The sequence below is a fragment of the Mauremys reevesii genome, linkage group 2, assembly GCF_016161935.1.
Source record: "Mauremys reevesii isolate NIE-2019 linkage group 2, ASM1616193v1, whole genome shotgun sequence".
Lineage (NCBI taxonomy): Eukaryota > Metazoa > Chordata > Testudines > Geoemydidae > Mauremys > Mauremys reevesii.
In genome coordinates, this window is record NC_052624.1 from 256,692,559 (window position 1) to 256,836,737 (window position 144,179).

General features: G+C 42.5%; 2 protein-coding genes across 10 annotated transcripts; one reads left to right on the plus strand and one right to left on the minus strand.

Annotated features, from left to right (window-relative positions):
- Positions 1–1,203: 1,203 nt before the first annotated feature.
- Positions 1,204–50,283, plus strand: EBAG9 (estrogen receptor binding site associated antigen 9). 4 transcript variants are annotated; one of them, XM_039526980.1, is made up of 7 exons: positions 1,204–1,222; positions 22,087–22,184; positions 30,474–30,552; positions 30,685–30,843; positions 38,004–38,111; positions 39,774–39,865; positions 49,728–50,283. In XM_039526980.1, the coding sequence occupies exons 1-7, from the start codon at positions 1,214–1,216 to the stop codon at positions 49,846–49,848; spliced, it is 666 nt and encodes a 221-aa protein (XP_039382914.1). In that variant the 5' UTR covers positions 1,204–1,213; the 3' UTR covers positions 49,849–50,283. The 4 variants fall into 4 exon arrangements, with proteins under 4 accessions (XP_039382914.1, XP_039382915.1, XP_039382913.1 ...); XM_039526981.1 differs by lacking the exon at positions 1,204–1,222 and adding an exon at positions 2,548–2,810; XM_039526979.1 differs by lacking the exon at positions 1,204–1,222 and adding an exon at positions 14,945–15,068.
- Positions 50,284–56,258: 5,975 nt separating this feature from the next.
- Positions 56,259–111,100, minus strand: SYBU (syntabulin). 6 transcript variants are annotated; one of them, XM_039527946.1, is made up of 8 exons: positions 110,939–111,100; positions 110,229–110,377; positions 108,201–108,405; positions 92,568–92,765; positions 65,815–65,917; positions 61,624–61,827; positions 59,436–59,585; positions 56,260–58,141 (listed from the first exon to the last, which is right to left on the minus strand). In XM_039527946.1, the coding sequence occupies exons 2-8, from the start codon at positions 110,340–110,342 to the stop codon at positions 57,013–57,015; spliced, it is 2,103 nt and encodes a 700-aa protein (XP_039383880.1). In that variant the 5' UTR covers positions 110,343–110,377; positions 110,939–111,100; the 3' UTR covers positions 56,260–57,012. The 6 variants fall into 6 exon arrangements, with proteins under 6 accessions (XP_039383882.1, XP_039383883.1, XP_039383880.1 ...); XM_039527948.1 differs by lacking the exon at positions 110,939–111,100 and having other exon boundaries at positions 56,259–58,141; positions 61,723–61,827; positions 110,229–110,475; XM_039527945.1 differs by lacking the exon at positions 110,939–111,100 and having other exon boundaries at positions 110,229–110,475.
- Positions 111,101–144,179: the final 33,079 nt, after the last annotated feature.

The window sequence follows — 144,179 nt, forward strand, 5'->3', positions numbered from 1 at the left end:
TAGTATGCTAAAAGCAAGAGTGTAAGTGCCACTGGCAAACTGTCCTTGTGGACCCTGCTGCTGCATTCAGGTTCGCTAGTGTGCTTTAATCTACTCCCATTTGAAAAAGGAGTAGATCAGTGCACTGTAGATTTATGACAGCTTGCTGCGCACTAACTCGCCAACTAGAAAAGCCCTAAATGTCACCTGACGTAGTTTTGCTCTAGTTATACTTCATAGTTGCTGTAGAGTCAAAGAAGCTGGAATTTTTTTCATTTACTTCAATAGGTGTTAGATCAGGCTTCAAGATTAGCACTCTTCAGAGCTTTTGTTATGCTCTCATTCAAAGCTCTTGCTCTAATTTATAAGAGCAGTCAGGAAAATTTGAAGGAGCTATGTTACTTCCTTTCAAGGGAGAAATGAGTAGACATACATAGTATTAATACATAAAATAAATTAAGCGAGACTACTCTTACTAAAGGGATGGGGATTAGCAATAAACAAAAAGCCAACAACCACTTTGTGTTTCTTAGTCAATTTCTCTCCTTGTATCTGTTACCTTTTGTTTCTAAAACGTTGTGTCTAACTTCCTATCCAAGCCCTGATTCATCAGAGCATGTAAATATTTTATTAACTTGAAGTGTGTGTGTCAATTCGTCCTATTAATCAAAACATTTAAGCATGTCATGGAATTCAAAGGAATGCAATAATGGAAAAAGAGCACAGTTCCATTCCTCGACTGTACTAAAAATTTAAGAATTTCAGCATAATAAATGTAAGTCTAGATGCCTACAACCAACTGGATTAGCCAAATGTGGAGCTTGCTTAGTGAAAAACTTACTCAAAAAAGCAATAATATATATCAATTAATTATAGCTAGTGGAAACATCTGTTAAAGATACCTGATAGCTGTGCTTTAAAAAGGAAGTACAGGTGAGAAATGAAAAGCACAGAATAAAAAGTTCAACAAAATTTCATTTTAGGTTCTACAGATATTCATGGCATCAAATTTCTCTGTCACAAAGTGAGGTAGCCCTTTAAGGGAAATTGGGCTCAGACTTGTGCTTAGTTTTTTACCTTCAGGGGTTGAGATAGTGGTTGTGTCAGGTGACCAGTCATCGTATGATGGTAGGGTTGAGGTGGGTGGGGGAAAGTAGTGCTTTCTATAAAAAGTAGCCTATTCTATTTAGCTGTGGTGAGAGATGAAGTTGTAAGAAAATGACAGTTGTCTGTGATGGGGCAGGTAAGGAGCCCTATACCAACTGCACTAGAGCTACCTGTAGGAGGCTGCCAGGAGCAAAATCCCTTTAGAGCAAATGAAGTAGCCTTGAGCAATGATATTTGTAGGTGGAAGAAGCCTGCACAACATAGTGCAAATGGGTGTTGAAAGGAGTTGATACTTGTGCTTATTTAGGGTGCTAGGCTTGGACTTCCAGTGAAGGTAGGAGATAGTCCACCCCTTCTACTAGACTGCTAAGTCTGGTGGGGTGCAATAGACCAGAGTGCTTTACAATAGTTAGCTAACAGTAGAAACATTCAGAAAGATCATTAAGTGGTTTGCTGAAACCCTCAGCAATTTTCAAGTGAGCCACAGGAAAAAAAAAAGTTTGAGAACCACTGCAACAGACTATGGAGTCCTGGAGAGTGTCTTTGGTTGAACACAACTCAGAGTCAGGTTGTGGAACATCTGTTTTGTTGAACTGTGTTTTAATACCCTAGATCAGGGAAGGGGATATTTGTGACTTGCACAAGTGTATGGGATGGATCTGAGATCTATGAGTGAGGACACTGAGACAGCAGCAAGCTCTAATGCTGGATCAAGTGAGCCCGTTAAAGGCATCTACTGCAGAAATTTAGGTTTCTGATTAGCGTAACTTTTAGTGACTTCATGTGTAATCCTATTAATGGGAAACGGCTAGCCGGCAGCATGGGAACCTGCCTCGATTTGCATGTAAGTTTACACACCCGCTCGCTCTCTCTAAAATTACACCTCGAGTCAAAGTACAATTCCCAGAGCGGGGGCAGCTACACCGCTAGAGTTGCCTGATACTGGCCCAGCCAGTGTCCTTAAACAGAGGGCAACGAGCGGCCGCGGGCCCAGCACCACTACGGCTGCGCTCACACGAGGGGGCTGCGCTGCTCGAACGGGCACTTCGCACGGGACAGCTCCGCTCCGCGAACCCGCGGCGGCCAAGCCCGGCGCGGGCGGTGGCGGGTGGCGCAGGGCCCAGCACACGCGGGGGCACCAGGGCGAACTGGGCTGAACGCTGCGTCCCTCCTCTGGCTCGCGCGGCCTCTTCCAGCCTCTGACCCCCACCAGCCCCGTTCCGTAGCGGCCAGCGGGCGATACAGCGGCTGCTCCGCGGCCCGCCTACAGCCCGGCCCGCCACTGAGGCGCAGCGGGAGCAGGACCCGCCCCTCTGCCTCCCCACGTGGGGCGCCCATGGGGGGGGCACGCGCCTGCCGTCCCCAGGCGGTGCGCGTCAGGCAGCTCGCGCGCTGCCCAGGCTGAGTTAGGGCCTTAGGCCAGGGGTCCTCCAATACCATCTCCCGCCCCGCCCCCTTCGCCGCGCAGTGTCCCCGCCTTCAGCTCGCGCCGGTTGGAGGAGGCTGGGGAAGGGGCGTGGTCGGAAGGGGCGGGACAGTCTCAGGCGACAGGAGGCCGAGGTGGCGGGCACGAGGGGCCATGGCAGCGGCGCAGGAGCGCGCGCCTAGCTTTGAATGAGGGGCGCTCGCGCTTGGAGAGGGAAGCGGCTCTGGGTGCGGCAGCGCGCGGCCCCCTCGGCTCCAGCTGCCTGGCGCCCCCCGGAGTCCCCTCCCCTTCTGGGCAGGTGAGTTAGAGAACGCGCTGCGCGCGCAGCCTCCCCGGTTCCGTGGCCGTCGCTGCCTCGGGCTCTTCCGGGTCCGTTGCCGGGGGCGCACGGATCGCGTGCCCCGTTCAGCCCCTAGGCCCGTCTCTTCCGGGGGGGTTGCTGGTCCCTTATTAGCCCCTCCCCTTAACGGCTGTAGCCCTCGGGCAGCTCGACGCAGCGGTGAACGTGCCATTTGTTGGGCTGGGGGCAGCAGGGCTGGGAACCCCCCTCACACACACACACCCGCTCAGCATCCCTAGTGCCAGCCTGGCACAGCCCGGGGACTAGCGGGGGTGCTTGGGTCTGTGGCCCCCAGCAGGGCTCCAACTGGCATAGCCAGGGGTCTTGTGCGGAGAGACAAGGGAGCGTGTGACCTCGAGGTGTTTAGTTGCCACCACCCTTTGTTATTGAGTGTCTTTATTTCTGCCTGTTGGGCTTTGTTCCGGTCTCCTTCCCTGTGCCACCCGCAAACTCGGGCATCGGTTGTTGCATAGTGAATGTTGACTTGTAAACTACAGTGATGATGAGGGTGCAGACTTTACACCCCAGTTAAATAAAGGGGGATAAAAGGGGCCACCCCTCTTGCAGCTTTTGTTTCAGGCTGTCTCTTTGCCGAAGTAGGAAGAAGTCATTCTTCCGTGTACAATCATTTTCTGTTTCATAGGTTTCCTTCCCAACCATGTCAACTGGAGAACTTAATGTATTTATTGGTTTAAAGAAGGCTTTGATTCTGGAGAGTCTGGATATGGGCTACAGAGCTCAAGTGATATTATGTGGCTTCTGGGTCAGGTGTTTGATACTTCTGTAGAATCATAGAGCTGGAAGGGCTCTCAAGAGGTCATTTAGTCCAACCCTCTATGCTGGTGGTTCCCAAACTTTAACAACCTGTGAACTCCTTTCACTAAAATGTCAAGTCTTGTGAAGCCCCTCCTAAAAATGAATGTTTCCAGGTATTTTCTCCTTTACTTACTGTCAATTATAAAAGCAGTGATCTTGGAAATATAAAATTTGTTTTTATGACAGATCAAGGAGTAATGGTCTCAAGTTGCAGTGAGGGAGTTTAGGTTGGATATTAGGAAAAACTTTTTCACTAGGAGGTGCTGAAGCACTGGAATGGGTTACCTACGGAGGTGTTGGAATCTCCTTCCTTAGAGGTTTTTAAGGTCAGGCTTGACAAAGCCCTGGCTGGGATGATTTAGTTGGGGATTGGTCCTGCTTTGAGCAGGGGGTTGGACTAGATGACCTCATGAGGTCCCTTCCAACCCTGATATTCTGTGACATGCTTATTACATGCTATTTATTATTAGTTATTTATCATTACATATTTTTATTACATTATGAAAACGGCAACACTTTTCTAGGATCTCACTTTCGTAGCTTGTATCTCTTTGACTAAGCCTGTTATAAAACCTGGCTCCTATGTTTCATCAAGGAGTATCAGATGTGAAACAGCATGAAGGTATTTAAGAAGCCAACTCAAAGAGTTCCTCCTACACAAGCATTCAGGTCTTGAGCAGCCCAGGCAAACAACACACTTTACAACAAAGCTTAAATTTGTTCTTCATAATAATTTAAAAAACAGTACTATTTAATTTTTAAAAAAACAAAAAAAAATCTGCCTCCCTTTCCATTTCTTATAAGAAGTCTTGAAGTTTAAATCTCCTCCGTGTGATAGATAGGCTTGCTTTGATCTGCTTAGCTCTTGGAAGTCCGGGGGTTCTGGGGTGCTGGCCCCATGCTGCCCGGTGTTCCTAGGGACAGCTCTGTCCACCATTAGGGAATTTTTTCCTTGAGAACCCCCTGTAACATTTTGCAAACCTCCAGGGGTTCACAAACCCCAGTTTGGGAACCACTGCTCTATGCTGAGGCATGACCAAAGGTAGACCATCCCTAATGGGTGTTTTGTCCAAACAATGCTCAGAAACCTTCAATGTTTTGAATTCTACAACCTCCCTTGGAAGCCTATTCCAGTGCTTAATATTTTCCTAATATTTAACACAAATCTTCCTTGTTACAGATTAAGCTAATTATTTCTTGTCCGACCTTTAGTGGACATGGAGAACAATTGATCACCATCCTTTGAATGCTATCAGTTTCTCCCCTCAGTCTTTTTTTCCCCCTCAAGACTAAACATGACCAGGTTTTTTTTAATCTTTCCTCAGAGGTCAGGTTTTCTAAATCTAAATCTTACTGCTCTCCTCTGGACTCTCTCCAGTTTGTCCACAAGTTTCTTAAAGTGTGGTGCCCAATATTGGACACAGTACTCCAGCTGAGGCCTCACTAGCACGAAGCAGAGTTGAATAATTACCTCCCATGTCTTACGTACGGCACTCCTATTAACACTCCTCCAGAATATTTGACCTTTTTTGCAACTGCATCATGTTGTTGACTTGTGTTCAATTTGTGATCCACTATAACCACCAGAGCCTTTTCTGCCTAGCCAGTTATTCCCCTTCTTGTATTTCAGCAGTGGATTTTTTCCCTCCCTAATTATAGTACTTTGCACTTGTCTTTGTTGAATTTCATCTTGTTGATTACAGCCCAATTATCCAATTTATTTAGGCTATTTTGAATTCTGATCCTGTCCTCCAAAGTGCTTGAAACCCAGTTTACTGTCATCTTCAAATTTTATAAGCATTCTCTCCACTCATCATCCACTCCTTAATGAAAATATTGAATAATACCAGACCCAGGACTGACCCCTGCAAGACTGCACTAGATACATCCTCCCAGTTTGACAGCAAAGCATTGATAACTACTTTTTGAGTGTGGTTTTTTAACCAGTTGTGCATCTACCTTAGTAATTTCATCTAACATAAGAATGACCATACCAATGGTCCATCCAGCCTAGTATCCTGTCTTGCAACAGTGGCCAATGGCAGATGCTTCAGAGCAGTGGTCCCCAACTTTTTTCATCTGGCGGGCACCAGACAACGAGCCACTGAGGACCATAGCAGCAGACAAGCATCTTCCGAAATTCCGCTGATAAGCGGCAACGTCAGTAGGCGTCGCCGCTGAAATGCCGCTGACAAACTGCATCATGCAGAGGCGTCACCGCCGAAATACCGCCGAAAATCAGCGGCATTTCGGTGGCAACATCTCTGGATGCAGTAGCTTGTCGGCAGCATTTCGGCAGATGCTCGTCTGCCAGCCAGTACGCGGGCACACTTAGACGTTGGGGACCCCTGGGTTAGATGATCATGATGGTCCCTTCCAGCCATGGAATCTATTAATCTAAATAGTCTTTAATCTGTTCTTTCCCTATCATGACTTGTGTTACTTTCCCCTTGTTGTTAATATTAATTGTGTTAATCTTTTTGGTGAAGAAGGAAGTAAAATAGAAATTCAACACCTCTGCTGTCTTGGTGTCATCCATTATAAGCTCTCCTTTCCTGCTAAGTAATGGACCTTCACTTTCTTTCATTTTTCTCTTGCTCCTAATGCATTCATATCACTTCTTGTTGCCTTTCATGTCCCCGGATAGATGTAATTCATTTTATGCCTTAGCCTTTCAGATTTTGTGCTTACTTTCTTGTGCTATTCATTTATGGTCACTCTTAGCAATTTGTCCATGTTTCCATTTTTTGTAGGGCTCCTTCTTGATTTTCAGGTCATCAAAGAGCCCCCCGATGCAGCCATATTGGTCTTGTTCTATTCTTCCTTTTCATTGGGATAGTGCACTGTTGTGCCTTTTATATTGTCTCTCTGAGAAACTGCCAGCTCTCCTGAACTCCTTTTTCCCATGGAATCTTCATACCAGTTGTTAAAGTTAGTTTTCTTTTTAAATCCACTTCTGCTCTCAGTCCTTCCTTTCCTTAGAATCACAAGGTCTTTCATTTCATGATCAGTTTCACCCAAGTTTCCTTCAATCTTCAGATCTGCAATCAATTCCTTCTTGTTAGTCAGAATTAATTCTAAAATAGTGTCTCGTTACTTCGTCCCCCGTTTGAAACAAAAAATTGTCCCCAATCTATTCCAAGAATTCATTGAAGATGTTTTGTGTATTATTTTTCCAACAGATGTCTGGGTAGCTGAAGTCCCCCATTACTTCCAGGTCTTGTGTTGTGGATATTTCTGATATTTGTTTTAGAAATTCCTTATCCACCTCCTCCTCCTGATTTGGAGTTCTGTAGTAGACTCCCACCATGATGTTTTTCCCCCTTCTGGCTTCACCCAGAGACTTTCATCTGGTATGCCTTTCACCTTCTTGTGGGCCTTAGAATAAGTGAATGGATTATTGATGTATAATGCAGCAGTGCCTCCATTTTTCCCCTTCTGTCCTTCCTGAAAAAGCTATACCCCTCTATAGCAATATTCCCATAATGAAACTGTGCCATTGTTCTGAAGAATGATGGACTTCTATATAGGATGCTGTTGCAGTTGTAGACTGGTATTTCATGTGGCTCTGATATGTTGTTAGTACTTAGAAATTATATGGTATTTTCTATCCAGAAATCTCCATGTGCTTAAAAATATTAATATATTTATCCTGCCAGACTTTTTTTTTTTTTTTTTTTTTTAAGGCAGTGGTCACCAACCCGTCGATCGTGATTGACTGGTTGATCCTGGAGACTCTCCCAGTCGATCGCGATCTCTGGCTGCAATGGGGCTGCCTTCCCCGGCCCCAGGCTGCTCCTGGAAGCAACCAGCATGCCCTTGCGGGAGAGGAAGGGGAGAGCAGGGGTCTCCATGTGCTGTGCCTGCCTGCAAGAACAGCTCCCACTGGCCAGGAACAGGAAACTGTTGCCAATGGGAGCTGCAGGGGGCGGTGTCTGCAGAGAGGGGCAGCATGTGAAGCCACGTGCCTGCCCACCCACCCCAAGGGGCACGTTGGCCCCTTCTGAGAGCCATGTGATGCACTACTGGCTGTCAGGGTGTGGGGTGGCCTGGCTCGTGATGGGGAGGAGATGCCTATGTGCCTGAGTGGGGCTGGGACAGGGAGGGAGCCTGCCTTAGCTCTGCTGCGCTGTCGCTCGGGAGTAAGTGCCCCCTGGTGGGAGCCTGCACCCCAGTGCCTTCTGGAGCCAGCACCCCAAGCCCCCTCTTGCACCCCATGCCCCAGCCCTGAGCCCCCTTCCGGAGCCAGCACTCCATACCCCCTCCTACACGCCAACACACTGCCGCAGCCCAGAGCCCCCTCCTGCACCCAAACTCGCTCCCAGAGCTTGCACCCCTCACCCCCTCCTGCACCCCAAGCCCCTTCCCCAGGCTCAGCTCAGAGCTCACACCCCCTCCCAAATCCCAATCCCCTGCCCCAGCCCGGTGAAAGTGAATGAGGTTGGGGGACAGCGGACAACGGAGAGAGGTGGGGATGTAGTGAACAGGGCGGGGCTTCAGAGAAGTGGCGGGGTAGATCCTGGGTTGCTCTTAAATTCAAAAAGTGATCTTGGGCGTAAAAAGTTTGGAGACTAAGGTAACTACTACTATTTTTAGATGTTTCAGTGACTTATCATTTATTTTTAAAAATATTTTTGTCTTCTAGATTGTCAGTATAATTAGCAATGTACAAGATAGCAGTTCCTGTCCTAGAGTATTTACAATGTTCAACAATAGCAGGCAGAAGGGATGAAAGTGTCCCAAAGTGTCACAACATCTGGACCAGTTGTGTTACTACCTGCCCTGTAATCCTGGGTGGTTCTGTGCTGTGTAGCTTTGTCTCAAAGTCCTGGCACCGACAGCATGCTCACAGCACAATGGGCTTACCGTGCCTTCCACCAGCCTAGTTATTCCTTGCCGAATGAAATCAACAGCCGTTCCAATCCCAAGTCTCCCCAAAATCGTCTCCCCTGCAGTGTCCAGTCCTTCTTACTGGACCCTCACAGAAGTTATCCAAGTTCATTGTCTCCAAAGAGACAGAATATACGCCACCCTGTTATTTTGGTTGGAGATCCACACTTCAGCTTAATACAACCATAGTGAGATGGCTTTGTAAGAATAATAATAAACAAAACACTGGTTTAAGTGATTTCAGGTAAGAGTGTAAGAGAGAGGAAAAATTACAAATAAAACAAACCACGTTTTCTAGTGACTAAAACTTAATTCTAGCAAGTTATGATTTTTGCCTAAGCAGTTTCTTTATTTACATGAAGTTATCAGCATCCTTAGCCCTCCAGACCACGGGGCCCAACTTTCATAGGCTTGAAGGGTGCTGTCCCTTCAGTGATAGATACCAAAATGGCCTTTGCCTTGAGTTATATCTCCCAAAATGCATTGTCCCTGTTTCACGAGGCATCCTGTGGGTGCAATCTCCATCACCCATCTGAGTTTAAGGGGTTGTCTTTTCCCACTTGCTCACCTGATGGTTTTGATTACCTTGCCTGTAAATGTGCTTTTCATTGTCTTTGGTGTCCCCTTCCTTAATTTACGTTGGAGACACAATCAGGCCTGTGAACCAACATTCCTTTGTCTAGGACAGGCTGTGCATAGGCACTGTCTGCCAAACACATTTTAAAAACAGATTTCCAGCACACATCTGATTCTTTATACACCACCTGTCACACAATAATAATGACTAGTGTATTACCAGTTTTCATAAGACACCTAACACAACACCTTTTAGATCCAGATTATGACAACAGCAAATTGAAGCAATGAGTGAGACCTGATGAGAATTATGGTAAGGTGGCCCCTCTGCAAGTTGGCATTGAAGGGCTTCCTGGGTCGCAGAACTATTTTTTCCTTTTTTTCCAGATGAGGAAACTGAGACGAAGAATTTGAGTGAGTAGTCCAAGGTGATTCTGGCAGAACTTGTTCTGTTGAGTCCAGAGGTAGTCAATAAGTGGATTGTGGGCCAGATCTGGGCCACCAGATGCTTTCTTGCAGAAAGAGCAGCCCGTTGGAGCTAGCTGGTGGGGGCTTGGAACCAGGATGGACCGGCGCCTCCCCATCAGCTACGCTAAGTTCCCTGTGTGGCAGCCACCCAGCAGGCTATCAATTGCTGGGCAGTTCAGCTGTCCCTCCCCGCACTGCTGTGTGCTGCTCCCGCCCTCTGCCTTGGAGCTGCTCCCGGGAGCCTCCTGCTTGCTGTGCGGGGGAGGGGGCGAGAAGAGGGGTACTAATATCAGGGTGTCCCCCTGCTCCTGTACCCCATCTCCACAGAGCAGGAGGAGGCAGGGGGGACAACAGGGCTCAAGATGGAGGGAGCTTGCTGGCAGCCGCTGCTGTCAACTTGCTGATCTACTTAAAAAGGCAGTGTACTTAGAGTGGGGTCTGCGTACTTACAGGGGCAATGTGCGTCTCTCTCTCTCACACATGGGGTGTGTGTGTGTGTGTGACTGTATCTCTCTGCCATGCTGTGTCTCCTCCCTCCATTTGTGCTGCCTTGTAGTGTGAGGCTACATTAACGACAATATGTTAACCCTTGAGGACTCAGCCGAGTGCTAGTTCATCATTTAGCAGTTAAGGCATTCCCTGGGAAATATCCCACCCTCTGACTCCACAACCTTAACCAAGCTTCACAATCATCATTTCTGTTTACAGGATTAAACAGTTTGTTTGAAACTGTGTGTGTGTGTGTGTGTGTGTGTGTGTGTGTAGAGAGAGAGAGAGAGTCTCTTGTCTGGGGAAAAATTTTTCCCTGGAACCAAACCCACCCTATGCAGTTTAGTTTAGGTGGTTTTCTTTTGCATAATTAATCACGCTTTAGTTAACCACTTTGCATTTAGGGCAGCTGCAGGAGAAGGTGTACAATTATGGTGACTTTTTAAACAATGACTGAAGAACCTCAGAGTTACGAATACTTTGGAAATTGTTCGTACCTCTGAACAAAGTGTTATGGTTGTTCCTTCAAAAATTTACAACTGAACATTGACTTAATACAAATTTGAAACTTTACTATGCAGAAATAAAATTCTGCTTTTAACCATCCTAATTTAAATGAAACCAGCACAGAAACCATTTCCTTACCTTGTCAAATCTTTTTTTTAACTTTTCCTTTATTCTTTTAGTAGTTTTATTTATAGATATAAAAAACTACACACAGACACACTCTGAGATTCTGCTGTAGTAGAATTATTACCTACTACCTAGGCATTCTAAAGCACTTGACAAACATTAATTAAGCCTCCATCAAGGCAGATTGGTAGATGTAACCATAAAAGCTGTGACTTGACAGATTCTCAGCATTGCTCTGCCTCATCCTTGAAATAATGTAGAAAAAGTGCATGTGATAAGAGGAAGTGCTTGTTTTGGGCAGCCACATATTCAATATGCAGTAATTCCTGTCCTATCAGTTGACTTCCTTTCATGAACCAAATATGTATTACAGCAGCTAAGTTGGCTACAATAGGGCCAACAAGTATAGTAACCTGAGAGAAATTGGGCTTGGAAAACTTACTTGCCTCTATTAGCCATGATGAAAACTAAGTGAGATGTCATGACTCCCAAGCCAAGTAAAGAAACAGTTTTGACCAATTTTTGTACTGGGTTTACTTCTGTCAGTGAACTTTCTATTTAATGTTTGTTTAACTTTGGCTCTTCCACTGCTGTCCTACTATCTTTCCCTTCCTGGCTCCATTTCTCTCCTTTACTGTAGAGGTCAGTATACTGTATAGCTCTGCAGTCTTCACTGTCGTCTTGTCTTTTCTTTTGCCCTCATATTTATGTAATATCTCTACATTGTGTTCTCTCCATTCTTCCTTCAACGTATTCATTCAATACTATATTTATCTAACGTATTTCATCAGTCCTTTTTTAGACACTTAAATATCTAGGGACACTCTTCCCTGGACACCTACTGTAACATCCAGAGGACTAAACCTACTAGCCCAGCAACGTGTCTGTCTATAGAGAGCTGGCTGATCACGTACAGCCGACTCTTTTTTCCAACTAATAACTCACAGTGAAAGAAGCCTAGTACATCAAATGTTGCCTAATACTACTTTGCTATGTAAGCAATTGATGTAGTTACGTCACTGCTGCTATTTGATCACCAATGGGAGGAGAGGTGGCCCTAGTGATCATGAAAGTAGAAAGGTGATATACAAGATCATCTATTGAGATGTGGATCATGCTGTGAAAATGTTGACCGATATAAAATATATGGGAGCCACTGTCCAGATGAGAGCTATTATATGTATTACAACAATACTTGAAGGCCCCAGTTAAAATTGGGACTTCAATGTGCTAAGTGCCAAATATACACACAGAAAAAAACCAGTCCCTTTCCCAAAAAATTTGTAATCTAAATAGACAAGACAAAGAGGGGGAAAATATTATCCCCATTTTACAGATGAGGAACCCAGGCACAGAGATTAAGTGGCTTGCCCATGGTTACACAAGAAAACTGACAAATACAGTAACTCCTCACTTACATTGTAGTTATGTTCCTGAAAAATGCTACTTTAAGTGAAATGATGTTAAGTGACTCCAATTTCCCCATAAGAATTAATGTTAAGGAGGGGGAGGGAGGGCGAGGGTTAAATTCCAGGGAATTTTTTTGCCAGACACAAGACATTGTATACATACACAGTATAAAATTTAAATAATTTTAAACAATTAAATACTGTACACACCAATGGTGATTGTGAAGCTTGGTTGAGGCAGGGGCGTAGTGAGGTCAGGGCCCGGGGGCTTGCCCCCCTCCTCCCATCTGGCACTCCTGATGCAGGCTTACCTCACTCCACCTGCCTGGCATTCCAGCTGGGAAGCAGGCAAGCCCCAGACCAGGCTCCACGGCAGGAGCACCAGGTGCGCTGAATGGGGCAAGCCAAACAACTTTACAATGGAACATTGCCCGACTTTAAACGAGTATGTTCTCTAATAGATCAGCAACCTAATAATGAACAATGTTAACCGGGACAACTTTAAGTGAGGAGTTGCTGTATGGGAATGTAGCGAGATGGTTACCCCACTCCTGCCCTGAAGAGCTTAAAAAGCCCTGGAAGAGGGCTGGGGCAGGGGAAAAGCTGGGCTGATTGGCAGAGCAGCCACAGCTGGGCCATGCCCCAATCAGGCCTGTATAAAAAGGCTGTGAGCCAGAGGCCAACAGGAGTCTCTCTCCAGGCTGGGAGAGAGCAGGGCCTGGCTGCCTGCAGAAAGGGTACTCGAAGTGAAGCAGGGCTGGGGAAAGCCAGAGGAGCAGGGGAGCTCCAGGCTGGCAACTCCCCAGGCTGCAGGGCCTGGTCCAAGACCCGTAGAGGTACGGGGAGGTAGAGGAAGGCAGCAGGTCTGAACCCCCTTGCCTATGATGAGTGGCTTTTACACTGTAGTCTGCCTTAGAGAGCCGGGGCTTGATGCTGACTGGCAGTAGCCCAGACTGAGGCAAGGTGGGGGTTAGAGGGTTGGGGTTCCCCAGTGAGGGGAGACCCATAGGCAGAGTGTGGGGGTATTGCCACGGGGCAGCACCTCAGATAAAAGGGCACCGGGGTCCGGGAGGGACGCGGGGCCAGCAGATAGCGAGACACCGGCCAGCAGAGGGCGCTCTGTGCTGGAAAAAGCTAATTCCCTGAGATGACCAGCAGGAGGCACTGCAGGCGTGAGTCCCGCATACTTACAGGGAACTAAATCCAGACCTCTTGAGTCCCAATCCAGTGCTCTAACCACAAGATCAATTCTCTTCACTCTTCCCACTGCTACTAAGCAACGTTAAGATACGAGGATTCCTCCTACCATGGAGCTGTCCCATCATATTGCTCTATCTAGTAGGTGTCTGATAAACTCTAAATCTCTTCCCCTCTTCTTGGAAAGGAGAATGAGCACTTTCTAACTCCCCTAATTTGCCTGAAATTATATAAAAACTAAATATATATTCAAGACAGGAAACATCATAGTTAATGCTGCTTGAGCATATGAATCCATAGAACAGTTTCAGAAGGGAAGAATTTCCATTGTTACACTGCAAGAAAATGCATCAAACAAGTAGTTTAAAGGAAATTCTATAAATAACCCAGGGCTTTTAACACCTGCTGTTTTTCCATCTACACAAACTGATTGGCAAGCAGCCTCCCCACCAAGAGCAAGTAAGCAAGCATTTCCCTGTTATGTGCACCTGCAGGCTGTACCTGAATGGGATGCCTGACTAAAGTACCAGCCCTTACTAATCAAATATAACCCAGGAGTCAGCTTTGTTATACAAAAATGTATTACAGTGCATGGTGATATTGAGGGACTTTTTTGAAAAAATCTAATTGGCAGTATAAAGTCACTGTCAGAAATACCATTTTAATGTTTCTCATCATGTTAGCCTTCACTTTCCTGCAGTAATAATAGTTAGCTGTCCGTAGTTTCTGTTGCTAGAACTCTGCATTGGTTTGGCTCTTACAGCTGCTGAGGGAATGGGGGTTATTGTAACTAGGAATGGTGATTGGAATGAAAAATGAATGGGAAAAGAGGAAAACAAAAGAATATTAAGGTCTTCTGTTTTCCAGTGGCTCATTTGGAACACGATCAGTTCTGACACAACTGTTGTCTTTGTATCTTGGCAGTGCTCTCAGTCTCTCCTTTCAAGCAGAAAGTGATGCAAAGGTTGTGTATAGCTATACAAAAAAGCCCCCACTACAATTTTGAAATGTTAACATTACACTTTTTGGGAAGGAAGTAGAACAGACAAATTGGGGGTTGTCAAGGGAGAGAATAGCTAGTAATGTCGTCCAAACAGTTAAAAGTATAATGAGGTATATCAACGTGTGGCAATGACACGACTTGAGGATGCTCTACACAGGGTGGCCTTTTCAGTGGCTATCATTGAGCAAGGGATATTAAAGGGGCTTCACAGCCCTGATTTAATATCTGTACAAATCCAAAACAATTCAGTAAGAGAAGAGAGAGGTTGGCTTACTAGTCAAGTTTCGGAAACCTTTCTAAAGTGTGACTTCTTTTTGTGGGGAAGGGGGCAGAGGCTGGAGGGGACCTAAATAGAGCAATATATTATACCTTAGGTAGTGTTGGTGCGGTGTTGTAGGTGCATGCCAATCCCACCCTCCACATGTGGTAATAATATTGAGGCGTTAAAAGCAAAAACATTCTAATCTGCAGATATATCTGATTGTTTGTAATAAAAATGCAATAATATTAACTAAAGCTAAGCCTTTGAAGAAATGGCTGCACCCAACAGTTCTGCGTTCTGCACCATGTGTCCTAGGGATTGGTGGAAATACCTGAAATTCTCTGTGACAATCTGGGGAGGCTGGACAACCAGAGCTGCTTCAGTACCTTCCTCCCAACTGGCCAATAGACAGTAAATGTCAGTTGAAGCCCGTCAGTAAGATGGAAGACAAAGCATCTCTGTATGGATCTCAGGTGAACATTAGTTCTTCACTGTTGGGATTTCAGGTAGAGGGCGGTTTCTAATTCTGTCATTAAACTAACCACTTCTTACATTTACAGTTTTTTCCAACACTTCATAATCAGTGTATCTCTATATTCTATTTTCTGCTTTACCTTACTCATTAAAACTACTTCTATCATCCCTGTTACTTCACCTCTTCTTTCTGAATCATAACTTTTCTTTCAATACAGACCTTCCCCTTTGTCCAGCACAAACTTCCACTCTCCTCAGACACTGTTGGTACACTTTCCTATTACTCAGCTTCTCTTCTGGTTCATTAAAGGCCCTAAAACGGCTTTCCCTAGCAGACTAGGGAAATATGCAAGAATAGCACAAGCATATATTCTGTCCCTCTTGTTAGGCTGTCTGGAATGGCTCACAACTGTGAATATCTATTTCAGGGGAGACTGTCAGAAAACAAGGCCAGACATCCCAAACTGGTGTTATATTTTGTTACATTTCACCAAGCCAGTAACAAATGTGCAGTCTGTATTACTTTATCAGTTTTACCATGGAGCCACAAACAGTCCCCTTAGGCACCTCAGCCTATCCCACCACCCAGACAGACTGATTTTAGTGATAACGGTCACACTACTCAGGTTACTCCCAATCCCAAAGGATCAGCCAGTTATCTCAAATCAATTGATACTTTGGATCTCTCACCAAAGACAATGCTGGGAGCCAATTCTCTAGTAAACCAACTAAAGATTTTAGCTAAGAAAAAGAATGAGAGTCATCGAGAGCTAAAGCAGGTAAAATATAATATCAGGTGAGTCAAAGTTTGTAAGTCCAAAATGATAGCGGAGAGATAGTAATTTGCCAGTTTCCCAAAGGTCTCTTCAGTAGTACCCAGAGTAATTCTGAGAATCTCCATCTTCTTGTTCAGTTATTCTACCCTGTTAGAATCCAAACAGTCCAGGGGTACAGGACCATCCCTTGAATCAGTATTTATAGATTGTTTTCTGGAGAAGAATCTGAACAATGTCTTTACCCATGTGGGCTTTCCTTTGATGATGAGTAGGAAATGCAAACTGAGTCTGTGAATTCCCATTGTTGAACACAATGGTCTTTGTTTTGAAGTTAACACTCTTCTTCATTCACACTTCCAAGGCTCCATTTGCATTTGATGGGTATTTGAGTTACAGTGATATACATAATATAAATGCCTGCCATTACATTATCACTAAGGCTAAGATTTTATCATGGCTATTTTTAGTAAAAGTCACGGGCAATAAACAAAAATTCACAGAAGCCGTGGCCTGTCTGTGACTTCTGCTGCTGCGGCTCCATAGTTTCCCCTGCCCCTGTGGTGGCTGGGAGCTGCAGAGTTTCCCCCGCTCAGCTGTCCCCAGTTGCTGGAACCCTGAGGAGGGCCCCCTGAGGAGGCTGTTGCTGAAACCCTGCAGGGAGACTCTGAGGAGGCTGTCACCTGCCACTGCAAACCTTTCAGGGACCCGCTGGCTGATGCCCCAGGGACAGAAGCAGAAAATGTCATGAAGGCCTTTGGAAGTCACAGCATCTGTGATTTTTCGAGACCTCTGTGACATAAACTTAGCCTTAATTATAATAGAAATAGATAAGTAAAAACAATACAAGTAACATTCCATTACTTTTAATTAAATATACTCTTACATTAACATACCTTTTGATCTAGGGTTATTTAATTACTAGGGCATACATAATGTAAATGTCATGTATAGTAAACAACAGGATATAGACTAGTGAAAACAATACAACTAGCATCTCTTTTGAACATTATTTGACACAATTGATTTTTCCTGAATACATAATAATACACTTAACACTTTTTTTCATATTCATACACAAGCGAATTGGCCTTTGGCTTGAGCCGGTCTGTCAGCGTCACATCTCCCTCAAAAACAATGGAGATGGAGGTGGCCCAACACCTCCCCGGATTGTGGAAAAGAGACCTGTTCCAGGCCACCGTTGAAGCAAAAGGCACTCTCCCCCCACCTTCTGTTTCCCTCTAGGACCTTTCGATCTCTTGGGCTGTGGTGTCCCTGTTGATAGGGAAGCGGACAAGTTCAGTATAGGGAGTTGAGATGAAGCCCATAAATGAAGTATGAGGTTCTTCCGGAGCACCACTTCTCCTGTACTGCAGCTCACTAGTCTGACCTATCTTTTGTTTGTACTTTAGTGTCCCATGTCTGCTCTTTAGCAATGGACAGACCTTTTCCTCAGAAAGGCTTGTCCACTGCTGAACCAACATACATGGCCTTCTGGAGCCTATAAGTTTCAAAAGGCCATGCATATTTTTATTTCGATTGGATCCAAAATCATACTGCAAGCACCTCACAATGTTTATATAACACTACGAACAATTTGTCATGTCAATCATGCCATTCATCTGGCAGCTGAACATAAGTTCCTAAGGGATTTGGTATTTCTGAATGTCTTTATGTTGTGTCTCACTTGGCATCTTTATTGTTACTGTAGGTTTCAGTCATCCTAAGTACAGTATTGGATCATTTCATGTAGTGCTGTGAGTTTTAATAGATATTCCTTGCGTTCAAAGCTTTAATCTAGGAAAAGAGGCTTAAATTTCAGCTGTTCTTTGCTCTTTAATGGTTTGAAGGAGGCATCACAAGGCTTTTTCTCTTCTTACCAGGAGTTGATTTAGAGAAGTTGTTAGTCTAACTGTAGCTGATTGTTTTAGAAACTATTTATATAGCTCAAATTCTCTGTTTGATGTCATGTCGCAGATCTAGTCAAGTGCCCACTCTTGGCTACTCACCAGATTGGGTCCTGTGTGTTTTAAAATCATGGAGTTTGAACTGAATCCAGGTACTGGCCCTGTTTTGGGGTCCCCCCTGGTCACACACTCAAGGTGCAGATCATCTGTCTAGCACGCCTTCCTGAGAGTTGGGTCCTCCCAGTCCCACTGTTTAGCCCCTGTTACCTGTGCTGACCCCTCAGGTTCCCTTGTAGATTCAATACACTTTCCCCAGAACTCCAGTTGTGCGGGTGTTCTGGGACTACCCATTAACTCTTCAAGGGCATGTGATAGGTGTCACATACAATACACAAGCAGATTCTGAATCACAATTTCTCTTACTTAGTTGTATGAGAAATACAGAGATTTATACAAAAATAGTAAACCCTACATATATTTCCCTGACTTGTTTTCCTCACTACTCCAGAGCATTCTTTGGGCTGGAGGTCAGAGTCTTCTGGAGCCGTCCTTCAGCTGCAGCACATGGCTTGTCATTTCCATCATTCTATCTCTTCCCACCCCACACCCCAGTCAGCTTGCTTTGACCTTGGTTAGTCCCACAGCTAAACCAAACCTCCCCTGCTACAAAAGCATTCCTGTCTCTGCATCCCTCCTGACCCAAGCTACCTGAGTGGCTCCAAGTCCCTCAAGTTTATGTATCTCAATACCTGGTTCCTTTGTCCTGCTGTTGGTAATTTTTCACTCTCCAAATCTGAACCCCATACAGACAAGCTGAAGGAAGTGGCTTCTCCCCAGTCCAACCAACTTTAGCATACTACTGACTGGTCAGACTACAGTCATTAAGATTAACTACTCTTCGCTGTATCTAGTCAGGGACAGGTGTGCTTACAGGCTTGTCAACAGTGGTGAACAGACATAGAGGCATTCTACAATACAGTACTTTTCATAAGAACAACTTCAAAATATCAACCAAAATTACTATATTTTACAAACAGATTCCTCACGTCATTACAGGTCACAACAAATAACGGTGTATGGTTGAACTTAAACAAAAATGCAAATATAAGCCTTTATGCAAATTCTCTTTTTCCAAACATGAGGTTTTTTTGCTTCGCTAGAAAATATAACACACTTCCAAAAGGATTAGTCATAAATGTTTGAGAGCTGCTGTACTAATTTCAATGGAATAAACTGGCCAAAGGTGTTGATATAACCCAGCTACTGTCCCACATTAAATTATGTTAAATAAGGTTTGGTATACAGAGACCTGCTTAGCACCATGGCAAATACACCATTAAAATTTTTTAAACTTTTATTATTAATAAAGAAAATAAGGGAAAAACAGAGAAAGTATTAAGGCTTTCATTTTAAGAACATCCCTTTTCCTGGAGAGAGGTTTAAGAAGGAATCACCCCCTCTTTGTTTGACAGTCTCTTAGATGGTAATGTAATGACAGGCATTGTCCGTAAGCTTAAATCGCTCTTCACCCTCACTGGTATTTATCCTGCTAATGTATTTATAGAGAGCAATCATATCTCCTCTTAGCCTTCTTTTTGCTGACTAAACAGGACAAGATCAGTCTCCTCTCATAAGATAGGCCTCCATTCTCCTTATCTAAAAATTTGTTATTTTTTCAAAGAAGGAAATCAGGTTAGTAATATATGAAATAAAACTCCTCCACCATTTCAAAAAAAAAAAAAAGCCTTTTTAGCATGGTGTAGACAGTTGCTCTCTTATGTCCTAAATTTCTCCACATTCCTCGTATCTAACTTCTTCCACTGCGAGGCTATGCTGCCCTCCCCTTCTGTATCTACGCAGCCGTGCATTTATCTCCAGGATGCACATGTCCTTATCCTCAACTGGGAGGATGGGCAAGGACTCAGCCTTCCACCCTAATTCCTTCATCCTTGCTCCCAAAGCTCTGTAGTCATTTCTAATCTGCTCAGGTCATACCTGGCAGTACCATTAGTGCCCACATGGATGAGCAGCATGAGGTGGTGGTCAGAGGGATAAATGAGCTCAGCAACCTTTCAGTAACATCTTGGATGCGGACTCCAGGTAGGCAGAATATCATCTCAGGTCGGTAGATGGATGCCTCCATCCCCCGCAGAAGGGGATCCCCAACCACCACCACGTGTCTGCTGTTCATGAGTCTCCCTGCCTTTGGGAGCAAGTGGTTCCTCTTCAACCATTGGGGTCTGCTCCTCAACTCCTGTTACTAGTATAGAATACTGGTTCTTGATCTCAATGGACAGGGGACCCAGGGTGGCAAGCAGCCAGTCTCCTCCCCAGAGAGTAGGGCTTCTCCTCTGAATCTACTTTTTTCACATGTAGAATCCTCCATCCCAGACATCTCCATGTGCATCCTGTCAGTGAAGTCTTCGTGCTTCTGGATGCTATGCAGACAAGCCACCTCTTATCTCCACAAATGGACACCTCTTATGCCAAGTGGTTCTCCCACCTGGCTTTCTTTGGCAGGGACATGCAGGTGACTTTCCCAGCAAGTCAGTACCAGGGCCTGGATAGAAGCTTCCTGGGTCAGGATACCTCTCTGTCTGGCAGATCCTCACCAGTACAAGCAGAAGAAGATTACATGCCATTTTCCTTCCTTTGAGGGTTCTTCGATGTCAAGTACGTGCAAGTTGACTGATCCTAATTATAAAAGGTCCATTAAAGTGAAACTTGAACAGAAGAAGAAACTGAGCTATAATCCTGAGTTTTTGTTGCTTGTTTATTAGCAATTAAAGCTGCAGATCTAAATTTCAACCCCAAATGTGTTTGTTTGGAAGAGGCCACAATTGATTGCATAAAATTATGGAGAATTGTTTAAGGAAAATAACAAAAGACAGGACAGTTGCATTGCGGGTGGTGTTAATTTTTAAAAGACCTGTCCACCCAGCTCAGCTTCAGTCACGTTTTTTACACACATTTGGATTGGGTAGGCCAAAATATGGTGGTAGGCTGTATGCTGAGAAAGCTCTGTTTGCCAGAAGCTGGCAATGGGTGACAGGGGATGGATCACTTGGTGATTATCTCTTCTGTTCATTCTTTCTGAAGCATCTGGCATTGGCCGGTATCAGAAGACAGGATACTTGGCTGGATGGACCCTTGGTCTGACCCAGTATGGACGTTCTTCTGTAATAGCGTACTGGTAACTAGGGCAGATACAGTAAAATGATGGACATAACTAGTTAGAAGACGAATTACAAGCTTTTAATCGTGGACCACGTGTGTACTGTTTTCTGTTTTGAGGACTAAATATGCTTCCAAAGCAAATTACGTAGTATGTGTTTGTGTTTTATAAAATCTTTTGTGGCTTTTTTTTTCAGTGTGGCCTGAGTTTGTTTTTCTTCAGAAAAATATTTTGGGGGGGGGGGGGGGGGAGTGGAGGGATCTAGGGAATACTCATATACCCAGAGTTGTAGTGGCTCATTCCAATTCAAATTCTGCGACTCCTGAAAAGAGATTTGTTAGGATCAATTTAGAATACTCTGTCTCGAGGTTTTGGAGAGACTAGAACCCCCTTACATTAGTACTATTTCTGAGAAGTGACGGTTTCTGAGGTGTTTTAAACTGTTTTAGCCAATGCCAAGGCTCTAGCCCAGTTACATGACTTGGTTACAGCACAATCTTGTCCACAATACATATTTTAACAGTGCAGTTACCAGAGGGACATCCATGTCTGTAGTGTAAATGGGGGGCCTGTTAGGATCGTTTGTTCTTATGATGATAAAGTCAATTGCTCAAAGTGACATCATGCTCTCTAAGGGCCAACTTCTGTGATTAGAGTCCCTATTGCAGTTTATAGGAACTGTGTGAGCAACCAGTTACATGTTTTGGCTGCAGCTACCTGTAGCAATAATAATCATATCTAAGTCTATACAACCAATATATATTTATAGTACAGTTATTTTTAAACTGACAGAAAACTGACAAATATGTTCACTCATACTTATGTGATTATATTCTTTTATATATATATTCTTTGTTTGCCTGAGTACCGTGGGCCCCACCTTTTTTGTCTTTCTTCTGTTTATATATTTGAAGGACTTGTTATATAACTACTACAAAGTCAATACAATGTCATAATGGATGACAAATAGTATGTACATAGTGTGTATAGTGCATTGACTCTCCCCTCACTGGTGTAACTCCATTGTCTTCAGTGGTGTTACTCTTGATTTGCTCATGGGTAAGTGAGAAGCTCATGGGTAAGGCCTAAAAGCTATATAAAGATGTATTATGCATCTGGGATATTTTTATTTTGTTGTTTTTTTGTTTTTGTTTTTTTACAGGCAAAGTCTCTCGCAATGGCCATCACACAGTTCCGGCTCTTTAAAATTTGTACTTGCCTGGCAGCAGTGCTGTCCTTCATTAAGAGGCTAATATGCAGGTAAATAACATGGTTTCATGTATTAAACTGTCTACTCTTTTGTTTAAATACAAGTTTCTTCTAACCTTTTCCCCTCCCCTTACTCATTTGCATAGTTCTTAACTGCAGAACAAAGCCTAGGTGAATGATAGTTAAACTGTACTCAAACCTTTCATCTTGATATTCATTTGACATTCAAAATTATGTAGTGCTCTAATATGAGTAATTGGACTATGTTCTACAGCTGTGTATACACAGTACGGTTTATAACACAATAATACTGGCTGTCTCTTATCCCTATTTTTAACTTTTTTTTTTTTAAAGCATGTTTTGAAAGTTGTCTCCTAAAAACATATCTGAAAAATCTGTTCTCTGAATTTCTGAAAGAAAAAACCAACTCTTAAGCTGTAAACCTCCTTAGAGCAGAGTATACACTTACCAACTCTCAGGATTTTTTTAAAAATTACAATATCAAGTCCACAATTGTTTGTTACTAGCTTTCCATTATAAACCTAATTGTAAACTTTTGTTTGCCAAACCAAACCAGTCTATCTGAAGCTCCTCAAATTGCCTTCTGCCCACTAAGGGCTTTTTTAAAACTTGGGGGTGAATTGTACAGGTCTGTAAGAGATGAGCCTAAAAAATCAGTTAGAATTTATTTGAAGAAAAATTTAAAATGTTGTTTCTTTGTGAAATGTCATATGTGAAAAAGTATGGTTTAGATACTTAAAATTTGGCTTAGTCTGTTGTCCTCATGACACCTAGGTTTTCTGGCTATCTCATTGTGAACAGTTGAATGCAAACCTCTGCTTAATATGCATTTGCAGTCAAGAAAGTAAAGAAAATGTTGGGATGCCTCAGCACTGGGATAGAAAGTGTGGAGGGGGAAACTCACTAGAATCATAGAAGATTAAGGTTGGAAGAGACTTCAGGAGGTCATCTAATCCAACCCCCTGCTCAATCCAGGACCAACCCCAACTATAAATCATCCTAGACAGGGCTTTGTCAAGCCAGGCCTTAAAAACTTCTAAAGATGGAGATTCCATCACCTCCCTAGGTAACCCATTCCAGTGCTTCACCACCCTCCTAGTCAAATAGTTTTTCCTAATATCCAACCTAGACCTCCCCTACTGCGGCTTGAGACCATTGCTCCTTGTTCTGTCATCTGCCACCACTGAGAACAGCTGAGCTCCATCCTCTTTGGAACCCCCTTTCAGGTAGTTAAAGTCTGCTATCAAATCCCCCTTTACTCTTTTCTGAAGACACTCAGTATGTTCCCTCTTGGAATAGTTTTCATATCTGGTCACCACAGCTAAAAAGAAATATAGTGAAAAGTGTGTGGTGGGGGTATCAAAGATTGGTGACAAAAATGACAAAGTATGGATAAACTTTAATATAAAAGAGATTGGAAAGACTGGGGCTGTGCTTTAGAGAGGAAGTAAATAAGAGGGGACAGGATAAACGTATACAAAAGAACAAATGGTATAGAGAAGGTAGATCAGACATTTCTATTTACCTTTTTTCCTAATACCTGAATGAGAGTCATTCAGTTGAACTGATAGGGAGCAAATTTAAAACTGATAGAAGGAAACACTTTCACAACACACAAAATTAGCCTTTGGAACGCATTCCTACCCTATTTCATTGAGAACAACGGTTAAGCAGGGTTCAAAAAAGGATTGGACATGTGTATGACTGACAAGAACAACCAGAGTTATTTTAGGAAGGATGTAAAAAATAAAGAAAACCAGAAGAGAGAGAAACCCTCATGCTTCAAGGCATGAGGCAACTTCTGACAATGAGGTAAGGAAGAAATGGTCTCTGTGCGCACTGTCTTAAGGGCTTCTTGCATCTATTTCTGAAATACGTGATGCTTGTAGTAGTCCAGCTAGAGCAATGATTATATTCCTATATCTTTTGGAGCAGAGCCTTTTATAGTTTGGAAAAAGTTTGCAAATTTAAGCTTCAAGGAAAGTTTAAAAAAAATATTTTTTTAAGAAATAAACCTATGATATTTTACAAGCACGCTGTGTTCACAAATCTCATAGGATTCCTGGCTGTGGTTCATGCAGACCTTTAGCTGTGCAGGAGGAGAGTGAGGCAATGAAACCAAAAGTCTCTGGTTCTGTAGTTTACAATCTCTGATGTCTTTTTCTCAACATGCCAGGTTTATAGCAGGACCAGAGAGCCACTAGGACTGGGGTTCATGCAAAGTTAATAAAACTCCTGAAATGGCTAAATACTTGCCTAGAAATGTTTCTGAATTCTGCAGGAGTAGAACTTCTGCTGAAACTTCCATTTTCTCCCTGATCGAAGTGGTTACCTTCTGGGTAATCCCTCCATTCACTTCTGCTATGCATGAATTCATGTAATCCTACTCAGTCTATACATAGATCACATTATTTAACCCAGACTAGGGGGGATGACTTATATATTCCTTAATTTGTATGTGAAGTTATTATATATGATTTAAAAAAAATCAGTACAAAAAGAGCTTGTTTAGTGTTAAGTGTTTTTCTCTCTCCTTTTACTGTGTGGGAGTCACACAAAAAGGGAAATTAACTAAACAAAAATGCTTTCACATGCACATGTCAACATAGAGGGGAAAAATAACATCTTTTTATTTATAGTAAGATTAGGAGCTACTTGTAGCAATAGTAGGTGCAATTCTTTCAGAGAGAAGTTTATTTTCAAGGCCCTGATTCTAAAGCATATGTGTTGTAGTGAAGTTGATTGAACTACTCATATTTTTAAAGTTAAGCACGTGTTTGTTTGTAGGATTGAGGCCTAAATTGATGGTGTCCTTTTAAGCTACTTAAGGAAGTAAATAGATATGTAGTTATTTTAAAACAATATAATGTTCCTTAGTTTTTGGGGTTTTTTTAATTGAGTTGGAACTCTGTCAGATGGTACTCTTTAAATAAAAACACCTAAATATCAGAAAGTCTGGAAGTGTTAAATCAAGTTCCAGCCTTTGTTGTAGTTTCCTGACTTTCAAAAGCTTGATTTTAAAAATAAAAAATTGTAACTCTGACATTGAAATTGATCTATCACAACCTTAACTCTGTTGGGTTGTTGGGGTTTGATTTGGTTTTTGTTAATTAATCATTGTTATGGGTGAAACCACTGTTGCTTTCTTCATCAGTTCCTGTGCATTGATTTTCACCATTGGGTTGGATTGTTTTTTCCAATAGACTGTGAAAGCTACTGCAGCCGTAAATCTGGGTTTTCCCAGATCATAGGCACCCAACTGCTGTGAATGGTAGGGAGCAGCTACCTATACAAGTTCAAATAAACACATTTTAAATTCTAAGGCCTTGATTCTGCAAAGAGAAACATGCTTGTGGACCCCTGCATCTATGCAGAGTCCCTTTGAAGTTGGTGGGGCTCTGCATGGGGACAGAAGTCCATCCCATTCAGTTGTCTTTGCAGTATTGAGGCCTAACATAGTTTTACTGAGAGTCAGTGTATTTTGTGGGATTTTTGTTGGTGTTTCATAAACCAAGCTTAATTATATACATTAGAAAAAGTTAATTATTTTTGTCAAGGTCCAGATTCCAGAGAAAATAATACAAAAATGATGATGATTATAATAAGTAAATAAAAGGCATCTGGCATCCGGATTTGACCCGCTGTCTGCCTATTTACTAACCCGGATGTACAGTACTAGATTGGCCACTCACCATTCATCCGAACTATTATTCCATACACTGATGATCATAGAGATGGCCAAAGCATTTAAAGAAACTCTCCGCACATTTAAAGTTTTTTAATGGTTGAAGAGTTAATTAACACAAGAGTTAATTAACACAATTAAGGATGGATTGGTAATACTGTTAAGTCAAGAGTCCAGTGCTCTGGTTTTTGTCACTCCTTTTAGTACTGTGTTGCTACTTGAGATTAGGTGTAGGTGGGAGTACACTTTAAATGTTCTCTTCCTTCGCTCCATCCTACTTTCTCAGCAAGAGTGTTGTAATCCAAGAGTGACATTTCAATTGGAAAAACCCTCAGGATTTGTGCTGAGCCTGCGGGCCTTGTGGAAATACAATGCACGCAAGCTGGAAAATGGGGATGCAGTTCCATCACTTACAAGTATGTCTAGAGGGTGTTTAAATTAGATTGTAGTGATGTTTGGTGGCTACTAAACAGGGAAGCTCCTGGCAAGACTTCAGATTTTTCTTTCAAATGCAGACTTATTTTCCCAAAATAAAAAGCCTGTGGAACTGGAGAAAAAAATTGATCTTTTGCAAATATGTAGGAGCTTGTGTGTCTCATGGAGGTGCTATTTGACCTTAACTGTAAAGTCTGAGAGCTCAAAGCACTGGAAGAAGTTATGTTAATGCTTATATTTAAAAGGATACTACCAACTTGATGTTTGATTTTTTTTTTAAACTGGACTAACTTAAACAAAGTCACTTTTCTCATAGAGGGTTTTTCAAGTAGAGTGCTTAAAAGAAATTATAAGGGATCTTTCTGCTTTCTTGCTATGGCCACAAGGGTCTTTTGGGCAAACTGAAGAACAGTATTAACCATATTTGGGCCCATCCCAACACCCTTTTCTGTTCTCGCTGTTCATACATCAGATGCGGTCTCTTCAGTTTTAAGCCTGGTCCTGTTACTGGTAAATGCTCTCCTGCAGTGCCTAGAGAAAGGTACACATGTGAACTCTCCAGATCAGGACATTAGTAATGCAAATGACTATCAGCAAAATAGTGGAACTGATTAAATGCATAATGCTGTCACATGCATAAAGTAAACAAATTGGAGAAAAATAGAGAAATATATTTTCTAGTCTTTCTATTAAAGTAATTTCAGGAGCATATGTACCAATAATAGATAAATTTCAATCCAAAAACATTGTAACTTTTCAAGCTGGTGGTCTCCCATTTTAATACACAACAATGGGAACTGACAGCACAATTTTTTTCTAAAATGTTGCCTATATACTCCCTGCATATAAAGGATAGAAACAGAAACTTTGAGCATGTAGCACTCAATCTAGCAGCAAATAGTTTCCTTGGCTATAAGCCTTTTGATTGTGTCTTTGACTGTTCCCTAATATGACCTCTATATTGGCTGCAGAATGCTAAATTAATCCGTTCATGGCCATCGGTACAAACAGTGGATTCTCAGTCTTTGCCCAGTGTGCCAGTCATGTATTATAGTGAGGGTCTTCAGACTGATATGTGGATTCACTGAGCAATGCTCATTGAGTCCTTTGGTCTCTTTCCCTAACTATTTATCCGTGCAGCACTAGAAAAGAATTTCTAAAGGAGCAATGGCCTGGAGCTTTCAGGCGCTATACAGCTGACTTCAGAAACTGATCTCTCAACAGGAAAAGGGAAGAAAAAACTGTATAGCTCAAAGATATACTCCACACCATCCCATGTTTTACTGTTAGTGTGAGGAAAATTCAGACCTGTAATTCTTCACTGGTGTGCAACAGTGGAGGCTGTAGTGTAAATAGGAGGGCTTGTTTGTATTTCAGTTTAGTGCACGATAAACTGGGATGTGAATCTATAGCACACCAGTCTGCTGCACACTAAGGGACCATCTGCATGCTGCTGCCATGCACTAGCACAGTGGTTCTCAGACAGGGGTACGTGTACCCCTGGGGGTACTGGGAGGTCTTCCAGGGGGTACATCAGCTCATTTAGATATTTGCCTAGTTTTACAACAGGCTACATAAAAAGCACTAACAAAGTCAGTACAAACTTAAATTTCATAGACAATGATTTGTTAATACTGCTCTGTATACTATACACTGTAAGTACAATATTTATATTCCAATTGATTTGTTTTATAATTATATGGTAAAAATGAGACAGTAAGCAGTTTTTCAGTAATAGTTTGCTGTGACACTTTTGTATTTTTATGTCTGATTTTGTAAGTATTTAAGTGAGGTGAATGAAGCCCTTTAAGCTAGGTTGTCCTTTCTGACAAGTTGTCATTTTATTAAAAAAAAAACAAAAACTCCCCAAACCCCAAAAATCAAACAATGTATACATACATATATATATGTTATCAGTTTGTATATATTGTCCCTATTTTGATTATTGGCATTTAAGAGAGAGAGTTTATGGCATGCATGGAACATTACATTAGTTTGTTAGGTTCTCTCTTGCAGCAGTTCCTGTCTGTGAAATAGAGGCCCAGTGGTGGTTCACTACTCTGTGCCAGCAACTCTCGTCAGACCTGACATATTCACTACATCTCACACTTTTGGTGTTGTGATATTTATTTAAGGTGACGTGTAATATATTATTTGAAATCTAATAACACACTAATAACACACTGTGTAATGTTTGTAACAGCGCTGCAAGTGAAATTATGGATACTGTCTGATATTACATCTTGGAGACTGTTAACAGGCAAAGGAGACAAATATATATTTTTTTCTATATGGGGTGGGGAGAGAAAATGTGGGAGATGCTCTGTCCAGGAAAGATGGTTCTGACCTGCTTCATCTGAGTCAGCCTGTGGCTAACCCTCCTGCAGTTTTGTAAGGGGGGAGTTGTGACCCTATGAGAACCTCAATGCCAGATGGCAAGGGATTCCCTGGTATTCAGCAGTGAGTTTCAGCTGAGCTGACTAGCCCAGCATACTCCAACTCACTGTTTGTTTATAAAATGGGTTCTGTAAAGTATCATATGTGAACTGGTGACAAAGATCATTGTGAACACTACATGAGGAATTATGGATACTCAGTAATATTATGTTTTAAAGTCTGACCAAACAAAGGGAAGGAAACAATTTTTTCCCCAGACGGGAGAGAAGGCAGCTATCTGTCTTCTATGTAAATTAAGAATGGTGGAATCAAAACAGTGGGCACACCATTTACATAGGGGGATGGGAAGAACAGGATGAGATCTTCATGCTTCTTGGAACAGGGTCAATGAATTTTGAGACAGATAAGCAGAGACAGAAAGCCATTTTGGCATCTTCCACCTAGGAAGACAAGGGAAACCACCACCTTGTACTTTTGTGGAAGTTCCTGACTAAGAGAGAGCCCTGGCTGGAAGGAGGAAAGATTGGTAAGAAATCTACCTGGAACAAAGGCTGTAGCTTGTTGAGTTAGATCTTAGTCACTAGAAAGTGTGTGTTACTTTCATTTACTTGTACTTGAACTCACATAAAACCACTTTTGAGTACATAAACTTGTTTTACTTTTAATCTTAAACTATTCCAGTGCTGTGTTTGAATTGGTGATTGTTGATGCCAGTTAAAATAATAAGTAGTGTTTTTGTCTCTTTAAAGGGACAACAAACCTTTTTACTTCTGTGGGTTCCAGGAGAGGACTGGACACTTCGGGGCTGATGGTTTTGGGGAAAATCAGGACTGGGGGTGTGTTGGGGGTCACCTTGCAAGTAGTAACCAAGGCTGGTGCAGACCAGGGTAGGGCTGTTGTGTTGTAGGCGAGCTGCTGGGCTCAGTTTGCTGATCTAGGGCTGCACAGCACACAGCCCTCAAGGAACTGCATGCTTGTCTGCTAGCTGTTGGTATCTGGGCAGTGAGCTACAGCAACAGAGCACATAAGGCATCCAGGGTTACAGGGCAGGTGCTGACACAATCTCTCGCTGGTATGAGTTGAACCCCAAATGGTCACAGTTTTTCATTCTGTCTTCTAAGGAAATTTCCTGGTATGATGGATAAAATTGCAACACTCAAAATGGTGGTACATGTTGAATAGAGGTGGTGAATCTTATATAATCCTGTCCTACTATCCCTCACGTTAGAAATCTAGCAGTATTCTGTATTCTGTTAAGTTATCACATTACAGGGAAACTGTTAACGCAAAATATAAATTTGTAAAATTCAAAACGTTTTTATAAAACCTAAAAGCTACAGAAGTGTTTCCAAGGAATTAAAAAAAAATGTTAAGGGAAAAGTTGTCTTTAAACTAACATAGCCTGTTAGTTCAAACATTGAAGCACTGAGGATTTGAAAGTGAAATTTGATTATAAATTCCATTGTCCAAGCTGAGAGAAATGCAAAATGTGTAAAGCAAGTATATAAATAGTGGAAAATAAACTGAACTTCTAAAATTTTCTTACTAACATCACCTTAAATTATTAAACTGAAAAAAGAATTGTTTTCAATATTAACTTTGTTTAGTGAGTCGCCTTTTAATCCTATTATCAACATTGTATTAGAACCACTTCTTGGGTTATTTCTGTTAGTTACTGATTTAGCCATGATTTTTATCAGGTTCCTTTTTCCAGTAGCTCATTTAGCCTTCAGCAGCTCTTTTCTTTCTAATGTAGTGCTCATGTTCTCAGACCTTGGAGGAATCCTACATTTTTCTTTCAGGTCTGGAAGAGGACGAAAGTTAAGTGGAGACCAAATAACTTTGCCAACTACAGTGGATTATTCATCTGTTCCTAAACAGGTAATGTCTCTAAAGGGCTGGGTGATGTGGAGTAAAACAGCAATTCTGCTAACCCTGTTGAACCAGTAAAATATGTTATAATCTTTCACTTGCAAGTCAAATGCTAAAGTGATGTTGTTCAATTGTATTCAGTCTGAAGTAGAAGATTGGACTTCATGGGATGAAGAAGCACCAACCAGTGTGAAGATTGAAGATGGTAATGGGAACGTGGCCACACAACAGAATGCTTCAGAACAACTGGAGCCCGATTATTTTAAGGACATGACACCAACTATAAGGAAAACACAGAAAGTAGGTTTCAGTCATGCAAATACGCTTATTAAATCAATTTATGAAATTTGAAATAATTTGTAGGTCAATTATAAATAGCAGGGCTTTCAGGCAAAAATTCAGCAGCCCCATTTCTGGTATCTAATTTGGATACCCTAACTGATATGTTTGGGGACTTAGATTACTCCTGGGGGAATTCTGCGCCAAAACGTTTAAAATTCGGTGCACGATATTTTAAAATTCTGCAAATTTTATTTGTCAAAATAACTCTATAATCATGCCAGTTTCAATTATTTTAGTAATTTATTTCAAAATTCCTGTCAGCAAGTATGTCTGTAACAATACACACTCACACACTCACTCACACACTCTCTCTCTCTCTCTTCCCCTCCCCCCCCCGAGTAGTAAGTTATAGAAACTCAGTTCCTGTTTCTCTGCCCCTTCTCTCTTTCCCCCCCTCCACCTCCCCAAGTCCAGACTGGGGGTCAGACACTCATACCCCCTCCCTCTCAGAGCCCAGCCATGGGCCCCTCCCAACCCAGACATTCACACGTCCTCTCCCCCAGAGCCCAGCTACACCCCCCCATCCCAGACACTCACACTCCCTCCTCTCCTAGAGCAGAGACACAACCCAGATACTCACCCCCCCACACACCCTTCCAGAGCCCAGCTGTGGGGGGTCTCCTGGCCCAGACAGTCTCACCCTCCACCCCCAGCCCAGACACTCACACCCCCTACACTCCTAGATCTCAGGGATCAAGAGGGAGAAACAGTCTGATGCTGGGTCTTGGACTTGCATGGCATTTCCCACATGCCGCTGCCTTCTCTTCAGGGTGTGCTGAAAACTGCAGCTGCTGGGAACCCTCCAGTTCCCTTCCCCCTCCCCCCCACCTTTTGTCTTCTGTTTGTAAGCTGGGCTCTGCCAGGTACAGCAGTCCCTAGTGGCAGCCAACATCTCTGCAGCCCATTTCTGCATCATTAATTTCTGTAAAATTCTGCATTGTGCAGTGGTGCAGAATTACCCCCAGAGTATTAGCTATCTACTTGCATTGGGCTTCTCTCCATCAGTTTTATTCTGCTATCTGATGTGGAACTGAGAAGGGATAGGAAGATATGGGCTAATCTTGATTTTGTCAAAGAAGGTGGGGTGGGAGGGAAAACTTATTCCATCAAGGAAATCCAGGTGGGTATGTCCTACTGTTTTTTAAATTCAAGCAGTGACTTGAAAGTCCCTTCATCAGAGTATATTCTGGGAATCATGGGCGGCATGGAGTGATACTGAAATCAAATTTTGAAATACATTTTTCAGTACTGGGTATCGAGATTTGTGCACAAATATTTTAATTAATGAGAGATTTGTGTCTGTGTTGAAAATATACAGTTCCAGACATGCCTGTCTAATACAGAAGTTGTATTATAAATAAGGCTGTCGATTAATTGAAATTTATTAAATATTTTGGATGTTTTTCTACATTTTTCAAATATATTGATTTCACTTACAACACAGAATACAAAGTGTACAGTGCTTACTTTATATTATTTGTATTACAATTATTCACACTATAAAATTATAAAAGAAATAGTATTTTTCAATGTATCTCATACAAGTACCAAAGCAATCTCTTTATCGTGAAAGCACAACTTACAAATGTAGATTTGTGTGTGGGCGGGGAGGGTTGTTATATAACTGCACTCAAAAACAAAGCAATGTAGAACTTTAGAGCCTACAAGTCTACTCAGTCCTAATTCTTGTGCAACCAATTGCTAAGAGAAAAAAGTTTGTTTACGTTTACGGGAGATAATGCTGCCTGCTTCTTATTTGCCATGTCACCTGAAAGTGAGAACAGACGTTTGCATGGCATTTTTGTAGCTGGCATTGCAAGGTATGTAAGTGCCAGACATGCTAAAGATTCATATGCCCCTTCATGCTTCAGCCACCATTCCAGAGGACATGCTCTATGCTGATGATGCTCGTTTAAAAAAAAATAAAAATGCGTTAATTAAATTTGTGACTGAAATCTTTGGGGAAGAACTATATGTCTGCTGCTCTGTGTTTTACCCAACTTCTGCCATATATTTCGTATTAAAGCAGTCTCACATGATGACCCAGCATGTTGTTCATTTTAAGAACACTTTCACTGCAGATTTGACAAAACGGGAAGAAGGTACCAATGTGAGATTTCCAAAGATAGCCACAGCACTCAACCCAAGATTTAAGAATCTGAAGTGCCTACCTAAATCTAAGAGGGACGGGGTGTGGAACATGCTTTCAGAAGTCTTAAAAGAGTAACACTCCTATGTGGAAACTACAGAACCCTAACCACCGAAAAAGAAAATCAACCTTCTGCTGGTGACATCTGACTCAGATGATGAAAAAGAACATGCGTTGGTCTGCACAGCTCTGGATCGTTATAGAGCAGAACCCATCATCAGCATGGACATGTCCTCTGGAATGGTGGCCAAAGCATGAAGGGACATACAAATCTTTAGAATATATGGCATATAAATGTCTTGCAACGCCGGCTACAACAGTGTTATGCAAATGCCTATTCTCACTTTCAGGTGATGTAGACAAGAAGCAGGCAGTATTATCTCCTGCAAATGTAAATAAACTTGTCTGAGCGATTGGCTGAACAAGCAGTAGGACTGAGTGGACTTTTGGCTCTAAAGTTTTACATTGTTTTATTTTTGAATTCAGTTATTTTTGTAACTTTCTTGATAAAGAGATTGCACTGCAGTACTTGTATTAAGTGAATTGAAAAATACAATTTATTTTATTTTTACAGTGCAAATATTTATAATAAAAAATAAATATAAAGTGAGCACTGTATACTTTCTGTTCTGTTTTTGTAATTGAAATCAATATATGTGGAAAACATCCAAAAATATTTATATAAATAGTATTCTGGTTTATTTAATAGCGCAATTAATCACGATTACTTTTTTTAATTGCTTGACAACTCTAATTATAAACTATAAAGAGGCTGCACTGCTATTTTGAGTAATTAGTCGTCTTTGTAAATATTCTGTTCTGCCCCAGTGTTTAGGTTTGTTACCTACTATGATAAAACTGCATATCAAAATCATACAAGCTTGGCTGGGCCTTTCTTACTTTCATAGAATCATAGAATAACAGGGTTGGAAGGGACCTCAGGAGGTCATCTAGACCACAACCCCCTGCTCAAAGCAGGACCAATTCCCAACTAAATCATCCCAGCCAGGGCTTTGTCAAGCCTGACCTTAAAAACCTCTAAGGAAGGAGATTCCACCACCTCCCTAGGTAACCCATTCCAGTGCTTCACCACCCTCCTAGTGCAAACGTTTTTCCTAATATTCAACCTAAACCTCCCCACACTGCAACTTGAGACCATTACTCCTTGTTCTGTCATCAGGTACCACTGAGAACAGTCTAGATCCATCCTCTTTGGAACCCCCTTTCAGGTAGCTGAAAGCAGCTATCAAATCCCCCCTCATTTTTCTCTTCTGCAGACTGAACAATCCCAGTTCCCTTAGCCTCTCCTCATAAGTCATGTGCTCCAGCCCCCTAATCATTTTTGTTGCCCTCCGCTGGACTCTTTCCAATAATTCCACATCCTTCTTGTAGTGTGGGGCCCAAAACTGGACACAGTACTCCAGATGAGGCCTCACCAATGTCAAATAGAGGGGAATGATCACGTCCCTTGATCTGCTGGCAATGCCCCTACTTATACAGCCCAAAATGCCGTTAGCCTTCTTGGCAACAAGGGCACACTGTTGACTCATATCCAGCTTCTCGTCCACTGTAACCCCTAGGTCCTTTTCTGCAGAACTTCTTCCTAGCCATTCGGTCCCTAGTTTCTAACAGTGAATGGGATTCTTCCGTCCGAAGTGCAGGACTCTGCACTTGTCCTTGTTGAACCTCATCAGGTTTCTTTTGGCCCAGTCCTCTAATTTGTCTAGGTCCCTCTGTATCCTATCCCTACCCTCCAGCGTATCTACCACTCCTCCAACTTTAGTGTCATCTGCAAACTTGCTGAGAGTGCAGTCCACACCATCCTCCAGATCATTAATGAAGATATTGAACAAAACCGGCCCCAGGACCGACCCTTGGGGCACTCCACTTGAAACGGGCTGCCAACTAGACATGGAGCCGTTGGTCACTACCTGTTGAGCCCGACGATCTAGCCAGCTTTCTATCCACCTTATAGTCCAATCATCAAACATTTGATTAGATCCACATCGGTCTCCTGGATAAAAACGGAGGTGTTTCAGTTGAAGAACTGCACAAAACTGCACTTGACAATACTGTCAATACATTCTCTAAGGGTATGTCTACATTCGTCCTGGAAGGTGTCATTTCCATCTTGAAGACACCTGTGCTAGCTCCAATCGAGCTAACATACATAAAAATAGAATTGTAGCTGTGGCAGCACAAGCAGAGTAAGGAGCTAGATCCCCCTAGTATGATCCCTCCAGGACACTAAGTACCTACTCATGGCTGCTATTCCCTCACGCTGCTCATGGTGCTGCTTCTACACTTCTATTTTTAGCACGCTAGTGTCATAAACAGTTAGTTAAGGGTTAAGGTTTGTTTTTTACCTGTAAAGGGTTAACAAGCAGTACCTGTGAACACCTGACCAGAGGACCAATCAGGGACAAGATATTTTCAAATCCCTGTGGAGGGAAGTTTTTTTTTCTGTTCTTTGTTTTTAGAGAGTCTCTCTTGGGAGTTAAGGGAGTCCAGACATCTTAATCAAGTCCTCCCAGGTTTCTGCAATAAATTCTTCTATTTAAGCTAGTGAGTATTAGCAAGGAACTAGTATTCGTATACTTTTATTTCTGTATTTGCAATTCTGTGTTTTGCTATAGAATTTCTTTAATTCTGTACTGTTATTGCTTTTACTGAGAAAGAAAGGAGGGGGGATTCTCTCAGAGATTGATAAGTTTAAACCCTGTGTATTGTTCCATCTTGGTATTACAGAGACAGTTACTTTCTTTTTATTCTTTAATAAATCTTTTCTGTTAAGGACTTGGTTGATCTTTCCTTGGGTGAATTCTCAGGGAAAGGGGAGGAGGGAGGAGGAAGGCATCCCTCTGTAGTTGGATCCCGGTATCTCTCCTAGGAAAAGGGAGGGGGGAGGAAGTAGGGGGGAATGGTTTATTTCTCCTGGGTGTAAGAACTCCATAGATTTGGGGCTCTTGGGATCCCCAAGGATTTTGGGGAAGGACTGTGTCCTAATACACGTACATTATTGGGTGGTGGCAGCTTTTACCAGATCTAAACTAGGATTTTAGTTTAGGGGAGTCCATGCAGGTCCCCATATTGGAACCCAACAGCTCTAAGTGGGGGTGAGACCTATGACGGCTAGCTTGATCAGAGTTAGCATAGATATGTCTCCTCCAGCTGGAAATTACACCAGCTTGAATGTAGACATACCCAAAGTTCTGTTGTTTTAGTTTGCTTTCTTCTGCAAATGGTGATGTGTCTTCTGGGCAGTACTTGGGGAACTCCCCATATCTTGATAGGCCTTTCCTGACACATCCTTGAGAAATGTGAAAAGAGGAGTACATGCTCTTTGTTCCTAGCTCTGTTTATTTGGTGATTGTATTTAATAGCTTGGCTTGAATCTGTTTAACTTGCCTCTTTTTTTCCTTTTCCTTAACATCTCTGGGGTATTTGGGTCCCATTGCTTTGTGCTGGTGACAGCTGGAGCACAGAAAGATTCTAACTTGGTAATTCTGTCTTTTCTCTGTCCCTGGGTCTACCAGTACCAGGAAATGAGTCTGTGGTTGGTTGGTTGGTCCATATTTGTAGTTACATGTAGTGTTGTTAAATGCATACTTTGGTTTCAGTGTGGAAATCCTTCAGCTGGTGAGGCAGAGGTGCATACTCAAAAGTTGAGATTCTTATTGTTTGTGGAATGACCACCATGGATCGTCAGCAGGTATGAACTTTGAACCTCCAGCCCAAAAGCACAGATCTCTATCATTTGTGCTAAAGGAGTCACTTGGCTGGTGGAGACTTGCGATTTGGTACTGAATTTCCCAGGTTCAGGCCCTGCTGATGAATCATGGTGGATTTATTACAAAGTGGTGGCCTGTATTGGGATTTGAATTTCTGTGGATTTCAGATGCTAGAAACAGAATATGTGTAGGCTCTTAACTTGTATGAGGGTAAGCCACTAAAAAGGCACATGATGCTCTTAGTCAAACCCCGTTGCCAACTCTGTCTGCATATCTATTCAAGGGACACCATCGTAGGACCCAACCACATCAGCCACACCATTAAGGGCTCATTCACTTGCACATCTACCAATGTGATATATGCCATCATTTGCCAGCAATGCCCTTCTGCCATGTACCTTGGCCAAACCAAAAAGTCTCTACGCAAAAGAATAAGTGAACACAAATCAGACATCAAGAATTGTAACATTCAAAAACCAGTAGGAGAGCACTTCAGTCTTCCTGGACACTCAATAACAGACCTAAAAGTCACCATTCTTCAACAAAAAACCTTCAAAAATAAACTTCAACGAGAAACTGCAGAACTGGAATTAATTTGCAAACTCGACACCATCAAATTAGGCCTGAAAAAAGACTGGGATGGCTGGGTCACTATAAAAAATAATAATAATAATTTTCCCTCTGTTGATATTCACCCCTTCTTGTCAACTGTTGGGAATGGGCCACATCCAGCCTAATTGAATTGACCTCCTTAGCACTGACGCCCCCACACACACTTGGTAAGGCAACTCCCATCTTTTCATGTGCTGTATATTTACACCTGCTTACTGTATTTTCCACTCCATGCATCTGATGAAGTGGGTTATGTCCCACGAAAGCTTATGCCCAAATAAATTTTAGTCTCTAAGGTGCCACAAGGACTCCTCGTTGTTTTTAGTCACCATGTTACATTTACTGACCTGCCTTTCAAGAAGAAGAAACTTCTGTGTGTGACTATCTGTACTGCTAAAAGTGGAACACACAAAGAAATTACCAGGCATTGGGAAAAAAATAAATAAAAGAAGGACACTAAATTATTTAAAGGGATGTTTTGTGGCATTTTGTCTATTAAAATATATAGGTGTAGTGTATTATAGCACTGAAAAAAGAGTATTGTGCTCTTATTAGCTCTCAATGGTGGTCTAAAACTCTGACTTCCTCCCTCTTCTCCTTTCCCCCTTTTCAATGTTGTCTTTCAGATTGTTATTAAAAAAAGAGAACCTTTAAATTTTGGGATCCCAGATGGAAATGCAGGATTTTCTAGTAGGTTAGCAGCTACACAAGATATTCCTTTTATTCACCAGTCTGTAAGTATGCTATGTGTTTCGATTCTTATTTATATGGCCTTGTGTCTGCTCTTCAGTAGAGAGAAAGGTCTGGCGGGGGTAGGAGGGATATTAAGTATCTATAAAGTACCTGAATTGTTGATAAAGAATAAGAGCTATTTGAGCAGGCGATGCTGAATTTGAATTGGTGAATTAGTTGAATTAGTACTGTCTGCCTGGTGTCTGCCTAGCTCTTGAAAAGAGGAGATGAGCAGAAAGGAATACAAGTCAGCCTGCTGGAAATTAGTCTGAGATACATCCTGACTATTACCATATCTCCTAAACCAGAGCGCTCTAGGCTTTTTGGAGATTACATGTGAATCCCACAGTGAAAGGCAGGGGAACAATTTGCACTGATCTTCATGCACTTATGCTGGCCATGTTTGCCTTGACAACAGAGGTGTATTAGGACAAGAAATGTGGGGTATAACACCATATGTAAAATGAGGTAATACTTGCCTAACTCAGAGTGTAGGTAGGATTAACTTGTTTGCAAAGTACTCTGAAGATATAAGGTGCTCTATAAATGAGTGATACCTTTTTAGAATGGTTGAATAGGTTTTTTATAAATATTTAAATTTATTTCTTGCATAACTTCTGCTTCTAATAACCTGTGTCACTGAATTGTAAAAGTACACACGGATAACATATATTTGGTAGGGTTTCTGACGCTAGAAACTTTTGAGTTCTAATTTCAGTCTGTGTGAAAACTGTTGTTAACTTGAAAAGGTAAAAGAGAAGTGGTGAAAGCATCAAGGTTCTTGTTATATCTATTGAGGAACAATAAGAAAGTCATAGAAACCGCCTCAGCGTAGAGAGGAAGGGGAAAAGAGGGCATCAGTCATGAGGAATGAGGGTCTGGTGGAAGGGCACTAGCCTGGAACTCAGGAGATGTGAGTTCAGTTCCCTGCATTGCCACAGACTTCCTGTGTGACCTTCAACAGGTCACTTAGGCTACGTCTACACTAGGAGTATTTTATCAGTAGAGGAATACTACTATACTTGCAAAGCACTCCTGGTGTGGACGCAGCTGTACCAGCAAAGTTGTACTGTGCACCGTAGAGTAAAACCAGCCCCACAAAGGGTAAAACAAGCAATAATAGTAAAAGTGCAGTTTTGCTGATATAACTGCATATACACTAGGGGCTTATTCAGGGATCACATTGCTTCCCGTTACCTTAATTGAGGCCATATGAGTACCTAAGATTGATACTATAGATTGGAAAGTGGGGGAAGTATGTGGATGAGTAGCAGTGGGTGGGGACTTTGCTAGAATCTAGAAAATTCTGGAAGCTAGGCAGATGTTTTAGTACCTCTTTCTAAAGAAAGCAGGCTAGCTCCATCAGTATTTGTCTTCACTGCGATCAAATCAGTAGCTGTTTCTCACTTCTTCAGTGTGGTTTGTTGGGGGTTTTGATTTTGGGGTGGGTTTTTTTTTTTTTTAATTGGGGGGGATGGTTGGGAAACTCAAAACAATCCTGGCTGGTACTAGGAGAAGATCTTTCCATATTGTCATAAAGCAGATTTATAAAACCCTTAACACTAAATAGCCTTGCTTTCTGAGTTTAAACATAGTTTTATCTGGAAATATGGTGGGGAGATGGTTTGCGTACGTCTATTATATTCTTGGTCTTTTGTTTTCAGCCTGAATTGGGAGACTTGGATACCTGGCAGGAAAATACTAACGCCTGGGAAGAAGAGGAAGATGCTGCCTGGCAGGCAGAAGAAGTTCTTAGGTAATTTAAACAATTCTGTATCTGACCAGGCTCGAGCAATTTTTAGCACAATCATATTTTAGCCAATTAGGCAATCCTACTTTATTTGTGGAACATGCATTACATAGGATTTCACTCTCTCTCCCTTCCGTGCCCCCACCCATCTTCAATATATACAAATTTTATACCATACGCTTTTCTTCCATTAAGACTTCATTCACACATGCCAAGAATTTGGCATGTTAAACACTTGTTTATATAATAAGAATAATGGGATTTTATATAGCAAGGAGCAGTTTTAATTACTTTACATTCTAGAAATAATAAAGATAAAGTGTACTCTGCACAGTGCTACATTAAAACTAAAAAAAAAATTGAGTCACTAGAGTATACAAATAGTAAAATCACAATTAAAAACCTTGATGTACCAATAGCATCTTTCAACTTGATGATTCCTGAAGCACTTATGGAATACAGACATAGCAGTGTGCTGTTAAATTCAAAGATGGGAAATGTTGGACAACAGTTTAGGACAGTATGTGAGGAATCAGTGGTGGTTTTTATTTTTTTTGTTTGTTTTTTTTAGTTGAAAATTCAGCGTAAATATTAAGTAAGTACATAAATTCTTGAATCCACACTGACTCAACCGTATTCTTACTAGCTTAGTTAAAATAACAAATAGGACTTTCTGTAAACATCACTAGTTTACTACACAGTGTCAGTATTAATATTTTATTAAAATTTCTGAACACTTATTAAAATCAGAGGGGAGAAGGGACACTATGACAGCTCTGGAATGGCAAGGCATATAGTACAATATACACAATTTTAGGATATTTATATCCTTTTGCAGTCTTGTGATGAAGGCTGTCTGTGCGCAATCATGCTCAAAGACTGTTCTGTTTAAATTCTTATACTGTGTTCATCACCACAGTATTTGTTTTTGGAACGCTTTTTTCGTGTGTTTAACAACTGAGAGAATGGGTTAAGCACATTATTTTTGAACAATACCAGTTTCAGATTTTGGAAATTACATTTTGTCCATATTGAATTATGATAAAATAATTTCAGCACTCCCCTAGTCTGGCAATTTAATTGTTGTGCAGTATAATATAAATAAATGTAAAAATACAGCTTGAATACATGATTATAGCTGCACAGTTCATATCATAGTCAGGAATGTAAAGGTTTCCATTGGCAGTGTTAACTTGGCTCTGTTTTCTGTCTTTCTGTTTTATCCTCCTGCATTTTATACCATAAGTAAGAATACTAAGCTACACATTTTAACTGGAAAAGATTGACGAGAACATTGTCTGTACATGTAGCTTGGCTGAGTTAACATTGCTGTTGATACTTTTTATTTCCTGACTTAATTTTTAATTGGGGAAACTTCTCAGTGCACTGACGTGTTTCCTTTGTTTTAAAAAAGAAAAATGGAGAAAGGCAAAAGCTAACTATCCCAGTTAGGCTGAATGTCACACCTTCTGCTTGGTGGAGGGCAGAGAACCCACCTCTCTGACTGCTGCAGCTATTGAGACAGTTTTTGCTAGGCTCTCATAACAGGGCAGCAGCACATCTGTTTACGTTGTAACAAACGTATTGTCATTCACTGTGCTCAGTTTCCATGGGTGCAGTAGAGAGGGGGAGCTGCAAAGAAACCAGTTGCAATTCCTTAATTCTGGGGTAGGGTGTATGCAGTCCCTGTCTTAAGAGCTGCTGTGGAGTATATCATATTAGCTGGCCCTATGGTCTCAAAACGGGCTTTTCTTCAGCCAGAGGTTGCCAAACTGCAGTGCACTCCAGCCATGCTCCAATAATTCCCTGCCTGGGTGCTAAGGACTGCAGAGGGGTGATGTAGGAGCTAGGGAGCTAAGCCAACTAAGAGGATCTGGCTGCCTGCTGGTTCATTGGCACTGCAGGATTGGGGTAGTGGGTCAGGAAACTGCTCAGAATCTTGCATACATTTCATACGTTTGTCCTAGTGTCTCATTTACATTGTGGTGCTGTTTCTGGAAGGAGAATATCATCTTCCCTGAGTCAGGCAAAAAGATCAAAATGTCCTTCTAAAATCTTATAGATTGAAAGTACTTTCATGCACTAATAGGTGGATTTCTGTGTGTTGTATGTATATACAGTACATGCAGAACAATTATACTGCTGAATGTTGACTTGTATTAGAGATTTTTAACATTTTATTTTCATCCTTTGTCTCAACATGCATGTCAAAATCTTTCCTGTCCTCCATTCTAGACTCTGGGTCTTCTTCCATGCAGTCCTCTGGCCGATATGGTCCTTTGTGCTTCTGCCGCTCCTCCTCCTCTGAATATGCACTTTTCTCCAAAATCCTGCACACTGTAATCCTCCCCTCTGGACTGGGTTAATTTGCAAGGGATTAATAAGAGGGAATGCTGGAATTCACCAGAGGTTTGCTCTGCTTTCACTGTCTGGTCATTCTTTCTGCTTTTGTTGAGTCTCTCTTTCCTGGCTTCATCTATGCGTTGCCCATCTAAGTTGTAAGCTCTTTGTGGCAGAGGCCTTGACTTCATCTCCATCTGTAAAGTGCCTAGGCCAACTTCGGTGCCTGTTCTTAGGCACTGAGCTCCAAATCTGACTGCTAGATAAATGACTCCTCTCTACTGTCCTCCCTCCAGTCCCCATTGAAGTCAGTGGCAGCGGGTGCCCAGAAACTTGAGTTGTTTTTATTATCTATATTTTGGTTTGGGTGCCTAACTATGGGCATCCAGATTTGGTTCCGGCAGGTTGTGGGCACTGTATTCATGAGAAAAGGAACAAACTTAGCCTCGAACAGAGTCTGTTTCTTCTTTAACCTTTTCATAGATTTCAAGGCCAGAAGGGACCACTGTGATCGTATAGTCTGACCTCATATATAACACAGGCCATAGAACTGCCCCAAAATAATTCTTAGACACGTCTTTTAGAAAAAACATCCAATCTTGATTCAAAAATTGTCGGTGAAGGAGAATCCCTCACGAGCATTGGTAAGTTGCTCCAGTGATTAATTATTCTCAGTATTAAAAACTTCTTATTTCTAGTCTAAAATTGTCTAGCTTCAACTTCCAGACATTGGGTCGTGTTCTACTTTTCTCTGGTAGATTGAAGAGCCAGTCATTAAATATTTTTTCCCTACCTACCATATCTAATTTTATACTAGTTTGATCGTTCACCATCATTTAAGCTCTTTTGGTAGAGAATATTTAAAATTCTAGATAGTGACCTGTAAACTTGAAACAGCAGCAAAAAGTTGTATCTTAGGCCACAACCCGATTTAACTTTTTAACGCGTAAACCAGTCCACACCACTTAAACTTTTTTTACTTTTTTTTTAATCTTTCTTAACCGGCTTTCTGTCGCTCCCTAAGGAGAGCAATTAAAATATTAGTGTATCGATCTTTATATAGGGTATGCTGATCGATGGCATTGCTGATGTGGCGCTTGACACTATCCACCTATCTCGGGCAGACTCACAGTGCTGGACCATGGCAATGGACCGCGGTCTGGGTGGATGCAGTGGTCAGGTTGAAGCCGAATATTTTTTAACTTTTGAATTTTCCCTGTCAGCAGTGATGCAGTCGCAGTCAACGGTGGCGAAAAAAAAAAGAAAAAAAAGAAAATAAAGCCGCGGCTGTCGCGCTGGGCGATGTAAGCTGTAAGGGCAGAGCTCCAAATCGCGCTCCGAAACAGAAGAGAAAAACAGAGACTCAAAAAAAATCTCCAACACCCAGCAGGACAGCGCAGCAGCATGGCAGGTGACAAGCCAGCGTGAGCAGGGAAAGAAATGATCAAATGGGACGACTGGGACTTGGACGGAAACCTGAATATCACAGTCTCTGAGTCTCTGAAAAATCTCTTGGCTTGCTCAAAAACTTCTAGCCAAATGCTCAAAAAACTCAGCACACACTGTGCACAACAATCACAGCTCACCCCCACCCTTGGCCCCCCACACACCCCAGGTCATTAAGGAAAATCTTTCACCCTATCTTTATCTTTACTGAATGCTGCAGATTGAGACTGCAGCGATCAACATGATGCTGCCCAAACACCTTGCTCCCCACTGCCCACGCTGGCTGGCTGGCCTGTACACCTCATCAGCTGGTACCATCAGTCCTCAGCAGGCATGGGGGCGTAACAAAGGACTGGTAACCATACCACTGCAACCTCAAGGTCGTCGTCGCCTGGTCGTGGTCCTTGGTTTGGTTTGGTCCTGGTATGCAGGTGTACCTGTCCATAACCAGTCATCGTAGCATAAGGGGCTGAGCTCCATCTTCCCCCCCCCTCATAAGAAAAAGAAAAGAAAAGATTCAAGAGAGAGAGAGAGATGCTCTCTCCTCTCTACTCTCCTCCCTGTCTGTCCTTACTGTCCTGTCTCTGGAGGCTGCCTCTCACACTCACTCTCATCACTAACTATTCACACTGTCTCTTTATGCATATTTTTTTACTTCATCACACACAGAGGGGGGGACAAGCTAGGGGGAAGGAAGAGAGAAGGGGGAAGGAAGGAATCAATAGGTTGTTTTTAGGTGAGGCATACCATATAGCTCATACATAATGCTCTCTCTGATCTCTGACACAGAGCAGCTGTCTGCTCTCTCTCTCTGATACAGCGTGTGCTCTATCACTTGCCCATATTCTATATTGGACTTCTTCTATTTTATTTTTAGGAAGGGGAGAGGAGAGACTCAGGGTCATTTCCCATTTTTTTTAGCTTTTGGCCCTGGCTAAGCAGGGCACTTAGCAAGCACAACAGCAAATGGCAAAGGACTGGTAGCCATGCCCCATGCCCCATTATTTATGGTATTATGGTTGGTGGTATGGTATGATATGGCTGATAACCATCTCTGCTATCAAAAAAGCATGCAAAGCATGCTGCTGCTGCTGCCTCTGTTCTGTCAGCGGCATCTCTAGTACACATCACGTCACCAGTCACAAAAAAAAAAACAGGCCATGATTGCCATGTGCTATGGCATCTGCCAATGCAGGAAAAAAAAAAAAAAAAAATGCTCTGCTTTGCTTTCCAGAGGAAGGAGGAGTGAGGAGTGACCACCGACGACCCACGACCGACATGATTATTGCCCATCCCATCAGGCAGGGACAACAACGGGGGGGCGGGGGGCGGGGGGGGGAGGGGGTGGCGGGGGGGATGGGACGGATAGCTACTACACACAGCAGCAGAAAATCGATCTATCCTATCGGACCCGGACCATGCACACGATTTTTTGTGTTTGTGTGTGTGCGCGCGCGATTTTTTTTTTAAAAAATTTGTTAAAAACGGTTTATATGCATCGGAATAGTCCCGTAATGTAGACGTACCCTTACTACAGCAAAGTCAGTTGATATAGCTATAATATCACAGGAGATATAACGGCGACAATAATTCACCATTGATGTGTGCATCTTTGTGAGAGCTCCTTTTCGTCATGCATGTTATTGCATGTGTGGTGTCTACAAAAATGGCTTGGTTTGCCAGCAGAGGGTGCAGTAAACCACCTAGGAATCTTAGTGCAGGCAGGAATTTTCTGTGTAACTTGCAGTTTAAAGAGCAAGCATATGAACTGTTGGCAGTAGTTGTGATTACTAAGCCTTTGAGTGCTGCCATTAGCTCTTGTTGGTGCTAAATATTTAGTTCCACATGACTTTGATAAATACCATTATTTTTACATGTATGAAGTATTTGCATAGGTGGTATCATCACGCACAGCCTTTCGTTTTCCCTCTCTCTCCCACCAAAATCACTGCGCCAGAATTTCTTTTTGGTGGGTTAGTAGTAGGCTGTTGCTGTGAAACACAGAGCAGCATGTCTGCTATTCAGGATGCTAGGATGAGGGAAAGCTGCAGATTTTAAAATAAACATCCTTGATGCAGGCTGTTGGCACTCCCTTGGGATTTAGAGTACTAGTCTACAAGACTGACGGTGAATAGCTCCACAGCGTCCCTTGACATCATATCTGTTGTTCAGCTGATCTAAGTTAGTTTGCCTAATAGTTGTTAGTAATCCTCCTGAGGTTTAAACCCATTAGTTGTTCTGCCTCAGTGACTGGAAGTAATGGATTCCTGTCTTCTTTACAAGCATCTTTTACACATATGCAGACAATGTTCCTCAAAGAAGCACATGTTCATCTCTATTCTCTTGATTCCTAAGCTGGCCCATGTAGGACAGAAGAGCTGCCTTCATGTTTGTGATATTCCTACATCTAGGCACAAGGAATGCAGGCTGTACCTACAGTATGGGGAACTGCCTCAAGGAAAGCAGAGACTCTGAAAATGATTTAGTGGTTATAATGGACAAGCAAGTCAGCACAAGCTCCCTAGTGTGATGCTGTGCCCCAAAGGATTAATGTGCTCCTTGGGTGTATATATGGGAGTAAGAGTAAGGAGGTGATTTTACCTCCGTATGAGACATTGGTGAGAGTGATGCTGGAATACTGAAAACAGGTCTGGTGTCCATTTTAAAAAGGATGTTGAAAAATTGGAAAGGATGCAGAAGAGAGAGACAAAAAGTAATTTGAAGATTGGAGAAAATGCCTTACAGTGAGTGACGTAAAAAGCTTCATTTGTTAAGTTTATCAAAAAGAAGATTGAGAGGTGACCTTATTGCTGTATACAAGAACATAAGAACACGAGACCGGCCATACTGGGGCAGACCAATGGTCCATGTAGCCCAGTATCCTGTCTTCCCACAGTGGCCAGTGCCAGGTGCCCTAGAGGGAATGAACAGAACACGTAATCATCAAGTGATCCATCCCCTGTCACCCATTTCCAGCTTCTGGCAAACAAAGGTTAGGGACACTTCAGAGGGACACTACAAGAACATTCCCGGGGAGAAATACCAGGTACTAATGGGCTCTTTAGTCTGGCAGAGAAAGGCACAACAAGAACCAATGGCTGGAAGCTGGAGCCAGATCAATTCAAATTAGAAATGATGTACACATTTTTAACAGTGAGAGTGATTTAACTATTAGAACAAACCACGGGAAGGGGTACATTCTCCATCTCCTGATGTTTTCAGATCAAGACTGCCTGCCTTTCTGGAAGTTACGCTTTAGCCAAACACACGTTATTGGACCCTACAGGGGTAACTGGGTAAAATGTAATGGTCTGTGTTATACAGGTCAGATTAGATGATCTAGTCTTCTCTCAACTTTCTCTCTGATTCTGCCTATACAATTAATATAACATTGGACTTCTGTGAGTATGCATTCTTTATTTAAATGGATTAATTTATTATTCACTAAAAACCTCACATCCTCCCCACTGCCTAACCCTTACTCCCCCATTCTAATTATTCTTTCCAACATGAACTGCTCTGCTATCACTGAATCTCATTTTTGATATTACCTCCAGTTCATCAAAACTCTCATGTTTTAATACTAGCCTTCAGAAAACGTGCAAGAGAGCTGGCAGATCTATTGTGTACATATTAAGTAGCCTATTCCATGCCACCATCATTAACAAAAGCATGGAATAATACTGGATCCAGGATACTCCATACATCTTTATCTGTTATTGCTTATCAAATACAGAAGATGGCGTCAGTCCCTCACTGGAGTATGGATTCAGTCACTGTTACTGTGCCACTCACCTCCCACTCCTGGGAAAATGTAACCAGAGGGGAAAATAAAATGAACAAATTCTATCTTGTAATTTTCTAGAGAAACATGATTTTTGTGTGCTCATGGCAACCAGAGAGCTGACCCTTTGAACAAATCCTTCAGACAGTGATGGCCTGGGCTCTGAAAGCAATAGCAGGAAGCCGCTGCCTCAGGGATAGACAGTGTGGAATAGGTTGATGTTTATTTTGCTTTTTAATTTCTATCCCAGTGGCAACCTGATACAGAGGCCATACTGCTTTAAATTAAATATGGGCTGAGCAGTGATGTTCTAATCCAGAGTTTGAGGGTTCTCAGGTCTGGTGTTTGTGGTTTCAATCAATGTCTGTTGTTTTAATTTGACATGATAATATTTTTAAGTGAATAAGGACTTGCTCATTAATGTCAGTGGAAGCTAAGCATTCAGCATTTGGCATAATCAAGCCCAAAATGTTTTAGAAATCTGGGGTATTGAATTATGTTCTGCTATGTGACCTAATAGCTAACTTTAAAAAAAAAATTAAAATTGTAGGTAATGGTAAACATCTTAATCCCAGTGTTTAATCTAACCAATTACAATTGAGAAAAAGTAGACTCTACCAACTGTGTTCTTAATTTACAGTTTCTATAAAACTTAAAATTACACACTGATACAAAGCTTTGAGACATCAGAGCAAAAATAGTTTTCTACCATCATGGATTTGCCATGTGTATTTCCCAGTCAGTCTGTACTTGTCCTTAGACTGGCTCCATACAGAGTGAGGAGATGTGATAGCATCCAGTTGTGCATTGTAATGTGGAAATTACACCCTCAGGTACTCTACTGTGTGGAGCTCGGAGTTCTGTTAACTTTCTAACTAGTTCTTTAACTCTGAAAACAAATCTCAAAAGGTAGATTAGCCCTTAGTACTCTGGCTCGTTGACCAAGATGGTTAATGCCCAGGTTTAAGGTGGAGAATAAACCCAACTGTGAGGTGCGGCAAATTTGGACACTATTGAGGAACAAGTGGTGTTGCATCAGCAGCTGGAGTTTGTCTAGGCTGCTTTCAATGTATGAGAACTTGACTGACAATAGAGAGGGTGTGGGAAGCGAGGCAGGAGTGTCTGTCTCTCTGCGTCTCAGGGAGGATGTTGAAAGGAAAACCTTTTCCAGCATTTGTATTGAGGGAATGGGCAGGCAAATGAAACTCCTGTTGGGGCACAAAAGAGAAGAGAAATTCGAAGCAAGCAAACTCTTCAGTCTAGAAACCTCAGGTCCTTATTTTGAGTGTTCTGATTCTAGACTAAGGCTGACTGACTTTTTTTAAGTAGCTTGTTTGTATAACTGTATTTACCCTAGTTAATTCCAGTTGTACCTGTGTATGGTGGATGTTTGGAGGACTGATAACTGCAGAAATGCATTTAGAAGAAAGGTCACTACATGAGATCTAAGAAATTTCACTAGCTCTGTATACAAAGTCTTGCTTATCTTTAAAAGCATGATAAAAAATGGAAAAGTAACAACAAAACCAACCAACATTTTAACAAAAGTCTTGGATGCTACATTATTTTATCCTCCCTCCCCCCCCAAACTCATTCCAAGTATATCTCCCTAGTGATCTTGTGTGTCTCTCACGGATGTGTAAGTGAATCAGTTACATTCTTCCTGTATCTCATGAAATTCTTCAGCTTGTTAAGATGTTCATACTGGGCCTGATCCAAAGCCCTTGAAATCAGTGGGAATCTTTCATTGAGTTCAGTAGGCTTTTTGGATCAAATCCATGAAGCAGTTTCTGCAGTGAAAAAAGTATGTGTCTTTTAAAAGTGGGACACGAGCTTAGCCAGAGCGATTGATATCATACAGCTCAAGAATAAAGTACGACAATTACTGGATTCTGATACAGAGATGCCAACAGATACGATCTATAACCCTTGTCTTCACTGGGGAAAATGCAGTGTAAGAGATCTAACCGAAGCAAAGTTGGACATCAGCTTACTTAAAGTGCAGAATATTCCCTCTTTCAACTAAAGCTTAAACAATCTGAGAATGAGCAAAAAGCAGGTTAACTGATAGCTGCCTAATTAGGAGCACAGGAATAACACAGAATTCCAGGCATTGTTGCTAAAGTGGCTTGCAGGCTCAGTATACTTTAATGCTCACCGTTACCTTTTTCCTGAGGTAAGAAGTTCCATATTTATTGAAAACTTGTAAATAAGAATTGTCTAGCTTCAGCCAGTGTAAAAGGGATCTTGCACTGTTTTCTAAAGGAGTGAATCTGATGTTCTCCCTTCAAATTGCAGGCTGCAGAAGATAGCAGAAAGGGAAAAGAGAGCAGCAGAACAACAAAGGAAGAAAATGGAGAAAGAGGCACAAAGGCTAATGAAGAAAGAACAGAACAAAATTGGTGTCAAACTATCCTAACACAAGCAGTTCTAGGATGACTGTACCAGCAGGAAGGAGAATTCCAGTTTTACGACATAAAGCATCATTTCTATTGATTTAAGTATTTTTAGAACTCAACTCACTGCTTGATTTTAATGCATTCTTCAGGCCATCTTGGAAGCCAGAATTCTTCCATAAAGTATCTTGAACTATTAGTAGTTGGATCTTAAAAATAAAACACCGACCCTGCAAATCATACCTTGATGGAACAACGTTTCCTGCAATAGCCCTATCCCAGCACCCCCCTTATACAAGAACAGTGATTGCTGCAGTGACAGTCTGATGATGGGGACATAAACTCTAACAGATGGTTGAAGCTTAAAGAAAAAAGGGTGTAAATAATTCAGTGGTGGGAAATCTACTGTATTATCTATTATGCTTACCTGAAACGTGTAATTAAATAATTTTAAAGAATTCTTTGCTTCTGTGCTTAATTTCAGAAAATGCACCTTTGCTGTTCTTCTCTTATTTGCTTTATTTATTTATTTATATCGGGAAAGATGCTTTAAAAATATGCTTGCATTCTCCTATGTAAGATGATATTGACCTATACTGAAGAGAGAATAATGCTTCTGTTTCTGTTGAGCTGATCATCATCCATATAGTTGTTTCCTTTTTTATAACAACAGCAAACAGGCTTTCTGTGGTTGGAGACCAGCAGGGGTGGAAAAGAAGTGGGTTTTATTTTTTGCTGACACCATTTTCAGTAGTGTCACACTTGCAATCCAAGGAAGGAATGTACAGTAATTGTAGGCAGAAATGTCTCAAGTGGATGAGATTGACACTATCACATTTTAATATCAGTCTGACTTGCATACTTTTCTCAGTTTAGATTTGATGCTGCATGCTATTATGGGAGCACATTTATTTATGTAATGTTATTGGGGAAAAAGAATGATTGGTTCTTTAATCACCTTTCTGTATTGGTGAGCTGTTCAGACACTGTATCTATATCTGGTTATTTATATGATCAATGGGATATTAACCACTCTGATCTAAGCAGATTCCAACTTGGCTAATTGTATTCAGTCTTCCTAAACATTCTCCCAATAAATCTATTGGGTGTGGGAAGATGTTTCTCCTCCTCAAAACTTTAATTCTTGCAACCAGAATGGCTACCATCTTCCAGGCCAAAGATGGCTACATTTCAGTGGTAGGTGGAGTGAACGTTAGATACATTCTGTACTGTACACTAGGATTTTTCTGAAAAGGTTTTGTATACAGAGTAAACTTATTACAAAACAAAAAATGTTACATATACAGCCAAAGCTAAGGCCCAGTCCTATACAACCTACTGATGGTCTCCTGAGCCACAGAAAGCAGTGTGTGGCTGGCTGCAACCCTTTCCCATATACCCAAAAAGCCAACCCCGCATTGGACAACAGCAATTTTTGTTGATAATTCTTGGACCCATTCTCTCTGCTACCTCTCATCTGAGGGCCAGATAACCCACTGGATTATCTTCCAGCCTGAAACTGGAGTAAACCTCCCCTCTCCGTGTGTGTGTGTGTGTGTGCGCGCACGCGCAATGGTTCTGTTCTGCATATAGTGCTCAGAACTGATAGGTGTCTTGTGGACACAATGAGAAGACAGGTCTTAGATGCCAAGACAGGTTAAGAATGCCCCCACTGTAGGGAAGCTCTCAACTGATGTCAAGTCAGCATACTCTGTACCTATGACAATTGCCCTCTGACCATAAGGTTGGAGTGGCAGGAAGATGGTGGGACAGGAGTGTCACTGCATTGCCTCAGATCTAACTGGTCTTCAGTTTCTTGGGGATAGTTGTCGACTGGCATAAGTTTAGAGCAACTTTAAAGGTGACTCTAACCCACTCCTGGGACAGGGCAGGTGTGTCATGAGAATGGGGATATAGTAGCCATCTGGTGTAACTTTGTGCTGAACTGATTTTAGCACAGAAGAGAATCTAGGTCCTCATCAGTGCTTCATGTCCCTTCATAGCCCCAATGATGGAGATGCTAAGGAAATTATTCCCAGGCCAATTGTCTGGCTTTTGTGCTCACTAATGCAGAGCATACATAGTTTTGGCTTGGGCTCAGTTTGGCTGGTTTGAAGCTGTAAATGCATTTTGACTTTCAAGATGAAAACAAATGTTTGTCGGGTCTTTAGTATCATTACAACTCTGTTGAACACTTGTCACTGTTAATGCTTAACAAAGAGAATCTGATTCTCTCTGACCTATAGCAACGGAAAAACTTGTTAGAATCACTTGACGTCTTTAAAAATGATTGAACTATGTATGTGGCAGCGTGCCCTCCAAAAATGTTGGGTAGAAAGAATGGAATCTTCCCAGGCCCTGAACACGCTTTCTGGGAAACAATGTTTACTATGAATTGATTTATGCATTTGACAGAATAACAGGGGACAATAGGAAGTCTTGCTTTGCAAATGAGATTATACAAAGAAAATAAATATTCTGTGTATTCTGAATCATATCATCACTTAAATTGCTGTCTACTTCTAATTGACTACTTTGGAAAAAAATGTTTAAAATAGAGATTCATGCACATCCTATTTACAGTGAAGATTATGAAATATTCAATACCTCCTAACTCTTAAGGTATTGGCTTTTTATAAAATAGTTAACTACTCTGTTTGCTTTTCTCATCATTCGAAGATCAAATATAACTGGCATCCACTTGAAATATCAACAATTTATAAAATATAAATAAAGGAACCAAGATGTAGGCTACATCTTAAAGGATAATTTTGAGATGTGGACTTACAGTGCAATGGACCTAACACTGCATTATTTATATTTATGTCTGGAGAGTCCTGTATAGTCCTTATGCAGCTGTGATTTTGCACACTCTCCGTATCTTCACCAACCCTCTTTTTTAAGACTCCCCAGATCTGACTCTCTTCCTACGGGTTGGGCGAGAACCTTTTAGCCAACCATCACCACTCATTTAATTGAAGATGGCTAAGCCCTTAAATTACTTAGGTTTTTTTCTGTGTCCAAGAGCACAGTGTTAAACTAAGACTGCACACACTTTGTTTATAGTGCAGAAAATAAAACAAAGCTATGCATGTTCTTACCTTGGAGATGGAATTGGTATTATATGCTGCTCTAAAAAGGATAAGTCTGACTAGAGATGCCATCCAGTACTGGATGCTGGTATGAGCTTGCATGGTAAATTGGTGCATTAACTCTCCTCTTCTAGTGATTCATTTTTGCTTTTAATCCTAACCAATAGAATCCTGCTTTGTAGCTGTGCAAAACCCTATGGCTGCATCTGTCCTATTCATGTCAGCTACACAGCCAGCACTTGCTGGGGCTGGCTGTGCTGAATGCAAGATAAATTCAGGTAACTGAAAATGGAAGGAATATTTGTGGGAATGCTTATGAATTATAAAACACTAACTGCAACTCTTCATTACTTCAGCTGGGCAGTCCCATAACTGTTGGTGTTCCTCAGGTTTCTGTAGTTCTCATCAGCTGACCCTTCCAAATACCATACCTACCTCACTACCCCCAACCTTCATATCTCTGTCCAGCCACCCATTCCAATCCATCCTGTCTCCAAAACTGAACTTTTCATCTTGATTCTCCACCTACTTTCTCTATCACCAGTGGGTATATCTACACTGCAGATAAAAAATCATGTAGCAGTGAGTTTCAGAGCCCGTCACCTGACCAGCACTAAAAATAGCCATGTAGATGTTCCTGCCTGAACTCTGGGACCCAGTGAGGGTGGGGCTGAGGCTCCAGCCTCAGTAGGAACGCGCAAGCCCCAGGAGCCCCTAGTCAGCTGACCCAAGCTCTGCTGTATTTTCTGCAGTGCGGGCATACCCATTGACAACTCTACTTGTTTCTCATCTTCCACTGCATCCTTTCCTTATGTCCTGGCCTTTTGCTCTCTCTTCTCTTCATTAGTCTTGGCCAGGCCTGCTCCATACATCAATCTTACCTCAGTCTACAATGTGATTCTTTCTGTTCTACTTTTCTGTACTGACTTCCCCTCATGTTGCTGCTACTCTCAACCAGTCTAGTCAAACTGTCTCTGCTAAAGCCACACTCCCCTGCTGTCAAACCAACCATGCTCTTCCTCCGCTGAATCCCTCCCTGGGATTTCGGCCCATGATGTGTGAGCTCGATTTTACCTGGGAACTGTATCAGAACTGTTGCCCTGGGTTTGGTTTTCTTGCCTGTCACACCACATTCTTTGGAACAGGAAGTTTGGCTTATAATACCCTTACATCACCATGTGAACAAAGCAGGATTCTCATTTGAGTACATTCTTATAGCTAAGGATTAAGGAATTATTGTTCTGCTTGTTTAAAATGTTAGGGTTAAGAAATCACTTTGTTTGAGCACCTGTACAGGTGTTTCAGCCTGCCTTTAACAAATTGCCTGTGAAATTTCCCATGCTGTTTCTCAGCCCTGAGATGAAACTTTTGGCTTGACGTCTCCACGTGGCTGAGCAGAAATCCTACTGTTTAGATTTCAGTAGGTATGCACGAGTTGGTGCAGGTGTAACTAAAACTGGGGGCTTTATAGAGGTGTGTAAGTGACAAGTGTAAGGCAGTCCAGTTAGGTGGCTGCTGGGGAAAAGAGGGGAGGGGGTCACAAACTGGGAGTAGTACAGAAAGCATTTAAGGTGGGGTGTGTAGACAGGAAAAGGCTTTAATTTCTGTCATCTTACAGCCTCCTGATGCTTAACTTACACTAATTTGACTCCCTTACATTCACTTACACCTCCTCTCCTGTAGGCCTTAGGCCACAATGAGCACTAACGCAGCAGGAATGATGGAGGAGGGTTTGTTTAAGAATTCAGTATTACTAGGAGAGCATAAGGTGCAGTCACCGAATGTCTTATTAATGCAGGGAAATGCTATGGTCCAGATAAACTCTCATAAGTATCTGTAAATGAGCTACCTGCCTGCGGACTGTTTCCCTTTTTGTTGGCCAGTTATTCCACTGCCCATGGGTATTTAATATCTATCAAGTGCTAGTCCCTTCCGGTCAAGGACTGCAAAGCACTTCATGAATATCAATAGTCACACCTTGCAATACCCCTCTGATGTAGATGGCCTGGGGAAGTGCTGTTACATTTACTTTACAAAAGGAAAAACTGAACAACAGTAAGGTTACATGTCTTAAGGTCTCACTGCAAGAAGGTTCAGAGAGTCGGGCATAGACTCTATCTCATTCCGTTTGTTTTATCCACCAGCCAATGCTACCTCTCTAGGATCTGCACATGCAATTCCAGTGGTGCACAGAGGGGGACACAGCATTTGCATTTGGATGTACACGTATGGCAGCGTGCAAATGTTAGAGCATGTGTTCAAAAGTCAACTCAACTCAGTAGGGCCCACTGGCTTTTTTAAAAAAAGGTAGGGAAACAATGCAAAGACATACAGGAATCCAAAATTAAGGGTGAAATTTTTACACTTCTCAGTGGAAACATTCAAAGAGATGGGTTCTCAGAGCAGCTGTACTTGGCCAAATTCTAAATATGTTAAAGGATTAAAGTTAACCCCATCCACAACGATTAGGTGGAAGGGTGGAACTCTGATGGCTTGGGGATTGGTGACTGAATACAGAACACTTCATCTCACTAGCTGCTGTGGGAGCCATAACCAAGCTTTCCAGGCCAAATTCTGCTGTTGTAACAATGCCAATCTACAGTACCCCAGTGCAGTAGTTTTCAAACTTGTTTTCTGGCGACCCAGTTGAAGAAAATTTTTTTTGTCCACGACCCAGCGGAGCTGGGGATGAGGGGTTTGGGGTGTGGGAAGGGCTCAGGACTGGAGCAGAGAGTGAGGGTGCAGGGTGAGGGCTGTGGGGTGGGGCTGGGAATGAGGGGTTCAGGGTATGGGAGGGGGCTCTGGCCTGGGGCAGGTAGTTGGGGTGCAGGAGGGCGTCTGGGCTGAGGATGCAGGCTCTGGGGTGGGGCTGGGGATGAGGGGTTTGAGGTACAGGAGTGGGATCTGGGTTTTGGGGGGCTCGGCTGGGGCAGGGATTGGCGCCGCGGACCCCACTGTGCCCAGGAAGTGGCCAGCAGCAGGTCTGGCTCCTGGGCGGAGGTGCACAAGTAGCTTTGTGTGGCTCTTGCCCATAGGCAGTGCCCTCCCCCAGCTCCCATTGGCCGGTATCCGGCCAATGGGAGTGCAGAGCAAGTGTTTGGGGCAGAAGCAGCGCATGGAGCCCCGTGGCCCCCCTGTCTAGGAGCTAGACCTGCTGCTGGCCACTTCCAGGGCGCAGCGCGGTGTCTGAACAGGTAGGGACTAGCCTGCCTTAGCCAGGCAGCACTGCCAATGGGACTTTTAACGGCCCAGTCGGCGGTGCTGACCAGAGTTGCCGCAACCCAGTGCCTGACATTCCGCGACCCAATAGTGGGTCGCAACCCGCAGTTTCAATACCACTGCCCTAGAGTATTCACTGGGCTCCTGCCTCCTCTGTGTGTAAAATTTCAACCTTAAAGCTGCATTAATTTTTAATAGCTTATTGCAGGTGAGGGTTTTGCTAAAATAAAACACCAATTCATACTTTTAACATGCTTTACTGTAATTTGTGATTATAAATCTGCTGTTTCCAATAAAACATGATTAAATAAGCAAAAAATAAGTTAATTCACAATACACTTAGAGAGTATTTCACATGGCTTGAATGACTAGCAGGTTACAATAGGAGTTCATTTAAGACTTTAAAATAATATGCATAAAATATATTCACCCCCTATTTATCAAACATAGCAAGATTCAAAATGCCCAACAACCTACACAAATGCATTTTTGGTTACAGTCCTCTTGTACACAAGACCAGTGGAATGCTAGGGCAATTATATATTTTACAAGAGCACTAAGCAAGCCAGACATACAATACGTGCCCGAAGCTGCCTTGGAAGGATGAGCTTTTAGTGTAAGAATCGATACATCAGACTACACATGAAAAGCGACAGCATGCTTGTAAAGTACACGTGTAGTAAATTTAGTAGGACCAAGCCGCCACGTCACTGAGCCTTCCTTCAGTTTCAAACAACAAACATGTTTTCAACTAAATATAGTGCAAATCAAATATGCAGGAGCAAAAAGACAGACTCTGCCATTATACACACACACTTTTATGGTCTATTGTAATTCTTCCCCCACCAACCAGCGCACACGACTGGGCAGCTGCACTTAGGTTTTGATACTGAAAGGCGCACGACGCAGCGAGTGTAGCGCCACCAGGCAACAGCCACGAAGTAATGCGCCAATGTTATAGATCGGATCCGTTCCGCCTCGCTGAGTGCTGAACGCCCACATTACTGTTGGTACAATGGGGGCTGCTACAGCCAAAAGATCGACAAGGAAACTGCTGCTCCAGTACCTTTTCGTGATGCCTGCCTGGGAGACAGTAATGACATTTCTGAATGTTTCATCACAAGAGGCTGTAAAGTCAAGTTCCTTCATAACATGGTTTTCACTAACGCTCCAATCCCCCTTGCTGCCTGGAGACTCCATGGGAGACAAAAGGATGGCAGAGTTTGGATCACTTGGATTTAAGTCTAGTAGCAAAGCAGATTCACTGAAGCATCCAGCAGGAAATCCATCCAATCCCTTTAAGGCAGCAAATGGGCTCATGGGACTGATATGTTGTGATCTGAATATGTTCTGAACGAGCTGCTCCACATCCGGGCTGTATGGCACCACATCAGTCTGAATGGCCTGTTCCGTCGTCATGCTATTGTCGCTCTCCTCCTCTGCCTGTGAGGATGTTAGTTTTTCAGCACAGCCCCATTCAAGTGCGTTTTGGTTTAGGGCAGCAGGCCCAGCACTGGAAGTGAAGAGGGCTGGATCACCAGATTCAGGTGTAGAGGCCAGAATAATTTCTTCAAAAAAGTCAGTCCCATTAGCCATATCATCATTGAGCAGCAGCCTGCTGTCCTCCATGGCTTGGTCCTCCATAACTAGACTGCCCACCATTTTGGAATATATTGTACTTGGACCTAAAGACTTACCAGGTGACTCACATGTATACTCTATACACTGCTCATCCCTCAGAGAGCCGCTCTGAGCCATCTCCATGCTCTGAAGCAAGGACTCCAGTTTCTTGTTTTGGATATTAATGTCTATGAAATACTTCTGAATCCCTTTGTCTTTCTCAGCCAAGCTGTTTTTCATGGTTTCAATAACCTGCTTAAGTTGTTTGATCTCCTTTCTTGCTTCTTTCAAGGCCAACTGTGCTTCCACTCGATGACACTCCTCTTCAATCCAGTCTTCCCTCATGCGAGTCAGCTGCGACTTAAGCTCTTCTATTTCTGTTTCCCTGTAGCAAAAACAAAATCACTGTAAAACTTCTGTTCTTTGGTCAATTAAAGCATTCAGAGAAGTCCCATTACATAGGGATGGTGAGGATGTAAAGATGCTGCAAAAAGTTGGACCAACATTCCTATGTATGTAGCACAGTTCCACAGTGGACTGGCAGATGTATAACATGAGGACAATGGATGGCAAGGTAAGTTGGTCCACTGCTAAGTGGATTCACTGACCTAACCACACGTATCGGGGCTACACAGTAAGTTCCAGAGGCAGCAGGAGAGAGGTGATCTATGCCACACCTTTGTGTGTGGGGGAGGGAGGTAAAACTCCACCTCCTGCACAGTCCCTCTGTGCAAAGGTACCATGATTTAGACCCAAACCATAAACCTCTCAATTAAAGAAATCTCTTGTTGTATAATATAAGCTGTTGCTCTTCTGCAAAACATCACTACGTAGTACTATTGTGAGTAAAACAAACTAAAACACAACCAGGCAGGATCTCCTGTCAACAGGGGCGGCTCCAGGCACCAGCACGCCAAGCGCGTGCCTGGGGCGGCAAGCCACTGGGGGTGCTCTGCCGGTCGCCGCAAGGATGGCAGGCAGGTTGCCTTCGGTGGCATGCCTGCAGAGGGTCCGCTGGTCCCGCGGCTTCGGCGGACCTCCCGCAGGCGTGCCGCCAAATCTGCGGAACCGGGGACCTCCCACAGGCAAGCCGCCGAAGGCAGCCTACCTGCCGTGCTTGGGGCAGCAAAATACCTAGAGCCGCCCCTGCATGTCAAAGAGTTTTGCTGTCACGAGGGTGGGAGGGAGATACTTTTTTTGTTACAAAGAGGTTTAGAACAAGACAAGATATTGTGCAGTAACTTCTCACATTTACAGAAATACACCCTTTGGGCATGACTTAAGTTGACAACTGATTGAGCCACTTGCAAAGCTAGTCCCTGAAAACACAGTTACGAGTCTGAAGGGATCAACAGTTGCATGTGTAAAAGTTATTGGTGCAATATCAGACTGACTGAAAAAATATCCCTTCAAAATATTTATAAAGCAGTCCAGGCTCAAAGGAGATCACTGGTTCCTTTCCAAAAGTTAACTATACTGTATGCATTCATGGAATGGGTTATGAAACCTGCAAAGTCTGTAAACAATTTAATTTAATCAGATACAGACAAATTCTAAGCTCTTTAGTCAAAACTCACTGCAGTCAAGAAGGGAGTAGGAACTTCAGGATTTTTTCCCTAGTGGAAACTGCTGAATAAATCTCATCTCTCCCCAAATTATTTTTCTGGGAGAAAATGTACCTTTCTTGAAGTCTGCTCTCAGATTCCTTCAGTTTTGTTTTTAGATGTCTCACTGTAACTTCTTTCTGCTGCAGTGGGGTCAAATACTGCTCTGGATGTGGTGCTTTAATGCCATGATTCTCCCCACAAGAATTATATCTCACCGACCGTCTGAAACAAAAATACCCAGTGTTATTCCTGCAACTCTACCTTCCTAAGAGAGGATGGATTCCACACCAGTCCTGACTGGCACAAAGTTGAGTTTACAATGGACTCAATTTGGGTATCTCACAGTAAACATTAGTGACTTAGTCTGGTAAATCATAGTGCATGAGGCATTTGCCAGTGACTTCACTAAGAATTTTGCCATTTACTTTACTTGGATTCAGTGTGATTAAAATAAAAGTAATAGAGTAAAGCTTTCTACAAGTGTACAGTAAGGTCACTGGCAGAGATGTCTGACACTAATATAGACAAGGCAGTGTACTGTGATGATGTTAGGAATTCAGCAGGAAGCAGACTGTTAATTGAGTAGATTGGATTAGTTGAAAGGATATTACAATAGCTACGGCTTATGGATGAGTTACTAGGAGGAAGCCAGTTCAGACTGTGTGTGTGGCTATGTGCACTTGTGCACCTTGAAGGCTACATCACAAAATGGATTTAGAGTTGCACTGCCTAATGTTTATATGCCCTGCCAGCTTGTGGCATCCACAGCCCCAAGTTAGGCTCCCTATACCATGCATGGGGAGAGTTTGATGCCTAACATCCACAAAGGCCAGCGGGCTGAGCTAGGAGCCACTTCAGTTAGACAATAGACTCACAGAATTGGAAGGGACCTCAGGAGGTCATCTAGTCCAACCCCCTGCTCAAAGCAGGACCAATCCCCAGAGGGATTTTTGCCCCAGATCCTTAAATGGCCCCCTTAAGGATTGAACTCACAACCCTGAGTTTAGCAGGCCAAAGCTCAAACTACTGAGCTATCCCTCCCCCCTAAGGAAATGCAGCGGGAGAGGGATGGGGCCTAAAAGGGAGTTAGCTGACTAGGTCTGGGCTAAAGAGAGGCACTGGCCTTTGCTTTACAGCTGCGAACCCTCTCCTTGACTTAGGTGCCTAAACCCTTTCTTGTAAAAAAAACAATGGTGGTGTCTTCACAACCTTTAGCCCTGTGGTAAGAGCACTCAACCAGAATGAGAGACCCCCAGATTCAAATCCCTCCCTCTGCCCGAGGAGGAGCATGGGCTTGAACTTGGGTCTCCCACCTTTCAGGGGCATACCCTAATCACTGGGTTATGGAGTCACTCTCTGGCCCAATGGCTTCATTTAAATAACAAGACAGACTGAGAAACCCACCCCAGAATATCCCATAACACATTAGGCATTGCGTCTCCAAGTCTATTTTGTGATCTAGCCTTCAGTGTGCACATGTACACATAGTCACACACACAGTCTGAAGTGGCTTCCTCCTAAAGTAACTCATCCACTAGGATATTGTAATATCCTTTCAACTAATATCATCTATGAGATTGGGCTCTGCAGGAGAGAGAGGTAGGGGAACACTAAGTTTGAGGGTCCTGCTGGGGCTTAGGGTGATCTAGGTGCCCAGGCAGCAGGACTTAGATGGTCGTGCAGCTGCCCAGTGGGAGAAATAAAGGCTCCTAGAGGACTTTAATGAGCAGAAATGTAAGTGCTGGGGGAATGCAAGTGTCTACAGGCAGCAGCCAAACAGGCATGTTTCAAGATCTAATTTTTGAATTTAGCCACTGAAAGTGTCAGTTAGGTACCTAAATCCCTTTGTGGATCTAGCCTTGAGTGGACATTAACTTCTGCATCCACTCCACACTCAACTTCCTCTTTAGTCAATGGGAGTTGTGTGTGTGAAGCAAGAGCCAAGAGGACTAAACCACGTACTACTACATGAAAGCATCAGACCTGGATGTGAAATCTGGCTGACACAGCCCTTAGGCTAGTGGAGACCATGTATCTTGTGACACTGAGGTGATCAAGTGTCCATGGTGGCAAGAAAGTAGGATGGAGTGTGTTCCTCACTAACCCTTTACCAATACCACAGTCCCTGCCCGTAAATCTACACAGTGGCACTGAGGTGCAAGATGTTTTATTCTCCAGGCCAGAGGATTGATCCCACAGTACAGAATGGGTGAGGATAAGATAACAGAATTCAAACTGGGAGAAAGGAACAAGCACTTGCCTCATAACTGGGCTGCTATCACTTCCCTTGTATGAACCTGAGTTACTGCTACTGGCTGAAGAAGCCCCATAATTCTGATTGAAGTTAACAGGACTCAACTGATTTCTGCACAGTACTGACAACAGATCCTTCTCACGAGAAGTAGGCGGATTGGCTCCAGACTTGTATGATGAAGATCCATTATTCCGTCCATGAGGGCCACGACTGAAGGCAAACCAAAATGTGTAAGGTTTGTTGGGTTATACTGCACCATGCAACTCACAGCATGTCCTGCTATAAGGTCACCCCATGATGCTCTATAAAATAAATCAGAGCAGCTGGGGAGTAGGAAGGTCTTAGGGAAGCTCTGCTCTGGAGCTGGAAAGGTAAATTCCAGCTCAGAGACATGCCCTCACTAGCTTTGATCAAGTTAGCACACTAAAAATAGCGTAGCCATGGGGATGGTTGGTGGTGGGTTGGACTAGCCTCCTGGATACGTACCTAGGATCTCAGGTAAGATTGTACCTGGAGCAGCTTTAGCACAAGTACAGGTACCTGAGCTGAAAATTACACCTCCAGTTGCAGTTTAGACATGCCCTTAGCATCTCCAGGAACCATGTATATTTCACTGACCATGAAGCAGTCAGTCAGAATCAGATGGTTTAGAGAAAATTACAAGATCTATCTTTCTATACTTAGGTTTCTGTTTCCACTGACTCCGCCCTACTCTCCTCATTCCCACTACACCCATCTAAGTTAGCAAGCTGCACATTTACGTTTTCTGGTCTACACTCAAGTAATTAGAAGACTGCAGTCTACTTTGGTATTTACCAAGAGACTTCCTCACTCAGGCGTGTAGCAGGACCCCTGTCCTTGGGGGGCCAATTAAGGCTTGTAGCAAGACTTCTTGATCCTTAGCAGGTGGCCTGAGAGGTCACAGTGGCCAGTAAAAAGAAGTTTTGCTTGAAGCACTGTTCCTTTGCCCTTTCGGCATAGTGTACTTCAAACTGTCACTGCCAGCTACTGCTGTACTTAGATAATGGTCTGAACCTGACTGAGGGAATGCTGAAATAGCCCCAAAGGCTCAGTACCTGGAGAGCTTCAAGACAACACAGCTGCACCCTCCAAGTCACTCTCATACCTGTCCCTCCCCAGTCTCAATACAACATTCTGAACTATTCACTATTTGCGCTTGAAAGCAACTCCAATCAGTGCTGCCCAATACCCAGGCATCTGGCAAGGACCTGTGACATTCTGGAAACTGTTTATAAAGTTACATTTTAGTCTGTAAACACTTATAGCTACTTTCATGAAATGTCACTATCACTCTCTCACATGGAAGCTGTTCCTCTAAATTGTAGCAAAAAGTGAAAACATATTTCCAAAGAAATGGAAAAAAAGAAATCCAGCCAGAAAATGAGAGGGATACTACACATCATTGAAAATATTACAGAACTCATGAAGCAAAAATCCTTTCCTCTTAAAACTGTCTGGCCTGGTTTCCCCTCTCTTCTGAAAATGAACACTTTATATGGAACAGATGGTTGCGTGGTGGTGCTGCTGCAAGCCAGCATGGCAGTGCTGTGGTTTGGGTGACTTCAGAAGTAGCTTACAATGAAATGCAGGAGTGTCGTTATGACGTCACTGAAATGCTACAGAATCAAATGTGACACAATTAAGTCCAACTGCTGCTTTTTTTTTTTTTTAATTCTTAAACAGAGCAAAGGCAAACATTTGAAAACAAAAGTGAAAGGAAAGGACTATTTAAATTTTCTTTGCTCAGTACTATTTCTAATGTGGTGGTGGTGGTTGGTTTTTGCAAGCCAGAATCTGCACAGTCCCTGACTATCCCAAGAGCTGCATTTGAAGGAATGTTATCATGACTTCAGGCAGTGGTGAGCTGGAGCCGGTTCCCACTGGTTCACAGGAACCGGTTGTTAAATTTAGAAACCCTTTAGAACCGGTTGTAAAGGGCTTTTAAATTTAACAAAAGCTCCAGCAGCTCCCTGCCCTGCCCCCGGCCCCAGCTCACCTGGCTCCAGCTCTGCCTCTGCCTCCTCCTCTGAAGGCTCCCCCTCCAGGCTTCCCGCCAATCAGCTGTTAGCGCGGGAAGCCTCGGAGGGCTGAGAAGGAAGCAGCAGCTTCCTGCAGGTGAGCTGAGGTGGGGGGCACGAGGAGGGCTCTAGGCGCCGCCCAGCCCCGGCTCCGACCCCGACTCCGGCCGGGCGGTGCGGCTCCGGGCCGGCCCCCGGCTCCGACCCCGACTGAGCAGTGCGGCTCTGGGCCGGCCCCCAGCTCCAACCCCGACCCTGACTCCAGCCGGGCGGCACAGCTCGGGCCGGCCCTCAGCCCCGACTCGGGCCGGGCGGCGCAGCTCCGGGCCGGCCCCCGGCCCCGACTCCGGCCCCAACTCGGGCCGGGCGGCGCGGCTTCGGGCCGGCCCCCGACCCCAACTCCGGCCCCGACTCGGGCCGGCCCCCGACCCCTACTCCGGCCAGGCGGCGCGGCTCCGGGCCGGCCCCGACCGGCCAGGCGGCGCGGCTCCGGGCTGGCCCCCGGCCCCGAACCCAACTCCGGCCCCTGTGCCCACGGCTCCCAGCCCCGACTCTGGGTGGCGCGGCCCCCATCTCCAGGCAGCGCGGTAAGGGGGGCAGGGAGCAGGGACGGGGTGTTGGATAGAGGGCGGGGGGGTGGATTAGGGTCAGGACTCAGGACGGTCAGAGGGCAGGGAACAGGGAATTGAATGGGGCAAGGGTCCTGGGGGCAGTCAGGAAGGACCAGGGGTTGGATGGGGCGGTGGGAGTCAGTCTGGGGCAGGGGTTCCAGAGGTAGTCGGGACAGAGAGAAGGGGGGGTGGGATGGGGCAGGGGTTCCAGGGGGCCATCAGAAATAAGAGGAGGGGTTGGATGGGGCGGCAGGGGACAGTTAGGGGACAGGGAAGGGGGTGGATGGGGCAGGGGTCCTGGGGGTGGGGTGTCAAGGAACATGGGAGGCTGGATGGGGCAGGAGTCCCGGGGGGGGGCGGGAGGGGGCACAACCTCATCGTGGGGTGAGGAGGAGGGAACCGGTTGTTAATATTTTGGCATCTCATCACTGACTTCAGGGCAAATTAAGACTGGTATCTTGCGTGGAATATTTAAAGCTACAACAAGAGGTCATGCTGCTAGTAAGAAATAAAGTAGGTTTAGGATTTAATCATTTAGTTATTACACTTGAGTTAAACACAAAACCCCACTGTTGCAGCAGCTACCTAGTCTCCTTAAATACAGCATGAACAGAGCTAAACTGCTGTTTATTTGCATACCGATACCAAGACAGAGATCAGATTCTCTTTCAGTTAGGCATTATGCTACCAATCCCTGCATATTGGGTATGTTATGATCATGGATGAGCTCAGGTGACTTGAAAATATGGGAATCATGCTGTCCCTCCACTCTCCCTGCCAGCTTCAGTCTTATGATTTCACAAGAGTAGGGATCTTGTCTCATCAATTTCAACCCTCCCTGACAGCTCAAAAAGACTGTAAGCAGCAGGGATTGTGTAGGCACAGCACAATGTGCATATGTCTAGAGCCTTGCAAATCTGCAGACATCCATAGACCATGTTTGCAGACTGTGGATTGGATGTGGATACAAATTTTGTCTAGGTTTGTATCTGACATGTGACGTGGAGGCAACTTACAGAAATATTTCACCAAAGGCATTTTTAATACATACCTTTCAAGACCAGGTATTTTATACCTATTAATACAAAGGAGTGGAACTTGATATGTAGCAACAGGAATTAAAGACACAAGCATCAACCCTGCAAGGCATGTGGTGAGCTGACAATTTATCACAGCAGGAAAACAAGGTGATGTGACCAGAAGGTTAAGGTCAACTGGTTGGAATGGTTGCTCTTAACTAAGCACACACCCAGCTGTTTCCCCTTCTTTCTATGTTAAACATTTTTTTTTAAATGTAGCTGACAGGATCTCAAAGGTATGTCATGAATGAACAGAACTGTTGTTGGTCACATGATCCTACTGTATCACAATTTATATTCTCCAAATACATCACATTTGTTCTCTCCTAGATCACAGATTCTAATGACCATCATGACTATCAGAGAACACACTGCAGTCCAAATTATCTTAAAAGGTATAACACTGGTGGATAAGCCTGGCATTCCACTAAGCAACACTCATAGTACAAGATAAATTGCTTTGCTTACTTGCGAGAAAAAGAGGCTCTTTTGCTCCCAGCAGCAGACATATGGACTTCAGGAGCTGAAATGCTGCCTGTGCTGCTTGAAGAGCTAAAATCAGCTTCACTCCCTGGAAAGGAAAAGGGAGAAGAGTAAAAACATGATGGAAATTCTAACTCAAAGGTTGATATACTGTTTTTAAAAGTGACGATGAATCATAACCATCCTTCCCCTGCCCATCCCATGTGAACTTTAAAAGTCAGCCTGTGTTTTCAAACACACCCTCTAGGAGAAATTGTGGATATATTCCCGACTTTCAACAGCTCCCTCAAAACAGACACTTCAACAACAATAGAACACAACAGACATTACAACTTCTATTCTGCGTAAGTCACTTTAGAAGCAGGCTATAAACATTTGTATGGAAACACGGCTACCTGAGGGGGGGCTGTTGACCATTCTTTCAAGTGCACAGTCATACTAAGCAAACAACTGCTGTTGGATTCTCCACACTTTAAACAGGAAAATATTATTTATCTGGGGGGCAGGGGATCCACTTATCAGCTCATCTGTTTCTGATATCCACATACAGGCTTTAATCTGACACAGAGAAATAGTAAGGCACCTCTAAACAGTTTTACAGTAATCCAATAACAATGCCTGGCTCTAGGCTGCTTCTTTGGTATTAAGCCATACTATCTGATTACTAACTTTCTACGATTTACAGCTTTCATTTTCCAGACTCTGTTATTTAAGGGAACATGGCACCCATTTTGCTGAGCCCAGAAGTATGACAGTTCACTGGGTAAGAAGCTCTTATCGCCTGCAAAATACTTGGCGATTTTTTCAGGTTTGTCATATCCAAACCCAGTGCTGCAAACAGCCATGAAAAAAAGATGCCAATGTGCGAGCTCCATGGGAGAGAATGGAAATAAGCTTCCAACTTGCTTTAATAATAGCTTATCAGCCAGAAGAAAAATTACTATGTACATAATGTCTTTCATCCCTGGATCCCAAAGCACTTTGCAACCATTAATTAATCCCTGCAAAACCTCATCAACTATATACAAGTTACACATGGGTAAATGGTAGCAGGAAGAGGTGAGTCATCCAAGGTCATGTAGCAAGTCAGTGGAGGAACAGGAAGTGTGCATGTTGAACCTTCCTGTCCAGCTTGGCAGCTACACTGAGGAGGGGAATTCAGCTCTTAAGGGGAGGAGAAAGGATAAAGTAGTTATGCATTACCCTCCTCTAGAGGAGTAGCTCTGTGGTTTGAGCATTGGCCTGCTAAACCCAGGGCTGTGAGTTCAATCCTTGAGGGGGCCACTTAGGGATCTGGGGCAAAATCAGTACTTGGCCCTGCTAGTGAAGGCAGGGGGCCAGGGTCCCTTCCAGCTCTATGAGATAGGTGTATCTCCATATATTAAGACAGCTTTAAATTGTGGCTTAGGCTCAAAGGAAACCAGAGGCTTCTCTAGGGGATATGCTGAATCAATTATCCCCTCTCCAGTCAGCACCATCCACTTCTCTAGCTGTGGTGGCTGCTTGAAAACCTCCCAGCAAGTGAGAGCTGGGGGCACAGTGTGGCTAGGCCATTTCCACTTCCAGAACCCAGCACTGTGGGTAATGCTAGTGTTTCCTGAGCCTGAACCCTGCCCTTTACTTTTGAATCTTGGAGTTCTCAGGCTCATTAAGTCTTTCATAAAGCAAGTGGGCAGCTCAGAACATCTTCCAATGCTCCTAAGTGCTCTACACTGGAAAATTACATTGTGTCAGCACACATGTTTGTTGACATGAATATTAAGCATGCTGCTGCACTTGACATGGACAGGTCTGTTTAACTTTGTGTCAGCTGGTTGGGGCTGTAGCAGACTTAGATCATGCACAGTCTAACATGATGTAATTTTCTAGTTTACACAAGCTGCTAGTATCACAAGTGACGTCACTCCAGCGCTGCACATTCAGATTTAAATGCCAATGGCAAATAAGAATACAGTCCAGGCTCAGTAAGGTAAGCACTTCCTACCCCATGACATTTAACCCTGCTGGATTCTGCGCATCCCAGCAGCCACGTTTTTTTTTTTTTTTATAGCTGCAGATCCACAGGATATAGACTGACTAGTCTGTTAGCCCGTTACAAACACAAAAGCAATTGAGATACCACAAAAGCAAAACATTTAAAAACAAAACCAAACTCAAGCCATTCTCATGATTAAATATGCTCTCTTGTGAGGATGAGGGAACCTGTTTTAGGGGAATTTGGGGAGGGATTTTTGGGGGGTTTTCACATTTTGAGACCCTTGACTATGCTTTTCCATCAGCTCTTTGCTAACTGGCAAAGAGCTGTAATCTAGAAAAGCATGGGTGTTCTTATAATTACCATGTTGTTTTTTCAGTTACCTAGAGAAGTGGTTTTCAAACTAGGGCCGCCGCTTGTTCAGGGAAAGCCCCTGGTGGGCCGGGCCGGTTTGTTTACCTGCCCCATCCGCTGGTCCAGCCGATCACAGCTCCCAATGGCCGCGTTTCGCCGCTCCAGGCCAATGGGGGTGGCTGGAAGCGGCGGCCAGGACGTCCCTCGGCCCACACTGCTTCCTGCAGCTCCCATTGGCCTGGGACGGCGAACCGCGGCCACTGGGAGCTGCGACTGGATAAACCCGCAGATGCGGCAGGCAAACAAACTGGCCCGGCCCGCCAGGGGCTTTCCCTGCACAAGCAGTGGCTCTAGTTTGAGAACCACTGATGTAGAGGACATGGTGGGCCACAGCAGGGACATAGCTGCAGCAGGCAGCAATGTAGCAATAAGGCAGCCTGGGGAGACAGCTGTTGCTTGGACTCAGACAAGCCCACTGAGTGCCTCTCTAGCCTCTGGAGCAGCCCAGGAAGGGAAGGCGCAACAATGGCTTAAAGCTACCCTCACACTCCTGGGCTGCGAGTTCTGGGCTCTGCCTCGAATATGCACAGCACAGCCCCTCACACCTCTGTCTGATAAGTCTATGAACTCATTTTGTTGACCTCAAAATACAAATGTACAGCCCAATCCTTAAAAAGTGATTCTAGAAAAATGGCATCATGAGGCTCCAGTTCTATTGCCGCTAACTGGTTCCATATCAAATACACTCAGTTTACATGTAAAAAGATGGTTTTTTTTCTAACTGCCATCTCTGCAAACACAGCCAGTAATACAGATTCCACAAGCCAAATTAGAGCCTCAACAACTTGCTCAGCTGAACCACACAGAAAGAAAATGGAAAGGTGGGAGATTGTGGAGAGGGAAAACAATGCTGCTTTCTTGTACTGAAGTGTTTACAGACTGTATCCACCTACATATGCCACTGAGTCCATCCTTGGGGATGCAAAGTAACTGAAAACGGGATATAATGCCTTAAGCAACAATAGAGTTTTTCCTATAAAAACAACATTCCTATATTCCATTCCTATATAATATAATCATTTTGTTTTAAATATTCATGAGAAAACATCTATGTATATAAATTACAAATATAAGTTTACAAACAAGACTAGGGCAGGCAAACACATTATGAATATTCCATACCTATACTACGCTCCAGCCCCAAACAGGAAGTCAGTGGCTTTCTCAAGCGAAGTAAAGTATTGGCTTTTATGCAGACAGGGACAGCCTTAGACGAGGGAAGTCAATGATTAAGTAGACCACATCATAATCAGATCTTGTTATTGAGAGTATTCCAAGGAAGCAAAGCTTAATAATACCCTCCTTCTGAACCGATTCACTTGGAGTAAGATACGGTGAAGGGCTGCCAAGCCAAGCATTGTAGATAAGGCTAAGCAGATACTGAAACTGTAACCATCTCCAATTCTGGGATCTCTAAAAGAGAATTGTACTAAACTTGGGGCTGGGGCTGTTTCCACTGATCAAGAATTCTATGGCCTCAATTCTGCAGACACTTATTTTCATGCTTAACTTTGAACATGTGTATTTACAGGATCTTTCACAGCTTCTTTTATATTAAAGATATCAAACTTGCTGGTGTTTCTAAGCATGACAGACTCAACATTCAGGCTACAGTAACCCAAGCTCACTCATACCATTGAGACTTTAAAAAAAATATTTTCTCCACTTGCCATGCATCTTTGCCTAAAGCAGTAAGACCACTATGTGTTCAAGCACAGCTATTAATATGCACTTACCCCGGTGACCTAGGTAGGTAAGTATTCCAGCTGATAAGACGTGATAACAGAACAAAAGGTGAAGTGACTTGCCAAAGGCCCAAAGCAACTCAATGGTAGAGCTAGGATTAGTACTCAGGCTCTCCTAATGCCCAAGCCTGTGCCCATTTGCCAGGCTACACTGCGTTGGGAGTGTTTATAAGAGTCCATGATACACTTTTGTTGTTGCAACAATTTTTGGGTCCTATGGCTCACAGATCTCAAAAGCCACACTAAATGTGGAAGCAGTTTAAATCTCTCAAGTATTATATGTTCTTCTGTCCTCATAGCATCAGACTTATCCTGAGGTTTCTTTATTTTAGATGACAGAGTCACTTCCTTTTTACTGTAAAACAAGTCAAATGCTGCATACATCATGCCTCACACATTTCTCATTTGAAATTCATTCAAAAACATATTTTTTCCCATGCCCAAGCCACTGGTGAATCTGATCACCTGCTTACATACTGGCTGCCAATGGACAGCACAGCATGCTCTTATACAACACTTGTGCCACATATACCCCACAGGATGCTGGAAAGTCCATTGCTATGGTTTCCAACTGTCTAGCAAAGGGCTCCCAAGTAGCAGCATGTGGAGCAGTGCACAGGGAATCACAGTGCTTTACAACAGACTGTGGTCTGCAATAGTATGGTGTAATTATGGCCAACAAATTCCTGAGAAGCAGCAAAGAATCCTGTGGCACCTTATAGACTAACAGACGTTTTGCAGCATGAGCTTTCGTGGGTGAATACCCACTTCTTCGGATGCAAGCAGTGGAAAATTTCCAGGGGCAGGTGTATATATAAGCAAGCAAGAAGCAAGCTAGAGATAACGAGGTTAGATCAATCAGGGAGGATAAGGCCCTGTTCCAGCAGCTGAGGTGTGAAAACCAAGGGAGGAGAAACTGGTTCTGTAATTGGCAAGCCATTCACAGTCTTTGTTTAGTCCTGAGCTGATGGTGTTAAATTTGCAGATGAACTGGAGCTCAGCAGTTTCTCTTTGAAGTCTGGTCCTAAAGTTTTTTTGCTGTAGGATGGCCACCTTAAAATCTGCTATTGTGTGGCCAGGGAGGTTGAAGTGTTCTCCTACAGGTTTTTGTATATTGCCATTCCTAATGTCTGATTTGTGTCCATTTATCCTTTTCCTTAGAGATTGTCCAGTTTGGCCGATGTACATAGCAGAGGGGCATTGCTGGCATATGATGGCATATGTTACATTGGTGGACGTGCAGGTGAATGAACCGGTGATGGTGTGGCTGATCTGGTTAGGTCCTGTGATGGTGTTGCTGGTGTAGATATTTCCACTGCTTGCATCCGAAGAAGTGGGTATTCACCCACGAAAGCTCATGCTGCAAAACGTCGGTTAGTCTATAAGGTGCCACAGGATTCTTTGCTGCTTCTACAGAACCAGACTAACACGGCTACCCCTCTGATAAATTACTAAGAAGTTTTCCAAATTTTGTTTTTAATACACCAAACAGTGATAGTTTTATGTCTTGACTGACTCTATAAGAAGTAATATCTAGAGGGCTGGAAGTCAAATTTGTGTTCTAATCTGGGCTCTACCACTGACTGGCTGGGTGGCTTTGGACAAGTTACTTAGGCCTGATTTTCCAAAATGTTGCATCACAATTACAGCACAAATTGTGTCATCAGTTGTACCTCCTGATCAGTATTGCCTCTAACTGGCAATTGTATGCATTTATCCAACCTGTGCATTCAACTATGGTAATTACACATGCAGTTTCGTGCACAGGCAGTTTAGAAAAGTCACACCTTTAACTTTTCTGCATCTCAGTTTCCCAAGATGTAAAACTAAGATAATGCCACCAACCTAAGACAGTGCTTTGAACATATAATGCATATAGCACTTACTGTTCATTACACCTATATTAGGTTCTCCTATATACTATCTAAGCACTGGAATATATAAAACACAGAACAGTGTATATAATATGAATAAAGGCACATTATGTATCGGTAGAAGTAATTTACATATAACATATATACAGAAATTATACATGTGGTATACAGAGTAGAGCAGGGTTTCTCAAACAGGGGTCGCCGCTTGTGTAGGGAAAGCCCCTGGCGGGCCGGGCCGGTGTGTTTACCTGCCCTGTCCACAGGTCTGGCCAATCGCGGCTCCCACTGGCTGCGGATCGCTGCTCCGGGCCAATGGGAGCTGCTGGAAGCGGCAACCAGTAAGTCCCTCGGCCCACGACCCCTGTTTGAGAAACCCTGCTATATACTGTCTGTACTCCTGATCTTAGGTACATTAATGGTCTAAAAGATGTAGCTGGAGCTTGAACTTTTAATCTCTTTGGTTTTGTAAATTCAGATTGATGCTTGATGCTTCCTGTTTGTTGTTTTATGGTTCATTTTCCTGTTTAAATGATTAATATTAAATGCAGAAGGAATAGTTCAAACAAGATTTGCAAGAGAAACTGTGACACCTGATCTATGGGATCGGATTCTTCAAGGCCAGTATCGCAAGCGTGGACCTATTACAATTTAACCACCTTTCGTATGTTATTCTTATCACTCCTTCAAGATGAGATGTAGCTGGGAATATGTATAATCCACAGAACTCATTCATGTTGTGGCTCTGTAATAATGAATGCATCACAAAGATCAACCTTGATGCTGGGTTTTTCTTACAATCATAAAATATAACAGTGCAGTAGATAAAACAAAACTGATAAAAAAGGCAGGTTGACTTTAAGATGCAAAGCCCTTAATTCTTTGATCTTACCTGCCTTAATAAAGCAGCCAGCTCTAGTATCAATGAAAGGGCCCCAAAACTAAATGCAGTAAATAATTAATTAAATGAAACAGTCTCTGCAAATAGCTTTATTTAAAGTTCCCAAGGGAGTAGATAGGGCCTGATTGTATAAAAAGGTCCAGTGAAACCATTAGAAGCAGCTAAAGTAGGGAAGAGAGTGTAATTACAGTGGATGCTGCTGGAAGGATTTGGATGTAAAGTTTCAGTAGAATGTATCTTGAAACCTTTTATCTCATAGCTAAATCTGTAATTCTGAGAGCTAACAAAGAGTATGTTACTGGTAAATACAAACACTGCACCTTTTCTACCTAATCTAGCACTGGGCTGCTCCAAGTATCTCTGCAAGCACGGGGCTGTACAAAAATCCATTCACTCAATCCAGAAAGGAACACTGTGTCATTCAGATGTAGGGGTGATGGAACATGGGCTAGGGAGAGGTGAGGCCTCTCTCCAAAGCCTCAGGTTTCTTTTAGGTAACCCCCTGAAAAATAATGGGTGTCTAGGCCAGGCAATGAGAGAATGTACTTTCTTGCCAGTGTATATAGTTATCACTAATCTGGACAATTAACTACTCTGTTTGCATATCTCAGATTGAATACAGAGGACTACCTGTGTATGCCGTAAAACTACGATGTGCTATTAATCAATCATATTCCTTCCTGCAACTAGTAGTCACTAGAAACCTAATTACTGGTATCTTCTGAGTGTGTGAAGTATACTGTACGATCAGAACTAGGATTTGAGCTTCTGTTTTTCTTAACTGTTGTTTTAATTCATGGATTTGCAGAGTGTCCACAAACAGATGTTAAACCAGGCAAACATTATTTCAAATGGATCATTTTTAATTCTATTTAGTATATACTGAAAGGGTCCCTCACCTGGAATTCTACATGCCCTAAATATTTTTTCCACTGCTATATACAGTTTGAACTGTGCTGACAATAGTTCAGCAAGAGGCCCCATGAAATTTCCCTCCTTAGCCTCAGATAAAATCTTTTTCCCAAGGGAACATTTGCTCCCCAGGCAGAAATAATTTTGGGAATCTTCTTGTTTAAACAAACAAAAATACTCTCATAGGCACAGAGAACGAGGGATGCAGCCTCAGTTGGCCAACAAACATTTTAAGTGCCTTACACAAGAAATGTTCAGACTCGGCATCTGAAAAAATATGCTGAGTATATTGCTAATAATACAGCATGGGGCTCAACTTGTACTTGGATATTTTGGAAGATACCTTGCACTTAGTGCAATTCGCTCTGGCAGGGATGATTTCACAGCACACAGAAAGAGAGCTCCATCTGAGACTGGGAAGAAATTGCAACCCTCCATTCAGTTTGGTCACAGAATTTTAACAAGGGGCTTCTGGAGGCCCCTCCTACACATCTGTGACCCTGGCTCTGATAACTAAAGGGAAGACAAGCTGATGTTGGGTTAATGTCATTTAGGTGTTCAGGAGCAAATGTACAGTACACACACAATACCTACAAACACATGCAAACCTTTTTATGTTGACAGCTTTTAAACAAATCACCTCTAATATGAAACAGATGTTTTTAATTACAATATACATAAAAAATTAACTCAGTTTGACGTGTTTTCCTCGAGCAAACAGAAAAACATTGGAATGAGAAATCTATATGGGGAGCAACTAAACTAAATAAATCTACAGTTCCAAGGACAAAGAGCAGGATGTTTTTCATAACCTCATCTAATATTTACTGACTATGAACACACATACTGAAAGCATTAAAAAAAAAGCCAATTTTGTTATTAGTTCAAATGTCACCTATTGAAACAACAAAGCTGTCAATAAGTTGACAATCTTCTTTTCAGTCTAATGAAGTCAAGGCAGTTTCTAGATAAAAAGCAATGCATCATGGGTTACTACTGCTGTCACATCTTAATTTTTTCTCAATAGAGTATCATTAACAAATAATAATTACTATGACACCAAGACTGTGCATTTCAGGATATTAATACTTGAGGGTTTACAGTCAGGACCTTTTTTTTTTTTTTGGTCAGTTCCACTAAGCACTGTCAGAAAGCTCAATTCCTAGATTTAGAGAGTTAATATCTTACTGACTGAATTCTAAAACTGAGGAAGATAAGAACTAAATTGAACTGTCCCACGCCTATAAACAAACAGTCTTAGAGCTTCATAACAAGTGAAACAAATACTTCAAGGTTTGGGTTGTTTTTTTTTTAAATAAAATCTAATCAAAATTCTTACAAAACTACAAGTACAGTAAGATGCACTAAAAAAATGCCTAAATGTAGCCTTAACTATTTTGTTATGCTATATCCTAGGAGACATATGTTACAAAACACCTGTGAAAAGTAAGACGTGAGACATGATGGACTCTGTTCTCCTGTATCTGTGTTTACAAGATTTACAGTAGCATTAAAACAATTTTCCTTATAATTTTTGCATATATTACTTATTTGCTTGATAAAAATATGAATGTTTTCCAATCTCTCTTTTTTTATATACTGATTACGTAAAAATTAAAAGTAAACGGTGTGGAGTCTTAATTTAGTAATTTCCACTCTCTTTTTAATCTTTTCTCAATAGGCTGAAAGTATGGCTCTCTCCTAAAGTTTTTCCAATTTTAACTTCTGAACAGGGGCAGTGGTATTGAGGACATTTCTTAATAACTTTAATTTGAAAATCTCAAAGTGCTTTAAAACCCTTCACTAATTCACATAACAACACTGTGAGGTGGATATTCTACTCATTTCGCAGATGGTAAACTGAGCAAGAGAGTAAGGCTTCACAAAGGTACTTAGGTGCCTAAGTCCCAGTTTTAGGTTCTACTGCAATCTACAAAACTCCCACTTAGCTGCCACCTAACTCAATAGATACCTAAACTCACTCAGTGCCTACGTGTCTGCAGTAGAAGTTCCCTAGGCACCTCAGTTTCTGCCTCTAGGCATGTGCACTACTGGCCCACTCAAGATGCTCGGACATCCATCTCCCACCTAAGCCCCAAAGCAATACATGAACAGGGGGCATTTGTCCACATAACTTGTGAGGGAGGCCCAATCTGGTAAGCATGCTCAGAGGCCACCTACTGGATCGGGTCTCAGTTCAAAACCTGGCCAGAATGGAAGGAAGAGGTGGTGGTGCCAGTGCCACCCACTATAACTTTTAGCCTAGTGGTTAGAGAACTCACCTGGCATGTGGAAACCCAGGTTCAATTCCTCCTTCTGCCTGAGGAGGAGCATGGATTTAAACAGGGGTCTCCCACCTCTCAAGTGAGTGCTTGAACCACTGAGCTATGCAATATTCTGATGTGGGGCTCCCTCAGTCTTCCCTGTTGAACCTGTTCTATTGTATATAAATACTTAAAGAGGAACTGGGACAGAGATAGAGTGAGCATGACTCACTAAACTGGTGATTAGGGCACCTCCATGGGAGGTGAGATACCCAGGATCAGGTCTCCATGTTCCAATGACTGGTTCTCCACTTGCGAGGTAACTCCCTTCTCTTCATGCGTCATTATATAATGCCTGCATCAGTAATTTTCACTCCATGCATCTGAAGAAGTGAGGTTTTTTACCCACAAAAGCTTATGCCCAAATAAATCTGTTACTCTTTAAAGTGCCACCAGACTCCTTGTTGTTTTTATAAACAGAGGGTATTTAATTATTAACAGTTCAACATTAAACCAGGGTTAGGTATTTAGAGAGAAACCATGAAGGATCTGTACTGGGCCAACACTGTCTAGTCATTCCAATAATAACAGATTATTAATAAACAAATAATTAATAAACAGAAACTGTAACAATGAAGTTTGCAGATGCTACCAAATTTGGGGGCAGTTTGTCAACACAACTGGGACCAAAGAAATCACAGCTGAAAGAACAAAGCTGGACAACACTGACTGGAAAGTAACATGGAGCGGGATTTGGGATGGGAGCAGGGAATACAGAAGAAACACATTAATCAACTAATGGTGTAATGCTTGTTCCAAGGGTTTTCACAGAATCAGAATATTAGAATTGGAAGGGACCTCAGGAGGTCATCGAAGTCCAACCCCCTGCTCAAAGCAGGACCAATCCCCAACTAAATCATCCCAGCCAGGGCTTTGTCAAGTCTGACCTTAAAAACCTCTAAGGAAGGAAATTCCACCACCTCCCTGGGTAACCCATTCCAGTGCTTCCCCCCTCCTAGTGAAAAACTTTTTCCTAATATCCAACCTAAACCTCCCCCACTGCAACTTGAGACCATTACTCCTTGTTCTGTCATCTGCTACCACTGAAAACAGTCTAGATCCATCCTCTTTGGAACCCCCTTTCAGGTAGTTGAAGATTGCTATCAAATCCCCTCTCATTCTTCTCTTCTGCAGACTAAATAATCCCAGTTCCCTCAGACTCTCCTCATAAATCATGTGCTCCAGCCCCCTAATCATTTTCGTTGCCCTCCGCTGGACTCTTCCAATTTTTCCACATCCTTCTTGCCAAAACTGGACACAGTACTCCAGATGAGGCCTCACCAATGTTGAATAGAGGGGAATGATCACGTCCCTTGATCTGCTGGCAATGCTCCTACTTATACAGCCCAAAATGCCGCTAGCCTTCTTGGCAACAAGGGCACACTGCTGACTCATATCCAGCTTCTCGTCCACTGTAACCCCTAGGTCCTTTTCTGCAGAGCTGCTGCCGAGTCACTCAGTCCCTAGTCTGTAGCAGTGCATGGGATTCTTCTGTCCTAAATGAAGGACTATGCACTTGTCCTTGTTGAACCTCATCAGATTTCTTTTGGCCCAATCCTCTAATTTGTCTAGGTCCCTAGGTCCCTCTGTATCCTATCCCTACCCCCCAGCATATCTACCACTCCTCCCAGTTTAGTGTCATCTGCAAACTTGCTGAGGGTGCAATCCACGCCATCCTCGAGATCTTTAATGAAGATATTGAACAAAACCAGGCCCAGGACCGACCCTTGTGGCACGCTGCTTGATACCGGCTGCCAACTAGACATGGAGCCATTGATCACTACCCGTTGAGCCCGATGATCTAGCCAGCTTTCTATCCACCTTTTGATGGCATGAGTTAGGAAAATCAGTGTTCTAATCCTGACCCTGACAACAATTTAACCTTTTTACCTCAAGTTTCCCCAAATACATATACTCAAAAAGGTACTCTGAGAATTAGTGTTCGAAATGTTACATATATAGGGCCTACTGCATGTAAGAAAAATAAGGAAGTCATTAATCAATTCTTGATTAAGCATCACTCGGAATACAATACAAACTCAGCATCCTTGTTGAAAAGGCATCAATAAACCTGAAGAAAACCAAAAGACAACAATAATAACAAGATTAGACAGCATGGTTTATGAAGAGAGATTAAAGGAATTTAATTTGTACATTCTAAGCTAAAAAGAAAACGGCAACAGAGGACATGATAGCAGAAAAGTAACAACAAATTAATGAAAAATTCAGATTGTTATGGGTGGTATTGCATGAGCAATAACTTAAAATGAAAGCTGAGTTGAGTGGGACTAAAGTGGGAAAATCTTGCTGGACCAGTCCCAGAATTCTTTTAATGGAATTAGGGATTCAGCAAGCTATTGCAAACATTTGCTGAACAGACAGAGACTAGTTTAAAAGCACAGCACAATTATGAAAATAAATTCTCCTGAAGGAGGATTCATTATGACCTCTTTCATATGCACAGTATTTCTCTTATGAAGGCAAAACAGACTGAAGACAGCAGAAAACAGCCAGGAAAAGTAGTGGCAAAAGCGTCAATTAAGTAAATATACAATCTGCAAAGCACATTCTCGGTCGACCTTTAACATATTTTAAAATAAATGCAGGCTGTGTGCAGTGCGTATGGCACCAGTTTCATTTTTTTTTGGCTCAGATGTCATATTGGATTGGTGTAGAAAAAAAGAGCACTTGCTGTCCATTAAAGTAGTATTTTTGCCCAAGGAAATACAGCTTTTCCCATCCTCCACCTGCCCCAATTTTTTTCCAAAACTTGAATCACACAATGATTATCTTAAAAATACCATATTGTGTGCAAGGCATTGTATCTACCGTATATTGAAACACAGCTGAAATCTTTTTTTGGAAGTGGAGGGAGCCTAAAACCTATGATTTGGCCATCAGTGTCTCAATGGCAGCTTAATAACATTAACAGTTCCATTCTGATCCAGGACAGTTTTATTCTTCTTGTTTAATGCTATTGTGTAACATAGTATTCACTGGTTGGTTGGAACTAGTGAAAACCTTTTATGCAGAATTAAACTTTTACTTATCCAGGCCATATCTAGTAAAATAGACTCTGCAGACTTTTGTGCAGAAATACAAAATATTTTAAGCTTCTTACTTCATATTGCATGTTTGAAAAAAATATTTCTTGAACAAAGATGAAGCTAGCTATCCTATAATTGCTGGTGCAAGCTGCCTCGTGTTGATGTAGAAAATGTGATCAAAGTTTAAGTATATAAAACCAGAAGTAAAAGAATACTTTAATCTTTGACTTCCAATAGGACTTAGTTGCTTAGGTGCTTTGGACATTTTTACCCAAAGTGTTTTCAAAAGTAGCATTTATTTAGTAAAGCAAAAAAATAGCAGTGACCTCTAGTTTTGCAAAGAAAACAGTTTTGGGTAAAATTCTGCTGCTGGATGCACAAGGTGGTTCTTAACTCTTATATATTGAAAACCATTCAATATTGCTTTAAACAGTCAACTGTGGAGAAAAAGTGTCAGTCTGGTGGTTAATACTGTGTACCTGAATAGTTAAAGTATTTTGTAATCTTTTTCTTTTTGGTAAATAAACGTTTACAGTAAGAGACTACAATATAAAAATGGCCATGTTGGAAGGAAAGTGTCTAAGTGACATACAAGCCTAAATGCCATTGACTTTCAATGGGACTTAGGCTCCTAAATCACTTAGGCACTTTTGAATATTTTACCTTAAGTTCCCACAGCCCAGATTTTCCAAGGTATTTAGGTGTTACTCCACGCAGCTTTGCAAGGCTTAACTGACTTATGTGCCAAGTCATTTGGTACTTAGCTGCCTAGTCACTTCAGCCCAGATCCTTTAAGGTACTTATGCATATGCATAAGGTACTCAGCATCACAATGCCTGACCCCTAGGAGGTCTGCTGCCCAGTGAAATTTTCAGCCCTGAGCTAGGCATCAGGGCTCCCCATATAATTAACAGGGAGACTTAGGCACCTAAGGATGGAATTTTAAGTAGTCAGCCAGCTGAACAGGGAACCATCTAAGCTAGCGAGGAGTGAAATGCCAAGGAGAGGGCTGAGAAGCAAGGGATTTAGGCAGCAAAATGGCTGCCCTGGTGCACTGGCTGAGGGGCCAGAGATATAGGAGCCTCCCTCTGCTCAGGACCCTAACCTGTGAACCCTCTTCCTGGAATTAAGCACCTAACAGCTAGCGGTTTAAGAAACCCATGCCCTAGCAGACAAATTTGTCTTTCTGTCACCTGCTCACACTCACCTTACATTTCCCTATGGCCCTGGCTGTGTTTTATGCAGGCATTCTGCTGCTCTCCTGATACAGGGGCTAATAGGCAGCAGGTGTTAGGTGTACTCAGGGCCGGCTCCAGGCACCAGCATTCCAAGCAGGTGCTTGGGATGGCAATCTGCAAGGGGCGGCAGTCCGTGTGTTTTTGCCCCCAAGCAGCGCGCCGAATTGCAGCCGTGGATGACAGGGGCAGTCCGTGTGCCGTTAGGGCGGCACACACGTTTCCGCCGCGGCAGCAATTCGGCGGCAGCTTCTATGTTCAGCTGTCCGCAGCGGCGCAGCTTCTGTCTTCCAGCTGAAGACCGAAGCTGCCACCGAATTGCCACTGCTGCAGAAATGCATGTCAGCGGCGGCAATTCGGCGCGCTGCTTGGGCGGGCAAAAACAGTAGAGCCAGCCCCGCATGTACTCTGAGCATGCCTACAGGACTGGGCCTTTCTGGCAAGACAGGCATTCCTCCACCTAGTTTAAGATCTCGCTTTGGAGTCCCTGGGACTTCAGTTTGAGGCAGGACTTCAAGCTGCTCGTGAGCTCTGGGATGGCATCAGTGCTTACACAGCTTTACAAATCCCAGTGGGGTCTTAGGCACCTAAGCGACTTGGGCACCTACAGGGTTTGGTGGCAGCAATGAAAATGTCAGTGGCACTTAAATGGTGGACTTGGGTGCTGTTACGATAATTGGACCAACAAATTTATCCTAATTGTAAGCTCAGTTATAAAAGAATATAAAGTTTATATGAAAATACATTAACCTATAACAACATATATTGATGGCAAAAGGTACGGAAAGGGGACAATAAACTGTTAGTCTAAACAAAAGGGCCTACTGACGTGGTTCAAGGCCTATGTGAAAATCATGTTTGGTATAAAAACAGAAGATCTGGAACTGGAAATTAATGAACCAAGATTGGTGTGTCAGATATTAGGCCTAATTGGTGGACTAAATAATGAGGGTCTGGGCTATTCCTCCTATCATTCACTTTGTGGGACCTTACAGAAAGACTTTGGGGGGGACACTAGGCAAGAACAGATGGAGGCGACTGCTGTGAGCTTCACCATCATGGCTGCCAGCCCCACTGTTTCTTGGGACCCTGGGCATTCATTATCCCGATCCTGAGAGATATCTTAACCGGACCAGAGAGAGAGGGATCCAGATAACACTGCTACCCTTACCAGCTATAGCTGAATCCCAAACACACGTAAGATTGAAAAAGTTTGGTCTTTAACAGCAGCAGCAGCAAAAAAAAGCTCCCACCCATCTCAACTAACTTCTCTTTTATCCAGTTATCAGTTATTATCATCTTTAACACCATGTGACCTTTTCCTTCTAAAACTCTCCCCAGCTAAAGGTAAAGGAACAAGGAATGCTGTTACATTGAAAGCCTTATTTAACACTTTACATTGCAAATGCTTGGACTGTTTTTCCTTCTTTCCTTTTTTTTTAATAACAGGTTAAAAGGATTTTAAATGGTGTGTTTGCCATGGCATTAAGCAGGCAGTGGCCTCTGTATACAAAACACTAGACATTGTTTAACATTGTTTAATGTTGAACAGTGACTGGGTTCTGTTAACAGCCTTGGCCCATATATTCCATCTAACTTAATACAATAGTGCCTAAAGAGGCAGATAGACACCTAAGTAACTTTAAGGATCTGGGCCATAGACCTTGTAATGCTAAGTGGAGCAGAGCAATGCCAAAATACCTTTACTAATCTGAGCCTAAGTGACTAAATTTTTTACTCTACATGCTTCATTCAAATTAGGGCTAATTGGAGCTGTATGCATATGTCATCCACACAACAGGAGAGAAATCTATTTTCTTTTTTAACACTACCATAAAATACAATTAGCAGAAGCACTGAACACCTTCCAGCCTCAAATAATCAGTTCTGTGTTATCTTCAGTTATTAATAATCTGATAGTACCTAGACTAAGGAAAAAATATTGAGGGCCTGATTTGGAGAAGTGCTGAGCACCCACAATTTCAACTGAGGTGAACAACAGCAGGTACTCAGCACCTCTGAAAACCAGGCCCTTTTTAGCAGTGTAATTATTACTGACAGGAAGTAAAAAAACAAAAATAGGTTTAAATTTCAGTCTTATCTTGATACAATTGGATTTATGGCTGAGTTGGCAGCCATGAACATAAAAGTGAAACTCGATGTGAACTAACTATGGACGTGAATAGCAACTCAACTACTCTGGAAAAACTAATTTTTAAACGTACAGATTTTTCTGTCAGAGGATTTAAAAGGACTATTCACTCATAGTTTGAAATATGGCAACAGTTGTGGGATTAGTTTGATTTGTGTACTTACACTGGGGAGATAATCTGCTAAATTACTTAGCAATCAAATGGAAAAGACCCCTTAATAGTCATTGTTAGCTCTGTTACAGTCCTCTCTGCTTGTGTTTCATATTAGCCAAAAATCTCTTTGAATGGTCAGGTCTGAAAACTGAGCAGTGCTAATACTTTATTGGACTAGCAGGCTGGGAATTAAAACGTTACTGCATCTTGTAACTGGTACTGCATCTTGTAACTGTCTGATGGCTTTTCCAGGCGGTGGATGCACCACAGTTGTGCTGACGAGGTTAAATAAAGTAGAATGTCCTGAAGACCACACTGGAAGACCACCTAGTCTCTTTGTTAAAAAAGCAAACATTCTCGCAAACCTAATGCCTTAATGGCTGGCACAGAGTCACTGTCACGTGTAGACAGCCAGGAAAAGTCATTTCTTTGCCTATGTGAGAAATACATCTGAGATTATTAAAAGGGGAAAACGCTTGTGGTGATTTGAAGGCCCGGCCCAAAGTCAGGGCATGGTAGAGTGGCACTGCTCTAGGAGGAGCACTGGAGAAAGCCTGCCTCAAATAGGCACACTCTGTCATGGTGCCACTCTTTACGCGTGGTGGAGAGTGCAGTCTGCTCCATTCATTGTGTGGGAGCAGATTGCTGCCTCCACTGTGTCAGCTCTATTCTGCCAGTCAGTGTGAAGGGGGCAAGGTCTTGACCACATATCCCCCTGCTGCCTTCTCAGCATCCTGGGCCTGCAGAAGCTGCTGTTAGCACCAGAGCAGCAGCAGCACAAGTGAGATGGAGAGGGTAAAGTTCTTCACCGCTCAGCAGCCACTTGAGCCAGTCACAATCTGGGCTTTAAGTCCAATGACTTCCTGCTGTCTGTGCTTCTCTCAGTGTGTGAACAGTTATGATTTAGTTCGGGTTGGGCCGGCTTTGAGCAGGGGGTTGGACTAGATAACCTTCTGAGATCCCTTCCAACCCTGATAGTCTATGATTCTATGATACAGCTGCGACTCCTTGCACATAAAGAGGTACACATAGAATTGATTTAGTTGGTATTGGTCCTGCTTTGAGCAGGGGATTGGACTAGATGACCTCCTGAGGTCTCTTCCAACCCTAATATTCTATGATTCTATTATTCTAATCCTTTACTGTGATGTTATCTATCCTCATATTTACAAGCTTGGGGAATAGTCAAGACTACAGCCTTATACCAAAGCACTGCATCTTTTACTTTTGAAGAGAGATGTGTATCTTAATTTCTCTGTTGAATATAGTTTCATACTGGTGTATCCATGGAGACGGAGCCTTTAATAACTCATTGCGTTAGCAGGTCAAGTAAGCAAATCTACACAGCTCCATAGCAACAGATGTGAAAGTAAAATCAAGCCTATCAGTAAAATGTGTAGCAGGGCTCTTTGCATGCAGCATTAACTGAAAGCACCAAGCTGGCTTTATGAATGGACATCGTCCATTTTGAGAAGGGCCAAAATGAGAGGAAAGGAAACAAGCAAAAAAGAGCAATGTCACAAAATATTTGTTTTACAACGTATTTGTTAGCTAGACAATGTGGTAGACAGGACCTGACAAACTTTATCATTCTGCATCTGGTTTTGAAGCCCGTGCTACAGCTAGGCAAACGTTTTGGGCCAAAATATTTTTTCACCAAAGAATGCAGTTTGGAGTCAACCGAAACATTTAGTGAATTGGTAAAATAGTGCCACCTAGACGCAATAGTCCAGTGGTTAAGGCACTCACCTGAAATATAGGAGATCCAGGTTTGAATCTCCACTGTAGATCAGGCCTTAAACTTAAATCTCCTTCCCGTCAGCAGAATGTTCTAACTACTAGGAAATTGGCTATTCTTGGGTGGGTCTGCCCCAATCTCTCTCTTAAAGCTGTTCCAGTTTTGTGTAAACAATTGAATAATCAGTTATTTGCACAGCTCTATGTCCACACACAAATTGGAGAGAACAACAAGAGAAAATTCTAGGGGGAACAAACTTTGGATGACATTATGTTTCTACTTAGGACTATTTCCGATGTCTCTGTTATGTCCACAATTGGGGTGAACACACTTTAAACAAGCAAAGCACATAATCATTTTAAGACACATGGCATATGTTGGAGCTCTCTCTCTTTTTACTGCAAAGCAGACATTCTAAAAAGCAGGTAGGAAGCCCCCCAAAATCATGATCAGTTGACCAGTATACATATTGTTCTCTTCTAAACACTGAGCACAGTAAGAAATCTGGTGCTCAAGATAAACATAACACAGCTGGCTTTGACTCAGTGAACCTGGAATTCACTCACCTCTATTACTCTCAGACTCCCCTAATCATTACACCACCACTTGTGAATACAAACAATCACATCAGCAAAACACTTGTACACCCATCTGCCAGGTGGAGTCAGCAGAAACAAGAGCTGGGTTCAGTATCTAAGGGTTCCTCTCAGCGATACAAAACAGAACCAGCTCGAGTCCCCACCCAGTAATCTGGGAAAACTAAATGCCATTATGGGTGCCTCCTAGAGGCAATACTTCCCAACTTCCAAGCACTGAGTCTGTGTATACCAGGAGAAAACTTGTATGAAAAGGGAAAGGGAACAATTCATTAATTTGGGAAAACACCACAACCACAATTTGAAAGCATGCAACCATAAGAAACACACAATACATGGCAATGACGTTTGTCTCAGTCTGTCACTTTGCGATGTCAAAGTCCAACAAATTAATGGCCCTTTAACATGCCACTTCCCTTTTCCCTCCGCTGCACCTCACTCATGGTTGGGTGTCCTTGGTCAGCAAGGACCCAGAGTTCAAAGGTGCATTCTTGTAGGTTCACCTTCCACATGTGAAAGGTGAGGGGACAGTGCGTCAAGCAATGTCTCTGCTACTGCTGCAACCTCTGCAGCTGGCTCATGTTCCGTTGCTGATGCTCTCTCTGCTGCCCCCAGCCTCTGTACTCTGCCACTGCTGTTATTTCTGCCACCTTTACCACTGCTGCTTGCCACTCACTGCCACATTTTGAGGGTCCACTACTTAGCCCAACTCTTAGTGATTTCAGCTCTTAAGGATTTCACTGGGTAGTGGGGAACCTCTGAGGTATTGCCTCTTTGTTCTCTTTGACCACAACACTGTCCCTACACCAAATCAAGGCTTAGCCTCTAGATCAGGGGTCGGCAACCTTTCAGAAGTGGTGTGGCGAATCTTCATTCATTCATTCTGACTTAAGGTTTTGCGTGCCAGTGATACATTTTAATGTTCTTAGAGGGTCTCTTTCTACCATCCAATATTTAACTTTCTTGACTGCTCCCAGGAATTAGGCACTGATCCTCCAAACTTTTGTACATAAGTAAAGTTAAGCTTATGCACAAGTGTTTGCAGGATAGGAGCCACAGTGCATACCCAAACCAAAGCCCAGATTTATGACCAAATACCATTGTTCACAATTATACCTCCTTCAGATGACAGTGCTCTTGAAATGCAGAAACATTAAAAGAGGTTACTAAGTACTGTAAAACAAATGACAACAGAAAGGGATGTATTTTATAATCAGTCTCCCTGCCCCTTCACACCCCTGCCCCTATGAATCTGCAAATAAAATCAAGCACAACAATTTATTTTATGGATCAAATTGGGGGGAAACAGCAAGGCTACACCCCAAGTACAGCTTTTTAGATATGTTAATTTCACAATAAAACAGAACGACCCTGCTTTTAGCATATAGTTATACATTTCCTAATGAGCACTGGCAGGATTTTAAAATGCATTTCAACATGATAGTGAAAGCACAACTTGCTATTAGTAAAGAACAATGGAACCATTCCCATTACAAAGCATCTAGTCAAACTAGGACATTCTGTGTCTTTGAGTCTGAAAAGCAGACACAGTTCTATTATTTTTTCCATTGTTTGCAGAAATGTGCAACAAACCGAGAACAAACAAAAGCAACCTAAATGCAAGAGACAAATGTTGTCATATAAAGCCATTAATAAAACAGCTTCTTTTCCCGCCCCACTCGGAAAACAAACCTACAGCTTTATGACCATGAGAAATGTAAGGTTCTTCATGGCAATCTATATATCACAACAGTTCCTAATATAATCCTCTCCTAGGATTTACAGACAATCTGGATACATACAAACTATTCTGTTTTTGGAGTGGGGTACCTACGTTCTGGAGTCAGATGTTACTACTTCTGTCTTATCATGTTAAGCAGAGGAAGCTGACAAAGGATTATCAGAATTATCCAGCCAGGTCTCCACAATATAAACTAAATTAGGGGCCTTTTCAATGATTCACTCTTGGATAGTGATGAACTTATTAGCCACTACCCTTGCTTTGAACTGCCTGGACCAAACAGTAGAGTCCAGGCAACCATGGTCCTGTGTTCCCAATGATGAGGCACCAGATGAAATCAGCAAGACTGTTAAATGTTAATAACCCAGTCTCCTGTCTACCCTCTTCATGACTGTTATAACAAGGACTGGAGAAACCAACACTTTAGGGAAACTGTCCCTTCCTCGTCTTCCAGCTCATGGAAATGTTGTTCTGCCCTTTCCGTAACGTTACAGTGCTAGTTGATGGGGCACAGCCTCTGAGCATCCACAGTCAATACAGAGGTGACTTGACTCTAGACTAGTATTCACTCATGTGGAGGTAAAACACAATCCTAAACCCCCATAGATAAATCCCCCATACACTTTCCCCCATACAGTTCACAAATCAACCACCATGAACATTACCAGTTACACTTTGGATAGTTTATTACCACCTCATTAAAATCACTTGTTACTTGACAACACCCGTAAAAGTAGAACAGATCATAACAACACTGCACAGTAAGTGTAACATTTACTCAGTGTAATGGCAAGTTGAATGACATTTTAAAATAGCTAAGGATCGTTAAGCCTTTCACTCATTCATATGACGTGCATAGGATTGAACTAGCAGCACATAGGTATCAGAGACAGAGCAGGACTAGGGCAAGTGCACACTGCCATTACAGATTAATTGATTCTGGTGTGATGCAGTCCACACCTATTTAAAGAAAAAAAAGTTGATGAATGACAAGGCTCAATTCTAAATGATTATTATTGGACCATTGGTCACTACAATGTCCAAAATGTCCTTAACATCACCATGATCTATTGACACAACTATAGTTACAATCTTTCCACCCGATGAAGGGAAGAAACTTCCTTCCCTAGCTGAAGAAATAACTACCGAGGAAGCACAGCTGACCTTTGGGGACAGAAGCGGGCACCTGTGCTTCATATTGTTCAACAAAGATTATTTTAGCTATTTCCGGTACTAAGTGATTAGCTCCAAAAGGAATCTCCCTCCTATGCTGGACTGAAGATGTCCATGACACTTTGAAAGCAAGACCGTAGGTCTTGATTTTCTGAGCGGAAATGAAGAGCACTCCCACTAGACCTATGTGCCAGTCTACAAATATCAATATTTAGACACTTAAAATTGAAGGTAGCTTTGTGCAACTTTAACAGGCAAATACTGTATGTTGCTTAAAAGGCATTTTTAATTCAGCTATATTTTTATTCAGCTATATTTAATTCAGTAAATCCCTGATTCCTCTTTTTTTATCACGTCTCTATAAATTTATCATGAGTTCCAAACTTAGGGCCTGACTGAAAATGCCTTATTTACACTAGTAAACAATTTTTCATAGGACTGTTCCCATTAAAATTGCACAAGTGAGAGGACACAGAACTCAGAAGAACAAAAAACCTGCCAATGTTCTTAATAAGATTTCATGTGACTTGCAGGATTTAGAGATGGGACTTATCAGATGTCTTGTAGAACATTCTCCTGTCAGAACTGTTCTCTGCAACACATTTCCTACTGTTTTTTATTACTGAGAAAATCAAAATAAGATTCATGAATCCTGAGATGAAAAGTGTCGTGACGCTTTGCCAGGAAGGCCAATGTGGATTAATGCCATAGTACTTATTGCCAGTTTCTCCTCATCCTTCTTGAGAGACTCAGTGCAAATTTTAAATGCTAACACACATTCATCTGTGTGTTGTCCAATGTCTTTTGAATGAGGAGTATTGGTTTCCTTTTTCAAACTGGTTTAGAAATTCTTCTATAATAACACTTGTTTGAATCAGACATAGTGCACAATCAATATATTATAAACTGATATGAATAAGTAACATTTCTAAATATACAAAACTTTCAGTCACAGGTTTATCACAATGCAGCAACAATGCACTGGAGGATTAAGAGTGGTTCACTAGGCAGACAATATAAATTATGCATGCATCCGACGAAGTGGGTATTCACCCACGAAAGCTCATGCTCCAATATGTCTGTTAGTCTATAAGGTGCCACAGGACTCTTTGCTGCTTTTACAGATCCAGACTAACACGGCTACTCCTCTGATACGGAATATAAATTATGAATGGATTCTTAAAACTTACATTTTTATTAGACAAGAGCCACAAATGATTTACTTCAATATGCTAGTGTCTTATGCTCCAGAAACTGATCCCATGTTGCATTTGACTTTTTCAAATGTAGGAAGTAGAGAGAAACTGATAATGTCAGAGCAACAAAAAAATTGTTGGACAACAGCCTGGGAACAGGCTAGGGAAGTCCCAAGAGCACAATCTAACGACTATCCCACACTGAGATTTCTGGAATTATCTAAATATTTGCTTGAGTGTTACTGCTGGAATAAAGGATTCCCTGGGCATATAATGAAAAAAACACAACGGACAAACGCCCAATCAAGTGGCAGTATGATACATATATATAATTACATAAGATTAGCTCAGCACAGCATATCTGTAAATTAAGGTGGTGTTACGGGTGGTTTATTTGTAGCTCCCCATAAGCAACCACTGTTCTGCTACTCTTCTGTGTAAATCCCATACAGATATTATCTTCATAAAACCAGTGTGAATTGTTGGGAGAGAGGAATAATGTTATTTATATATTTAATTAAAAATATCCTTTCAAATGGCTGGGAACCATCAAGTTGTACATATAAGCAGATTATGTACGCAATCACATGGATTTATTCCTGTTACTCTCATACTTCCTCCCACTTCCCTCTTATTGTTTCTTCATTACCCTCACTCTGAATATTGTGTTCAATTAGATTATAAATTTCTTGGGATGGGGCCATATCTCCCAAGATATGGGAGATATGCGAGAGAATCACCAGAAACTCTTGCACAGACAGGGTGTACGAAGTGGACCTACCTCACACCAAGAGAGAGACAGGGAAAGCAGAGCTAAACAAGCATTGCCTCAATCCCCACAGCCAGAGGGAAGGGAATAGAGCTCAGCTCTCTCTCTCCATTTAAAGAATATTTTCTCCTGCCAGTTAGGAAGAGATTTCAATCTCATTTCATCAAGAAAGGTGTGGTGTAATTGGTGAAAGGAGCTTGAAAGTACTTTCTGTGGCACAGGAAACCAAGAATCAAGTACCACCTCAGCTACTGCCTCTCGCACAGTGGAGATCTGGCACGTCACAAGAGCTGATGTACTTGATTTCTCAGGACAAGGGTTACAACCTTACTAGAGGAACATGGTATTGTGGACTCAGCTATGTACTGGCCCTGACAGCCACAAAATAGGCAATCTGCCTGCATGAAGAAGGCAATTGTAATGAGGACAAAATAATGTTTCTCCAGAATGAATGGGTGGGGATCTCAAAGATATAAATATGGAGAAAACATGTGTTCTTGTTGCTCAAAGGACTATCACAATTAAAAAAAGTAGTTTATTTCAATATCCAAAGCAGGTCAGTCTGCAGAGACTTATCTCAAATGGAGTCTGCTTCCAGTTGTTAGCAAGAGACTATTAACTTCATGTCATACTGTAATGCACATGTAATAATTTGAAACAACAAAATTAGTTAATGTGTCAAGTAACTTAATAATCTTACATGTACAGGGGCCTTTATCCAAAAAGATTTCCAAAGTGCTCTACAAATATTACCTTTGGCTATATCCATATCCAAATAACTTTCATTCAACAGACTGTATTTATCTTGCAGCTTTGACCAATTCATGTGCTCTACTCACTCCACCTCAAACAACCCTCCACACTAGGGCACTTGATTTAAACAAAACAAAAAACAACACACAAACATGTGCCATAGAAATGTTTCTTTCTCTCCCCCACAAACAAATATTACACACGTCCGTGACACCACGGTTCTGATTATATTTACTCCTGGCCGAGCGTAAGGTTAAAGGTCCAATATCTCACGAGCCACCTGGGTTAGATATAAAAACCTCACAATGTTAGAAAGACAGGAATTTCCTTTTCCAATAGTAACAGGCATTTTGTCTTCAGCGCTGATAGACTTCAAGATACTGGACTGTAAAATCATGACATTACGATGTGATAGTAGGGCTGTTCTAGAGATCTCTAAAATCAGTTATAATTTTGCTTTTCTTATGAGGCCGGTAAAGTTTAATTCAAGGCACGAAGGCCTCTTGCTAGGGTTTTTTTTTCTTTAAACTCATTAAAACAATTTTAAAAATTGTTTTAATGTGTTTAAGGAAAAACACATTAAAAGTGTGGTTTAACAAGAGTGTAATGACATGACATAAGCTTTGAATGACTTGCCCAAGTCACTTATGGCACAAAATGATTCTATTATACGTAATCGCTTTGTTCTCAAAAAGAACTGCAGCTGCCTTCAGGGTATAACATTGTATTTGCTTAACAGCACCTCAACCCAACAGTCTAAGACAGGAAGAAAGTGAATTATCATATCTAATTGGAACTGTAGGTGGAATTTAAAATAGAAGATACCTTCCCAAACTGGAATCTGGGAGTGCACCTGAGCTAGTCCACCCCGCAGTAAGTACCTAGGGCTTGATTTTAAGTCCACCGTAGTAAATGGGAAAGCTCCCATTGATGTTAGTGGTGCAGGGTCAGTTGGGTCCTTAGAAATCTTTAATGAACGTAAGTGATCAGAGACTTAATTTTACCCCTCAATTGAGAGCTATCACCTTGGTTACAGAGTGCCCTCTAAAACCATGTTAGGTCATTGATTCAGAGCTCAGAAGGAACAGACCTTGTCTACTGAATCAACTCCGCTTATTAGAGTGTAATACTACTGCTAAAACATTTCACCATTTGGTAAAAAACTCATACTAACAATTACATTTAACTCTCAACTCCACAATGGAAAAAATGAAGAAAACAAGCCCTTTGAAAAGGCAAACACACAAAAGCCATTTAAAAAGGAGGTAAACAGTAGTGTTGCATAACATTCCCCATACCCCAATTTCCCTTACTTGGGATCTCACATAATCCTCACACCAAGGACCATATGGTCCAATGATGTTCACATTTATTAAATCTATTATTTCACATTTTATTAAGTTAAGTTAGTGTCTGAAAACAGTAGTAGCCAAATTACCCTCTTGGATGCACACAAAGAGCTCTCATTAAAATCACACCGGTGCACTTATGAGCAAAGGGACAGATATTTAAAGGTATTTAGGCACCTAAACATACAGATAGGTGCCTAGCTGAATTTTTTAAAACAATGGGAGTTAGGAACCTAGGCACTTTTGAAAAACCTCTAGGTTTCTATCTGCATCTTTAGGTGCCTCAATGCCTTTAAAAATCTGGCTTAAAGAGGCTTGATATGGAAAAAAACATGTGTTTAAAGAAGTTAATCAAAGCTCCTTCCATCACAGTCCCAGAATGATTTATAGGGATGTGTCACATAGGAAGACAAACAAAAATATGTTCAACTTCTACACAGAAAAATTTGCATTTCAGCACATTTCGTATCACATCCGGTCTTAAACAAATTATAGCAAGGTCTCAAATTATTATGTTGTCACTAAAAAGATCCACTCCTTACTGCTGTTCAAATCTTGCAATTAATCATATATAAAGGGCCGAGCACCAGCTACATAAATAAAATCCTCTGTGCTGCCTGATGAGAACTTTGTAAATATATTGTACACATTGAAGAGAAATTAATAAAATGAAACGATCTAAAATGCACTTACCGGGTTTTACAGGGTTTGTCTTTGTTTCCTTCTTGTATCGCGCAGACTGTGGGTTTCCTTCCCCCACCGTTCCAGCATTACATTTCTTTTTGGTATAGTCTCCATCACTGCCAGTACAAAAACTAATTGGACTGTTTCCAGCATCAGAAGGAGTCTTAACGGGAGATACTGATTGGCTACTAGGGCAGCCAGTGTCATCTGAAAAGACAAAAAATGAACACAAGATTTGTTAACTAATAAGTAAAATGAAGAAGGCAGAAAACGTTTGGACTATACTACACACAAATCAGAAACAGAGTTCTCTAAAACACACAACCTGTGCACAAAGATAAGACTCATTTTGTTCCCACGTTCCTGCACCCAACAACTGAACAAACCATTTCGTGGGTGCAATATGGTTCTTGGATACGTAACTGTTATAAAATGCCACTGTAAATATTTGTTTCCATAATTCTGTGAAGGTACAAAATCAGAGGCAACTTCTGAAAACCCGGAGCCAAGATTAACTTCTTCTTACTCAGCATGGTAATCGAATATTATAACATAAAATATACAAATTAAGAAATGTGTTAAAATAAGAATTGCTTTGTGTGCTTGTGTGCATGTGACATATATAGCCAATTTCTGACTGTGCACCTCCCATATGTATGTATGTAACTATGGGCCAAGAGTGAGAATGGGGCAGCTTTTTCCCCACAGATCCTTCATACCAGAACTATGGAAGGGCCTTCAAGTCGAAAGGCATAAGCTGTATGGTTACAGCTGATCAATTTGAGAGTGCACTATCAACACATACCTGTTTTGGTGACAGTATGTCCTACTGACTATACAATATATATTGTCAGTGCTTCTTTAGACTAAGGCCTTAACTTCTGTGCTAGAACACAATTCAATGCACATACCAAATACTTTGGACGACTCATTTATTTGTGTCTTTGACGTACACTTGTCTATAGCAAAACATCACTGCAGATAATATAATGTATATTGTTAATTTTAATTATTTACTATATTGTACAAAGCATCTAGCGTTGCTTAAGGATTTTGGTTGGGCATTTTTGTCTCTGTGATGGATTACAACTGAAGTATTTGTTTTGCTTTGGTATTTTTCTGGGTTTTTTACTGAGCAACTCCAGTATTTTATTATCCTATAAATATCTACAATATGATAAGCAAACTGATCCAGAATATTGATTCATTAGATTGTTGCAATCAATGTACACTCTATATGCATGAAATTCAGAAATGTAATTATCATTTTATTGAAAACAATAAACATGCCTCAACATGAATTATTTTTCATTTAAACCAACTTTTTTTATTATATGGAGATACATCTATTTCATAGAACTGGAAGGCACTGAAGGGTCATTGAGTCTAGTCCCCTGCTTTCATAACAGGACCAATCCATCCCTGACAGATTTATTTCCCAGATCCCTAAATGGCCCCCTCAAGGATTGAATTCACAATCCTGGCTTTAGCAGGCCAAGGCTCAAACCACTGAGCTATCCCTTCCCCTCCTTTTTCATTTCTAGAAAGTGGCTGTATGATACCTGGCACGAAAACTGCTGCACAACATGAACAATACTTCTGTGTAAATCAGCATTAGTGTGCATAAGCATTAGCTTTCATCTTTTGGAGATACAGAAATGGTGGTTTATTCAAAGTTGTACAAACACAATAAAACTACTAGCACTCAAATACAAGTCATCGTAAAAAGGTATCCAGTCCAGAAAGTCAACATATTTAAGAAAAAAATCCTTCCTACTGTTATTTGAATGCCTCCTGAATACTCACCTCGTTTGTGATACCCACAATAAGTGACTTATTTGTTTAAATTATAATATACATTATATTTAAAAAAAACTGAACCATGATGTCACTTTAAGGTCAGAAATATCCCATGTCCCAGAGAACTGAGTCACTTATTTGTTCTTTCCAAGGGTAAAATAAAGCCAGTATCTTTCGCTATTCATTTGCACTGTGCATTCATCTTGTATTGTCTTCATGAACAAAACTCCCCTCCACAAGCTATAATGTCACACCCCCAGATGTACCTATACCTTAACTAAGTACACAATCATATTTCTGTAACCACTGTTACACTGCAGTTTGCTCATTGTCATGTCTATAATTCAGGTCTGCTTCTGCAATAAGCTCTGCATGGGGACCAGGCTGAAAACCATGTCTACCCATAGAAGAGGGGTAGAAAGAAAGGGCTAGAATGTGTAATGTTACAGTCTGACTGAGAGTAAGGGGCAGCACAGAGCTAACCTAGGATCAGACCAAAGAATGGTTATTAATCATAATTCCTCTCTTGCTCCCACTTTGTTTTGGGAGGGAAGTAAAGTTATTACATCTTTTTTGTGAAGTATCTTATTCCCCTTATGTGCCTGGTCAGTTACCCTGGCCGATGAGGGCACTCTAACCCTTTCCACCCATTTGCTTGCAAGAGTGAGTCTCAGACAAGCTGTCTTTGCTCTTCTCGGTGTGGCTGGAACAACCAGCCCTTTACACTGCCAAACAGGGAAGTAAGAAAGGGCCTACTTCACCATACTCCCTGTGCAGCTGAGTAAGAAATATAACAATCTAGCCCAAAAGTAGCAGTGGCCAGTCCGAGTTAGTTCTGGGGGGCTTTGCCTGCTTCTAGCAATGTTGCTGAGTCAGGACAACCATATCCACTTTGTGAATTATCTGCAACGCCCACAGGTGAACAGTGTTTGCTAACAGTCTATTCCAAGTTAACTAAGAGACTGAGCAGGTTCCTACCTGACCATATTGCAAACTTTGTTAGCTAATACTTTTGATTGCTGCAGATAAATTAAGTTCCATACTAAATTTGTTCGTTTTCTTTTGGCAATTTTACGGGTACCCCTTTTTCTTACCCCCCAATTAGTCTCAGTTCCTCATAAGATAATAAGACAGTTAAAAGATCTATTAAACCTTTCACTCCAATGCCCTGCTAACACAAGGTTCTTCCTTACATTATATTATCTTGTTCTTTATTTTACTAATTCATACAAATCTCATGATCAAATTCAATATGCAGAGGAAAATAGAAGGCAATTTCCTCAAGATCAATACTAATTTTCTTCTGTGAATTAGTCAGCAGGCCTCACCAATTTTTACCACATAAACATGGAAAGAGTATGCACAATTTATCTACTGGACATGGATTGGTTCTGCTGAGTGAACTCTTGAATTCTGTTTAAGCAACAAATTTCACTATTTCTAGAAACAACGTCTCTTTCAAAGCATACCAAAATTTACAAAACCTTAACATTATATTTAGAATATAGTTTAGGCACAAAGTATTTTAAACAACAGGGAGAAACTCTACTTCAAAGTATCTCAGGAGCTGATGAAATCCTGTGAAGGTGTTTTATTTTAAAACAAACAAAAGACTCCTACCCACAACTCTGAATTAAAGCATTAAGAAAAAGCAAAAAATGTGCAAAACCAACAACAAATTAGGAGATAAGCAGATTAGCAAAAGAAAATACATAGAAAATGCATGTTTTGATCAGCAGACAGTTAATATGGCCACTGATAATGTACTGCTTTCACGTCCCATTATAATTAATTTGATTAAGCTCCACAGCTTGCATTGTGATATGACACTTATCAAGGGAACAAAGTGAACTTGGCACTTATAACAATAAGTCTTCTCTAGTCATATCATTTCTGACCTTTAGACACTTCAACAACTGAGTCAGAGTTTTAACTTCAGCTGCAGAAAATGAATGGTTTTATTGTACTCCTCTTTCCTGTTACTGTTTGTTATTTTTAACAAGCTATACACCTAAGGCTTCTGTGTGAACTTGTAATTTAATCGTTAGTATGGAAAAAGTGAACCTGTAAACATTTTCTGGATCTAGTTCATGCTGCCAAAGAGACATTTTTTCCTTAGCTGTATCAGATGTACCTTTCAATGCAGTGTCTTCTACAGGATCAAAATGTTCAGTATCGCCAAAAGTAGCAGCTGCACATGCAACAGTACTGTCTATCACAAGGGGCAAGATAACCTCAGCTGTGAGTTGAGAATGTACCTCTGCTAATCAGTTTGCAGCTGACCATCCCATTAAAAAAATGGAAGGGGAAGGAAAAACACTGGAAGGGGTGCACATTTGCACATTCTAAACAAGATCACCCATCACTGTTCTTCATCCCTCTCTCATGACTGCTACGAAAATCTAAAAAAAATAGTTTTAAAAACAGTATTTCAGCTACATTTCCTACAAAGCAGAGCACTGAAAAATCTCAATAGCATGTTTACTCCACTAGAAAGAGTGAAGCTTGGCAGCATGTCACACTAGTATAGCCAACTTTCATCCCACACATATACTCAGGTTTATAAAAGGATAAGTCCTTAAAAGCATTTACTGCCAATACCGAGTTTCTTTCAAAACAATCTTTAACAATGTCATGTAGACCATTTAAGGTGTTTCTTTATACACAGGTTCCTTTAAATGCTGCTGTCCATTTTGGGAAAGAGAGAGGTTGTGAAATATTTGAACTACCTAGAAACAGGTCAGGAAGGCAAGATGCCCATTCCTGAAGCTGTTAATCAAATAACTGAAGCATATAAATCCAAAATGGAATTTACCATTAACAACTGTGAGAAAATATTAATGTAGTTTGCATTATGGTCAGCTAAGGACTCAGTTTCGTAACTCAATGGGAATTTTGCCTGAGTACGAAAACTCAGGCCCAGGCGGAACACTTCATATGGTAGTTCTCCTGAAGACATATGAGTTTTAGGAAGCTATCACAGAGAGAGGGCTTGAAGAACCCTCTTTAGATGGTACCACTGTTGACCTTCTGCTTAGGAATTGTTTACTTTTATTTTATAAATACAGAAAATATCAAATACACACCAGAGCACATATGTTGAAATATATTGCATAGCTTTCATTGTTTTCTTCACTGTATCTATATTCTATTCTTTTGAAAGCACCCTTGTAAGACCATCTTGTAAATTAATCATCACCTTGAATGTCAACTGGATTTTATTGTTGCAAACTGCCTTTAATCACTACGCCTAAGATCTGATGATGCACCTGCCAACTTTCAAACATCACTACCGGAGTAGTGTCACAGAAAACCTACAGACAAATAGGATCAGCAAGAAAACTACTCAGAGTGTTGTGACATTTGCATGCGCTGGCTAAAATTCAAATCTCAAAAAAAGTGTAAGCATAAAGTACAACCTGAGTTGTAGTATTACTATGACTACTGATAATATTAGAAGGTCTTCTATCTTACCTATATATGGTTAATCAGACTTTAAAGCTTCAGGGTATACACTGATCACTGGAAATCAGGAAGGAATTCTCTCTCACATATATGCACATCCTATGTACAGCCATGCTCAACTGGCTATATGATACAATTTTGTATGGAGGAGGAGAGAGGAATTGCCTTCCCCTAAAGCAGCGTTTTCCAAAGTTCAGGTCATGACCCAGTATTGGGTCGCGGCATGTCAGGCACTGGGTCGCTCTGGTCAGCACCGCCAACCGGAACGTTAAAAGTCCCATCAGCAGTGCTGCCTACTTGCTGCAGCAGTGCTTGCCTACTTGCTCCGACACCACGGTGGGCCCAGAAACGGCCAGCAGAAGGTCTGACTTCTAGGCGGGGGACCACAGGGCTCTGCATACGGCCCCCACCCCGAGCACTGGCTCCGCGCTTCTATTGGCCGGGAACCGGCCAATGGGAACTGGGAGGGATGACACCTGCAGGTGAGAGCTGCGCAGAGCTGCTTGTGCACCTCTGCCAAGGAGCTGGACCTGCTGCTGGCCGCTTAAGGCGCAGTACGGTCCTCGGTGCCAGGACAGGAGGGAAGCCTGCCTTAGCACCCCCACTGCGCCACTGACTGGGAGCCGCCGGAGGTAAATCCGTGCCCTAACCCCGTGCCCCAATCCCCTGCCCCAGCCCTGAGCCCCCCCAAACATGGAACCCCTTCCTGCTCCTCAAACCCTTCATCCCCAGCCCCACCCCAGAACCTGTATCCCCAGCCTAGAGCCCTGACCCGCTTTTGTATTCATAGTTTACATACAGGCTTTAGAGTCACCCAAATCCCAGTTTGTGGCTATGAATCACTGCATACTGCTACCCAATGTTTTGGGCGGGGGGAGAGAGCTGTGGTGGTGGAGGATGAAGGCAATGTTATGGTCCAAGATTTGCATGACATCTCTCAATCCTAATATTCTGCAGTCTCTCTATATATGGAACTCCTATTGATGTCAGTGGGAGAGTAATTTATCAGGATCAAGATATGACATACAGATTTTGTTATTAAAATACCACAGAATCTCCTACGGTGGAACATGTTCTCTTTATTAAGCAGTATTTTGGGCTTCTGATTACGGACAAGGTTCTCTTATTCTGTTTAAACCTTGCAATGCTTGTTGATACACATGACACCATTAACGCAATACAAATTTGCACTAAAACCATTTAAAAACAAAATATCTTGTATTAAGTATTTTTAATGAAAGATACAAACACAGAACTTCTTAACACGGAATTACCGGTAAGTCATATACAGAGGGGACAAACCTGGACTCCAGAAGGGGGAAGATGCTAGGTGCTCGTTTCTTAGGGCGTAATCCAAAATGCACTGAAGTTAATAGGAACCTTTCCACTGACTTCAGTAGGCTCTAGCTCAGGCTTTTAGAGCTCACGGTGCTGACTGATATGTAGAGCAGGTGACAGGGATATTCAGAAGGTCAAATGTCTTGGCTTCCCAAGCAGTTGTACAGTGCAGTGGTACAAGGGCAGTCATTTTGTATGAGGCAACAGTGGAGAGAGAGAGAGAGAAGTAGACAGGAGTCTGCACTTCCGTACATATAAACTTTTTTAACCTCCACATTTAAAACCTCTCTCCATAAAAATATAAACACTAACCAGTAAGCTAACTAAATTCCCTAATCATTCCTATGCCCTAGCAGGAGACCCTCCAAGTAAAGAGCACTGAAAAATGGACACAAAGGACCAAATGCTGCCCTTGAATAAGAGCCACAAGTGAGTATATAAAAGCAGAATTTGGCCCTATGTCTTTAGAAAATGAAGATCAAGGTGCCCACACAGCTATGCCAGGTAGAGCATCTACAGCAATGGGTCTCAGAAACAAACTCGCACAGCTTGAGAAGGACTCTATTTCAGATGATATAGTTCAAGCAAATGGAATAAAGAAGGACTGTGAAAATGCTTTCGATATCAAATGTGGGGACAATTTAAAACACATTTATCTGTTGCAATAAATGTCAATAAAAGAAAACATAAAACTAGGAGTCAGGGGAATATGCTAACAAAACATTCCTTCTGATGAAAACAGATATAAAGATAGGGAGATTGTAACATATAAGGAAGCTAATTATAATAACCTTACATTTGGTCTCTGCATTGTTGACCCATTAAAATGATCCAATTTTCTCTTTTTTTCTCCTCAAAAATATACAGTTAAGCGTGTAGTTTAACAATGCTCTTCTCTGGGTAGCTTTCCTAATACCCAAGCTACCTCACTGTCCTAGTGAGAAATTATTTCAGCCATGACTGAAGGTAAAGCATGTTAACTGCATACTGTGAATGAAGATGTCTCTTCTATAAACCTGTACAGATCCTCAGACTCAGTTATTTGCAGCTAGTAATAAACATAGCTTATTCAAACTGATTTAAATAAGTATTTGTGCATGGCTAAATCCTGTTTGCTTTACTCACACAAGCACTATTCCTGAACTCACTTCAAGTATCAACCAATAACTGGACCAATCGGCAAAATAGTCTAAAGTGGACCATGCATGTGAGTAATGTGAACAGGATATGATAATAGAGAACTTTCTGCTGCAGGCACAGTGAATTTACAGTGTAAACACAGTGAACATAGAGGCCAAGATTTTCAAAAACAAAGGCCTAAACTTAGGCTCTGAACTCTGTTTTTGAAAATCTTAGCCAGAATTTTCTAAATGCGTAACAAAGGTGCACCTGTTGTAACCACTGGTTGTCATCTAACTCCTAGATGACTAGTAGTACTATGTATATTTATTAACAAGGAGATATTGCAGGTGAGAATAAAAGCCAGAAGAGTACTTTGCATTTGAAATAAAACCGCTCCTCTAGCTCAAACAGCCCTTTACTACAACTGATTATTAAAACACATGTTCTAAAGCATCTCAGCTAACCAACTATTTCTGCATTGTTTCCTATAAGTCAATAGGTTAAGAGTCTTAAACAAAGATGAATACAAAGACTGAGAAGAAAAAACATCAGCATTAAAATGCTGATTAAAAAGATGAGCTATTCAGAAAATGAAAAATGAAAAATGAAAAAGTATGTCCCCCTCCCCCCCCCAAACTGACTAGCTATTAAAAACTGTTTGCAGTGTAGTTGTAGCCCTGTTGATCCCAGAATATTGGCAAGCCATGGAGGATGAGGTAATATCTTTTATCAGACCAACTTCTATTGGTGAGAGAGAGAAGGAAAATTAGGCTTGCCTTCTTTGGGAGTTCCTGCCTTCTACTTTGTAAGACACTGAGGGTAGAGTTAAAGCTTGTCTCTTTCACCAACACAGGTTGGTCCAATAAAAGGTATTACCTCACCCACCCTGTCTCACTATTAAAAAGGCAGACTAAACAGACTATGGAATTTAGTTACTCTAGGCCAAACGTTGCCTTCAATCCATAAGTAACTCCCCTTGTTTGCAACGTCTTGAAACAAATTTTGAAAGAGAAAGTAGTTAAGGACATAGAGGTAAGCGGTAATTGGGATAAATCACAACATGGTTTTACAAAAGGTAGCTCGTGCCAGACCAACTCGCTCTCTTTCTTTGAGAAGATAACTAGCTTTTTAGACAAAGGAAACGCTACAAATCTAATCTACCTGGATTTCAGTAAAGTATTTGATACAGTTCCACATGGGAAATGATTGGAGAAGATGGGGATTAATATAAGAATATAAGGTGGATATGGAACTGGTTAAAGGGGAGACTACAATGGGTCATGCTGAAAGATGAATGGTCAGGCTGGAGGAAAGTTACTAGCAGAGTTCCTCAAGGATCAGTCTTGGGACCAGTCTTATTTAACATTTTTATTAACGACCTTGGTACAAAAAATGGGACAGTGCTAATCAAATCTGTGGATGACACAAAGTTGTGAGGTATTGCCAATATGGAGGAGAACTGGAATATCATACAAGAAGAGCTGGATGATCTTAAAAACTGGAGTAATAGAAATGTGATGACATTTAATAGTGCAAAGTGCCAGGACATGCACTTAAGGACTAACATCAAAAATTTTTGCTATAACCTGGGGAAGTATCAGTTGGAAGAGACAGAGGAGAAGAAAACAGTGGACGTGATATATCTTGACTTTAAGCAAAGCTTTTGATACTGTCTCCCACAGTATTCTTGCCAGCAAGTTAAAAAAGTATGGATTGGATGAATGGACTATAAGGTGAATAGAAAGCTGGCTAGACTGTCGGACTAAATGGGTAGTGACCAACTGCTCGATATCTAGCTGGCAGCAGGTATCAAGCAGAGTGCCCCAGGGGTCGGTCTTATTCCACATCTTTATTAATGATCTGGATGATGGGATAGATTGAACCCTCAGCAAGTTCACAGATGACACTAAGCTGGGAGGAGAGATAAATATGCTGGAGGGTAGGGATAGGGTCCAGAGCGACCTAGACAAATTGGAGGATTGGGCCAAAAGAAATTTGATGAGGTTCAACAAGGACAAGTGCAGAATCCTGCATTTAGGATGGAAGAATCCCATGCACTGCTACAGGCTGGGGACCGACTGGCTAAGCAACAATTTTGCAGAAAAGGACCTGGGGATTACAGTGAATGAGAAGCTGGATATGAGTCAGCAGTGTGCCCTTGTTCCCAGGAAGGCTAACAACATATTGGGCTGCATTAGTAGGATCATTGCCAGCAGATCAAGTGAAGTGATTATTTCCCTCTATTCAGCACTGGTGAGGCCACATCTGTAGTGTTGTGTCCAGTTTTGGGGCCCCCACTACAGAAAGGATGTGGACAAATTGGAGAGAATCCAGCAGAGGGCAACGAAAATGATCAGGATGCTGGGGCACATGACTTATGAGGAGAGGCTGAGGGAACTGGGATTATTTAGTCTGCAGAAGAGAAGAATGAGGGGGGATTTGATAGCAGCCTTCAACTACTTGAAGGGAAGGTTCCAAAGAAGATGGAGCTCGGCTGTTCTCAGTGGTGGCAGATGACAGAACAAGGAGCAATGATCTCAAGTTGCAGTGGGGGAGGTCTAGGTTGGATATTAGGAAAAACTATTTTGCTGGGATGGTGGTGAAGCACTGGAATGGGTTACCTAGGGAGGTGGTGGAATCTCCATTCCTAAAGGGTTTTAAGGCCTGTCTTGACAAAGCCCTGGCTGGAATGATTTAATTGGTGTTAGTCCTGCTTTGAGCAGGGGGTTGGACTAGATTACCTCCTGAGGTCTCTTCCAACCCTAATCTTCTATGATTGTATGATTCTAAGACCTGGGTGTATCGGTTGATCACAGGATGACTATGAGCTGCCAATGTGATGTGGCTGTGAAAAAAACTAATGTGATCGTAAGATGCATCAGGCAAGGTATTTCCAGTAGAGATAGGGAAGTGTTATTACCGTTATACAAGACACTGGTGAGAACTCATCTGGAATACTGTGTTTAATTCTGGTCTCCCACATTTAAGAAAGATTAATTCAAACTGGAGCAGGTGCAGAGAAGGGCTACTAGAATGATCAGAGGAATGGAAACCCTACCCTATGAATGGAGACTCAAGGAGCTTGGCTTGTTTAGCCCAACCAAAAGAAGGCTGAGGGGAGACATGATTGCTCTCTATAAATACATCAGAGGGATAAATACCAGGGAGGGAGAGGAGTTATTTAAGTTTAAGCACTAATGTTTAAGTTTATTTAAGTTATTTACATTTATTAAACCCTAATGTTGACTCAAGAACAAATGGATATAAACTAGCCAACAAGTTTGGGCTTGAAATTAGACAAAAGTTTCCAACTGTCAGTGGAGTGAAGTTCTGGAACAGCCTTCCAAGAGGTGCTATAGGGGAAATAAAAAAACTAAAATGGCTTCAAGACTGCCCTTGATAAGTCTGTGATGGGGCTTGTATGATGAGATTGCCTACACTGGCATGTGGCCCACCTGTGACTGTTAGTAGCAAATTTTCCCAATGGCTGGCAATAGGACACTAGATGGGAAGGACTGAGTTACTACAGAGAATTCTTTCCCAAATGTCTGGCTGGTGGGTCTTGCCGACATGCTCAAGGTCCAACTGATTGGTCTCTGCCAATCTGTGGTCTCTGCCAGGTCAGATTGGCAGATAAATTGGCACGTAGATTCATTAGCTGGAATTCCCAAAGAAGTCTTTAGGAAACCATAATTTTCCTTTGGAGCAGCTGTAGAAAGGGGGCATAAACTGGATTATTTGTCTATGAGTTTAAAGTGTGCACCTTTCTCCTGCTTGACAAGGTTAGTCTGCTGTGTAGTTCAACGGCAAAAGTGTAATTTATGAGGAAAACATGCATAACATGGGGAAATACTCAATAGCAATATAACCAGCTTATGTTGCTAGTAGAATGTTTTTCACAGCTTGACATTTGAATCCTATGGCTGACATCCAAATCAAAGGGGGTGGGGGGGGGGAAGAGAAGTGCTTCGCTGTCAGCTGACAAGCAGCACCTATTGAAGCCATGCAAACTTGTTTAATAAAGATTACATACTATAAATACTGCTATACAAACGTAAGTTGCCTGACCTGTTTTCAGAAAGAATATCTAAAATACATTGGACAGAAGCAGTCTATGCTTCAAAATCTGTTTTTATCAAGAATTTAATAGATAGGCATGTTAATACCCATACACCATATCTTTGTGTGAATTTGGAAAGGGCTCCTACCACAAATTGAATGAATACATTATACTAATACTGCTAAATATGCAATAAGTTGCATAAACATATATTAAGTTCCCTGATAAGGAGTCTTCTAGAAGTGAAAGGGGGAAATGATTCCCAAACCTTAAATCTGAGCTCAGCAAATATTAATACCCCTCCCCCAGCACAGAGTTTATGGAGCAAAATTAAGTGTCTTCTTTGCACTGTTGAGTGGTATTTCCTTCCCGGCTGCCTGCCTGCCTCCATGATTGCAGCACTATTAGTGTTCCCAGGGGTCCTGAACCCTTTTATTTTCTGCCCACTGCCTGCCTGAAACAACATTAGCAGGCCCCAGAAGATTCTGCTCCTGTCAGTTACAGAGGGAGAAGAACCTGAAGCCTTCTGGTATGCATCAGGGCCAGTGCAGGGAGACAAGAAACTAACAGGCTCAGAAGCTCTGGGGATACAAGCAGCAGAGCCATATGCACAGTGCGCTAGGGAGGAGAGCTGATTCTATATTTTTTTAAAAGGGCTTTCCATACTAGAAGAGCGCAGTGTCAGTGATAAGGGAAGAAGGGACGGCGGGTAGAGACTTTTCAAGGGAAGGGGTGAAGGGAAAGGAATTATTCCAGGTGTTGATTCACTTGCAGTTGCTATTTACACAGTTAGGTAATTTTTTTTATTTTGGATTCTCATGTGTGTGATGGTGGTTATGGGAGGGGAGGGTTCTAGATCTTTCACTCTAATGCTCACAGGCTTTTTTCATCACCAGAATGTTGACCTCCTGATGACCTGTCAACCTTTCCCAAAGTTATTACTTGGTAAGCTTAACCACCATAGCTGTGTATATCACTTTTAAACCAAAAAGATGACAGGTTCCTGTTCTGAGGTCCTTACAGTCCAAACTGGACACAACATGGAAAGGGATGACCATAAACAAAAGGAGGTACCAGAGGCCAAGGGAGACAGGAGTGACCAATCTCAAGGTGCATTTATTGTTATGTTATGCAGGCATGTTGTACGTCCCTCTTTTTAAAGACTCCATGCTTTAAAATTGGAGGACAGTTAGGCCAGGCCAGGCTGGTGGTCAGTGATAAGCTTTTAACTGAAAGCAGCAAGTATTGAGGAGGCTTCTGACAAGTCAAATTGTGTAGTGCACAATGTTGGAGAGGATGTTCCAGGCAAACCAAAGGGGGGGCAAGAAAAAAGGCATACAGCTACTAGTAGGAAAAAACAATGAGCATCAAGATGAACTAGCATAGGGCAAGTGGAGTGAATAAGGGATGATTAGAGACAGGATGCAGACATTAAAAACTGTGCAGGGCCTTGATGCGAAAGAGCTTGAATATTGTACTTCTGAATATTATTGTAATTGGTGCTTTAGAAATGCCAAATCAGTGAATTATATATATATATATATATATATATATATACACCGAAGGAGGTAGGAAGCTATTATGGGCATTCAAAGAGAGGATTTATATGGTTGGAGCAGCAGCAAATAATTTTGGTCTTAGTACATTGGATGGACTTCAAAAATCAGAGATGAAAATAAGGGAGACCAGAAAAGAGGACGTTGCAATAGTCACAGTGAGAGACTGTTGGGACACGGGCAAAGGTTCTGGCACTAGTGAAGAAGGGACAAATTTTGGATATACACCGCTACCTCGATATAACGCCACCCGATATAACACAAATTTGGATATAACGCGGTAAAGCAGTGCTCCGGGGGGTGGGCAGGGCTGCACACTCCGGTGGATCAAAGCAAGTTCAATATAACACGGTTTCACCTATAATGTGGTAAGAAGATTTTTTGGCTCCCAAGGACAGCGTTATATCGAGGTAGAGGTGTATTTAAAAAATGTAATTCTAAAAGGCACCATTTAAAAATAATTTCAGTGGAAGATTCCTTTAGGCAACTCCTATATCCTGTGTACAGTAATATGTTAGGAAATATATAAACTCACAAATTAAAAAAGCATAAGATGGAACTGTTCAAAAGTCATGGACGGATAAGGAGGAAGCCTTTTTTACACCCCCACTGCTTTTTAAATAATGCCCTTTATTCATTAAACCATAATCTAACAGATCATTGCACTAAGCTCTGAAATATATCAGAGATAAGGATGCAATACTATAATCATGGGTGGATATTGAAAATATTATTCATTATCTAAGAAAGTTAGCTATTTTTGCATGTATTTTAACTATTCTACTACTGTTTAGGGAAAACAATACAAAATAATTTGGATCCAATTTTGGAGGGAAAAATCAGAAAGCCCATTAGAAATTATTCTATTCTAGCGTCACTTGGAAAAAATAATTGCATCTTGTGGTTTGGCAATTTTGTGAATGGGCAAAAAAAGGAAATTCGGGAACTTACTCTGACAATTTAAGAATAATAAAATACCTGTAATAACTAAGATATTGTGATTAACTGAAAATATTAAGGACAAATTCTATATGAAAGATTAAGCACTAAAATTAACTCTCCCCTCTCCCCCGAAAAAAAGTATTCAAAATGAGCACCTGAGTAGTATGTACCAAGGAATTAAAAGAAATAGACCCTGATTCTGCAAAAATATTTGCTCGTACATTACTTTACACACTCAGTGCTCCCACAGAATCAGTAGGACTATTCACAATGCATAAAATTAAGTATGTACATAAGTTTTGCAGGATAGGATCTGAAAGTATGCTAGATTCTATAGAAGCAATTGCGTAATATTAAATATTTGGTTTAAAATGTTCTATGTCATAAAGGGTAATTAGTTATGTATTTTAAAAAGTCTCACAAAAGTCAGTCTTAGCAAAAGACCTCCCATGTACTGTAATTCAAGAATTATAGTTTTTCTGCCATCTGATACATCACTGAGCCATTGCACTTTCCACAGGACCTGTGTCCTGCATGCTGCACGTGTAACTAAATATTTTCCAGTAGTCAATGCAGCATCTTTACATTTCTTTGGAAGAAGGTTGAACTTTCAAACAATGTTAATTTCATTTTAACACTAAAGATTGCAGCCACCATTTTTCTGACTGGCCACATTGGTTTATATTCTGCTACTGATCAACACATAGAACAGTACATGAAATCAGTGTGGAGTTCTATGTAAAAAAAATCAACCACAGTACATGACCCAGGTCTGCAATCTCCTATGGCAACTAGCTCTCCTATTTTACACATCTAGCTCCTTTGGCCTCAGGTTTGTCCACATTCTCTACACAATCACCATAGTTTTTAAGACTCTTTCTTCATCGAAATGTATCCCTAATAAACAGTTCTGTTGCAATAAAGATGCCAACTTTTTAGCAATGGATAGGAAAGAAAAGCCTTTAGAATTTGAAATGGAAACATCTGGTGTCACTTGCAGACATATATGAAAAAAACAGATACTGGATTTCAATGGAAATCAATTTTTACTTTTTTCTGCAAAGCACTATGCATGCCTAAGGCACCATATGAATAAATAATAATAAACAAATAGGGCATTAAATGTACTCTCTATCCCCATCAGTGACTATACTAAGCATATAAAGAAAAACAATTGCATGCCAACGTATTATTACTCTCCAAACACATTACACACACAGGATCTGATTCTCCAATCGTTACCACAAACTTCACATATCTCAATGGAGTTATTCTTAATTTATTCGGGGGTTAAATGAGAGGAAAATCAGGCCAGACATCTCTGTTTCTAGACAACCACTATGTGTCTGATGCTGGTACCTGAACAGAAGCTGTTGCTGCTGATGGTCCTTGCTGAGCCTCCAGAAGAGCTGCGGGGGTTGAACTCTCTACTCTCCTCCTCTGAGAAGGGTGACTCGGAGGCTGGGGACACTTTCTGCTGTTGCTGTTGGGATACATAAGGCCGAAGGAGCAGGCGGGGAATGCGGCTGCGGGAGATCTCCTTCTCCTGCTGCAGTTTCTGCTCCTACTCAAAAACAAACAAGGTGGACATAACAAGATACGATCTACATAAGTACCATTCCTTGCTGTGTAACTCCCAATCATCAACATCCTCCCAAACCCAGGAGTAAACTCTCACCCACAACCTCCCCCTCAAATGCCCCAGGACTAACCTCTTCCACACAACTCCCCCACAAATGCCCCAGTGTAACCTCTTCCACATAAGCACCCACCATCCCAAGTATCCCAGGAATAACCCATCCCAATTCACATTTGAGCTCCCTTCCTTACACATATATTGATGGAGATTCCTTTATGGGGAAGGCTCAGGGGGAGATGACAGATGCATGTGTCTCTTCAGAGACAACAAAGGGGGGACACGATAATAATTTTCAAATGCATAAAGGGTTGTTACAAAGAGGACGGTGAAAAATCGTTCTTAACCTCTGTGGATAGGACAAGAAGCAACAGGCTTAAATTGCAGCAAAGGAGCTTTAGGTTGGACATTAGGAAAAACTGCCTAACTATCAGGGTAGTAATCACTTGAATAAATTGCTTAGGGAGGTTGTGGAATCTCCGACACTGGAAGTTTTTAAGAACAGGTTAGACCAGGGGTCGGCAACCTTTCAGAAGTGGTGTGCCGAGTCTTCATTTATTCGCTCTAACTTAAGGTTTCACGTGCCGGTAATACATTTTAACATTTTTAGAAGGTCTCTTTGTAAAGTCTATAATATATAACTAAACTATTGTTGTATGTAAAGTAAATAAGATTTTTAAAATGTTTAAGAAGCTTCATTTAAAATTAAATTAAAATGCAGAGCCCCCCGGACCGGTGGCCAGGACCCAGGGGCAGCTCCAGACCCCAGCACGCCAAGCGCTCTGCCAGTCACCGGGAGGGCGGCAGGCGGCTCTGGTGGACCTCCCGCAGGCATGCCTGCGGAGGGTCCGCTGGTCCCGCGCGGCTTCGGTGGAGTCGCGGGGGACCAGCGGACTCTCCGCAGGCACGCCTGCAGGAGGTCCACCAGAGCCGCGGGACCGGCGACCGGCAGAGCGCCTCCCACGGCATGCCGCCCTGCTTGGGGCAGCGAAATGTCTAGAGCCGCCCCTGCCAGGACCTAGGCAGTGCGAGTGCCACTGAAAATCAGCTTGCGTGCCGCCTTCAGCACCCGGGCCATAAGTTGCCTACCCCCGGGTTAGACAAACATCTGTCAGGAACAATCCACTTATTTCTTAGTCCTCCCTTGAATGCAGAGGACTGGCCTAGATGACCTACTGAAGTCCCTTCCAGTGCTACACTTCTGCGATTCTATGACTCAGCCCCTTTCACCCAGGGATGGTAGCAGTCATTTCTCCTCCTCCTGCTCTCTGCACGGCAGGGGTGGTGGAAGGTGGCCGCAAATGAATACCGCCTGTCCGGCCTTTGCTGATGGAATCAAGGGCCTGGATACCATCTCTCCAGCGCTACTCCCGACTCAGGGCCCCCTAGCCGTCCCCTGCCAGCCCGGATCCCCCCTCTTCAGAGCCCCTGCCAGCACTGATTCCCCCTCCTCTGAGCTCCTGCCAGCCCTGATGCTCCCATCAGCCCCAAGCCCCGCTCCTCAGAGCCCCCTGCTAGCCCTGACCACCCAGCCTCAGAGCCCCCCGCCAGCCCCGGTCCCCCTCCTCAGAGCCCCCTGCTAGCCCTGACCACCCAGCCTCAGCGCCCCCCCGCCAGCCCCGGTCCCCCTCCTCAGAGCCCCCTGCTAGCCCTGACCCCTCGCCAGCCCCGATCCCCCCCTCCTCAGAGCCCCCCGATCCAATCCCCTTCCCGCCAGCCCGTTCCCGCCGCCCGCGCGTCTCCCCCCGCACCTGTACGCCTGTCACCCGCGGTCCGTCTCCCGGGACTCGCCACCTGCGGCCAAAGGGCTCCGGGGCCGCCTGGCCGGCCCTGCTCACCTTGCTGCCCTCGCGGAGCGGTCCCATCCCGCCTCAGTCGGGCGCGGCCCGGGGGCACCTGGCTGGGGGAGAGCGGACAGGAGAGGCGCTGAGCAGGGGCTGCCGCAGGGACGCGCCGCTCTGCTCCGCCAGGAGTGCAGAGCCCAGCGCAGCCCAGCCCAGCCCGCTGCTCCCCCGCCCCGACACGTGGTGCCGCCGCAGCAGCCAGGCTCTGCAGCCGCCTGGCGGGCTGGCCCGCTCCCTGCTGCCCGGGGCGCTCCCGTGCAGCCCGTGCGCTGGGCTCGAGTCTTGCCCCGGCGGCTCCGCCTGTCAGCGAGCCCAGGGAGCGACACCCCGGGCTCTGCCATTGCCGGCCAGGTCCAGCCCTGCCGGTCCGGCGCCTGGAAGCGCTGCCCCCCGCCGCCCCTGCGGAGCCAGGCCAGCGCGGCCTCTGGGCTGGGAGAGGTCAGCGCCGACACCGGCAGCCTCCGGTGGGTGGTTGGCAGCAGGCGCCTCTCCCGGCAGTAGCTGCAGGAAGGGAAGGCGGGAGTGAGTTACCATTTCCCGGGGCCCCCGTTTGCCGCTAGGAAGGCAGCCGAGGGGGGAGTTGCCACTTCATCTTTAAGCAACACATGGAAAGGTACCTAAAATTGTTGTATTCTGTCTCTCCTCCATGCTTCATGTCAAGTGCCCCAGGCCCCAGCTTTACTCAGCCGAGTGGGACTACTCGACTGAGGGGATGTCTACACTACGGGATTATTCCGGTTTTACAGAAACCGTTTTTTAAAAACAGATTGTGTAAAGTCGAGTGCACACGTCCAAACTAAGCACATTAATTTGGCGGTGTGCATCCATGTACGAGGCTAGTGTCGATTTCCAGAGCGTTGCACTGTGGGTAGCTATCCCATAGTTCCCGTAATCTCCCCCGCCCATTGGAATTCTGGGTGGAGATCCCAGTGCCTGATGGGGCAAAAAACATTGTCGCGGGTGGTTCTGGGTACAGCCTCACCCCTCCCTCCGTGCAAGTAGCAGACAACCGCTAAGCGCCTTTTTTCCTGGGTGAACTGTGCAGATGCCATAGCACGGCAAGCATGGACCCTGCTCAGCTCAAGACAGCAATCATGGACGTTGTAAACACCTCGCACATTCTCATGCAGTCTGTGCTGAACCAGGACCTGCAAAACCAGGCGAGGAGGAGGTGGCTACGGCAGCATGGCGACGAGAGTGATGAGGACATGAATACAGAATTCTCTCAAACCGATGGCCCCTGCGCTTTGGAGATCATGCTGGTAATGGGGCAGGTTCTAGCCATGGAACGCTGATTTTGGGCCCGGGAAACAAGCACAGACTGGTGGGACTGCATAGTGTTGCAGGTGTGGGACGATTCCCAGTGGCTGCAAAACTTTCGCATGCATAAGGGCACTTTCATGGAGCTTTGTGACTTGCTTTCCCCTGCCCTGAAGCGCCAGAATACCAAGATGAGAGCAGCCCTCACAGTTGAGAAGCGAGTGGCGATAGCCCGCTGGAAGCTTGCAACGCCAGACAGCTACCGGTCAGTCGGGAATCAATTTGGAGTGGGCAAATCTACTGTGGGGGCTGCTGTAATGTAAGTAGCCAAAGCAATCATTAAGCTGCTGCTACGAAAGGTTGTGACTCTGGGAAATGTGCAGGTCATAGTGGATGGCTTTGCTACAATGGGATTCCCTAACTGTGGTGGGGCGATAGATGGAACCCATATCCCTGTCTTGGCACCGGAGCACCAGAGCACCCAGTACATAAACCGAAAGGGGTACTTTTCCGTGGTGCTGCAAGTATTGGTGGATCACAAGGGACATTTCACCAACATCCACGTGGGATGGCCGGGAAGGGTTCATGACGCTCGCGTCTTCAGGAACACTATTCTGTTTAAACGGCTGCAGCAAGGGAATTACTTCCCAGACCAGAAATTAACAGTTGGGGATGTTGAAATGCCTATAGTTATCCTGGGGGACCCAGCCTACCCCTTGATGCCATGGCTCATGAAGCCATACACAGGCAGCCTGGACAGTAGCTCAGGCTGAGCAAGTGCAGAATGGTGGTACAATGTGCATTTGGCCGTTTAAAGGCTCACTGGCGCACATTACTGACTCGCTCAGACCTCAGCCAAACCAATGTCCCCTTTGTTATTGCTTCTTGCTGTGTGCTCCACAATCTCTGTGAGAGTAAGGGGGAGACCTTTATGGCGGGGTGTGAGGCTGAGGCAAATCACTTGGCCGCTGATTACGCGCAGCCAGACACCAGGGAGATTAGAAGAGCACACCAGGAAGCGGTGCGCATCAGAGAGGCTTTGAAAACCAGTTTAATCACGGGCCAGGGTACGGTGTGACTGTTGTGTTGATGAACCCCCCCCGCCATGATTGACTCATTCCCTGTAAGCCACCCACCCTCCCCCTTCGATTACCGCTTGCTTCCTAAGGAAATAAAGTCACTTTCGTTTAAAAATCATGTATTCTTTATTAATTAATTATAAAAAGAGGGAGAGAACTGACAAGGTAGCCCGGGTAGGGTTTGGGAGGAGGATAGGAGGGAAGGAAAAGGCCACTAAAAAAAATTCAAAATAATGACAGCCTTTTGGTTGGGCTGTCCACTGGGGTGGAATGACTGGGTGCACGGAGCCTCCCCCCACGTATTCTTAGTCATCTGGTGGGTGAGGAGGCTAAGGAACATGGTGAGGGGGGAGGATGGTTATACAGGGGCTGCAGTGGCACTCTGTGATCCTGCTGCCGTTCCTGAAGCTCCACCAGACGCCGGAGCATGTCCGTTTGATCACGCAGCAGCCCCAAAGTTGCATCCCGACACCTCAGATCTTCCTTCCGCCACCTCTCATCTCGAGCGTCTCTCCTCTCCTCACGTTCGTTCCTCCTATCCTCATGTTGGTCCCTCCTGTCTTCACGGTCACTGGTATCTTTCCTGTACTTTGATACCACGTCCTTCCACTCATTCAGATGAGCTCTTTCATTGCGGGTCACTTCCATGATTTCCGAGAACATTTCGTCTCGCGTCATTTTTTTCCGCCGCCTTATCTGAGATAGCCTTCGGGAAGGAGGAGGGAGACTTGAAAAATTTGCAGCTGCAGGAGGGAGGGAAAAAAGGGAGAGAAGTATTTAAAAAGATACATTTTACAGAACAATGGTTATACTCTTTCACGGTGAACAACACTATTCACCTTACATAGCACATGTGATCTCACTACAAGGTCGCATTTTGCATCTTAATATTGAGTGCCTGCGGCTTTGGTGTTAGAGATCACAGATGCAGGCCCGGGCATCAGAATTCGGCTTGCATGCGGCCATGGTAAGCCATTGTCTTTCGGCTTCTGCAGCCTTTATATATCCAGCACCCTCCTTTCCCAAATAGCAAGCAAAGCCCGTTGAGTGCTGCTTCTTTCCTGTTAATGTGCAGCACCAGAACTGCCTCCATCCAATTCTCTGGGACGATCGCTTTACCCCTCCCCCCATCGCATGGCTGGTATCATGGAAGATCGCTGCTAGCCACCTTCCTCCCCACTGCGTGGCTGGTAGCAGGGAAGATCCCAGCTAGCAAAACGCAAAAAAGCTCAGCACCAATCACCCCCCGCCCCTGCTTGGCTAAATGCAGGGAAGGATTTCTTTTAAGCCACAGGCAAACAGCCCAACCATCTCTGTCTCCTTAATTAAATTCCCGTATTTCAACCACGTTACCATGAACGATATCACTCTCCTGAGGATAACACAGCGAGATAAAGAACGGATGTTGCTTGAATGCCAGCAAACACCGGTACCATACGCAGCTAAGCTTTGTCATGCAATGATAACAGATTACTTGCTACATGCATGGCGTGGTCAAGTGTCCTACCATGGAGGATGGAATAAGGCTGCCCTGCCCAGAAACCTTCTACAAAGGCTTTTGGAGTACCTCCAGGAGAGCTTTGTGGAGATGTCCCTGGAGGATTTCTGCTCCATCCCCAGACATGTTAACAGACTTTTCCAGTAACTGTACTGGCTGCGAATGCATCCCAAGTCCTCAGGGAAAATTAATCATTGAAAAACGCCTGCTTTTAAACCATGTTTTATATTTACAAAGGTACACTCACCAGAGGTCCCTTCCATGGTTTCATTGTCTGAGATAGTGGCTTGGGAAGGCTGGGAGGGTACTTCTATCAGGCTGAGAAAAAGCTCCTGGCTGTTGGGGAGAACAGAGTGCTGTGTGCTCTCCACAAGCTCGTCCTCCTCTTCCTCCTCCTCATCTTCCCCGTCCGCAGAATCCTCAGGCAAGGCTAAGATTACCCCCACCTCGGAATCCACGGACAGGGTTGGAGTAGTGTTGGCGAACCCCCCTAGAATTGCATGCAGCTCAGCGTAGATGCGGCATGTTTGCGGCCCTGCCCCGGACCTTCTGTTTGCTTCTTTGGTTTTCTGGTAGGCTTGTCTGAGCTCCTTAACTTTCACACGGAACTGTACTGAGTCCCTGGTGTGGCCTCTCTCCATCATGGCCTTGGAAATTTTTTCAAATGTTTTTTCATTTCGTCTTTTGGAACATAGTTCTGTTAGCACGGAATCCTCTCCCCATATAGTGATCAGATCCAGTACCTCCCGTGCGGTCCATGCTGGAGCTCTTTTTCGATTCTCAGACTGCATAGTTACCTGTGCTGTTGAGCTCTGCGTGGTCACCTGTGTTGATCAGCTCTCCATGCTGGGCAAACAGGAAATGAAATTCAAAAGTTCGCAGGGCTTTTCCTGTCTACCTGGCCAGTGCATCCGACTCCAGATTGCTGTCCAGAGCGGTCACAATGGTGCACTGTGGGATAGCTCCCGGAGGCCAATACCGTCGAATTGCGGCCACACTAACCCTATTCCGAAATGGCAATACCGATTTGAGCGCTACTCCCCTCGTCAGGGAGGAGTACAGATATCGATATTAAGAGCCCTTTATATCAATATAAAGGGCTTCATTGTGTGGACGGGTGCAGGGTTAATTTGGTTTAACGCTGCTAAATTCGGTATAAACCCGTAGTGTAGACCAGGCCTGAATAACACTTTTTCTAGGATCGGAGTTTCACCCTTATGATCTACACGGGGGAGGAAGTTCTAGAGCCTCTGCCTAGGGAGCTGTCTTTTGGGGCTGGTCTGCTTACAGGATCAGTGCTCCTTACATTGTAAAATTCTTAGGAGAGGATTTTGTTTTCATAGACTGTGCCCAATACAGTGGGAGACCAATTCTGATTGGGATTTCTGGGTGTTGCTGTAATATAAATATTAAATAACAGTGACTGTTTAAAAATAGCTGTTCAGAAATCAGTCCTTTTGTGGAGCTCTGGGAACCATATAGGCATCAGAGTGAAAGGTGATGTGCATCCCAAAACCTGCAGGAGCAAATGTACCTTCTACTTTGCACCAATAGAAGTTGCCCGGCTAATTGTTAAATACAGAAACAATTAGATTACTAATTTATTAACCTAATAGTGGGATTAGATCCACATCTTCTCCATTGCTCCAAACTGTGCTCTGCCAGTTAAAATCAAGCCAGCCCGTTCCTGACATTGCCAATATTCTCTTTCAGCTCAGCCCTGTAAATCACAGATGTGAGGGGGTCATTGTATTTATAAAGTACTTTGAAATCCTTGGATGAAAGGTGCGGTATACTTGGAAAATATTGCACAAGTGTATTTATTGGAATATACATTCATAGGCAGCCAGGCAGAAACACATCAGGAAAGGTCCCAGACATCCACCTCTTGCAGTGACACCAGAGTCCCCATTGAAAATGCAAGACTGCAACCTTACACCTAAACCACAGAAATAGAAATTCAGTCCTCCATCCCACTAGAAAATGTGTTTCTCTTGTGTGTTTTTCTAGTGAGCTGTACATGGCATGTGTGCATAGATAACCCATATGCGCCAGCAAAGCTGTTGCAGCAATAGAAACAGCAAATTAAGCTGTGCAGCATTGCCATCACCATAGCAACTCAGCTAAGGAAAAGATGATTTAATATTCAGTCACAGCCCTCTCCATAGCTTTCCATTTGGAGCTTGAATCAGTTGCCTGCCTGATGTTCTAAGGAACAAATTATATACAAAATGAAGTCTTCATGCTGCCTTAAGATTCCTAAGTATATATCCCCTTTTATCTCTTTGGGATATTTTTGCATAAAAATTTCCAGGGTAACATTAAAGTGATGAAACAGTCATTAATGTTCTAGCAAACATTTTATTCCCAACAGTCCATATATATGGGAATAATGCCAAGGATTTAAAGTGATATCTTTGTTCAAATAATATTCACTGTCCATTAGATAATCATCATCATGAAGACAGGAGAGATTCCAGAGGACTGGAAAAGGGCAAATATAGTGCCTATCTATAAAAAAGGGAAATAAGGACAATTTGGGGGAATTACAGACCAGTCAGTTTAACTTCAGTACCCAGAAAATATAATGGAGCAAATAATTAAGCAATCAGTTTGCAAACACTTAGAACAGACCTGCACAACATATGGCCTGCGGGGGAGGGGGGATGTTGTGAGTAAGCAAGCAGCAGGTAAGGGAGGGAGCTGAGGAGGTGAGCGGACGGGCAGTGGTGGGGGGGCAGATGCACCGGCGGCAGGGGAGGGGGCCTGAGGAAGCGAGCGGGGGGGGCAGTGGCAGGGGGGCAGGTGAGCCACTCCACCCCCCTGAATGCCCCGCCCCACTTCTCCCCCCACTTCCCGCGAATCAGCGGTTTACGCGGGAAGCCTGGGACGGCAGAGAAGCAGTGCGGCGGCTTCACCGTCAGGCCCTAGTGGTGGAGACGGAGCCGAGGTGAGCTGGGGCTGGGGGGGGGCCGCCCGCGCTGCAGCAGGTAGCCGGGGGGGGGGCTCAGGGAACGCTCCCCGCCCCAGCTCACCTCCGCTCCGTGTCTGCCTCCCTGGGCCTGAGCGCGAAGCCACCACTTGCTTCTCAGCTGTCCCAGGCTTCCCGCGCGAACAGCTGATTCCTGGAAAGGGGGGGAGCTGCGAGCTCAGCCTGACCCAGTGCTCCAGGCACTGTGTGGTGGCGGCATGGCCCAGCTCCAGCCAAGAGGTGCGGCTGTAGCACCGCCAGCCACCTCCAGGCAGTGCAGTAAGGGGGCAGGGAATGGGGGGGATTGGATAGAGGGCAGGGACCGGGGTGCTGGATAGGTGGCCGGGGAGTTCGGGAGGGTGGGCGGGGTGTGGGGGTGGATAGGGGTCAGGGCAGTCAGAGAGCGGGGAACGGGTTGAATGGGGCAAGGATCCCGGGGGCCATCAGGAAAGAGGGGAGGGTGGATGGGGTGGTGGGGGCCGTCAGGGACAGGGGTTCCAGGGGCGGTCAGGGGACAGGGAGAAGGGGTGGTTGGATGGGGCAGGAGTCCCAGAGGGGCCAACAGGAATGAGAGGAGGGGTTGGATGGGGTGGCGGGGGCAGTCAGGGGACAGGGAAGAGGGTGGATGAGGTAGGAGTCCCGGGGGCATCAAGGAACACGGGGGGTTGGATGGGGCAGGAGTCCTGGGGGGCGGGGGCAGGCCATGACCCCCTTGTGGGGTGAGGAGGGAACCGGTTGTTAAGATTTTGGCAGCTCATCACTGGCCAGGGTGGTGGGAGGCTGAGAAGGCGGCGGGCGGGCGGGCAGTGGCCGGGGGTATGTGAGCCATGCGGGGGGGTCACGCTGAGAAGGCGAGCGGGAGGGGCAGGTGAGTCGGGGGAGTAGGGGTCTGAGGAGGCGAGTGGGCCGGCACTGGCGGGGGGGAAGGTGAGCTGGCGGCGGAGGAGGAGGGCTGAGGAGGCGAGCAGGTGGGCAGGCGGGTGAGACAGCGGCAGGGGAGGAGGGCTGAGGAGGCGGGCGGGCGGTGGCGGGGGGGCAGGTGAGCTGCGGGGGGTGGGGGGCTAAGGAGGCAAGCGGGCAGGCAGTGGTGGGGGGCGGGTGAGCCGGCAGTGGCGGGGGGGGGGGGTGCTGAGGAGTCAAATTTGCTCTTGGATGAGCATCTCCCACAGGAGTTGTATAGCATAAGCAGGATTTGGTCCTGTCATTGTGACAGTGAATTACGAAGCAGCTTTCTTTTGCCAGCTTCAGTCCTATGACACTTAAAATTTCTTTTTCCACAAATATGGCATAGATCATAACATTAAAAAGAACTACTGAAATGGTGCTGAAATTCATTTTTCAAAACTAGGGAAGGGATGGAAATGAGAAGGATTATGAAAGCACAAAATACCAGTGATCTTAAAACCAGGAAAAAACATTTTAGATTATTTATGAATAGTAAGAATAAGTTTGTGATTGTATATGTTTACTTGAACGTTTGGAGGTCAATGTGTAGGTGATAAGCTACAGTGCAAATCACGCAAGAAATGTAAAATAAATGGTTATTCATGAACTATTCTAATAACATTATGGGACAGGATGATTTTAAAATAATCAACAAGATCAAACCTTGGAGAAAGAGAAGGCTATAAGAACATAAGAATGGCTGTACCGGGTCATACCAAAGGTCCATCTAGCCCAGTATCCTGTCTACCGACAGTGGCCAATGTCAGGTGCCCCAGAGCGAGTGGACCTAACAGGCAATGATCAAGTGATCTCTCTCCTGCCATCCATCTCCATCCTCTGACAAACAGAGACTAAGGACACCATTCCTTACCCATCTTGGCTAATAGCCATTAATGGACTTAACCACCATGAATTTATCCAGTTCTCTTTTAAACGCTATTATAGTCCTAGCCTTCGCAATCTTCTCAGGTAAGGAGTTCCACAAGTTGACTGCGCTGCGTGAAGAACTTCCTTGTTTTTTTTTAAACCTGCTGCCTATTAATTTCATTTGGTGACCCCTAGTTCTTGTATAATGGGAATAAGTAAATAACTTTTCCTTATCCACTTTCTCCACATCACTCATGATTTTATATACCTCTATCATATCCAGTGGTGAGCTGCAGCCAGTTCGCACCGGTTCGCGCGAACCGGTTGTTAAATTTAGAAGCCCTTTTAGAACTGGTTGTTCCCCCTGGGACAAACTGGTTCTAAAAGGGCATTTAAATTTAACAAGCGCTCCCTCCCTGCTGCCTGGCCCCAGCTCACCTCAGCTCTGCCTCCACCTCCTGCCATGAATGCTCCTCCTTGCTTCTCCTCCCCCCCTGCTTCCCGCGAATCAGCTCTTTGCGCGGAAAGCCTGGTAGGGCTGAGAAGCAAGCAGGCTTCCCCAGCCCAGGAAGATGACCCTGAGGTAGGAAACTAGGGGGGGCCGTGTGCCCTGGCCGGTCTCCAGCCGCGGCCCGTCCCCGGCCGCCCGTCCCCGCCTCCCCGGCCGTGACCCCCCCCCCGTCCCCGGCCCCGCGTTCCCGGCCGCGACCCTGCCCGGCCCCGCATCCCTGACCCTCCCCAGCCACCCGGCCACGGCCCCCGTCCCCGGGTCCCCGCCTGGCCCCGACCCTCCTCGGCCCCGCGTCCCGACCCTCCCGGCCACCGGCCCGCGTTCCAGCCCTCCCGGCCACCGGCCCGGCCGCGCACTCCCCGGCCCCGCATCCCCTCCGTCCCGGCCGTGACCCGGCCCGGCCCTGCGTCCCCGACCCTCCCCGGCCACCTGACCGTGCCCCCGTTCCCGGATCCCCGCCCGGCCCTGACCCTCCCGGGCCCGCGTCCCCGACCCTCCCAGCCCTGACCCTCCCTGGCCCCGCGTCCCCGACCCTCCCGGCCACCGGCCCGGCTGCGGCACCCCGGGCCCGTGGCACCCCGGCCCCGGCTGCGACCCTGCCCGGCCCGCGTTCCTGGCCGCGGCACCCTGGCCCCGCGTCCCCCGTCCCGGCCGCATCCCCCCCCGCGTCTCCAGCCGCATCCCTGCCCAGCCCCGCCATGCCCCCACCTACCCGACTGCCCGGCTCTGGACACGGCCCCCAAGCTCCGGCCCGGCCTGGCCCCGTGGCTCCAGCCACCCCTGCTGTTTTGCCACGGGGCCGTGCTCCGGCAGCGCGAGTCTGGGCGTGGCGGTGGCCCCGGCTGCCCGGCTCCAGCTTGGGAAGAGAGGAGTTTGTAGATCTTCATCCAGGTAAGACTGGAAATAAGGGTGAACTGTCTGAAATTGGTTAACTGAAGTCAGTACTTGGCAATGACATCACTTGTTTGAAGAGTATAAAAAAGTTCATTGCCAATACCTGCCTGGCCACGTTAGAGCCGACCAATATGGGTCTAAGCACGCTGAGTTTAACCTGTTTGTAAGTATCTTGATCAAATGTTACAGTTTGGATGTAGTAAATTATTTATGCATATTTAGAGTAATTGTATCACTTTGGATTTAATAAAGGAATTTATGGTTACGTTAGTGTTTGGTGGCTTCCCGTATTCATATTAATTTCAGGCATTCCAATAGTTTGGGAATGAGATGTATAGGCAGCAGCAAACATGAACACAAGCTTGTTTTGAAAATGAAAGCGAGATGGTCAACTTGCCAGTTGAACAAAATTCCAGGGTTTTAAACCACTCAACTTCAGGCGAGGGGAGGGAGGGAGGGAGTGTTATGGTAATGCAGCCTTCTTATGGGACAACAAAATCAAATGTCTACAGGACTGTTCAGCACTAAGAAATAGTTTGCTTCCTTTGTTTCTCTGGTATTTTTTAATGGCTCATGATGTAAGTGATACCTGATAGAGCATTGATTTAAACCTTCCTAGTATAGCCAGCTTCACCAGTCAGGTTGGCATATGTGATTTAAATGGCCCAGTTGCTTGTTACAGTTGGAATTGCACATTGCAGTGTAATGTATAATTTATAAGGACCCTTGCTTATTTCAGTAGGTGAAAGTGGTGTCCCCCATTCTTTTCCCTGTGGCCTCAGATTTTGTGCCCTCCTTTTGCTATTTGAAGGAGTGTTGACCTCAGACTTGAAAGCTGCATAACATGTAATAAGTTTGTGTTGTCTTATATTTGAGTCTAATCTTTTTTGGAGATGCCTTATCTGTTGCTGTCCAACATCTGGGCATAGCACAATTCATATTTCTTAATCACCACTTTTGTTACTGATGATAACAAAATCAGCGGGGGGTTGGTTGGGGCAGGAGTCCGGGGGGGGGGCATGATCCCTCCTGGGGTGAGGAGGGAACCGGTTGTTATGATTTTGGCAGCTCATCACTGATCATATCCCCCCTTAGTCTCCTCTTTTCCAAGCTGAAAAGTCCTAGCCTCTTTAATCTCTCCTCATATGGGACCCGTTCCAAACCCATAATTTTTTTTAGTTGCCGTTTTCTGAACCTTTTCTAGTGCCAGTATATCTTTTTTGAGATGAGGAGACCACATCTGTACGCAGTATTCGAGATGTGGGCTTACCATCAATTTATATAAGGGCAATAATATATTCTCAGTCTTATTCTCTGTCCCCTTTTTAATGATTCCTAACATCCTGTTTGCTTTTTTGACCGCCTCTGCACACTGCGTGGACATCTTCAGAGAACTATCCACGATGACGCCAAGATCTTTTTCCTGACTTCTTGTAGCTAAATTAGCCCCCATTATATTCTATGTATAGTTGGGGTTATTTTTTCTAACGTGCATTACTTTACATTTATCCACATTAAATTTCATTTGCCATTTTGTTGCCCAATCACTTAGTTTTGTGATCTTTTTGAAGTTCGTCACAGTCTGCTTTGGTCTTAACTATCTTGAGCAGTTTAGTATCATCTGCAAACTTTGCCACCTCCCTTTCTCCAGATGATTTATGAATAAGTTGAATAAGATTGGTCCGAGGACTGACCCTCGGGGAACACCACTAGTTACCCCTCTCCAGTCTGAGAATTTACCATTAATTCCTACCCTTTGTTCCCTGTCTTTTAACCAGTTCTCAATCCATGAAAGGACCTTCCCTTTTATCCCATGACAGCTTAATTTACGTAAGCAATATTAAAAATATTGGAAAGAAAATATTTTGAATTAAGGTTATAGATGGGAAATCAATACAAAAAGCAATTGGTTAACTTATCAGTAGAGGGCAACAGAAGATTCTATGCACAGACACAAAAATGTATGAATGATCTTTTGTGGTTCCTAATTTTGATAGATGGAGATCAGGCACTTTTCCTAACCTGCTCTATAAATATGATCCAGGCTATGTATAACCCAGTTGCTTTTCTATTTGACTTTATTAAAGATTATTCTAATATTAATAGAAGTAAATGACAAACTCCCAATGACTTAAATAGGAACAGGATTGTTTGTTTCTGTCATTTTGGATGTAAATTTTCACAGTAATCAAATAGACTGCAAGAGTCCACAATAAGTCTTTGGGAGCTTTTAAATCATCACTTCTACTGAATAAAAGTAACATGAAAATGTGGCATTTAAGCAGTTTTATGAATATGTTTTGGTTTAGGACAGCTATATCAGCTGCTTAAGAACATTATTAATGTAAATGAGCTTGCTATGAAATGCATTGTTACTCTACCCAGTTTCTTTTCAACAAGATAATTACATGTTCTGTCTATCTTGGCCACTTACAAGGCACCTATCACTTAACTATTTAGGTGCTGCACATTCAAATGATCAGAATAACATGCTTTTTATACATTTCAGTAGTATTGCAGCAAAGTTGCTTTGATACATAAGCTTTAATAGTTTGAGATTTTTTTTTAAAAAAGGACAAATATTGCACCATTTCCAGTAGAAGATATATGTTTATAGGCTGATGTCCAAGAGTTTGAAAATAAGCACCATTGTTGTGCTACAGATTTTAATATGTTCAAGAATCCCTACAAGGAGAACATGAAATGATTAATCATTTTACACTTAATTTTATAAAATAAACATGAAAGGAAAGAATGAACTGTATTAAACAATTCCACTTTGTCTCAAAGTTGTTTATATTATTAGTCTGGGATTTTATTCATGTCTATCCTACATGCTGTGTAAAACACAGACAAAACAAGTATCAGCATGGAAATTTTAACATTTCCCACTAATCTTGGAAGGGCAAAGATGTTAAAATTATTGATTTATATTCTGGTTTATGTAGTTGAAAGAGACAGATCCAGGCTGAGATGACTTGTGTTGTACGTACCAATGAAGAAATACATCAGCTTCACTTAAGTTACTGCTAATACATTTCAGTGAAGTTACATTACTGCCAGAACAAGGTATTGATCTGTAGGCATGTACTAAGGCAAAATGCCTACTGGCGCCATCTCAGATTCTGGCTCCAGCAGCGTCTGTGGCATATAGCCCACGGGAGTAGCAAAGCTTGTCTGTGGCACGTAGCCCACAGGAATTGCCTTGGCTCTATAGCTGCACATGCCCACACCCAATCCCTTTGCTCAGTGCATACGCATTATCAGACCAAATGCCTCCTAGCACTTGAGGATGGGGGTTATGGAGGACACAGTCCCCTTGCAATTCTCACACACGCCCTGTGTATTAAAAAAAGTTATGGGGACCCAGTCCTGATTCTCCCTCTTGCTCCCCCACTCAAGGAATAGATACAGTGTTAGAGCTGGATAAAGCAGGGAAAGAAAGGGCCTGGAAATGTTTAGGGCTCCGCATTGGGGCAGCAAGAAAGCTCATTTAAACAAGTTCTGTGCTCCCTTCTTACCAGCAGTGCTGCATCCACATGGCCCTTGATCTTTTCTCTCCTCTTGAGCATCACGTCTACTGGTGCAGCTAGCTTTAGGCAGCCATAAAGGACATGTGTATCTCTTACTGCAGCATAAAGTGGGTTCACTGACTTCACTGAGAGTTTTACTTGAGTAAGTATTACAGGATTAGACCCCCAATTTGTTAAGGGTTTATAATAGAACTTGGTCCTGCATTCCTTACTTATACATAACTCCCACAATAATCAATAGGCCAGATTCTGCTCTAAAGATATTCAATTCCCCATTGAAGCCAAGGTAAGTTTTGCTTTAGGTGAGGTCTGCAGAATCAATTATTAGGAAACTATTCTAGATTATGAAGTAGAATTATTGGCACACACTATACTGCAGTGGTGGGCAACCTGTGGCCCGCGGGCCGCACGCAGCCTGTCAGGGTAATCTGCTGGTGGGCCACGAGACAGTTTGTTTACATTGACCATCTGCAGGCACGGCCACCCGCAGCTCCCAGTGGCCGCGGTTCGCCATTCCCGGCCAATGGAAGCTGCGGGTGGCCATGCCTGCAGATAGTCAATGTAAACAATCTGTCTTGCAGCCTGCCAGCAGATTACCCTGACAGGCCCCGTGCGGCCCATTGGCCGCAGGTTGGCCACCACTACTATACTGTATCTGCACAGTATAGTAGTGGTAGTGAACCCCAACAATTTGAAAGCAATGAAAAACACCTCCATTTCAGAACAAATGTTAGTAATCACAATTATTTTAAAAATCACTTTTATGTAGCATTTCTGATTTCCTTATGTTTTAGTATATCTGTTCAGAACTCAGTCCTAGCCTTGTGTAGCCAAAACTCTCATTGACAGCAGCTGGAGTTTCCGGTGGAGAGAGTATACAGATTTGGCTGCTTAATGTCATATACTAACTATTCTATTTTTCTGTTGTAAACTGTCTTCTTTGTTCCTTTTTATTGTTCTACTCTTCAAGTTTAAATTTTAATTAGTTTTTTGGAAGTTTTTAAAACATGAATGTTTGCATCTAGCAAGTCAGTGCTGACTGGATTATATCATTGCTCACTGTGGACCTGATCCTGCATTCATTGTAACCTAAAGCTCCACATGAACCCATTTGAAGCCAACAGAACTCGTGAGTATTCAGGGAATGCGGATCAGGCCATCAATAACATAAAGAGCCAAAATCTATGGGCCTGACTCGAGCGGACTTCCCATTGACTGCAACAGTAGTTTTGCCTGAGTCAGGACTGCATGATTAGGCCCAAACTCAGTATTAAAATTACAACTGGTATGTATTGCAGTACAAGAGGATATTTTTTATTTTTGAAAATCTTGTGCAATAAAACATATACAAATATAAAACATTTTACTTTTATATGGTACCAATGGGGTTAAAATACGCATACGTGTAGCATAGACCCGAGAGAGAACTTGTGACAAAATGAATTACTAGCTTGCTGAAATCTAAAGTAAGCAAATACCATAAGTTGTTCCAGAGCAATTATATTAGTTTGACTGTAAATGTAACATTAAATAGTGCACAGAGTGTGTGTATATTTTCTTCACCAATCCTTTTAAATGTTACATACATCGGGGTTCTCAACCTTTTTCTTTCTGAGTCCCCCCAACATGCTATACAAACTCCATGGTCCACCTGTGCCACAACAACTGTTTTTCTGCATATAAAAACCTGGGCCGGCATTAAGGGGTAGCAAGCAGGGCAATTGCCCGTGGCCCCCGCGTGGCTAAGCTGCTCAGGCTTCAGCTTTAGGCCCGGGTGGTGGGGCTCAGGGAGGTGGAGCTTTGGCTTTCTGTCCTGGGCCCCACTAAGTCTAATGCTGGCCCTGCTTGGCAGACCCCATGAACCCTGCTTGTGGCCCACCAGATGGCCTTGGACCCCTGGTTAAGAATTGCTGACATACATGAAGAAAGTTAATGGTCACCTAGTTAATAATCATTGGAATTTAATTTATTCAGGTGAATATTTTACACAAGTGCTATGCCTTGCAGTAAGAATTTTTAGGTGCTTGATTTTATCACACAGGAAAATTTTATCTGAAACGTGAGACCTGTTTTCTTCCACTTACTGTGAACACTTATCACTCATTTAGGTACTTTAAAATTTAACTTTCATTGTAGTATAAACATGAATTAACTCATTTCCCATTGTACAGTTACAGGCACGTACAATCTATGAGAATTATTTTCGAAATACTACGGCATGCATCATCTACTATATGCGATGTTACAATTTATAAAGAAGAAAAAATAAGTAAAAGATCAACTTTTATTTCATGCCCAGTACATTATAATTTTTATAACCATGTCAATGGACCTTTAAGGATGTCTCCAAAAGAATTTAGTTATAAAGTCAGGTGACTACAAGTTTATAATTTTTTTTTATTGGGAGAAATATATGTCTCTGCCTCAGAAACAAGGGCTTCTGCTGTTCTCTTGCTAAAAGATAGTATGCTTGGTCTGCTTGGCTGAGAAAAAGAGAGGTTGACCACAAGTCTAGGATCATATATGTCTGGCTCAGGGCCCTCACTGCAAATTCGCATCAGATTCTGAAGCACTTTTTCAAATATTCTGTTTCTGTAACATGATTTTGTCCTCTTGAGAAATAAGAACCCTTTCTTCAGAACAGCAGTTGAAACCGGAAATGACTGGATAATATAAATCATATGATAAAGATTAGGCAATTTATCTTCGCAGTTTGACAGCACACATTAACAAAGATTTTGCCTTGAGAGCTGAGTTAGACTTTTCAGTCTAAAACTTCTGAATAAATCCCAAATGGCCAACTGGGAACCATCAACGTTATGTAATTTTAACACTATTTCAAATATAGTTAAATAAATCTTTCAAGCTCTTTAACCCCATCTTCTTCTAGAGCTTGTTTCTTGGCTGGCCAAATGTTTATGTCCAGCAATTTCACACAGTGACGTAAATCTTTATGTAAGTCTCCAAAGCTATTTTTCACAGTTTGCTAAGTCATCAGTGTAAGTGAGACCTAAAATTCTTAAGCACATTACTATCATCATATAGTCTGATCCCATTGCAAGTTACTGACTTTGGGTTTTTTTCTGCGTCAGCTAATAAGTCATTCAGTGCAACATACAAAGTTCCATTCTTTATCCTTTCTAGAGTATGGTAGAATTTCTCCAGCAGTGACGTGACATAGAACCAATCAACACAATCTTTCTGAAGAGACAATGCCAACTTTGAGAGTGGATCAACTATTTCTATTTTTAGTAAATGATGCAATACAAACGTCAAGGTTGTCAGAGTTCTCAAATAGCCACAGGCTCTTGTTTTATCAACAAGAGTTGTTATCTTCTCACAGACCATGCTTTCAAGATGTGGCACTACCATAGGAAATTACTGAATAAAAGGTTTTACTTGCCCTATTTTTGTGCTGTACCCAGTGGGTTTCATTTGCTTTCTCGGACTGGGTTATAGTTTCCTCCATAATCTCTGTTAAGGGGTGTTTTGGTATAAGTTAAGCTTTTCAGTATCATCAAAACCAATGTTTTAAAAAGTATGTTTAGCTGCCAGCTCCATACGGTGCCTCAGGCAATGCAATGACATAAAAATGGTATATAGCCTGCTTGAGGAGGGCAATGACTTCTTTCTTGATTTCCAGGTTAAAAGTGCCATCTCCCATGAATCTAACATGTTTATTACTAATATCTATGCCAAGTGTTACGGAGACAGTCAGAAGAGTGTGCTTCAGGATGTCAGCATTATTATGCTTACCATGGTGTAGGCCCAATAAATTAACATTTGGCAATCCAATGTTATACACAGTACATATATCATTTCTAAGTCATTTGAGTCGGTAGAGCCATGGATGAATAATAAAAAATCGAGTCTGCTCCATGGCAGTTATCATTTTATGTTTTTCGACTTGTCCTATGATATCAGTGAACTCCTTACATCTCATTTCTGTTATGTATGCTTGTCCCAAATCTATTCTGTGACAGCTATATGAAGAAAGTTAATACATGGAATTTCACCTTTTGCCATCGTGTATACAATATCAAACAATTTGGCAACAGGCTGCCTTTTGCTTGCTTCAGTGCTGCAAAACCTCTGTTCTGAGATACTAATATATAGTTATCTAAGATAGCAGCAGTAGGGAATTTTTCAAAACTGATCGTTCTTTGGTGCACTTCACTGCTGAAGTGTTTGTTTTCGTTATCCTTTTTTTCAGGGATGAGCCATTAATGCCATTGACAAAGGCAGCACTATAATTTCACATTGCTCTAATCTGAACCTCATGTTTTGCACACACAAAGCAATAGATTCTACCCACAACCACAGTATTCCCAGATATATAATGCAGCCAGACATAGGCATTATTCACCTTTGCTTCCCATTTTTAATCATTTCCACACAAAGATCCATGCTGTTGCTGTCCCCTCTAACCCTGTTCTCTGCTGAGTCAGTTCTCTGCCTTCCCAAAATCCTTGTGAATAGCTTTGCTCCAGTCTACTGTCAGGACCAGAAAAATATGAAGAATATGAAGTCATATCTGCCAGCAGAAAGTCTTCCCAGTAATTTACCAAAATACTTTAGAATGAAAGATTCTAACCTCAGTTGGTATCCACCATTATGGAACTTCCATAGTGAAATCAAGGAAACCTGCACACATTTTGTTCTGTGGAACAACGAAACCAAAACACAGCTTCTTCTGTAGCACAATGAAAAAGTTCACATGGGACTCAGGCATGCAGAGCATCTTCTCTTAGAAAGCTCTCAGCTTTTCAAAGAACTGGGCTCATGGAGTGAATTATGACCACATATAAATTAAGTAATGTATTTTAAATGGTTAAAGTTACAGATTGCATTTCTGAACCTATTGCTTGTACCAGCCATTTTGCTGAGACATAACATAGGTCCTGATTCTGCAAGTGACTGCACAGGCACATCCCATTAGGATTCTCTGCAGGAGTCTGCCTGAACAGGGTCACTTGTAGCACTGGGACCTTAATTTGTGTCACTGGTTACACCAGTCTCTATCCCGACCTTAATCTATATGTGTCGCAGTTTCTTCATCTGTCAGATGGGGATAATAATGTTTGCACATCTTTGTAAATCACTACAAATGAATAGTTTAATGCAAATGGTAACCACATTTATAATAGTAAATACTAAAAATAGTTCGCGTAGGGATATTAAACATCTTGCTTCAGGCTTTAAGCCAATCTCTAACTATTAGGATTAGTAGGATATTTCCCTGGTAGGCAGATTATCCCACGTCTTCCTACTATGGCATTTCTTGACCTTGGGATGCTCCAAGTTGATAGGCCTTTCATAACTTAAAATTCCAAGGATGCATTGTTGTATTTTTTTTAAAGCAGCCTTTCCTATAATCCAAGCATGCAAGCTGCTGAGAGGCTGATCATTCTTCATTTCAATAAATCAATGTGGGATGGAGGAGCCACAGAAAACCCTCAATACAGAGGCGTCGAAAAAGCTGAAAAATTTTGTGACAGAACTTTTTAGTTTGCTCATATAACTGGGAAACTGCTACTAGCTCTGCAGAGGGACTCAGCTGCTGCATGCCACAGTTGCGGCTTGTTGCAGCTCAGTTTAACCCTGCAGGGTTGGCTGGAGAAGGGACAGGAGGAGTTTGGTTTTTTAAATTAGATATGCCATCACATTTCACACAGGTCCAGTGACCATAAACTCCTGAGTAGGGGCTGCAAAGGGGTTGTGATTGCTGTTCTGTTCCAGGCTTGACTAGCAAAAGATCTGATCAGGCTTTTCTAGGCCTGTCCATAGGCTGGATTGATTAATTCTACACTTTGCCCTCACATAAAATTTACTTCATTAACTTGGTATGGGCAAGGGGCTTAATTTCACCCCTGTAGAACTCTTTTGCATTTAAAAACTCAAACAAGTAAATATTATTTTTGAAAAAATTGTAAATTAAATAAAATTGTTTCCACCTGTTAGTTTGTATAGTAACTTTCAGTCTGGAGCAAATTTTACTGCTGAGTTCCATGCCAATACAAATGAAATCATGAAAACTCAGGGACCAAATTCAGCAAATGTAGTAAACAGAGGACTAACATATGCAAAATAAATCGATTGCTTCAGAAGTGAGATTCACCAGTGGGTAATACAAGCTGCATGTCTGGCTTACAATGGTGGGAAGGGCCAGTTTTAACCTATCGCAGGACTAGAGCTGGTAGCAAAATTTCCAGTGAAATATTTTTCTATTGGAAATGTTGATTAGTCAAAATGAACATGTTCATGTAGAATGTTTCCATTACAATTAAATTTCATTAAAAAAAAACTTGATAAAATCAAAACGTTCCAAAACCTTATCAGAATGAAAAGTTTGGATTATTTATTTTGAAATCTCTTTTCATTTCAATATTCATTTTAAATTTAAATTTAATTATTTTATGAAACAAAAAAATATAAAATAACATTTAGGCAATCAGTAGATGTTTGCCAACGCTTGGTTTAAGAAAAGAAAAAGTCATCTTTTCACATACCAAAGCAGTGGACTAAGCACGCAAATAGATTTCTTGCTAGCCCAAATGAACCAGAGGAAGATGGTTAGAGACTGTAAGATTATCCTAAGTGAAATGGGACACAAACCATTTGTGGCTGTCGTGACTGGCAACACACTGTTCGAACTGCATGTCACAACAGCAGATAAGTTTAGGGAGACGGTCACAAAGTTTGAGCCACGAGATATGCACATTGGAACAGCAAAAGAGGAATGGTGTATCTTCAAGAATGTATTGCTCTGAGATGCTGTGGTGCTATGTGGATGCGCTAAGCTGGGGTAGACCACAATCTTCTGAAGAATGGCATCATGAAGATGTGAAAAAAGGATTAAGAAATAAGAGAGAGGCCAGAAAGATGGTGCCAAATAACCTTTTGGAAAAAGCAGTTGCCTCCTACAAAGCCTCTAAGAGAGCAGCAAAGCAAGCAATCAGAAAGGTGAGAATCCCAGTTTTATATGAGCCATATAATGAGTAGAACAACTGCTCTCTGCTTGCCAAGAAAAAAATATATGTGATTATGTGGACAAGAAACATAAGGAAAGAAGATGGAATGAACATATCGTTTGTAAAGGATACAGCGGGAAGCCTGTTTATGACAGGAGACGTAGTATTCCCACCATCAGTTACATATTATGAAGATCTGCTTCATTAGGAAAACCTTTTGTATGCTACACTACCATTGTGTGAACTGATAATTAAAGATATTGGTGACTTGTCAGAGGACGATAGCAAAGCTGCACTACTGAAGATGGCATGCGGAAAAGCAGTAGGTCTAGATAAAGTCATGCCAGAAATGATGAAAGCCTTAAGAGAGGTTGGTGTATGCTGGCTCACACAAGTCCTGTGCACAATTACAAAGTTGATCTATTCAGCCGATATTGCACTAATGGCTGACAGTGAGGAAGATTTGGTGCAGATGATTGATGCCTATGACAGAGAACTAACGAACTGTGGCCTCAAAATGAGAAAAGAAAAGACTGAAGTGGGTGACTTGCGTGCAACCAAGACAGATGAATATCAACACTGAGGGCCAGCGCCTAAATCAGGTTTCTGCGTTTAAGTACTGTGGGGTTGATTAGCAGCAAATGCAGAAATTGACAAGGTAAGGAGCACAGGGGAAGTCTAGTGTAAGAAAAGTGGGGTGATTTACAACATTTGGATGCCTAGACTACTTTAGGGACAACTATACAAAACCATGGTAAGACCAGCTCTTCTGTATGGATCAAAGACATGGGCAACCAAAAAGAGTCACTTGAGAAGAACTGAAGCCATTGAAATAAGATATTTGAGGGCAGTTAGAGGGCAAACTTTGCTGGACCACGTGTGGAATGATGTCATAAGGACTGCAGACATTGTTCTGCAGTATCAGAGAGAAGCTGCAAAACAGGAGACTGAGATGGTGTGGGCATGTAAGAAAGATGGATGAAGGGAGGCATTTGAAACAAGAGTTCATGGGCGAAGAACAAAAGGTTGGCCAAGAAAATGATGTATAGACCGTGAATGGGACTACGGAGTGGATATGAAGGAGTGTGGGACTGGCAAGCCTGGAAAAGAGTGATCCAGTGACCTGACTCCACCTACTCAAGAAAAGGGGCAAAGAGGAAGATTACATTATTTTATATTATATTTTAATTTTATATTTTATATTCTACCAATTACCAAACCAACTAACAATCAGAATGCCACTTACCAATTAGAATGTCAGTTTTAAAATGAGCTACTAATTACAATACCAATTACTAACAATATTATATAAATTGAACCGAAATGAAAAGTTTTAACTGACCTTAAACAAAACTTTTTCAGACTGGAAATTCTAAATTTTGACCAGCTCTAACCAGGACTTTTCACAGCTCACACCCATGTAAACCTCCTTGAGAAACTATTGCATTAGCATTCACCCTCCATTCCATACTTACAAATATTGATGCAACCTCTGTCTGACAGAGTGCCCTGGCTCCCAGACACAGTTTATGCCTGCAGGGACTTCTACAACATTTATCATCAGCATAAGCTAACATAAGCATTTACAAGCCCAGCTGCAGCACTGGTGAATGTGACACAGTGCCTGAGGAAGAGAATGAATGCCTTGTAGGGCTGGTTGCATCATTCAGGTGTATATCCTAATAAAAACAAAATGTAGAGTCAAAAAGTACAATGAAGAGCTGCATCACAGGCTCCTACAGGACACCCTTAAACAAGACTCCTCCCTGGTGATTATTTTGTATTGTAACAAGAAAACTACACTATGTGTTATGCTGTTGCCTTGAAATCTCAGCCCTTGCAAATAATTTACTAAAATATTTACTTCACACTGCACTAACTTGGTTACATTGGCCAAATTCTGATCTGACTTACACTCCATGGAATCTCACTGGCTTCCAAGAATGTTAGTAAATAGAATTTGGCTAAGTATCCAATTCAAGGCCAGACCATCTTCTCCATTGGAAAAAAACGGCGGGAAAGGATTAGAAGGAAGGAAGGTTTCCCTAAAACATAGCATCAGTGGGAAGAGTTGCTCCTTCTCTGTGCAAAATGAGTGGATGGTTCTATCCCCAGAGCCTGTAGATTTGAAGGAATCTACTAGTATAGGACTATCTGTGTAGAGAGGCCTAGGGCCTTCATGCTTTCTTCAGGTCACCTTCCTTCAACATTTCTGCCACCAAAACCTGCCTTCAGAGGGAGACTCATGATGTGGCAGCTAGAATTGCCAGGACTGAAGATTTTCAGAGTGAACTTGGATCTCTCAGGAGCTCAGAACAGGAGAGGGAATACCGACAGACAGCACTTGTAACAGCCTTAACCCGTAGAAAGTGTCAAGACTGGGAAACTCCTGAGTATTGAGTGAAGAGGATGTTTTATTCTTCCTGTCATAAAATCCTCTACAGTTGGTCACATAAATGGCTATCTACCTATAAGTTCCCATTTAGCAGAATGCTACACAATCTGTCCCATTTTAAATCCTGTTATTTTTATTCTTGTGCATGATTTTCTGAGATCAAGGAATCATAAAATATTTACTAAAAGTGGTAAAAACATAGTAACATGTGAAGTAAGTATAGCATAACAAAGTATTGCTTTCATATAGTTGAGACTCCATATTATTATTCCAGCAATTTTTGGTATGTAAAATGTATCACCATCTTTCTGAAGACATTGTTATATGACTTCTTGGCCTATAAGTGTTAACCTATGAAGTCTGTGTAGAAATTATTTACTAAGGAGGGTCAAAAGTGTTCATCATCCACCCACATTTTGGGGCTTTGGATGGATCAGAGATTGGTAATGGGATATAGACAGTCTTCCTCTTCTAGGTCACAGATTCAAATCAAAGCCTAGGTTAGTGGTAAATGAAAACTGTTACTATTCAGTCTGGTTCCAAGTGGAGAGGTGATCACATTTTTTAAAATTACCACAGTTAGCAGTTGTAGCAGAGAATGGGCAGAAAGCTAAGAAGGTCAATTCTATAGAACAGGCTTAAGGACACTAGAGGGCAACATGGGTGAAGACTGTAATGCTGCTGCCCTTGCTATTATTTTGTTTATTGTAGCCCCAAAGACCACAAACAGAATGAGGGCCCCCTGGTGCTAGGTGCTGTACACCATGTAATTATGACAGTCACTACCCTAAACAACATAATCTGTTGCACCTGTTCTGTGGATAAACACAGGACTTCAATCTGGTACCTTCTATGAAAAGTAAGTTCACTTTAAAAAGCAAAAATATATTCTAGTCCTAACAGTTTTTATCAAGCTCCTACAACACAAAGACTTGTTTCTCAAATAACCTTTATACTTTCATACAGGTAAGGCAGCTGTGCAGATTTATCTTAAACATGGGAAAATGTTAACTTTACATAGAATTGCATATGGTTGCATCTTGACAATTATAGAAACCTTATGTCATTTGCTCATATTGACAGGAAGGCCTTTAAATGTGAAAAAATAGGCAGAAACAGTTTTGGAGTGATGAGAGAATGATGTGAAAAGATGAGATAATATAAAATGGGACAATTTTAACAATGCTTGGTTTAGTTTGCAGTTGGAAATGAACAATATAGTCCATGTAATCATGATGCAAACTACTTCTCTAGCACCCTCTAGAGGCTGCTTAAAGATTGGCATTACTGTCTTAAAGGATGTCAATTCTCTTGGGGTACGTCTACACTACCCGCCGGATCAGCGGGTAACGATCGATCTATCGGGGATCGATTTTATTGTGTGTAGTGTAGACGGGATAATCCCTGATCACTCTTCTGTCGACTGCTGAACTACAGCAGTGTGAGAGGCGGAAGCAAAGTCGACAGGGGAGCCACAGCTGTCGATCCAGCACCGCGAGGACGTGAAGTAAGTAATATTAATTCGATCTAAGATACGTTGACTTCAGCTACGCTATTCTCATAGCTGAAGTTGCGTATCTTAGATCAATTGCCCCTCCCCCCCTCAGTGTAGACCAGGCCTTGGCAATAGAGTTGATGGTAAAAGAGAGCTCCTGAATTTTGTACTGAGGCGGTAGTACAAGAAAGCCAGAAACGGAGACCAAGAATCAAGAGGATGGGGTATTGAAATCCAAAGAAAACTGATTGAGTCTTTCTCTGTCTTGGGGATGGGGAGTTAAGAATCTTTTTGGCACAAATTCTTTGTTCATAAGACAATGTCCATGAAATGCAGAAATATTTTTTTAAATTTAAAACAGTTTAAAATTTCTGTGTGACTAGCCACATGCAGTATTTTAAGATGCCATAATTGTAGTTTTCATGTGAAGAAAGAAATCTGGTGGCCTTTTACAGGCCCACCTCACTATTCCCTCCCCTCCTGTATAGCTGCTGCCCCACATCACTGGTCACAAGTTGTTCCAAGGAAGGAAGGAGAGGAAACCTAACAGAACAGTTTTTGTATCGTAATGTCGTGAAGTGGAGCAGTGACAAAACAAAAAGTGTGTAGTGCAAAAATCAGTCCTGTGCCTAGCATGAATAATTTCTATGAAGTATGCACAAGAGCCCTTTTTATTTAGGTCAAAACTGACTTCATTTAAACATGTTCACTCTTAAATATTATAACTGTGTCAGCTCTTTAGTTTGCTTTATTTGGTGATTATGAATAGAGAAAATGTCATAATATAAAATGTTAAACTACTGAAATGAGGACATTTTTGTGAAAATGCTGACAGATCTTTTATTGTAATGACATGGGTAATGCCAAAATAAGGAGAGTGAGATAACTTTTATTACTTTAGTAAGTGGTACATAAGTATATTTTACCGTATATATAAATGTATGTGCCTAGGAATTATAAAGAATTTAAAAGATCAGTGAATAGAACCAACCTTGATACAATCAGTATTTAAATAATCGTTAGGCATGTCTAAACATTGTCAAACTGTAATAGCATTACAGATGAATTTTCAAACTCCTTGACAGTCCTTTTCTAAAGTTCTAATATAGAAAATGAGCTAAATGTAAGTCCATGTTTATTCATTTACAGGAGTTTTACTAGTTTTGCATAAAAAACCATTTAATTCAATTAAAATTCTAGTCTAAGCAGCAGAACATAGGGAAAAGGAAAACATTGTGCATACCAGAACAATGCTTCTGCAATTTGAATTGTTAATTGGATAAATCAATTAATTATATCAAGCTGTTTTCTGCTAAACTTTCATGTGTCCATATACTCAGGTATGAAAGCTCAATAAATAACTTTAGAAGAAACAACAAACGTTAAATAGCATCCCTTTCTTGATTCTGTATTGACAATGTACTATATAAATAATAAATTAAATACTGTTTTATACATATCACAACATCACTTGAAGCTAATAATACTTTTTGTTTATGGGATCATTCTTTCAAAGATCTCAAAGCATATTGCTTGTATTAATTTAATCTAATTTAGCACTCCTAGGAAGTTGGTAAATATTATGATATTCATTTTAAAAATTGGGAACCTGAGGCACACAGACTGAAATCAAGTGATTTCCCCAAGGTCACGCTGTGAGTCAGTAGCATCTGGTATTTTGTTCTCCTGTGTTCTGTTTCCATTGCCCCATCAGCATAAAAGGGCCATAAAGCCAGGAAAATCAGTCACCAGGAAATTCACCTGGCATAAGGGAAATCCTTTGATGGTATAAAGCCAGTATTGGTTCTGACATGAACCTTCCTATCATCAAGGATTGAAAGTACTCCTAGTGAAGAAAATGGGGCATGTCTGAAGTGGCTATTCCTGGCTGCTGGAATGTGCCTGTGAAGTTGGATGCAATTTAGAGCAACCCTGAGCCTACTCTAACTTGTGGGTACTGTTGTTATAATTAGGCTGACAAATTTACCCTCATTTATAAACTCAACTATAAAAAGTATGTAGAAATTCATAAAATGTCACAATAACCTATAATCATAAATGTTAATAAAAAAGTACAAAAAAGACAGAAAAACTAAATTAGTTTAAACAAAGAGGCCTACTAATATAACTCAAAAATGTGTTAAAATCCTAGTAAAAGATATACCTATCTCCTAGAATGGACCTTGAAAGGTCATCAAGTCCAGCCCCCTGCCTTTACTCGGAGGACCAAGTACTGATTTTTGCCCCAGATCCCTAAGTGGCCCCCTCAAGGATTGAACTCATAACCCTGGGTTTAGCAGGCCAGTGCTCAAACCACTGACCTATCCCTCCCCTTGCTTATTAAATAAAAAAATGTAAATGTAGCAATTAATAAACCAAAATTAGTTTGTCAAATATTAAGTCTAATCAATGGAAAAAATAATGAGGGAGTGTACTGTTCCACCCATCACTCCCTTATTAAGTTCTTTAAGAAAGACACTTTGGGGAGAAAAGGTGGAAGAACAAATGGTAGCTACTGGAGTTAGTTTCAGCATCATGGCTTCCAACCCCACTGTCTCTTGGGACCCTGGACCTTCTTCGTCCCAATCCTGAAAAAAATTCTGACCAAATCTGGCCAGCAGGAAGGACCCAGATAGCATCATCTCCTCTACCAGCTCCAGCTGAATCCAAAACATCACCAGGGATAAAACTGGATGGGACTTTAACAACAGAAACAACAGCTCCAGCCCATCTCAATTAACTATTTCTCTTTTCCTCCAAAGGACTGTTATTACCACCTTTGATACCAGCTAAGAGACTGTCAAGCAAGGGTTTTGTTCCTTCTAAAAACTCTCTCCAGCTAAAGGGAACAACGGATGTGGTCAAAATGAAAGCCTTACTCAATACTTTACATTTCAAATGCTTTCAGTGTTTTTCCTTCTTTTCTTGATTTTTAATAAAAGATTAAAATATTTAATAGTGTGTTTGCCATAGTACTAGGTAGGCTGAAGTCTCTATATATCAAACCCGAACCTTATTTAACTCTGTTTAATGTTAGACAGTATTTACGTCCCCAGCTTTACTTCCCCTCACTGTTCGTGTATGGAGTGGAGCTCAGCCAGAATGCAGAATCAGGCCTCAAAAGTTCCAGTTCTCATTCCCCTGCTCTAATGTAAAATCAGTGGTGTTAAAATGTGCAGCTGCAGAAAGTATTAAAGCCAAATATTTAAGTTTCAAAATAGTTTTCTTTCTGATTTTAAAAATTCTTCCTCTAAGACATAACAAAATATTTTAAAATATGTTGATTTTACTAGCTTTCCATTGTTTGGAAACTGAATATTTATTTTGTTTAGCCCATGTTTGCACCCTAGCAATATTAATTGATGAAATCAGTGGAGGCATTCTCAGTCTCAGGAATTCACCTGGCCATTACCATGCATGTTATGGCAGTCATGTTTTTGTTTAAAGTCAAAATGTTTTATTCAGCTTTAATAGATGTGCATAGCTGCAAATGATGTATAGTGCCTTTTCCAGGATGTATATTCCAGACCATTATGCCCCTATGTGCTTTCAGCATCTGAGGAGAGAGCTGAAGCTTGTCCTTTATATAATGTCTCATCATACGCAGATACTTCAATTTGTTATTGTTTAGTTTTCAGTATACAGTAACAAAGATTTCACAAAGACTGAAAAACCTAAACAAACAATTTTCAAAACGATTCTCCATCAAATTCCACATTTTCCTAAAGAAGATTAAAAACTAAGGGTCAAATTTTCTACTTGCATAGTTCATTGACTTTACTGCAGTTATGCCAGCAGAGAATTTGGCTCTAAGTATTAACCAGGGTTGATTAGCAACTATGATCTGCTCCTCTGATTTATATTGATTTTACACTGGTGTAACACTCAGTTTAGACAGGTGTAAGTTAGAGGAAAATCAGGTCCTTATTTGCAAATTTCTGCATCCATAGTTGAACACTAGTGACTTAATGTGTTTATTAATTACATATATGATTGAATATTTAGTGCTGGTATTTATAAACATGACTCCGAATTGCTATTAATTCCTGCACACTGACTATATCGTCAGGGTGAGACTCTATGAGAAGTAGATAGCTGTGGAGCAAAATAACCAAGTTCTTTATATATAATCTCAATGCCTATTGTCACTAGTGGAGTTACCTGTCTCAACATTCCTGCTTCGAGATTATTATGTTCTGTGTTGTCAGTGCCCTTCCCAGACCGAACATTTAACAAGTTTAATTGGCATCAGTTTCATAGGTGAATTTACATTAACAAGTTCACCCTGCTAAAAGGAAGATTTCTCCTTTTTTACTTTATCTACTGTTAATGCATCAACTGATTTAATTTTTTTTAGAAGTTAGTCTCCAATAATGTCACTGAAAATACTGGCAGCTCATGACTTTTTTCAGCTGTTCTGTATCACCATTTGCTTGCATTAGATGTTACTCTTCTTTACTTATGGATTGATCCAAGACCTATTGAAGTCAATGGGAGATTTTCAGGCCCTTAATCCCAAACCCAGAGAACCTGGCCTCCAGTGAAACCGCTGCGGTTGTGTTGTGCAAGGAGAGGGTGTGAATCCTCAGAATGCCACAGGGACTAGCTGAGCAAGAGCTTCCTAAGACTGGAGTAGAGGCCTCACAGACTGTTACTATTCTACCACTTGGCATTAAGGATTCATCTCCTTCCCCATCCTCTAGTCTAGGCTACTAGCACTGAGCCCAACTACTTGGGCTGAGCACTGGGAACAGGGTTAGCTGAGTTCCGTATGGGCCTAAACTGTTTGTGGTGCTGGTGGCTATGTAAAGTGGCTGCTATGTTCTCTCCCCACAGGTGACAGAAGAAGTGATCTGTATAGACTACAAATGTTGTTTAAAATGTGTCATGTAAAAGAAAGACATAGGTACCTTTTTGAAAATGTTTATCTTTTTTGTACAGAATAAGAATTTTGCTAGATTAGGCAGACTTAAAATTGACATTCTTTAATTATGAACAGGGATAGTAATTTATAAATTATACATAGTTAATACTATGCACAGAGTTTATATGCTCCGGGACTGGAGCACCCACAGAAAAAAAATAGTGGGTGCTCAGCACCCACCAGCAGCCATGCAGATCAGCACTTCCCCCACCAGCACCTCCTGCCTGCTGGCAGCCCAGCCAATCAGCTCCTCCTGCTCCCTCCCAGTGCCTCCTGCCCACCGCGATCAGTTGTTCAGCAGCGTGCAGGAGGCACTGGGGAGGAGAGGGTGGAGTGGGGACAGGAAGAGGCAAAGCGGGGTAGGGGTGGGGACTTGGAGGAAGGAGTGGAATAGGGGTGGGGCCTGGGGTTGAATGGGGGTTGAGCAGCCCCCGGGATCTGAGTAAGTTGGCGCCTATGAACTATACACAGAGTTTACAGTATTAATACACACACACACACAGTTAAAACTAATACTCATAGTTTCTGGTGCCCTCAAATCAAGAAAGATATTGATAGATTGCAGAGGGGGTTCAGAGAAGAGCCACAAGAATGATTAAAGGATTAGCACACATGCCTTATAGTGATTGACTCAAAAAGCTCAATCTATTTAGCTTAACAAAGAGAAGGGTAAGGGGTGACTTGATTATAGTCTTTAAGTATCTACGTGGGAACAAATAGTTAATAGTCAGCTCTTCAGTATAGCAGAGAAAGATACAACATGAGCCAAGGGCTGGAAGTTGAAGCTAGACAAATTCAGACTGAAAATAAGTCATAAATTTTTAACAGTGTGAGTAATTAACCACTGGAACAATCTATCAGGGGTCATTGTGGATTCTCCATCACTGACAATTTTTAAATCAAGATTAGATGTTTTTCTAAAAGATCTGCTCTAGAAATTATTTTGGGGATGTTCTATGGCCTGTGTAATATAGGAAGTCAGACTAGATGATCACAATAGTCCTTTCTGGCCTTGGTATCTTTGAATATATGCTATTAACTTTAATAACTTGTATATCTCAATGATGAGAGGAAATTTTCTCTAGTGGCTAGAGCAGAAGAGTGGCAACAAGGACTCCTGCATTTTATTCCTGCCTCTACCATTTACTTGTCTTGTGACCTTTGAGGAAATAACCTAGTATCTCTGTGCCTTAGTTTACCTACCAGTAAAATGAAAATAATGTTTGCCTACTTCAGAAAGGTTATGCAGATTTTAATAAATTAAGATTAGTAACGTTTGAACTCCTCAAAATGCTATATACTCTTATGCACAAAATATTCTTTATTTTAAAAAGACATGAAAATTAAGTTAGTTTGTATGGATTATTATATCATTCTTCAGTGGTACCTAATAAATATCATGAGCTTGATTACCCAAGGTTTGTGCTGACTTCCATCAAAGTAGACCTAGCATAGGACCCTGGCACCAGAAAGTCCAGTCAGAATGTGGGTTGTGATAGCACAAGACATCTGAAACTTTTCTTTTGACAGGTGGCCTGCCATCTTAACCAATACAATCTCCAAAATGGACACCACCATCATGAAAGAGGTGTGTCCAGGACAACAAGGGATGTGTTGACACAGTGCATCTCCTGAGCAGCCTCCACCCAGTGGAGCGCCTAGAAAATCCTGAGAGAGAGTAAACATGTCTTTCCCAGGCAGAAACCCCCAGGAAAAGTATTTTTGGGCGTTATCACCATTCAGGTGAATCCACTAGTGTGCAGCAGACTAGTTTGGTGCAGCAAAGAGCAAATTACACCAGTAAAAGTGAATCTGGCCAGATGTCCCATACACAGTTTTTTTTAAGGTAGGAAAACAATTTACCTGTGGAAAATTCAGTCACATTTAAACTCATTCCAAGGATTCATTAAATTCTTTAAATAACATCATAGAAACACAATACAGATAAAATGATCATTTATGAAAACAGTGTACCCATTTAAAATTTCAATGAGGGTAAGAGAATTCATAAAAAACCCTGATTTTGATATGTTGCACAGTCAGACTTTTCTAGTGCAATTTTGTCAGCACTGAATGCACCAAAATTGGATTTAATAAGGAATTAAAGTAATGCTGAGGATCTGAACAACTCACAAAAAAACCTGACAGTTTATACTAAAATACATTCATTAACCCACTGCCAGAGGAATGACTCCATATAATATGCAGCCTTTCTTCTCATACGCATATACAATTCTTGTTTCTGTCAAATAAAATTGTACTCACCTATATGAATACAATTTTGGCCCTCGAGGCCAAATTCTGCCCTGAATTACATTGATTTCAGTGGTGCTAGGTATGAAGTATGGTAGGGTAGAATTTGAATTTAGCCCAATAAAAGCCGTAGCTGAGGGCCTACCAGAGTTGGAGGAATTAGAAATGTAAAGGAGAATTTCAGCTTTCATTTTCCAAAAATGTATATTTCTAGCCATTTTTCCTGTGAAGGCAGCATGGAAAATGTAAAGCATTTGCTAAAGGTTGAAAAGATAGCATACCATGACTATTACCATGATAAACCAGGACATCTATCCATGAAGATGTTGCCCACCCTTTATTCAAGATCATTGTTTTTTTCCTCTACTTAAACCCACCGAGCTCCCTCTTCCCCTCACAGCATAGGTGGCATGAGGCCAAAGAAAAAAGCAAACATCAGTGAGCTTCTGAATATTCCCAAATCTGGTAATGTTAGAAAGAAATGTATATTGTACATGCCACCTCCTCACAACTGCAAGACTGTTTTCCAGGAAGGCCTCAAAAGCAAAAGATTTGCCATTGCTCTTGACTCTACATCTCCCACAAAAGAATTCATTGCTCTGCCAATTACACTGTTAAGTGGGCACTTTTAGAAATTTACCATCTTGAATTACTCCATTTATCTTTATTTTGCATTTTTAAACAAAAGCTTAGATGGTCTCATTTAAAAAATGTGCAGTTTTGAATAGAAAATAATTTTAAAAAATATTAAACAAAAGAAACGAATGAACAAAACCAAAACAACAATAACAACAAAAACTATTTTCATTATCTAAAACTGACCAAATTCTTTCAACCAAAAAAAGTTTTTTTAAAAATTACACCTTTTATGCCAAGCTATGTCCCGGTGCAAATATTTATAGCTAAATAAAAAGATCCAAAATGAAGATTTTTAAAGAAACTGCCGGCAGATTCATAATTATTGTTTGTCTAGTGAGCACTAGTAACAGTTAACTTGCACCATATAGCAGATTTATTTATTTATTTATCAGTCACATCGTAAAGATATTTACACCTGGAATGAATAGTAACAAAGCAGTTTTTCTGAAATGATTTTAAAAAGACTATTGTATAATGTAGGGATTATTGTCACATTAGGTGATTGCCATTTCTGTGTCATTGACTCAAATAAAACATGTTGATTTCTAGATAATTTAAATATTCTTCTGGAGCTATGAACGTGAAAGATGACCAAATAATTTTCCTCCCACAAATAACATTTTTCTTAATCTGTTTAATACCTATTCTTGGGACAAATTCTGCTGGCTTTATTCATGCAAGGCAAGCAGAATTTGATCCTACAATCTGAATAAAACAGAAAGAATAAACCTCTCTGAAACTTGAAAGAAGAAAAGACTTGCCTTTGGAAAAGAAGAGAAGAAATAACACAGTACTGTCTTTCCAGAGAACCGTGGCTGGGCAAATGGATAGCACAGGTAACCTCCTTCTTGGTCTGGACTCAAAGGATGAAGCAATAGGAGGTTTAAATGAACCCGAGTGCACGATCGTCGTGACTATCCTCTAAAACAGAAATCAGCAAAACATGCAGTAAGTCCTGTGCTGCTGAACTGCCCCTTTGTTCTAAGCAAAATGCTAATGGTAAAAGTGTAGTTTGTATCTCTGCTTCTGCTATTTCATTGAACACTGATCTGATCTGACAAAGTGCTCCTAGCCAAATATCCTGATATAAAAATAATCCCCCTGTGCCTCACCCATTCAGATTAAGCATGAACAAAAACCAGCCAGAGGCATGAATAAATGAATCCGAAGGATTGGGAACTCCTGGTCATAATCGTGCTTACTGCCCTTCCAAAGAATGCTCCAGCAAAACACATTCCAAATGCTATGAACATAAATGTCAATATTGAAATAATCCCACCCCTCTTCTTAGATGTATATGCCAATCAAAATGTTTGACAGTCTTTGAAACGGAGACATCTGACTCAGACAACGCAGAATTCTATTAGTATTGGAATACTATGCACCCTCTAAAAAAGGGAGAAAATGCTTAGAATGAAAAAGGGGTGTAAGTAGGAATAATGGGATGAAATTAAGTCAAAAATGTAGTTTGAATATCAGGAAAATATTCTTTACAGTGATATCAATGACAGTGGAATAGTCTTTGAAAGAAAGTGGTGAAAGCCACAAGGCTTGAGTAATTTAATACTAAGTATTAACCAAGTAAAGCTCTGGGAAACATACTGTAACCAGTCCCACTGCAGG

Excerpts from the sequence above, each read along its gene's own strand:
- EBAG9 (XM_039526979.1), top strand. The coding sequence starts at position 15,036 with ATGGAAGACAAAGCATCTCTGTATGGATCTCAG. Across the intron at positions 38,112-39,773 it reads TTCCTTTTATTCACCAGTCT|CCTGAATTGGGAGACTTGGA; the intron begins GTAAGTATGCTA and ends TTTTGTTTTCAG. Across the intron at positions 39,866-49,727 it reads CAGGCAGAAGAAGTTCTTAG|GCTGCAGAAGATAGCAGAAA; the intron begins GTAATTTAAACA and ends TTCAAATTGCAG.
- SYBU (XM_039527946.1), bottom strand. The coding sequence starts at position 110,342 with ATGGGACCGCTCCGCGAGGGCAGCAAGGTGAGCAGGGCCGGCCAGGCG. Across the intron at positions 65,918-92,567 it reads GACAAACCCTGTAAAACCCG|GGAGTGAAGCTGATTTTAGC; the intron begins GTAAGTGCATTT and ends TTTCCTTTCCAG. Across the intron at positions 58,142-59,435 it reads GAGAGCAGACTTCAAGAAAG|GGAAACAGAAATAGAAGAGC; the intron begins GTACATTTTCTC and ends TTTTTGCTACAG.